This window comes from Nuphar pumila, chromosome 12 (assembly GCF_984573655.1).
Source record: "Nuphar pumila chromosome 12, dmNupPumi1.hap1.1, whole genome shotgun sequence".
NCBI classification, from domain to species: domain Eukaryota; kingdom Viridiplantae; phylum Streptophyta; class Magnoliopsida; order Nymphaeales; family Nymphaeaceae; genus Nuphar; species Nuphar pumila.
In genome coordinates this window covers 16,473,898-16,604,372 of record NC_143260.1, presented here as the reverse complement: position 1 = coordinate 16,604,372, position 130,475 = coordinate 16,473,898, and the positions used below count along the sequence as shown (strand labels likewise).

At 36.5% G+C, this 130,475-nt stretch overlaps 5 protein-coding genes across 10 annotated transcripts in view; 4 read left to right on the top strand and 1 right to left on the bottom strand.

The window, feature by feature from the left end:
- Positions 1 to 9,140: 9,140 nt before the first annotated feature.
- LOC149820139 (plasma membrane-associated cation-binding protein 1-like) lies at positions 9,141 to 11,106 on the top strand. 2 transcript variants are annotated; one of them, XM_089982158.1, is made up of 5 exons: positions 9,141 to 9,262; positions 9,407 to 9,576; positions 9,873 to 9,962; positions 10,138 to 10,222; positions 10,555 to 11,106. In XM_089982158.1, exons 2-5 carry the CDS (start codon positions 9,469 to 9,471, stop codon positions 10,827 to 10,829), a joined length of 558 nt encoding a protein of 185 aa, XP_089838284.1. In that variant the 5' UTR covers positions 9,141 to 9,262; positions 9,407 to 9,468; the 3' UTR covers positions 10,830 to 11,106. The 2 variants fall into 2 exon arrangements, with proteins under 2 accessions (XP_089838284.1, XP_089838285.1); XM_089982159.1 differs by having other exon boundaries at positions 9,194 to 9,262; positions 9,411 to 9,576.
- Positions 11,107 to 21,776: 10,670 nt separating this feature from the next.
- On the bottom strand, positions 21,777 to 41,905 carry LOC149820138 (DNA replication licensing factor MCM6-like). Its single transcript, XM_089981747.1, has 19 exons — positions 41,829 to 41,905; positions 40,667 to 40,813; positions 40,438 to 40,563; positions 39,290 to 39,452; positions 38,634 to 38,827; positions 36,772 to 36,967; positions 36,377 to 36,451; positions 35,785 to 36,014; positions 34,429 to 34,543; positions 34,245 to 34,319; positions 34,027 to 34,167; positions 24,633 to 24,836; positions 24,147 to 24,308; positions 23,780 to 23,835; positions 23,581 to 23,641; positions 23,318 to 23,408; positions 22,967 to 23,164; positions 22,497 to 22,627; positions 21,777 to 21,926 (listed from the first exon to the last, which is right to left on the bottom strand). The coding sequence occupies exons 1-19, from the start codon at positions 41,903 to 41,905 to the stop codon at positions 21,777 to 21,779; spliced, it is 2,592 nt and encodes an 863-aa protein (XP_089837873.1).
- Positions 41,906 to 57,036: 15,131 nt separating this feature from the next.
- Positions 57,037 to 73,851, top strand: LOC149820137 (E3 ubiquitin-protein ligase DA2L-like). 4 transcript variants are annotated; one of them, XM_089982725.1, is made up of 10 exons: positions 57,271 to 57,294; positions 57,473 to 57,553; positions 58,242 to 58,533; positions 59,147 to 59,198; positions 59,277 to 59,322; positions 59,434 to 59,515; positions 59,668 to 59,812; positions 59,892 to 60,003; positions 69,786 to 69,852; positions 72,891 to 73,851. In XM_089982725.1, exons 3-10 carry the CDS (start codon positions 58,339 to 58,341, stop codon positions 73,482 to 73,484), a joined length of 1,293 nt encoding a protein of 430 aa, XP_089838851.1. In that variant the 5' UTR covers positions 57,271 to 57,294; positions 57,473 to 57,553; positions 58,242 to 58,338; the 3' UTR covers positions 73,485 to 73,851. The 4 variants fall into 4 exon arrangements, with proteins under 4 accessions (XP_089838852.1, XP_089838851.1, XP_089838850.1 ...); XM_089982726.1 differs by lacking the exons at positions 57,271 to 57,294; positions 57,473 to 57,553 and adding an exon at positions 57,037 to 57,173; XM_089982724.1 differs by lacking the exon at positions 57,271 to 57,294 and having other exon boundaries at positions 57,368 to 57,553.
- Positions 73,852 to 80,764: 6,913 nt separating this feature from the next.
- Positions 80,765 to 88,837, top strand: LOC149820136 (interactor of constitutive active ROPs 4-like). Of its 2 annotated transcripts, XM_089983537.1 has the most exons (5): positions 84,093 to 84,181; positions 84,251 to 84,315; positions 85,932 to 86,097; positions 86,780 to 87,292; positions 87,966 to 88,837. In XM_089983537.1, the coding sequence occupies exons 2-5, from the start codon at positions 84,302 to 84,304 to the stop codon at positions 88,470 to 88,472; spliced, it is 1,200 nt and encodes a 399-aa protein (XP_089839663.1). In that variant the 5' UTR covers positions 84,093 to 84,181; positions 84,251 to 84,301; the 3' UTR covers positions 88,473 to 88,837. The 2 variants fall into 2 exon arrangements, with proteins under 2 accessions (XP_089839664.1, XP_089839663.1); XM_089983538.1 differs by lacking the exons at positions 84,093 to 84,181; positions 84,251 to 84,315 and adding an exon at positions 80,765 to 80,969.
- Positions 88,838 to 123,424: 34,587 nt separating this feature from the next.
- Positions 123,425 to 130,475, top strand: part of LOC149820135 (universal stress protein A-like protein) — a 24,336-nt gene continuing 17,285 nt past the window's right edge. The window contains exons 1-3 of the mRNA XM_089982006.1: positions 123,425 to 123,669; positions 125,400 to 125,521; positions 125,624 to 125,742. Of these exons, the coding sequence (XP_089838132.1) occupies positions 123,486 to 123,669; positions 125,400 to 125,521; positions 125,624 to 125,742 (425 nt within the window). The 5' untranslated portion in view covers positions 123,425 to 123,485. The remainder of the gene's footprint in view (positions 123,670 to 125,399; positions 125,522 to 125,623; positions 125,743 to 130,475) is intronic.

Genomic DNA, 130,475 nt, shown 5'->3' with positions numbered 1-130,475 from the left:
TGTTAGTCTTGTTCTGAATTATGATATCTATGCACCTACCAGGTTTTTATAAGTCTAACTCATTTTATGAGGTATAGGTGATGATTAGGTCACTACGGCAGGCGACGACGCAATGACACAATGATATCAAGATCCCAATGTTTTTCTGATGTTTCGTTTCTAAACGCGTTTTAAAATTTTGTATAAGTTTTTTTTTAAATTCCTCTTTTGTATAAACTTTAATTATCAAAAACCTTGTTTTGAATCTATGTGGTTTCAATGCTCATATAGAGATACAAATTTATTGTGTAAAGGGAAGTTCACCTGTAATGCACCCAAGGTTCATTGACTTGTTATTTCAAACACCATTTTCCTCTGAACTATCATTTAAAACTCTGAAAAAGAATTCAGTGCAAATCTTTTAAAATTTTCCTAAAAAGTTCACAAGTTCAGGATTTTGAGGCATTACACTATGTGGACCCCCATTTGGATCCAAGAGTCCATATGGGTTAAAATCTTATCTAGTTTTAATTTAGATAAATAATTAAATAAGATAATTAATATTTCAATTAAGAAATTAAATTAAATTATTAATTAAGATAATAAAGAGGGTGGGACGTCCCACACCTCTTAAATAGCTAAAATTAGTTGGATTTGTTAGTGCTTAGTTGTAGAATAGTCAAAATAAAGAACCCTAACAAAATAAAATTTTGAGAAAAATCAAAGAACAACTGAGGAAGGAGTCTCAAAGATAGTTTTTTATCTCAAAGAGGACTCTTCTCCCCCTCCACATGATTTTGGAGAAGAGAGTCCTTAACCACTTAGTACTTTGGCTAGTTGAGAGGGTTATTTATACCCCCTCCCACATGCCCCTCTCATTTTTTTTAAAAAAATTCTCTCCCTCTCTCTCTCTCTCTTCTCTTTTCCTTTTTGTTCTTCTTCTTTCTTTTCTTCTAAAAACATTTAGGAGGTCTGGAGTTATGGTGAGCAGCCATTAAACCTGCAAAACCTTTGGTGGTGGTGGTGGTGGTGGTGGTGTAGAGATCGAACTACCTGATTTTCTTGCAGTTTAGCTGGTCTATCGTTTTTTCAGGTAAGATTTACGTAGTAGATACTTTGTACATGCACCAAGCATGCATATATGTATAACATATTATTTCAGAGGTGTATTTACATATTTAAATCAGTTATATACATTTTCCTTTGTAAAGAAATTGTTATTTGGATTTATAAAGTACGAATCATGGGTTTTTCATCAAAATGATTTTGTCACTCTAACAATGTGTTCTCCTCTTTCTCTCTCTTTATTCTCTTTTTAATCTATCTCAAAAATCGTGAAAATAGGGATCTAAGGGGCTGGACACTATGTTATATAGTGGGATGGGGTTTACCTAACCCTGTCCCAACTAGGACTCCCCACCCCCATAGATTGAGTTTTTTAACATGAACTACTACCTGATATCGTATTGGATATTCTCCTTCTAGGGACACCTCACCTAATTTTCCATTTTTACTCTAACCTCAACACAAGAATATGCCTAATAATATCCTAATGAGAGTAAAAAAGTCAAACTAATGCCACATTGTCTAACTAATTACCTACCTAATTAAGCAAACGCTTTAACCATAACTCTTAGGTGGAGCCCCACTCATCTGTAGATGGACTCTCCTAGGGACGTCCTCGTATCGTCTCTCTCTTGGTGACTTAACCTAGGTTGACTAGTTAAACCTAGCCTAATTAAGGTTTTTAATTAATTATAATTAATAAAAATTGAATGTACTATACTACCAAAATGACATGTTTCCTAAAATGCCCCATAATTTATCAAATTCGTTGAATGAACAATATTGCAAGTTCCCATTTTTTCTTGTCGATTTTACCCCCACAAGTGCAAATTTTTAATTTTTGCATGTCATAATGCTAAAATAATACAACCATAAAACTTGTCAATAAAATCACATCCGAGGTTGCAAAACTACATAAAAGAATATGAAATTCCAAACAATTTATGAAACTCATGATGAGATTCATGCAAAAACATCCAAAAAAGCTCAAAATTTGTGGAAGTCCAATAATTACTAAATTGTTGATGAGTATTGCATGAAGTATTATAAAATTCTAAAATATTTGCGAAAGTCACATATTGTAAAATCTCTTATTCTAATTGCACCCGTATTATGAAATTTCGTCCCATATAAATGATGATTTGTTTCACAACCCCCCTTTTCATTTGGGTGCCCTATTTTTGCAACACTTAGCATTCTTGTGGTCCCCAATCCTTTCAACGATATTTCAACGATATTCTTGTGACATTCTGATGACATTCAAATGAATATTCCATCGAATATTTTGGAGGGCAACAACTTTGCAAAAATTTCTCATCAATTTGCATGTTAGGTCTTTCAATTTTTTTGGTTTTGTTTTGTTTTTATCCCATATAAATGCACATATAGTTACTTATTGTCATCTTTTGCTTGTCAATATTTATCTAGTTGAATTGGAGCTAGGGTTGATTGTGCATAAGCATCAAATAGGAGTTGGTTTTATAGAGTATTGTGGTTTATTGTGGGTTGTTGGTTTTTAGAGTTGTTAACTGAGTGATACATTGTGTAGTTAGTGTAGGCAGTTATGATGGTTGCTTAAATGGTATTTGTAAATTACTATAGCACTAAGCAACCCCTTTGGAGATCTATAATGGTCTCTAAAAACAACAAATATAAGATGATTTTTCACTGATCTTTTTGACGTCGATGATTTTCTGTCAATATTCTCGTCATCGATTACTTTTTGTCAATGAAGTGGAAAAATGGACATAATTTATCACTGGTTGGATAGCACAAAAACCTAGTTTTTGTGAAACCCTAGCTTTGCTTTTATACTATTTATAGGAAATTTCATATTACCAGTGCGATAATTGTTTTGAAATTCACAAGATATGAACTTTTGCAACACTAGAAATGATTTTTGCAACATGCATTGCGAATTGCTTGGAATTTTGTATTCTTTTTTGTAATTTTGCAACCTCATATGCTATTTTGTTGATGAGTTCTGTGGGTGTATTATATTTGCGTTATGACCTGCGAAAATAAAAATTTGCACTTGCGAGGGGTAATTAAAGCTATAAGAAAAGATTGAGAACCTGCGATATTGTCCATTTAATGGATTTAATCAATTATGGGGCATTTTAGAAAATATGTCATTTTGGTCGTATAATATAATTATTTTTTGTATAATTAAATTAATTATTAATTATTATAGATTATGAAATCCTACATGGACTATGGATTTTATCTAAAAGTTTCGGGATCCAATATAGGATCCACTCATATAGTCCAACCTAACACCCTATTTCATCTAATTAATTAAATATTATTAATTATTTATTTATTAAATAAATTATCATTAAAATTTATTATTAAATTAATTTCTAAAATTATTGAAAGATGATAGGCATGACATTTCGAGCTCAATCTTTTAAATTCTAGGTGGTTCACATCAGGGTTGCGAATCTCAAAATATTTGCGCATTTCATATGTGAATCTTCTTTATTAGGATTCAAGTTAGCCAGGCTCGCAAATACTTTATGTGAATTTCATTGGGTTCGTGAAATGTTCATATGAATCTTTTTTTATAGAGATGTTGCATGATTCGCAGGATATACATATTTATCGTGTGAATATCAACATGTTTGCTTGTGTGAAGGGTAAAAAAGTTCTAAAAAAGTCAAGAATCAAAATTTTGGACATGAGGAGATTTTGCCAAATTGTGAGGTATTTTTGAAATCGCACTATTTTACAAGGACAGTTCAATCATTTTTGGTTATGGTAATTCTTCAGTTTCATGGGGTTAGACGAATATTTTCTTACCATTGAGAGAGAGAGGACAGATGGTTCAACTGTAATGGTTTGTAGGACAGTTTTTTGTTCTGATTTTGGAATGCAAAAGCCATAGGAAGCTAAGGTAAGTAGTGAGTGCATTATGGTATTAGTGCTCCTAGATCTCAAATGCCAGATGTTGGGTTAGGGAGTTTTTTTAGCGGATAAGGACCTTAATCCTATGTATCTAATATTCGAAGATCCAGATCAGTCCAAAAATGATGTGATGAGATATGATTGGTTGTTGGTGGGGTCTTTTTTTATTGGCTAAAGTTTTTCTAGCTTAAGAGCTAAGGTTCTAGGATAAAAAGATGAGATTTTGGAATAAGGCCTAGGTTCATTGTTCTTAGTTTTCATCTCTGATGACAATTGGGTTAACCGAATCACTACTGATGACATTTCATCTCTTTTTGATGAAAAATTAAAGAATATTGACAATAACCTTCTAAGTTCTAGCAACAACTGACTTGTCATGAGCCACAGTTTAACTTGTTTTGGGACATAACTTTTTAACCAGATATCGATTTGAAATGATTTTTGATGATTCAGAAAGCTAACATTCTCAACTGTATGCCATCTTTAGATAAAAATTAAAAGTTAACCATTTTGAGCTGTAAAAATGTGCTCAAATTTAAACAGGGTTTTGCATGTGCAATTTGGTCATAACTCTTTATTGGAATATCATATTGACCTGAGTTTTGGTTCTTTTGAAAGTTGAGGTCCTCATTTTTTGTCTAAAACTTTGAAGAAGTCATTTTAGGACTGAAAGTTGATATATCCTTTCATGAAATGACTTGGTAAAAATGAGGTGTTTACACCCAATGGACGTAATTTACATGCTCCATTTACTGAAGATGTACATTTAAACCACTAGATTCTGACACCAAAGCAATTTGTTTATGTTAAAAAATCAACCGTTGTAAATACATCAATTTTTTTACTAAAAAAAATGCATGTTTTTTTCATCAAAAAAACATGATCCAAGGTTGATTCCCACTAAATCAAGCATGCTGATTTTTTATGACATGAAATTGATTCAAAACAAACGAATGCAGTATGTGCGTGTGTGTAAGTTTAGTGACTGAAATAATGAAAACAACTTCGAAGCAATGGTATGTTTTAACATTTCTTTGAGGGTATATTAGGTTATTATTTTAAGAAAAAAAGGTACATTAGATCTTTTATTTTGGACAAAAAGAAAGGCAATTACAATTAGTGAAAAGCATTAGTACTTTTGTAAATTTAATGAGAAAGTAAATTTACTTTTTAATAATGAAAGTAACTATATATTTCAAAAACACATTTTTGAAAACATTTTGGTCATCTAGATAAGTTGAATTTTGCTAATGTTAATAGAAAGGGTTTAACATTAGACATGTGTTATGAACCTTGGATTATGTCCATAAGAGGTGGTCAAAATTTTCACATATATAAGATGACCTTATAAATTTCTTATGTTCTTAATGTTTTTATAAAACACTAAAATAAAAGCATGCCAAAGCATTGTAATGAAAAAAAGAAAAAGAAAACTCTAAAAGTGAAAACGGTGTAATATTTTATGAGAAACTTTTTTCTTCCAAAATTTCACTTATTTTGATTTTTTTTGGGAAAACTACTGATGTTTTTCTAAGATTTTCTGAACAGAAATAATTTATTTTTAAATTCTCACAAGCGAAAATTCTACATATATAAAATGACCTAAATTTCTTATGTTCTTAACATTTTTCTAATATGTCAAAATGAAAACATGCCAAAACGTTGTAATAAAAAAAATCGCTAATGCAATGTGGAAAACTTTATATTTCCAAATTTCACTTTTTTTTTTTTTTGGAAAAACGCCTGGCATTTTTTTTTTAGATTTTCTAAAGAGAAATCACTTACTTCTGAATTCTCCCAAAAATATCATCACCAATATTACTTAGAGCATGATCAACAGAAGTACAGTACGATCCACCTTCCTATAGGTTGGGCCTAACCAGATCCAAGCAAGAAAGATCCGGATCCCTTCAATCCAGTTCTCAATAATTCAGTGTTAAGCCTCTAACCTAATCTTTTGATCCTTTCTTCTACCTAAAATCTTTGGATCCACTGACTTCCATCCGCAGCGTGGGCCACCAAATTATTGCTAACAACCACCTTGAAACGATAAGTACTATAAACCTTTAAAAAAATTTATTTGCAATAGTATAAATTATAGGTCAATTGGGACAATGACAAGTACTAAACCTTGTAAATTAATTATATAGTAAATTACGGTTTGTTAGAGTGCATTTTTAATTTCTTGGTTGGTGCCAATACTATGAAATTTCAGATGCCCTTGGGATCATTAGAACAAACTCAATGAACAGAGAGCTGTAATAAACCTAGAATAATATCATCTTTGGTCACTGAAATACACGTGACAGAGGTGATCATCTCTAGGCTAGCATTTTGTTTTAATGTAAGCAGTCGCTAGGCTCCGCTTGTCTGGCAGGAGTAGTTAGTGCACGTCACCTCGTGTTGGGACGTTGCAAGTTCGAACCCCAAATGGTATGGTTGTATAACTTGCAGGAAATTCAGAGCACAACGTGCAGGAAACTCAGTCATTTTGCAGCAGTCCATTAGTAATTTCAGAGTGATATAACGTGGGGGAGCTTTTTTGGTTTTTTATTCTTTAGATTCGGCTGGTTCTTTGGACACCGTAAGTCTCAAAAAACTGCAGGGTAAGTAAAACTTAAACTGCAGTGTAACCATGTATATCTGTAAATTTTGACAGAATTTTTTTTTTCTCTCTCTCTCAAAAAAAAAAAAAAACTGATAGGGGTCTGCCTAACCCCAGCTTTCTATGTCTAAAAAAGAAAAAAAAAGTAATCATTAACAATTCAAAATAACACCAACGGGGCTCCAAGTGGTTGGTAGGAGCTGTCAGTGCACGTCTCCTTGTGGTAGGACGTTGCAGGTTCAAACCCCAGTAACTGGTACGTTGAATAGTAACTGGTGGGTCTGCCTAACCCAAGCTTGCCTTTTAAAAAACAAAAAAAAAAAGCTATTCAAAATAACAACTTTAGCTGCACTAAGCAATAATAATGTATCAAATCTTCAATTAACCAGTCCTTTTGGGTGGAGCGGGGAATCGAGACGAGCTGTTCATACATCAGCTTGTGTTCAGCTTGCAAAGAGCTTGTTCGAACTCGTGAAATAAGCTTGGCAGCTCAAGCACGAATAATGGCTCAGCTAAGCTCGTTCTTTTAGACTCACTAACTAGTAATAAATACATTTTGGATATACTTTATACCATGGGATAGATGGTTGATGGTATTTAGAGTTAAAATCCCATTGCTTACGGCTTTAAGAGAATGCATTTCTTGCACGAGTCAGTTTGAGTTTGACTTAATAGGTTTGGAGCCCAAACACTATTATTTTGGTTCTTTTTTTTAATGGACATGCTAACTCAAGCTCGAACTCAGCTCATTTAATTCGAGATAGCCATGAGCTTGGGTTCGGCTTTGCTCGACACAAGGATGAGCTGAGCTTGAGCACCCACTGTCCCGTTCCTTCTGCTCGTTTACTAGCCCTAGTTTTAATTAGTTGGTCTTTGGGAAACTTGTTCCCTTTGTCTTTTTATTATTGTAAGGGTTTTAAATGGGTGGGCCCGTCACAAAAGGAAAATTGAGATCACCTGTAATGTGATTGCACATTTTTTGGTGTGCTACTGCACCTCATTATCTGTTGCTAGGCCCCACACCTGACAGACTGTATCCAAAGGCGGTTGGTGGTCAAATGAAGCAGCACACTAAAAGTGTGCAATCACATTGCACCTGATCCCCCTTGTGAAAAGCGGGCGGTAAATTGGCTAGGTTCAGCAAACCTAGGCACGGATCTAGGTTCAGACCTGATTGGGATTGAGAATCCGCCTCATGAAATGACAAATACTTTTAACCCATAGATCGCTTAACATTTACACCACAGTCACTTTCTGAACTCAGATATGCAATTATTAACAGAACAATCAACTAAACAGGGTTGTGGCGTTTTTTGTAATTTTCTGGGAAACTCTGTGCCTTTTGATTTGTCAAAGGTTGGGATACAGCTCCCTCAAGGCCAGCGAAGCCATGTGAGAGACGGCAAGGCATTATAGTGAGAGGTGGGGCCCATATTTGGTGATCAGCTAGTGGGACCCACAACGAGCCAAAAGACACCCAGAATGAGCTAGATACAGCTCGCCTTTGTCTAGTGCCTATCTGCCCCTGGCTGCCTCTTTAATTACAAGGGTCCATCCCTCCTTAATTAGGGTTACAGAGTCCAATCTATCACCCAAGCTCGAATCCCATGGCACACTAGTGCTGGTAGTTTGGTAGTGTATGACAGCACAAGAAGTTAGCGAAATTTTGTTTAGAGCTGTCCTTTGTGAATAAAACTTTGGAAAATAAAAAGCTAAAAACGAACGAAACGAAAATTTCATAATTTTTAAAATATGGCAAAAAAAAAAAGCACGCATTAAGTGAAACATTTTGGACATGAAAAATTGTTCTCTCAAAAAGGTTCTGAGACGTAAAAAAATCGCACTTCAAAAATACTTCCAAAAATCACATATAGGTCATTTTGAGTGGGGCCCATGGATTGCTGTCACATAAGGGATGCATTTAAGCTATCACTAGATCCCAACTTGGGTACGAGTTCGAGGCCTAATTGGGCTCACCATATAGTGGTATACCATAGATCCCAACGGGGGGGTCTGCATGGTTGGTAGGAGCTGTCAGTGCATGTCTTCCTGTGGTAGGACGTTGCAGGTTCAAAACCCAAGTGGTACGTTGAATAATAACTGGTAGGGGTCTGCCTAACCTCAGATTGCCTTTAAAAAAAAAAAAAACATAAACCCCAGGAAAGCGGATCCAGGTTTACATGCTGAGAGCATGAGACTGATTTTTTTTTTTTTTAATAATTTAATAAAACCACCCCACTCACCACTCGTGATCTTACTGGTGCCTTGTTCTTGTGGCAAGGGATGTGAATGCGTGGGTTTTGAACTCATGACATTCCTTCAGCTTGGTAAGTTTTAAGAAGGAAAATGAAGCGAATCCATGAACTCTGAGTTGTAACCCGAAATTAAGTTTCTTGCATAAGATGTCTTTCAAAAGAAAAACTTCTTGCATAAGATGGCATAGAGAAAGAAATTGGTCTTTTTGAGTACTGTATGGAGGTGGCCGACGTGGGACTAGCCTGTTTTATTATTAGGTCTTAGATGGAATCAGCTTGAACAAAGCACGGAAATGGCAATTTTTGTAGTTATTGATAGAAGTTAGGGCCTTTGCTTAGCTGTACATTCTATAATTTCAGGCCCCTCAATCCAAGCAATACTGGACAGACAGTTGGCTAACAGCCTGAGAAGATTGGACCTTCTCTCTCTCTCTCTCAGTTCATAGTAGTGGTATGCTTATTTCTTCTTCTTTTTCCTTTTTGGGGAGGAGGAATTGTGTTTCCTTTCCTCTTTGAATTGTGCGTGTTATTGCTTTCATCTCTAATCTTTCATTCAATCCCCTTGTTCATATTTTATCTTTTCTTTGCTTTGTAGAAAGCCCACAAAATCTCTTACAGTCTTTTGGGGTTGAAAGAGGAGATAAGAAGCAAGAAAAGATGAGCTATTGGAAGGACAAGGTTCTCCCCAAGATCAAGAAGTACTTTGACAAGCCCGGCAAGAAAAAGGCAGCAGCCGAAGTCACCAAGTCTTTTGATGACTCAAAGGTGATTTTTTTCAATAACTTTTTCTCTTTGATGTAAACCATCTGTTCATCACCACAAAGTTGAGTCCCTTCTTTTTCTTGTATTTGGTTATGTACTTGTATCCCCATTATCTCTTCCTATATTTGCTTTTCATAGTTTTTTTCTAAATTAATTAGACTAAACGGTTTATGTTCTTGTTTGTTCCATATGAAATTTGATGACCATAATCTTTTGACACACAAGCACACACAACAGTAGATGATGGCCATCTCTTTTCTCGTGCCATGCATTCTCATGTTTTACTTTGATTGGTGAAGGAGGATTTCAATAAGGAGTTCGAAGAGAAGAAGGGTGATTTGCAGCCAAAAGTTATAGAAATATATGAAGCCTCATCAACTGAGGTTAAGGTAATTGAACAAGTCCTTATTGGATGAAAAAAATGAGACTGGGCTACGAAAAAGAACATATACATACATACATACATATTTATTTATTTATAATTGATATATTTACGAAGGTTAGGGCACATGATTGAATGAATATGAAGATGTTTTAGTGACCCGTGTAACTCTTGGTATGCAGACAATTGTTAAGGAGCGTAAGACTACAGGGCTAAAGAAGCACTCTGCAGCTGTTCAAAAGTTCCTCGAGGAGTTGGTGAAAATCGGTGTGTCACTTTAGTAATCTTGATATCTAGAATTTTTAAACATCTTCAAGTTCATCGATTCTCACTCTCTATCATCATCATCATCTTAAGTATGTAAGGCATCTCCATCATCATTATTTTGGTCATAATACTAATAACAACAGCAACAACAAATGTTTCTTTGGCCATTAAAAAGAAAAGAAAAAAAGCAACAATAACTGACTATGATACCCTTATGCCACCGGCACGACGACCATAGGTATACAAAGCAGGCTGAGCCAGCGTGACCAGGTCTTTGTGCCGAGTTATAAATTAAAAAAAAACTGACTATGGTACACCAACATGTTGAGCAGAGTTTCCTGGCTCAAAGCATGCATCCGAGGCATCGACAAAGTATGGACCGGTTCTCGTTTCAACCACAATCTTCTACGTGTTTGAGAAGGTCTCAACTTTCATTCCAGTAGAAGAAAAACCAGCAGAGGCTCCTCCTGCAGCAGAGCAACCCCCACCACCTTCATCAGAAGAGCCAAAGAAGTCGGATATCAAAGAAGAAACCACTCCCCATGCTGCTGATGAGGCAGAGGCCGTAGTTGAGAAGGAAGCCATTGCAGAGACGGCCAAGCCATGAAGCTAAAGAGGGTCGCGGAGCATCCTCTGTCTCTGTCATTCAATCCCCTTCTTCCATGCCTGTAAAATAACTGCAAATAGTACTGTTTGTCCATCCGTTCTTTCTCGTTTTATTTGTTTGATATCTTATTAGGCTATTTACCATTCTTTCAAGGTTTTGTCAGTGGTTCTCTGTTCTTGATGGAGGTGCATGTCCTCTCCCATGTGTATTTTGATTGCGGTTTGGAATTTAATTTAAAGTTGGACGCAAATAAAAAAGTACTGTGTTTCGATGATTATTATAACTTGGCAGTTTTGTATTTAACCTTCTTTCCATATATATATATATATATATATATATATATATATATATATAGAGAGAGAGAGAGAGAGAGCTAGTGGTAGCAGTGCAATCCCGAAGCAGGTTATATGTCTCCGCCCCCCAAGACGGCCATTAGCTACATCGCGTGCTCGGGGCTCCCAATGAGTGCCACGTATGTAAGCACGTGCAACTCGTATTCCCATGTTTGTTAGCATAAGTTAGCGTCGGAGTCCGATGCGGTTGCAAAGACTATAGTACCCTTTCCTCCATGGGTACCATAAAAACGACGATTCTAGAAAAAGAGCGATTGCAAAAACTTAAGTACTCCGAAGATGGTTATTTAAGACTCAGTTCCTGCACTGTAGGATTATCTGAGAAAGGAATCCCCCCTGAAGAAGACAATGAACATCAACCCTCTCTTTCTCTCCCTTCTCTTTCTGTCATTATGCACATCCAACAGACGATCCTACACTGTGCTATCAAGTACTGACTGACCTGCACACTGACTATAGAATGGTTCAACTTGATGAGTTATGGAGCCTGATTCAGAGTTTTTGCCCTTACAGGAGAGGGGTCTGGGGTTCCCCCTCCGCGGTTGCAAAAAAAAAAAAATGGGCCTTTATAAATTCTTTCTTTTCTTTCCCTCTTGTAACTTTCGAAAAAGAGCAATGAAGTGTTTTGTTTGATTGTGGCACTCATATGTTTCCTTCGATTGTTAATTTCTTGCTCGAGATTTTCGTAACATCCTTTCTCGCGATTTTTTATTTTTTTGTTTTTTTTTTGCTACATGATTTTCATAAATCGCTACTCGATTTAGCGATTTTTCATTTTTATTTTTGCTACGTAATTTTCATAAATCGCTACTCGATTTAGCGATTTATCATTTTTTTCGCTACGCGATTTTCGTAAATCACTACTCGATTTAGCGATTTGCCATTTTTTTTAGAAGCTCGGTTTTATAGAAATAAACTCTTGGATCATTCGATTAAGATGTATAAAAAAGATCTTTTAAGGGTTGTTAATCAATGGTTTGGAATTTTTGTAAATATTTAAGCATGAAAAATCATATTTCTTGATCCCATTATGATGATCGGACAGTTGATTTCTGGCAAATGGACCATGCCAAATTCATCTCCACGTTTAAATTTACAAAAACCCAATGAAAAATCTCAATTCATACCATCCAATATATTTGATTGGCAAACATATATATTTCATTTTTCCTATATATAGAGTGGGGTGTAGGTCCGCAATCTATAGGAGTGCAACCACGAGTGGAACAATGTTGAGCAACCATCACGGGAGTGATAACGCTCAGTGTTTTCTCCCTCAAAAAATGTTGAAAACAGCATTAAAACGAAAAAAAAAACTTTTTAGCAGCAGTTATTGACTCTTAGAAAAAAAGGGCATTTATGCATTTTTTTTTTTGCGTTGACCGTCAGCGTGATCCCAAAGGTAGCTGCAACCCAGGTTGCGCAACTACCACTTTATATATATATATATATATATATATATATATATATATATATATATATATATATATATATATATATATATATATATAAAAGCTTGGTTTCACTATGCATGGTCATAATAACTTGAGAGCAGTTACCTATTCATGGAGATTTTGAGAGGCATTTCTTTTAATTTAATTATACAAATGATCAACATGCTTGATTTTATAGGAACCAACTCTTAGATGGTCTTAATAACTAAGTTGGGTTTTTTAAACTTTGACAATCGATGTCTCAAAATTTTCATAGTTATTGTAGGCTCAAAAGACCATATTTTTCATAAAACAACACAATCCAAGTATCGATTATTAGCCAATAAACCATGTTGAACAGAGCTGCAGAAACAGAACTGTGAAAAAAACATTGAAAGTGTCTCATCATACGAAATCCACCCAAGTCCATGAACATGTACTCTCTCTCTCTCTCTCTCTCTATATATATATATATATATATATATATATATATATATAGTTGGGGGTTGGTTCTGTATATATAATTGCTATCATTAGTATCATACCATCTAACACACTAAGCGATTGTATAAACTTTTTTTTTGAATGTTTTGTTAATCAACCCTTATAAATTTGATGGACATAGTTTATTTAGTAAAAAACAAGTTTATGTATAAAAAAATTTCTTTAACAAATTCAAAACCTTACAGTCCACAATGCGCCAAAATATACAGTCAAATGCCAGTTTTTTTACAACGGGGGGCTGCGCTTGTTTGGTAGGAGTTGTTAGTGCAGTGTTGGAACGTTGCAAGTTCAAAACCTAATGGTATGTTGTGAAACTGGTGGGGGTCTGCCTAACCCAGGCTTGCCTTTCAAAAAAAAAAAAACCCAGCTTTTTAAGCTGAAACAATTCAATCCGACATGTACACCACGCATGGAATTGGAGAAATTTTGAAAGCATTTCTGTAAGAAATATGAAACTAAATAGAATCTTATGATGTTATCCTAAATAAAAAATGGAATCATATTTTTTATTTTTGTATGATTTCCCCAGCTGTGTATGTAAAACTCTCTTTTTTTTTTCGACAGAGAAAGCTGGGGTTAGGCAGATCCCTACCAATTATACAACCATACCATTGGCTGTTCGAACTTGCAACGTCCCAACACAAGGTGGCGTGCACTAACTGCTCCTACCAGACAAGCGGAGCCGCCGTTGGTGTGCATATGTAAAACTTCTCTACCTGGAAAGGAGAAATTAGAGCAGAGATGCAAGAGGCGTGGTCTAGTGTTCGAGGGCAAAGACTTGTATGTTCGTCCCTTTTAATGCAGGAGCAGATCCTGGGGCCCATAGAGGCAGCCATTATGTAGTTCTCCCTGATTGGGCTGAAGGTGTTCTGGTTGGTTAAGTGCCTGCCTATCTGACACGGGCGGCCAATCACATGAATGAATGCTTGGCCTGTGTCACATAAGCAAGACCGGGATCTGGTTCAGAGAAATTGTAGCCTAATTTTTTGTAGTCATAATTCTCATGCCTTTCCTTATGATATAAATATCCAAATCACTTGAGATCCAATGAGATAGCTGGATGGTTAGATTGAGCTATATTAACAAAGGGGTCTGGGGTTCAAATATCACGGGGTTATTTTCCCACTTGATTATCATAAAAAAACAAAATCAAATCAAATAACTTTATAATTTTAGCACTTTCAAAAGTAGCCTAAATTGATTGACCAAATAAAGCTCTCTCTCTCTCTCTCTCTCTCTCTCTCTCTCTCTCTCTCTATATATATATATATATATATATATATATATATATATATATATATATATATATATATATATATATATATATATATATATATCTCATGGGAAATCGACAACTTGATGATGGTGGAAGTTATACACAAATTATTGGAGGATGTTTGAAGGCCCACTGTGAGGTTATCAATCACATGGGTGTGTTTGTTTCTTACACGCAAGACTTGAAATTGTGACATTTAGAGAGATAATCTAGAGTTTTGGAAGATAGTAGGAGCAACAAATTTGTGATGAATAATTTAATATAAATGGTGGCCTACTGCTTACACCCACAAGGTAAGCTTAAAAAATCAAATTGCCCAACCATCACTGTCCCTTACAACTCACTTCAAGGATGGAGCTATTGTGTGCACACAAGTTTGTCTACGTTTAAAGGCCCCAAGCCACTGCCTTGAAGCGGCTCCAACATCCAAAATGTTCTAGTGTATGTGCACGGCATTCTTTGATGTGTACAGCTAAAAAGCAAAAAAACTTAGCTAATTTTCATTTCTTGGGAAGTCTTTTGAACAGAATTATAAACAAGTTGAGATCATGGGCAATACACTTTAAATCTGCTGCTGCACCTCATCACTGGCCATCTAATGTTGTCCCACAGTTGGCAAGCTGTATCCCAGGAATGGTGGGTGATCAAGTGAAGCAGCACACTAAAAGTATACAATCACATTACACCTGATCCTCTCTCATCATGGACCAAGGCTTAGTTAGCCAAAATAGGTCTCGTTTATACTCATCTGTGGTTGATAGCTGTTTTGATTGAATCTGTCCTCATATATGGATTTTGCATGCTCTATTTGATAAAACGGGTTCCCACACGTTCTTGGGACACAGCCTGCCAGCTGTGGGACTCAACGTTAGATGGCGAGTGATGAGGTCCAGAAGCACACTTAAAGTGTCCAATCAGACTGCCTATGATCTCAATTTGTTTATAATTGTTTTTGAGATCCAGAAAATAGGTAAGGGTTTGGCTAATATTGAGATCAGGGTCTAGAATATATTTATAGTTCCGAGGAATGTTAGGATGGTATCTCATACATTATGGGGGCACAGACACACCATCCACAATGATAAAACTCCAGCCAAAATGTCGGGAAAAAAACACTGCACGCGTTCGACACAGAAAGAGCTTAGGATCTTTGAAAGGGATGAACGACCAGCCTAATAAGGCATGGCCTTACGTGAATCATAGGGAGAAGAGAGAATTGTGAGAAAGGTGAGATAAAGAGAGAGAGAGACTCAGAAGGTGCAAACTTTATTTCATCAATTTCATGGGAGTTACAGACCTCTACTTATAGATTTGAGGTCATGACCAATTCTAATTCTTAAAACAAAACTAACCCATAAAACCAAAACATCATTTGGTTACCAAAAAAATCTTAAGTGATAACAAGAACTAAACTAGAAAGAGAAGTTTAGAGTCTTTTACTTACATGACTCTTTATTAAGCATAATTTTTTAAAATCATAAAAAATAATTAAATAAACATAATTAGACTTTACACATTATCTTGTTCCTGAAAGGAGGAAGATGCTTCCAGAGAAAGGGGAACCCCCTCCCCCTCTTGTGGGTCTCGCTGGCTTCCTCTCCTTCATTTTGGTGTTGACGCATGTCATGTGTTGGAGATGATATCTTAATTCGAGAAACTCTATAGTAAGCTGACAATTGTCTTAAGTAGGGCACATTCCTGACCTGCCATCTAAGTTGTTATATGCATGGGTCACGGATTGACTGGGTTATTCACTTCAGCACTGGATCTTGGATATTATTTGAAGCTGGATCATTGTCAAGATTTGAATCTGAAGTTTTAGCTGAATTTGGGTCAGAGACAACTGTCTAACCTTGATCCGTACATACCTAACCTAGGTCTTTAAAAATAAATGAATCAAATACTAACACCCAAACTTAAAGGCCCGCTCTTTTGAAGCAAGAAATCAAAACATCAAATCTAAATAAAATTAAAAGAACACTAAAATCAATTGAGGTCAATTTTGGACTATAGCATACCACCACACTCCACACCACTTTTTACTCAAAGTGGAGGAGACCAAAGCTCAACAGATTTGCACCTCTACCAAGATCAACGATCTTCATTTGCACATTTACATTGTTAAAATTGTTCTGTTGCAACTTGATTTTCTGCCTTATTGTTTTGCCAACAAAAGTTGTGAAAAATTAAAATCAATTGCACATCATATTCCATAATAGTTCTTAGTACCACTTATAATGTGCTTGGATTGTATGCCGACTCCGGATCTGCAAGGGTAAAGCTCCAAGATGATAATAGAAACTTTCTCAAGCAAGTGACACACATGATGTTGATCTCTTCCAGACAAAAATACGAGGTTCTAATCAACCTCAAGCATTGTGGTGACTCTGTGGTTGCTCTTTCACTGATTCATAATTGCTTCCTAACTCTCAAGATGAGTTGGGTCTACATGAAAGAGTTTGGGACTTGGTTATGTTGCATCGAAGGTGACATAAGTGCAGCTTCATGCACATGCAAAAAATTCAGCTTGCCACTCCTGAACACCTACCCAAGGGATCACTGCCACCGAGTGTACCAATTGTAGAAGATGATGGATTTGTAGGGCAGGGCTCCCACTGACTTTAGCATTTAAAAGGGGATGCTCCCTGGTGTCCCTTTGTAGATGCTCAGCTTTGGGCCTGGGACAGAACCTCCGTTTGCATGCCAAAGGTGTCAGCAAAGATTTTCACTGAAGCGGGGTTTGTGAGACGTTGCAGATAAGCGAGTGGGACTATTGTTAAGCCAACATCCATTGAGAGTTGTTGTGTTGGTTCTTCGTCAGTCAAAGCAGGCAGCCCCAACCATGATCCACAACGATGGACGTGAGCCTCACCATCAGAATTTTGTTGATCTGAAGTGCAACTACAGATGACCACGGTGCACAAATGATGAAGTGTGCATTGCTAACACAATGAGTGTAGTAGTGTTGCACTTGCGGTTGAGTAATCCCTTTGATGCTCGATTCAACACAAGGGTACACCTCCCCTAAATGTGCCTCATGTCGAGGTGGTTTCGTAAGTTTTGGAGCTACAGCCGCATCACAATTACAAGTGTCACCCTCACTCACTTGCAACCCTAATATGAAGTTGCATTTGTATACTTTAGGACGAGTTGTGTTTGTTCGCGGTGCATAGTTGAGGATAGCATGCACCTGGGCTCATATTTGTCGTCAGCTTACATCTTTGGGTGATTGTGGGGACGCAACAACAACACAGGGTTGGCTGCGACCAATTGGCAACAGTCTTTCCTTTCATGACGAACACGTTGGTCCTTCACCTTAGGTGTGAGTTCCTTCTCCTCGCTCGCCTGATTGTCAGTTTGTTCCTCTAACACAGAGCATGGGGCTCTTTGATGAATCTCTCAACAGGGCAGGCTTCCCTTGAAACAGATTTCTTTATAATTTTTTCATGCTTCCCTTAGGCAAATTATATCTTCGTGGAGTCTAGATATGGATAGTTCATGTTCCCAAGCATGTATGTCGGATAAACCACCGTACATGACAAGTAGCTTCCTTGAGACGTCTTAGTTTGTCAAGAGCTTGTGGGCTTATTTCTTCGGCTAGATGGTCTTTGATTGCAACATCAACTTGATTACCCATATCAATTATTGCATCCATCTCATTCGTGGATGGGTTTCACTTCAACATATACATATTAAACTTCATGCATGACAGATCGATGTTCCACAAGATAGAAAGATGACTGAGGTCACTAATTTTCATGGTCATCCCCTTAAAATAACCATACTACATGATGTTTATATACTTTTAGAAGCCAATTGGGTATTATACGAATAGGCTTCGGTTAGGTTTTAGCTTGGTCTGGAAATAGGATATCCTGAGAGTTTGTGGTCAAAGTTTTACATCTATTGGCTAGGCTTGCACGAGTTTAAAGGATCGCAATGGAAATTGGTCAGGTCTAACCGGTTCAGGCTTACCTAGCCTTAGGGTTAATATATTTTATTTTAGAATTTGTATATCATAATATGAGACACCAAAAATCATGAAATTTGGTCAGTAGTTGTCCAACATATATATACTAATTCGCAAACCAAAATTTAGGCTTAAACTCTTAAGAACTAGGGAGTTATAATTTTTTTGACCTTGACCATTTCTGAGGGTGATGGGTGGGCTAGGATTTTAACAAAGTAGTAGAGTAAGGTTTATTGCATAATTTTTATCTTTCAGTAAATCTTTGGAAAGGATGAACGACCAACCTAGGAAGGCCTGGACTCACTTGAATCACAAAGATAAGAGAGAGAAATGTGAGAGAGGTGGGAGAGAGAGAAGAAGAGAAGCCAGAGAGAGAGACTCAGAAGGTGCAAACTTTATTTCATCAATTTCATGCTCATAAGGAGATTTTCAAACTTCTATTTATAGATTTGGGGTTTGAGATAAAACTCAATTCTAATTCTTAAAATAAAACTAACCTATAAAACTAAAACACCCTCTCGTTGTCAAAAAAAACCTTAAGTTACAACAAGAACTAAACTAGAAAGAGAAGTCTAGAGTCTTTTCTTGACAAAACTTTTTATTAAGCCTGATTTCTTAAAATCATAAAAATAATTAAATAAGCACAATTGGACTCTACCCATTTTCTCCTTCCAAGAAAAAGGGAGATGCTTTTAGAGAGGGGGAGACGACCCCCTCCCCCACCCTCTTGTGAGCTCGGCTGGCTTGCTTTCCTTCGTTCTGGTGTTGGTACGTGTCATGTGCTGAAGATGCCATCTTAATTCCAAAAAACTCACACTTGTCTTAAGTATGGCCACTTCTGGCTCGCTACCTAAATTGTCATATCAATATGTGTGGGTCCTACAGTGATTGGGTTGTCCATCTCAACACTAGATCTTGGATGACAATTGGATTAGGGGTGTCAACAGGTCGAACTGAACCCGAACTGTAGCAAACCCTACAGGGTCCAAGTATGGTGATAAATAAGAAGACCTGATTAAGACCTAAGTTCGAACCTGAAGGTACGATTAATACATGGAGCCAGGTATAGTTTATGAAATTTTATACTATACCTGAGCCCGGCCTGAGTTCCGATTAAGACCCACAACTTTTCAATGTAAAAATAAAAAAAAATATTATTTTATTGGGTATGGCTCAGGTTTGGTTCGTGTAGTTCTTATTGGGTTTGGGTATGGTTTCTCTTATGGTGGGTTCAATTAGATCCGAGTCTGGACCCGATACCATACCCAAAAATCAGAGCCAGGTCTAGTTCCACTTAGGTTCGAACCAAACCCGACCCATTGACATCCCAAATTTGGTTATGGATGCTTGGTTGGCTGGATGTGGATCTCTTCTAGAGTCTAGAGCTCTAGCTGAATTTGGTCAAGGACAATTGTTGAACCTTGATCCATATAGACCCGACCCATTTCTTTAAAAATAAATGAATCAAATACTAACATTCAAAGTCAAAGGCTTGCTACACCGCACTCCCTTGGAGCAAGAAATCAAAACATCAAAATCAATTGAGACCGATTCTAGACCGTAACACTGTTTGCAGTTAGTGCATGTCACCATGAAATGGAATGTTGCTAGCTTGATACCCACTAGTAGATAGGTGGTTGTGTAACCGATATAGAAGGAAGGGGGCATTAATTCCCCTAGCTCTGCTATGAAAAATAAAAGGAAAAATAAAGTGGCCAATCATTACCTCTATTAGTGGATAATATTTTTTTTAAAGGCAAGTTGGGTTCGGTAGACCCCACCAATTATTATTCAACATACTATTGGGGTTTGAACTAGGGATGGCAGTGGACCGGGGCAGGGCAGGGCACAAGGTTTCCACCCCCGTCCCATCTCAAAATTTTGCCCTTCATCCCTGCACGAGTTTTGATTTTAACCTGGTCCAAACGGGGCAAGGCAGGGTGGGACCCCATTTCCCCCGGTCCTTTCTCTGATGCCGCCTTCCACCATTAGAAGAAAGATAAGAAGGAGAGGAGAAAAATTGGAGCTCACACGACTTGTTAAAGGAAGGGGAGATGAGAGATTTGAGAAAGGGTTTTATGTTAAGGTTATATATATATATATAATGTGTGTATGATTTTATAATATATATAAGAGTATAATAGTAATTTTTTTAACAGAGGTCAAGGACCAAGTTAGGCGGGGCGGGGGCAAGAGTAAGTTCATCCCCACACGGGTTTTGATTTTAACCTTCATCCCGAGTTCATTCCCCGTTTCATGTCCTCCATCCCCAATCCAAATGGGGCGAGGCGGGGTAGGGTCCTGTTTTTCCCAAGTCCACTGCCCTCCCTAGTTTGAACCTGCAACTGCAATGTCCCACTACAAGGAGACATGCACTGACAGCCTTTACTGACGTTTTCTCTATCTTTACTGGTGATTTTCAAGCCAATAAAGGTGGAATTTTTAGTAGTGTATCCACGTGAAGCCCCCGTTGGTATTAGTGGACAATATTATTTCTGAGAAAAGTTCTTATTTTTTTGGATAACAGGGAGAAAGGTCCCTTGCCCACCCATACCTAGCTTTGACCTCACCGCAAGGCACATGCACCTGCAGGTTTTGAACTCATGATGCCTCTTCAGCTTGGTGACTTGTGATCATGATATCATGAATTCTTAGATAAAGATTTAAAACAGAATATATATATATATATATATATATATATATATATATATATCATGTTTCAACTTATATAGATGGCAAGGGTCACATCAAATAACTGGACCAGTTAGAGTCACAATCTTGACCGAGGAATGTTGGACCCAAATTCATTAATCAGCTCCTATGTAGACTATCTCAATATACAAAAATAAAATAAAAATAAAAACTGATGAAACAAACACGCCCTCATTTTATTCTCCATATTATACCAGTATTTCAGTTTATTTAAGTCTTGTCGGTAATTATATGGACCATAGACCCAAATTTAAAAAGAATAAGATCCATATTCTGGAGTTCTTTAAAAGATTTAAGGTGCTGATAGATAACACGTTTTATATCTGAACCATTGCATTGTTACATGTTCATTTAAGGGTGGACAGGTAACGGGGGTTCCTACTTTTTTCCCCTAGTAGCAATGACCTCCAATGCATGGCACCAATAAATGGACGGGCACTTTATTATTATTATTTTATTTTTTTTGAAAGGCAAGCTGTGGCAGAGGGATTCGATCTTGGGCCTTCAGCTTGACACAGGACCCCGCTTACAACATGGGATACCCACTTTAAGTATGTGCCAAATTAGACGGGCACTTTAACTATAAAAATAAAATAAAATATTTGAATTATTTCATGTAAGGAAAAATATTGTTACACTTAAAACTCATGACAGTAGTCTGTAAACAAGTGTTGAGGTAATGTTATTCTTGACCTCAACTCATTCAATCACAAAGTTGGGATTAACAGCCAGTATCCTGTTATCACTGGGTGATGACCTTGTTTCTTCACCTTCTTCAGCTGATGCTGATGCTGAAGCTGAACTACCATCATCAATAACAATCAAGTGACCTTCATTTTTAATTAATCTCTGCATAAAGAGCAATTTATTTTCATTAGCATAAAATTTTTCATAAAAATAAAATAAGAAGCGGTTAGCCATCAGACAGTAAGGTGAATCAACTAGGATTGTCATCCCACCCAATCATTTCCAAGGCAGTATGTGGCATGGATCAGTCAAGCTGGTGGGCGTAGCAACATAAGTCGTGGCCAGAGCCCCTAACCTAGTGATGAGCCAACCTGCAGAACAGTGATTACCTATCCCTGAGTTGGGCTCATTGGTCTTTTATATGCCTCAGTTCCATGGGCACAATGCTACTGACTTGTAAATATCAACAAGCCCACCAAGAATGTACTGGTCGTCTAGACAGAACATGAATAGCTAGAGACAAAGGATTTAAACTAACTAGCAGGTTAGGCGCCTGAAACATACAGCGATAACATAGACTTAAACTGTCCCCTGAGAATCAGACCAAGCCAATTAAGTTACATGGGCAGGATTTTAAAGCACATTATGCCAAGTCACCTAAACAGATGATAGCTTGATCATCACCAATAAGGTTCATGGAAAACATGCATCCCTAAAGATATGCTTTCTTACCTCTAGAATAGCTCTGAGACATTTATATTCCTCAACCACTTCCTCGAGACCACTGAAGGCCCCTTTGGCATTTTGCTGCTCTATGTACCATTTGATCAACTCTCCTTGTCTCATACCAGCCAATGCATTACCTATAATTCATTAAGAAAAAAGGTCTCACAACAGCTTTTATAGTCAGGAAACATTGTTTTATACATGTAAATGACAAAAAAGTAATTATAGCAACTTCCTTCAGATTCTGAGATGCTGACATAACATCCGAAAAAACCAAGCAGCTAAAGTGAAATCAGTAGCCTGGCTGAGTGGATTCCTACCTAGGATAAATGCTTGTTGAAAAGGGTGGAGTTGCAAAAATTACAGCATCTAAATGAGAATCTGCTTGCTTTGCTATTTGAGTGCAGCAGTTTATGGAAAGTAAAACATGAGACAAGAAGAGAATGCAAAGATAAAGGCAGTAGAAAATTCATTACCATCTTCAGCAAGTTCTTCATGGTCGCGGAGGTGCATAACCAGTGCATGAGTAATTTTCTGAAATCTCTGTTGACTGATCAGCAGTTTCTTTTTTTGTTGGCTTTCAGGTGCCTCATCAGTCGCTGACAATGACAGAACAAAAGTTAGAGCTGGTGACAGGAAATGAACTAGAAACTCTGGCAAGACCAGAAAGCTGACTTGAATAGAGGGCAAAAATGGACACAGATAAGTGCAAGCAGTTCTGCGGGAAGCTTTATGGATCTGGTCAGTAATTGAACTTGGTCTCTACTAAATCCAATATATCCAGTATCCCTGCAAGTCAACAGACTGGAGACTTGAAAATAAACTACCTTTGCTGTACATAGAGAATTTGACAATTGTCCCAGTAACAGTCAAACAATTTGGTAAGCAGCTTGACAAACCAGGCAGGACAAGGACAATCTGTACCACGCTAAATTACACAAAGTCAACATTCCTGCAATTCAACAGAGTCCGGTGACTCGAATGAGACAAGATATGCCATAGACCAGGGCTTGTTAGGGTCTATCTTGGACCTAGAGGCCACTCTTCCTACAGCTAACAAGTTCTCAACACAATCTTTTCTCCCACTCACCTGGATCAGCGTTGCTTGGCTGAGCATTTCCAACATCAGAATCTCTTCTTCCCTCATCATGCTGTAGATCATTTTGGAAATAGGACAGATCAATCTCGTTTGAGTCAACGCTGTTACAGAAAATAAACTACCAAACATATTCAACCCAGTTGAAAATGGAGACTGTAAATGACTTGATTACATGTGAAAAGAAACTTGCCTGATTATGGATGTTTTTAGAAGTCTCACAGCCAATCGAACATGGTTTGGTTTCACCTGGTATTTGAAAAAATATTAACTGAGTATAACATATGCCTTATTTTGGTGCTAAAACCACAATATTTTACTAGTCAATGTGCAATTAAAACAAATTATGGACTGCTCCATACTCATACACACTCAAAATTCATACAAAGAGCACCATCTGCAACCTCATGAATAACAGGAACAGCAAAAATTCTAGGGATGAAAATTTTCCAAACATAACAATAACAAGGATGGCTCAACTCAAAATCCAGGACACGACATGCCAAGAGCAGTTTCAAAAGTGTATCATATGCATTAGACAACAGTTATACATTACCAACCTGAAGCTCCAAATGACTTCGTGCAATGGCTTCAGATAATCTGATCAATGCTTCTAATTGCCTCACAGTCATGCGATATGCAACTCTACTTCCCGGAGCTGCATCACATCTTCGAAGAACTACATAGGAGTCCACCAGCACTTTTCTTGCTTCAGCACTTAGCTGCAATGGTTAAACTGATGTAAATAATGCAAGCAAATAAAAAATAATGTCCTAATAAAGGAAATGTTATGCATAGGAGATAGATTTTAAAACAAAATATACAGGTGCTGTGAACTACACATGATTCTTGGTACTTTTGTTGTCCAATTAGTTTACATATATGCACAATCCAACACTAAAAAATAGTTGATGGTTCCAAAGATAAACCCACAGCCTGCGCCACATTCTAAAGTACTAAATGGTAGTGCACATGATTGATTCCATCTATTTTCATTTCATGTGATTTTGGTGCATTAACAATTTTAAGAGAAGCAGGAATCAAACCTTGGGCTTTAACGTCTTTGAATATGCAATATATCGCTGGACCTGTGCCTCTGTGAAGGCTGGAGAAAGAGCATTTTCTTGCTTCTGATGAACTCTAACAATGTGAGCAGCAATATACTGGTCAATTTGTTCATCTGGCTCATCAATCATTACATAGACAAGATCAAATCTAGAAAGGATGGCAGGAGGGAGGGCCACGTTGTACTGCATCATAGAAAAAGCAATTGACAACCAGTTAGCCCATATTCATTTACCCAAATTAAAATTGGTGGACCCAGAATTGATGTTTCTGGGGAGTGGGGATAAACTGTATGTGAAACCGACCAATGTTGACAATATAAACCAGGCTGATTAGGGTAAAGTTGCTTGGTTTCAAGCTTGACTGCTATATCTTCAATGTCTCAAATAATGCATTTATAGCATGTTAGAATCTCCACATTTTCAGAGCAACTCGTCCCCAGACTTCATCAACTTGCCCAGACTTCTCATACAGTAGTCAAGAACCACTAGAAACTCAAAATGTAGGATAATACAATTGAGTAGCTATGCAAGTGGGGTTCTTGGGCAACAACAACAGCACAGATAAATGGTTCTTCCAGGTCAGCCAGTAAGCCATCACCTAGATCCAAATATAGATAGACCAGGAAGGTTGCCTAGATGAAAATATGATCAGACCAGTGAAACCCAATCCCAATTCTTCATGACAAGTGAGAGCCTTATTTTCGTAAATCTTTTCATTTTTCTAGTCAGTTACACGAGTCCATTATATTTATTTAAAGACTTCATTGGACTGTTTTGCAAACAGCATTTTATCATTTAACCCAAGTTGCCCAAGTGGCAGCAGGCCTGAGGAGACTGTTCTTCATCCCAGGTGAGACTCCCACCAAGTGCTGCCTTTAACTGGTGGGCTCCATAAGGGCTTGGGTGTCAGGGACCCCACTCGGAATTTATCTCGCAGAGAAGTGAACCCATTAAATGACCCAGCCCTCAGCCTCATCAACAATTGGCTAAGTATGGAGGAAAAATCGGTAGATTCTCGATTTTAAGCCGATGCTTTTGAGTTCAGGCTTGGCCCAAGTCTCATCGACAAGGCCTAAACGAGCCACTTAAAATGTGAGAAAAAAAACTTTATTTTCAACCTTTAAATTCGAGCAAAATTTGGGTTATTGTAAGGCAAAATTCAGAAGCAAATGCGTCTCAAAATTCTGAGCATGACGATATCTTACTTTTCTGAATTCGAGCTACGATTGGCCCAAAAATTACGTTTTTCCAAAAAAAGGACTGCCTCGATGGGCTGGGTCCGGATTTAAATCGGACTGAATCCAATGGATTTAATCCAAATTAATATGAATCTGGACTCTATCCAAGACCCATATTAATCTGAATTTGATTCAACCCTAAACTCATTTGAATTTTTTGAGATGAATTTAGATCTTAAACCAAGATCCAGATCCAAATCCAACGAAATTCCAACTTTAAATTCATTAGATACCTTTAAATTAAAGTTAATTAGCGTTAAGAAGTCTCCCAGATTGATATAATAACTTTTGGATAATTATTTATTATTTATTATTTATTATTTATTATTTATTATTTAATATTTAATAATTAATAATTAATTAATTTCATTTAATTCCAAATTTTTTTTTTGACATTTGTTTAGAACTCGTAGTAGAGTCCTTAAACACATATAGAAGAACTTAAGAAAGTTTGAGAAATTTTAAATGAATTAAGAAAGAAGCTTTGAAAAGTCAACTTTAGAGTTTTAAAAATATTGGAAGGAGAGAGTCCAAATACGAGATTAACCTCCAGCCCTCTCTAGAAGGGTTGAATGGATAAGAGGGAGTGTCACCTCCCTTTTTACCTATTTATAGCTCAAAAAAAAAGATAAAAGAGAAGGAAAAAGAGAGGAAGAGGGGAAAAGAGAAAGGAGGAAGAAGAACAAGAACAAGTTTGGAGATCCATTCATCTCCAGCCGTCCGATGTTTTCTACCCATCCATCCTTAGTTTTTTTTCGATTTACAATTAAGGTACGGGTCTTTCTTTTGTCTCGGATGAGAAAAATAGCCGAAATAAGCTTTAGGCAATGTTTTTATAGGGAACCATAGATTCTATCTTGATTTTTCATAGTTTAATCCATGAGAATCGATGTAGGAAGGCTTAGATCATGTGGTATTTATTTTTCTATGATTTTTTGCATGTTTTTATGTTTTTCGCAATCTAAGTCACATGGGTGCGTGTGCGAGTGCGGGTGCGGGTGAGGCACTTTCAAAAACCTAGGGTGCGGGGGTGCGGAAGGGCAAAAATGTACATATATATATATAATTTTGAAATTTTAACAGTTAACATTGTCATAATATCATTCATCATGCATACAATATATCAACCTAAATATCAATCAAATAAGTAAAGCAATTACATAAATCAACATAAATATCGATCAAATAAATAAAGCAGAAAAGAACTAAATTAAATACCAAAAGTAATAAATCTTAATAATTTTCTTCTTCGTCGTCCAATGCATCATTAGAAGGAAGACTGGGCTCAAATAAATCCATGTCCCTCGAAGTCACACTCTTCTAGGTTTACATCCCAAAATTTGGTTGTTCCTTGTCTGCGTTACAAACTCAATTTGAAAATGTTAAATACAATAAAAGTATATTTAAATAAAAAAATTTAAAAAATAAATAATCAAATAACTAAGAGAGCAAATTAGTACATGTATTCATCATTAGTTCGTGAAAGTAGTCGAAGATTTGAATGAACATATACTAAATCCTATGCACGCTTGCTTGTGAGTTTGTTTTTCTTTACGTTGTGGATTTGAGAACATGTGCTCCAATTTCTTTCACAACAAGATGAACTAGCAGGTTGCGATAACAATCGTAATGCAAGACATTGGAGAAGAGGTGTTTCTGATCCAAATGTTGACCACCATGTGATAAGATCTATATCATCCTCCTCTCTCATGAATAATGTCAGTCCATATAATCATAAAGATGAAAATTTTTCAAACTCTTGTGTGACTTGATTTAGAAGATATGCTTCAGGAAAAAGTCTTATCATACACATATTTCTATGTCTTGATAGCTCTTGGACTAGATTTGGAGGGACACGACCAATACCACAAAATATTTTGGATTAAGAGAATGTGTCATGCAATGCAAAGGAGTGTTGCCCTTATCCCATCTTCTGACTAAAATTGAATGAATATGGTTAAAAAAAATTGAATCATCCAATGCAAGATTTTTTTTTCTTCATGCTTGAAAACAACAACTTTTCTTAATTTTTTGAGCCTTACATCATCATCAGCACGATAGAATGTCCAATTTTCATCAGTCACCATGCTAACCAAAGCATTCTTCACTTTTTTAATCTTCTTCACCATCACAATGATAGACGCAAAATGCGTTTCAGCGACCTTCAACAATTTCAAGTCAGAATGCCGATTAAAGCATTAGCACGATGGTGATTAACAACAAAATTTCTAATGCTTTTGACATTTTTTTCTAAATCTTCAATCCATGAACATAAAGCATATGCTTGTGAATTTTCTTCTTCTTTGGTGTTGCATATGCTCTTTAGGGCCAGATTTAAGCTGTGTGCTACACAGGGAGTCCAAAAAATACGAGGGTAGTCACTCTCCAAACTCAACGGTATACATTTACAAACTAGAGCGTTGTCTGTAATAATTTGTACATCATTCTGACCACCCACTTCTTTTATGACTTCTATAAACAACTCCTTCAAATACTCTGCATTTTATATTCTCCAGCTGTCGTCAATTGCTTTCAAGAATACTGAGTCACTAAGCGAAGAAGCAATGAAATTGATCAGTAGACGCCTTTGAATATTTGTCCATCCATCAGACACAATAGAAACTCCATTTTGCTCCCATGAATATTTTTTAATCTCCAACAACCTCTCCACATTTGCCCTCTCTTCTGCAAGAAGTGTGGTTCGTATTTTTTTTGAGCTTAGAGGCAAATAGCCACTCAAATTACAATTTGCCAAGGATGTTACTAAATCCTTCCAATAAGGATTTCTAGCCGCATTAAATGGGAGTAAACTAGAATAAAAATACCTCCCAACTTTTCTATCCAATTCTTCTCTTCCATATGTATTGAATGCTGCTTGTATCGTTCCTCTTCCATATGTATTGAATGCAAATGACAAACTAACTGCACAAGAATCGGTCATTGTCTTTCTCTTCTCATATTCTTCTTGTATTGTCTTCACATTGCCTCATCAACTTTTCTACATCCTGAAATGCCATGTCCTGGTATCTCGACATTTCTTTTTAAATCTTCAATCCATAAAGCATATGCTTGTGAATTTTCTTCTTCTTTGGGGCTGCATACGCTCTTTAGGGCCAGATTTAAGTTGTGTGCTATACAGGAAGTCCAAAAAATATGAGGGTAGTTACTCTCCAAACTCAACGTTGTACTTTTAAAAACAAGAGCGTTGTCTGTAATAATTTGTACAACATTCTGATCACCCACTTCTTTTATGACTTCTATAAACAAGCATTTTTATATTCTCCAGATGCGTCAACTACTTTCAAAAATACTGAGTCACTAAGCGAAGAAGCAATGAAATTGATCAGTGGACGCCTTTGAATATCTGTCCATCCATCAGACACATTAGAAACTCCATTTTGCTCCCATGAATATTTTTTAATCTCCAACAACCTCTCCACATTTGCCCTCTCTTCTGCAAGAAGTGTGGTTCGTATTTTTTCTGAGCTTGGAGGCACATAGCCACTCAAATTACAATTTGCCAAGGATGTTACTAAATCCTTCCAATAAATATTTCTAACTGCATTAAATGAGAGTGAACTAGAATAAAAATACCTCCCAACTTTTCTATCAAATTCTTCTCTTCCATATGTATTGAGTGTTGATAGTATCGTTCCTCTACCTCCTACATTGACTTTTCTTTTCTTTTGACATCTTCTCGGTGGCTTGCAAATGGCACAAGAATCGATCCTTATCTTTCTCTTCTCATATTCTTCTTGTATTTTCTTGTATTGTCTTTGCATTGCCTTATCAACTTTTCTACATCCTGAAATACCATGTCCTGATATCTTTAACAAATGAGCATTCACTCTTATGTAAGACCCAACAAAATCTCTTTCACAAAGTTTGCATCGAAATCTCTTGTTTCCACCACCTCCTTCTCCAGTTTTTGCAAGTTTATCTACATGTACCCATGGTGGCCCCACCTCACTACAACTATAAGCAGAACTCAAATGTTGGGATGAGGATGACGCAAGTCCTTTTCCTTTATCCGTCATTTTTATCCTGAAAACATAAAAAAAATACATTCAAAATTTCAAATCAATTATACAAACATTATCTTGATATAAAAATATAATATATATATTATCCCCTGCCAAAAACAAGGAGGGACTAAGCCCCTCCCCTGAAATAGGAGGGAGCAGGGAAGGGGGCTCGACCCCTCCCCTGCCGACCCAACAAGAGAGCGAGAGGGGGGCTCGACCCCCTCCCCTGCCGAAAACAGAGGGAGCAGCGAGGGCTCAGCCCCTCCCCTGCTGACCCAACAAGAGAGCGAGAGGGGGGGCTCGGCCCTTCCCCTGCCGAAAACAGAGGGAGCGGTGTGTGTGTGTGTGTGTGTGTGTGTGTGTGTGGGGGGGGGGGGGGGGGGGGGGCTCCCCTGCCGACCCAACAAGAGAGCGAGAGGGAGCAGGGGAGCTCGGCCCCTCCATTGCCGACACAAGAAGAGAGAGAGGGAGCTAGAGGGTACCTGCGATGAGGGAGAGGAGGAGGCGGCGTCGGGAGGACTCGAGCTAAGTTGCGCGGGAGAGGAGATTAGGGCAAAAATTTATTTTTGCCCTAATCCTCCTTTTTCATCGGTTTTTTTTAACGTCCGAAAAATTGGAACAAAATGACCCAGGGTCGTGTTGACCGCACGTGCACCAGCGTCGCGTCGTGTCAACGCGGGTGCGGCACCTACTTTGCCGAGTCCCTATGACTTAGTTCCCAATATATATATATATATATATATATATATATATATATATATATATATATATATATTGTGTGTGTGTTTGCCTTGTATGGATACTTTGGGCAGGTCTGGACAGTTTTGTTCCATGCTTTCAACAGGATAGATCTGGCCATCGTGATGATGGGCAGATCTGACCAGATTGAAGCCCATGTCCATACTGTCCGTTCTGCCCGTTCTAGTATCAACAAGTGGACATGGGCCTATGGTTCTTAAAACTAAACAAAATCTATGGAAATAAAAATATGTGCATATTCAGTTAATGTGAAAAATCTGGATTTTTTGAAGTTTTTGGTCCGAGACAAGACAGACAGTTGTCCAGTCCCAGCCTGGACAATTGGCTAGGACAGGACAGTCTGTTGTCTAATCCCAAACTGTCCAGATTGGTGTTGGACCACTGTTGATGTGCAAAATATTATAATGCACACACACACATAATGGCTCCAATCGATTCAGCTGACTGAATCTCGAGCAGACCAGGCTGGCGCGTTGTCAAACAGATAAAAAAAAAGAGAAAACATAAAGTAAAGAACATGAAAAAAAATGGATTTCAGTGATGCACCAACTTTTTTTTGTTACCATCCAGCATCATATGGCTGGAAATCATAAGTTGGCATTGATGCAAATTATCTAACCGTTTATGGCCAATCCAATGCCAAAATGGTGTCGGTCAATGGAACAAGTCTTCTATATAAACCATCAAATATGCACTAATTAGGTAAACTATTCAACACTGTAACTTCTTCATCCGTTGATTTCCCCATTTATTCTAAGACATGTCTGTAATGGTAGCACTTGATTTGCAGAGTCAAGGTAAAAGACTATGCAACTAAATATAGTACCAACATTAGGAGACTCTTTCAACATTGGCATATAAAACCTAGTGGGTTTGCAGAGGCCCAACCACTCGTTAACAGGGTGAGGTATTAAAAAAAAAATTAAAATATACAAATTTTTTTTGCTGGCAGGTTGTTCAGCCGGGTGGCAGCATGGCCTGTCAGGACCAATCGAACCAGGTTCGTCTGAGCAAGTTTTGGGGCCTGCCAGGCCCAACCAACTGGGTCGGTCGGGTTCTATTGGCCAAATGCAAAGGAAGTAGTATAATATGTATATTCAGATTCATTTTCTGGTTCATCTAAATGGGTCATGCGTTTATGTAAATTCTGTTAAAAGAAAGCAACAAGGCATGTCGTCCTTTAACCAAATAATATGCGGATTGCTATATAATCAAATGTGTTAGTTCATAATCAGTTAAGATTTGCTATATGTATTAAATTTAGCCTTATGCAAAAGGATGAAATTATTCACATGCTTAAACTTGACATACTATGCTTAATCAAAGTATTAATGCATAATTGTTTTTACGTGCAAGTGTATACATGAAAATTGATATGTTTTTGCGTTTAAGTGATTGCATGAATGTTCACATGTTTAATTAAAATGATTCATAAATGAAAGCAAGCAAATGGCATGAATATGTGAGCTCATGCATATGAATATTGTTGTTTCATGCACATCTCTAAATTGGCGTGTATTGGCAGGCATGTGAAATGAATGCATGTTATTCATGATTTTTGCATAAAAATGCATCAATGATCAAAGTAGATCATCATGAGTTGTGTAAGCCTTGAGCATGTGTTGCTCTTTGTTTTAGTTGTTCTATGCATTGCAAAAATCAAATATGATATTATGGTTTTAATTGCACTGTTTTATATTGTCACGAGTTGTAGTCCCGTGAAGAGCTTCGCATGTTGACTTGTGAGGTTGTGTTATTAATTTTGCATGTTAAATTATAAATTAAAATAGATGAATTAATAACAAGATAAAAAAATTAAAAGAACAGTGTAATATGTGTTTCCTTAATGTCCCTTCTATAGCACGAGAATATTGAATATTGCAGTTTTGGAGAACCGTGAAGATACTAAACCCGATATTGAAGATATTCTCCTAGCCAGTTTTAGAGAGAATCCAACACTTTACTTGAGAGTGGTGTGTAGGCATAGCTTTTATTTTGGTATACCAAGAAAGTGACATTTATGAATGTGGAGCTCCTTAATATCCCGACATAAGATGTGGAGGTCTAATGTTCTGAAGGCTGTTTCGGTCGAGTGCTAAGTCTAGAACCTAGTAATAAAATATAACTTGTGTGATAAGTTACTCTGAGAACCCTACTTGACTTCGGAAAATTTTACTCGTTTAGAGTATCCGCGAACAACGATAATAAAAATAAGTACTTAAATTGTGTGCATTTAACAGAGACATGCATATGAAAAGAAAACTCTAATAAAAGATAATAATTTATTCATGCATGTGCATTAAAATCATGCATATTCTTATTCTATGCATTAGATCATGCATATTTACTTATATACGGGTAATTACAAAGATATGTGTCTTCTCTTGCATGATAATTGTCCTTAATGCTTAATTGATGTTTCATGTTGCTTAAATGATTATTTGAATTATGAATTTGTCATAATTGCATCCCTCTAAAATATTGTATGAATCTTAATTATGTTTTTTTATTTATTTATTTTATTAGAGAGATTCGTACACAAAATTCTTTGGATTCTGACACCCCTACTTTTATATTTTTCACAGTGAGGCCCATTGAAACTACTTACTTTCGAGAGGGTACCACACAATTTCTTTATAGATTCTTTTGGACAGTGTGGCTCTTCTTTCTGCTTTATTTATATTTTATTTGCTTATGTCTCAGACTATATGCACTTTAATAAATAAAGTTTGGTTTGGTTTGAAAGATGAGTATAAGATCCTTTGTTGTGGATGTGTTGTAACCAGCCTCGTAAGCCTAGTGAGGCAACTTGCTTTCGAAAGAACTATGAGAGAACCACACAATTGCTTGGCAGGTTATTTTGGACAACATGTCTCTTCTTTCTGCTTTATTTATATTTTATTTGTTTATATCTCATACTATGTGCACTTTAATAAATAAAGTTTGGTTTAATTTGAAAGATGAGTATAAGATCCTTTGTGGTTGTGGTTGTGGATGTGTTGTAATTGTAAAGTTTGGTTTTATTCAGGCCACACTCTATAAGAATGTTTTCGCACTTGTTTTAAAAAAAATTACCACTTTTTCATGAGTAAGAGTTGGGGTCATTACACAAGACTCATAACTCATGAAGCTTAATGAGTTAGTCATGTGTCTAGAGAGACAAGCCAAATGAACAAAAATAACAGTGGCAAAAGCTGAACTTGGTGTGCAAGTTCAAATGGGGTGCAGAAGCTCGGATAACAAGCCATCAATCTGATGGTTAGACTTTTAATTAAAAAACCTGAATAGCTAAAACCCTACTATAGAGTAAGATAGAAAATCAAACAGGCCCACAATGCTAAATAATTTCACCTTCAGTGGCTTTGACTTGTCATAGCGCCCACCATTTGGATTAGCAGCTGCTAAGATTGATGTTCTGGCATTGAGTGTGGCCTGAATACCTGCCTTTGTGATGCTGATTGTCTGTTGTTCCATGGCTTCATGAATTGCAACCTTTTGCATTTATTACTTCAATCAGAGTACAATAGGCATTGAAAAGTCAGGAGCACAAAGAGGAGAGAAGAAAATACCTGGTCTTTGATGTCCATTTTATCAAATTCATCAATACAACATACGCCATTATCAGCAAGCATCAGTGCACCAGCCTGAGGATTCATAAACAGGGTATTTCTCTTCCATGAGAAATCATTGCATCACCTTGACAAGAAAAATGATTTAATGGTCTCCAAAGGTGAATATGCAACATAACATTACCTCAATGCAGAACTCTCCTGTTTCAGGCTCCTTGGCTACAGTTGCAGTCAACCCTGCAGCAGAGGAAGACTTCCCAGAGGTATATACAGAACGTGGAACTAAACCCGCTGTATACCTGCAAAAAGTGAATGATTAAGAATTTTGGAAAGTTTTTCTATAAGCAATAAAAAATAGCAGGCATGCACCAGCATACACACACCAGATTGTGGACAGCCCACTAATGGAAAATTACTTAATACCATTTTTGGGTGGTGATTAACACAATGCTCCAGCGGTATTGCAAAATTTGTTAGGAGCAAAACAACCTGGCAAGCTTCTTGTTCACTAAAAGCCATGGACGTTTGAAATTTTCATGGATGTATGCACAGACAACAATAGTCCGACAAATTCAGATTGTGGACAGCCCTAAAAGACCTCATCTGAGGCTTGGACAAACCAGTAAAACAGATATTGGCCAGGGAAACTGATGGAAACAACCAATGTTGAGGTGTTACTAAGTTCCAGATGATACCAACAAAGACCATAAGTGTTAAGATTGTGCCTCTCTCTCTCTCTCTCTCTCTCTCTCTCTCTCTCTCTCTCTCTCTCTCTCTCTCTCTCTCTCTCTCTCTCTCTCTATATATATATATATATATATATATATATATATATATATATATATATATATATATATATATTCATATGTATATATAGATACTTTTTTTGTTTTTTGATGTCATCGATTGGGACAGCTCCAACTAGTTGTTGGAGCTGCTCCCAGCAGCCCAACAGCTAGTTGGGTTGGGCTGCTCCCTGTCTTTTTCTCTTATTATAAATAGGGGTTCACCTTTTGTATCTTTCTCATGCTTTCTCAAGCATTGTGTAATACAAAAGCTATTATTTTTTACTCTCTTGGCCCTTGTGTGGGTATTGTGGATTGATCCAGAAGTGGTTCTTTTGTGGATTGGTTATGATCTTGTAAGCCCATAAGAGAATTTTGTTTGCTTTTATTCTTATTTCATTACACAAGGACCATACAAAAGTTCAACCTTATGAAAAGGAAAGTTCAACAAAGGTCAAACTGAAAAATGACTCTTCATTAGGACTTCAAAAATCAAGTGAAGCTACCACATGAAAACCACTGCTTGAACTCCAGGTAGCTGGTGCAGCTACAGCACCAGCAGATTAAGTTGTATTAATTCTCAAAACTGATCACCAGACAACTGTGACACAGGTTAAAGTTAAACTCAAACTAAGCTGAGCCAAGTCTTGCTTGAATCCTGGATATGGTTTCTGAGAATTGAAGCGCCAATATAACCCTCAAACTTTTGTTCATGCGATAGCTGAAAAACAAAACTTGAAGTTTCACACACATACTTGAGGAACTGAGACTTGGCACAACTTGGATCCCCAACAATACAGACATTTATGTCTCCTCTTAGGTTGATGCCTTCATGAGTAAATTTGTGAACACCACCCATAAGCATCAGTAGTATAGCTCGTTTAATATCTTGGTGGCCAAATACTGTTGGGGAAACACTCTCCACAAGCTTGTTAAAAAAGTCAGGAGTGTTCCTCATTCTCTGCATTTGATCTATCTCATCTGCCTACCAAAGAAAACAACAGAAATAAGTACTCTATGACAGGGATAACTATGACCCACGCATCAACTGACAATATGCAAGAATATAAACCAAAGTGAAACACAACTATGAAGAGCAAGGAATCCAACAGAAATCAAAGGATCGTCAATTTATGACATTTACAAGGATACAGTTTCTTATTTGAAAAGAAACTGCTGAAAATATAAATCAAAAACCTAGAAGTTTATCATAAGCATGAAAATGCACAGGCTTCAAGTGATTTATCTTTGTCAACATGTTCTCATAAGCCAAACTGAATATTAGAAACATCGGAATTAGGAAAATATAAAGTTGATAAAAAACTGAAGGCAGTGCTGGAAGCCTACCGAGAATTGATCAGAATAATCTTCATCAATGTTCTTCCTGCTTCTAATATCACCATCCCTTCTGCCAGTGGACACCTGAAAACAACCCAATTAAGGGAACACTGTTTTAAATTTTTATAAGCTGACCACCTGATCTGACAAGAATCCTATTCAATAACAAATGATAAGCCTAGATTAAGGTCCAAAGCAACTAAAGTAAACTGGCTTTATGATATTAATAAGCTAACTTAAGACACGCATTTGATGCTTCGCAAGCAACAAGACCTTAGAAAACTTAAATGACTGAGCATCATAAGTAAAATGCCTCTTTCATATGTTGACCTAAATAGATTTTTGTAGCTAAAAACAACAATAACTAATGCCATCACTTGAACATAAACCAGAAGCCATCCAACCTGGACTGAGTTTGCAATGAAAGCAAGACGATATGATAAATCCCTCACTCCCAATGCCCGTAGTCCATTAACACCTTCATGTCCACCAGATAAAGGCTGTCGCTGGGGCTTTTGCCTTTGGCATTCTGTTCTCTCACCAGGAGAAGCTAATGCCAGTATGTCTGGTATCACCACCACAGTACCAGTAAAGATGACCCTAAAAGTACGAAACATGCCTTAGATAATGAAAATAGCAGACAGTAACAAAATAATAAATGATTCAAAGGGGAAAAAAGAACTGATATAACGCAGAAGGCCGACAGAACCATATACTCTATGTCAGATGGGGGGGGGGGGGGGGGGCACTGGCGGAGCCAGGGGTGGCCGGTCACCCACCCCAGAATTAGAAACCGGAAAAAAAAATTTCTTCTGACGATGTTAAAGAAAGAATATGCGTCCATGTGTGTTTTCTTCTGACGATGGTAGTGCTAATATTTTCCCTTAATTTTTTTCACCTTATTGAATTGTGTAAAAACCGCAGAAGAGACGGATTATTAGTTCGTGGGAGTTGGAGTTCTCTCTTGTGAATATTCAACGAAGATCTGTGTGTTTTTCCCCAGCTTCTTTTGTCATTTGTTCTTTGTGAAACCATGTAACCTACGTTTATGGGGAACCCGGCTCCACTCATCCCTATATCATCCCCTGTGGTCATAACTCCCTCTGGGATCTCATTGGTACTAAGTTGTTTTGATCAATCTGGCCCTATCGATGGGTTCAGCACGATTGATTTAATAGAAATCAATCTTTTGATAGTGTTCTTTAACAAAAAAACATGATTTTGAATTTATTTTGACAGTGTTCTTTAACAAAAAAACCATGTTTTTATTAATGGTTATTGATTTTTGAATCAGCAAAAAGTCCTGCACATAAGTTGGATTTTGTCTATTCAAATGCCGATCTTCACTAAATGGATGATGTAGATCACATACACAGGATCCAATCTGGTGAAAACAACTTGCATCGGTGAGGTCCTAATGACAGGAATGGCGATATGGATGACTGGAACCTAAATGTGGTTATGGTGACATGCAAAACACTATGCTTGCTTCACTAAATGGAGGAAAAGAGGGGTTGAAAGTGTGTTGTTATAGCCTGGCCACAGGCAAACCGATGCCATGAAGGCCCTCGGAATGATGAAACCAGATGGTACCATCAACTTGATGGCCATCGCCTTCTCCGGCCAGGGAGGCCACTTCTAGAAGAGCATGTCAGATCTACCACGCACAACCAAAATTTCTTCTGACGATGGGTGGGCAAAAAATTTCTGGCTCCGCCACTGGTCCGAATAAATGGATCGTCCTTCAAGACCACAGCATTGTCCCCGAGACCCGAAGTCTGCCCACCCAACGAAAAACTTCTGGCTCCGCCACTGATGAGGGGGAGGGGGTGAGGCACTTTCAAAAAACTTGGGTGTGGGGGTGGGGGTGCAGCAAAAATATTAAATATATATATATATAGTCCAAAAGTTGGACATAAATGACCCTGGGTGCATTGACTGCACCCAGGGTCAGGTTGACCGCATCGGGTGCGGGTGCAACGCGAGTGCGGCACCTAGTTGGAGAGTCCCTGTGACATGGCATATACTCAAGAGTCACTGCTCCATAAGATGTAACATTTCATCCACATAAAAACTCAAGGTTTGAAGAACTCAAGTTAAACACTAAAATGCATATTTAATAGTATAATTCTAAAGCAAATTTGTGAGTAGACTAATGGACTGACCACTTCACAAGTTTAATATGAAGCATGGTCTATTCATTACAATTAATACTAATGAGAATTGAGAAAGCTTTTAAGAAGACTAAAGATGATAAAATCCTTACGTGTCTCCAGCCCTTGCTTGCTCAACAATCTCATGCCGAAGAATAACATCCAAGGAGCGGGGGAGAGAACCAGCAGGTATCTCTTTAGAGGTCTCTTGCATCCGAACCCTTTGCCAGTCAGCAAATTTGCTCTCTTGACGTAGAAGTGCCCATTTGTTTCGGTTTGTGCAAGCTGCATTGACGCATATGATCGGCTGCAATTCCAACAAGCATGATTACTGTGATTGGACTACCATCTAGAGAAATATACAGAAGACTTGTGTAAACCAGGACTTAGTATATTAGAATCACAGTCTGACTAGTCTCAAGCTGTTTATGTATCAATTAAGAATGTTCACATGACTCAAGCCACAGCATAGTGGAAGGAAGCAGACACCAAGCAAATAACTAATTCTGTTCCCCAGTCATCAAAAATCCAACCTGACTTGCAGGACAAATCTGTGCCAGGATCTGACAAAAGGATCCTATAAAAAAAGAGCCGCATTACCTAATTCTAAGTACTAAACATAACTCACAATTTTTACTGCTTATGCATTAAAGGCACGAGAACATGAAAGTCATGGTGTGTCCGGTTAATTGTATGAGACTTTTTAAATTTTCTTCTGCAATACTTTGAAAAATTAATGAAATTTAAGATGCACAGAAAAGAAGCCTACCTCTGTGTATTTGAACTGTTGCTCCACGTTCTTGATTACTCCACCACATTCCAAGCATTTGAAGGTACCTTGCAGAAGTTCTGGACGGACTTCACTTGTTCGAGTAACAACACCAGTTACAGAGACAAGCTTTCCAATCTCTGCAGTCTTGAGGTCTCTCAATCTACAAAAATATAATCCAGTCATAACAAATTCACAAAGGAGAGGCAGGAACCAACTTCTGCTTCTTCTTTCTTCTTTCTTCTTCTTTCTGTTTTTTTTTTGCGCCTCACACCTCAGGCTGGCGCCTTGGGGCGCCAACCTGAGGACCACGCCTCAAGGAGCGTTTTTGATCATACTGATATATATATATATATATATATATATATATATATATATATATATATATATATATATATATATATACTGATATATATATATATAGTGGGTGGTAGATGCCTACCACTTTTCTGGCCTACCACCCGCCTAATGGGCTTTTGCCAGGTTTTTTCATGTTTTCCTTAAAGCTGACCGTACAGATGTGTTCTACATGCTTGGTTTTATAGGGATCAACTATTGGATTGTCCAATTCTGACATGAAGGTAGGTTTTTATAAGGTTAAAAATCAACGGTCTAAAATCTTCAATAAATATTCAAGGCTTATAACACGTTTTTTTGAAAAAAAACATGATCCAAGTGTCTGCAGGGTCAGATTTGCTAAAAACAACCAGAGAACACCCATTCACTCGCAGTGGGGAAAAGTGGTAAGCAACTACCGCATTACAGATACACCGAGTGTAACCATGTAGTATTTTGCTGCCCAAGTAGTGTAAGTAGTGCAATAACCACTTATTTGATGAAAAATGGCGCTTGTCTGTAAACTAATAGCTCACGTCTTCCACAAAACCACACATTAAAGTCAGATATAATGCTTTTCAGCAGGAACCACAAATTAAAAACCTTTGAATGGCAAATCCTGCCCTCCTGTTTGCACTTTTGGCTTTCAGGAGACTAAAAAGAATGACAGCTCTCCACAAGAAAGAATAGCAATCAAAGAAGCATATACAGCACAACCATAGTCCACTTCCAAAACCAGTGACCAGAATCTCCATTCATCTATGAAAAATGGTCTTTTCCAACTGTTCACGTATCTACATTGCATATGTTACCTTTTCAAGAGAGGAATGCTGTAAAATGCAACATTGATGTCTTTATTAGGATCGTCCTCAGTGATAAATGTTGGCCTCTGTTCCATCACAAATCTTTTGCAAGCGTTCCTCAGGTAAGGCTCAAATCTGCAAACAATGTGTTTTTTCTCTTGAAAAGTATATACCAAGGAAATTGAGAGGGATGTTTTCTCTATATAGAAGAAAGTGTATTTCGCTAAGCGATGCTGACCTCAAGTATTCATCAGATATCGTCCTTTGGAGAATGTCGTTGAACCTCATGACATGTGAGAAATCAATGAACATTGTCGTTGATTCTTTTGCTTTCATATTCTCAAGCTCAGTTTCATAGAAGAGTTCTCCTGAATCCAATTTGAAGCTGCCCAGAGGAAATCAAGGTTAAACTTTGCCCCAACGTGAAAAAAAAGGGGAAAACAAAGGGTTTTCTTTTAAGCAGAAAAAAGTGACCATTATGCATTTGTGCACAATACTAAAGAAGAAACTGATTAGATAACAAAAGCACGGAAGTAAGATTAAAATAATTGAAGTCGTTTTTAGTGGTAATTGCAATGCATTGCAAGGTAAAGAGGAATCCCCTAACACCAATCCCCAAGGGATTCTCTTGCGATCTGAGAGGATTCAAGCTCCAACAAAGCAGTGAAACCCCACCTAGTCCAACCACTGAAGCCCACTTGCACAGGAAGGAGTGATCCCAATGGTTGCCGTTCTAAATGGAGTAACAATTTTCTTTCCGATACATAAATGAATCAAAATGTCAGATGCATTTTCAATCCTCCTCGAAGAAAAACAGAAATAATAACCTTTTCAATTATTTGCCATCAAACAATTAGGCTATGCTTGGGAGACTTGAATCGGAGGTTATGTTGTGGCTTCCGTCATGCTCTCTGACTCTCTTGCTGTTTGAGAGCAGTGGCATTGCTGAAACAATGCATTGGGAATGGTGTTGGCAGAACCAACACCAACATCACACGTTGGGAAAACAATATTTTGGTAACACATTGAAACCATGTTTCCATCCCATTGCAAGGCTCCCAAACATAGCCTTAGTGTTTCAAGATACTGCAGCATAAACGGATTTTTATGGTTCCATGAATCAAAACATAAAGTATACAAAATGGCGATTTTTGGTTGGGGAGAAACCAAGGGTAGAACCAACGCTTTTTCTTTTTTTTCACTTGTAGGTGAACCAGAGGAGTTTTGGTAAGAAACATATCATTTCAAAATGACGCTTAGGGAAATCGACAATTCTGGTGGACCATAAAGAGAAAATTGAGGGTAAAAAAAACGATTAGGGTTCCCAAATGTGAACAATATGAAACATGAAAGAGGGAGGGAGGGAGAGAGAGAAGGAGACAGGGAGGGAGTGCACGTACTTCTTCAGGAACTCCAAGAAGGCATTCTCTACGCGAACACCAGCGTGATCGACCGAGAAACCACCAAAGGCATCCATCTTGTCAGTGAGATCTGTGCGAGCGGGCGCCGAGGAAGATGATGAAAACGGAACCCTCTCTCTCTCTCTCAAGTGGTAGACTGGTAGTATTATTTTGGCGGGAAGAGAGGGGATAAAGCGGGAAAGTTTTGGCGCCAAAATTACCTTAATGACCAATACACCCCTAAATTATTGGACTAAGTACAAACCCCCTGCCTCAGGGCTACGTTTGGATGTCCACGTAAATCCAGAACTTCGTAGTTTTCTAGGGGTTTTCTCTCTCCGCAATGGGGCAGAAGCTATGTCACAGGGACACGCCATTTTGGTGGCGCATCCTTGGTGACACATCTGAACAATATTTTAATAGTGTTTTATTGTTTTTTATGTTTTAAAGTTTTTATTTCAATAAAAAAATTTAACATTAAAATCTCACAAAATTTTGATTTTTATGAATTACAAAAATTCCGTGGCCTCGGATCACGTCACACGCCCTTGTGACGTAGGCCAGAAGATAGACAAGTTTAAGAGGAAAGATCAGGTGCAACGTAACTGCACAGTTTAAGGGTGCTGCTTCACGATCACACACCATCTTTGAGATAAAACTTGTAAATTGTGAGGCCCAAGAGCAGATGGTGGGTGATCAGGTGCAGTCACATTTCTAGAAACACTGAAAATCCAGAGATTGTAAGTGTATATGTTTGTGTACTAGGGAAAGGGGCCCCACATATTATCCAGCATGGAGCTTCTTTATGTGGTAGGGATGTAATTAAATGGATCAGATATTTATATAATATTTGAAGGAATCTGACTCTATTTTAGCTAAATTTTTTTAGCAAAAAACAGATCTGATTATAATCATATGTAGATATAGTTTTGATTTTTTGCTACGATGGATGTTCAGATTTGATGGATATTTGAATCCGATTACATGTAAAAAAATTATGTATTTAGTATAAGCTTTTCACCATCCAGGTATAATTTGGAATCTGAATCCATTTAGTGAATATCGGATTAGTTGGATATGGTTTTACCACATCCAATCTGAATCTGAGCCATTTACATCCCCGGTACACGTTTGGACGGGGGATGAAGGACATGAAACGAGGATGGAGGTAAATTGGTTCAACTGCAAAACCAGATGTTATATGTCGAATTGAAAAAATGGGAAGATCAAGAAAAGGTGTTCAGTGGTTTCGAGTTCCACTTCACACAAGCTACAACGGTTTACAATATGAAGACCCCGCTTCTGCATAATCAAGTGTGGAAATATTTTTCCAACAACATAGAGAAGTCATGAGGTAAACTTCCTGAAAAGTGGAGTAAAAAACAAGAGAGTTTCCATTGTTTGCAGAGTTGGCCTATAAAAAAAGGAAGAACCTTGGTTGTTGTTACTATGCTTTTCCTTTTAAAGGAAGGGAATATGGGGGGTGTGAACCAATTGCCCCAGTTTCTTTTAACGAATAGAAGAGCATAAATCACCTTAACCCTTTTCATGGATTCAGTGAGGGTTCTCTGCATGACTATTGTTCAGTCCAACTGAGAAATTATCAAACTTGTCAAACAAAACGCAGAATCAAATCACATACACGTACACACGCATAAATGACACATGATTTTTATGTGGTTTGATCAATATGACATACGTCCACCATAATGGAATTATGGAGCCACTCTCTCTTTTACTCTTCTTCCTTATATTTTTACCAGAGGCAGAGGACCGGTTTATTTATAATGGAAATCTCAAAAGAGGTATTACTTACAGTTTCCTCTTTTGCTTCCCTGCCATAAGCAAAAAAGGCTCATGTTCAGCATGACCTGATTTGCTTCCCTTATTAAGTAGTCTTTCTTTGCTTTCGTAGGACTCTTGTTAATGTGAAATAATCTAAAGAATGGGACGTGTGGGCTAGCCATCTTATTTCTGAATTTGATCATTTGGACGTGACAACAACTGGATCTACAACTCTAACACCAACCCATGAGAGGAACCCACTCGAGCAGTGTCTCCAATTCAGGATCTCGATGACGGAGAGTTCTGATTGACTTGAGAGACAAGATGGGGTTCTTGGAGATCAAGCTCATCCACGATAGAGTAAGTGGTAAGCTCCATGAAGACAAAGAGTGAAAATTCAACATTTCAATCGTTTCTAAGGAAACCATGTTTTGACAAGCCCTACTGTCAAATATTAACTCCCAAACATGATTCTCACACTTTCAATAAAAACGAAAATTATTATTCTATAGCCATTTGCTATACGTGAGGGGTGGTTAATGTGTTACGTATGGAGAAGAGATTGTTTAGGTCATCACAATTGAACTCAACAACTTCCTCGTTCGTGGTATACTCACTATTCTCACCCTTTGCATCAATATGCTCTTATAACTCTTTTGGTTTAGATCAGCTAAATGGGTGCTCTTGATTAGGGTCGGACATTGAGCTGATAGTCTCACCCCTTGACAACCAGAGGCGAAAAAAAATTAAAAGCCCAGTCCTAGCCCAGCCCTGATTCCATATGAAATAGATTTTTATCCATTTTTTGTAGCCCAGCCCAGCCCAGCCCAGCCCTGACAAATAGTTTGATTTGTCCATATGAAATAGATTTTTATTAATAATTGCAGCCATTTTTTATTTTATCTTAACAATTTTTTTTCGGGGCGCTGCCCCCGAACCCCCGACTATTACACCAAATATTTATTTTTTTTGCTACACCCCTGTTTGCCCCCCCCCCCCCCCCCCTCACATGAATCCTAGCTACGCCACTGTTGACAACGAAAACAATGAGTTGTTTGATATGCATAGCGGGTGTGGGACCTCGTGTTATAGGCGGGCCCTGAATCCTCAACTCATGTTACGGTTTTAGAGTTTGCCCACCTTGGATTCTCTAACCTTAGAGGAACTAACTCCTCTGGCTTAAGGACTCAATTTTGGTCGCAAAGACTACTCACCCTTGGCATATAACAATACGTTTTTTTTTCGCTTTAACATTTCATTCACATTCATTTCATATAGACTTGCTTCATCCATTGTTTCTATGTTGCTACAATTAAATTTATCAGATAAATTAAAATGGAGCCTTGCTAAAGGGTATGACTTTTTATTAGACCCTCTCTTTTTTATTTAAGGGTTACAATTGGGTAATTGGTATAATCATTTTCACCCCTAATATCATTTCTTATTCTTAGTATTTTGAGTGTTCATGTATTTTAGAATTCAAGGCAAATCATGTACTCTTTACAGTTATCTATGTTTCAAATGGTCATGCAAACCTACCAAAAGTGCAATACAAGGGGCTTGATCATTGTATCCCTAAGGTAGACATCATAACCCCTTGCACTTAAGTGAGGAAAGAAAGTGATCGGTGTAATGTGCCTCATGCCAATCTCTCTGTTGGCAGAGTGTTCTTTACACTCTTTGTCGAATCAAGAAAGTTATAATCTTAATTTTTTCTACTATATATTTAATTTTGCCAATAATTTTTTGAATATTGGTGTAAGATTTATGAAATAGATTTTTAAATGATATTTTTTTATGAAAAATGGTTTATGCAAGTCAGACACCAAATAATAAAAATCGGTTCGCACGAGTGGTGGAGTCTGGGTCGATCTTAAGGAATGAGAGAAACACTTTGTATTCCACAAAAAACTAATCTACTCTTTATTGCGTTAAAAAATAAAATAATTAATTAAATAAGAGTATGACCCTCTGTGAAGGGCTTAAACAAATAGAAATAATAATTAAGTGACCTTATTACAAACCTAATGAATTAAATAAATTCTAAGCTAAAAAGAAGGGTCTTCAATGTTTGAGCTTCTAGTCCTTTTGATCTTCAGTTGAACCTCTAGTCTTCTAATATTTTTGTATATTTTGAGGGCTCTATGAGGGGCTCAAAAAGCCTTTTGAAGAAACCTTTTAGGAACCTCAGAAAACTCTTTAGGGGCACTTTTGAGGGCTCGTCGCACATTCAACTGCTTTCCTGCAAAATAAAGACACAAAATATGAACAAAACACAGATAAACTAGACAAGAATTCAATGTTGGTTTAATAAAAAATCACAAAAACAAGAATCTAACTAACTACTCTAACAATCTATAACAAATTAACCATATAACTAACTTGAAACTAACTAAGTAACAAACTTGAAAAATATTTAACAAACTAACTTATTAAAACAAGAAAACAAACTAACAAGAAATCAATAATTTAGTTAATTAAATAAAGGACAAAAATTAATAACAAACCAAACTGACAAGAACCATGTGTTGTATGGTATTTCAAACTAAGCTAATCTAACAAACATGAAACCATAATAAAACTAACTTACTAAAAGACAAAAAAAGTACAATAGCAAACTAACTCATGAATGAGGAAAATGCCTACCCAATTTACACGAATTCAAGATATTAACTAATTAACTAACAACTATTCTAATAACTAACACATAATAACGTGTTGTACGTAATACTAACAACTTAACTAATGATAAGCTGAAAATAACGATGCAAACTAACTACAACTGTTTGATCTAATTAATAACAATGAATAAATGTCAACACAATAATCAATTAATGTTAATTTAGCACAACTACACATGATAGAATCAAGATCTAAACTAACTATTGAATCTAAAACTCAGCTAACATGAACTAACTTAATTTGAACTAACTAATTCAATATGGGACTAACGAAAAAATACAATTTAATGAAAGAGAGTAGTAACTATGCTAAAACTAATAATTGGATAAAGAAGAGAAAATCTGCCAAAAAATAAAAAGGAATTAATCTTCTAAAAAAATCCTAATCGGCTAGCATTAATTTAACTAAATAATTAAGATTACATAAAAACCAAATATTAAAAGTTATTCTAAATTAAATATGGACTAAATCTGACCTAAATATAACATGAACTAAATTAAAAATTACTAAAACATCATAAATACTCTATGCTAAATCTATCAATTTGAATAAAACAATAGTATTCTATGCACAAATTAAGAAAATCAACTAAACTAAACTATTTTATAGTTTTTTTCTTTTTATATTTTTAGATGATGAAAAATAAAACTAATATAAACTAGATGTGATGAATATGCCATGAATAAACGAAACTACATGCAACGATATGATGTACAAAAACTAAAACTATGAAACTATGGAGAAACGGGAGAGAAGAAACGTATCTTTCGATCCATTTTCGGTAGAGAGGTTGAGAAAAAAAAAAGATGGTCTTAACTTCGAGATATACGTACCTCCGACAATGAGGACAAGGAGAAGCCGACAACAACAAGGATTAGAAGCAAGATGAAACAAGAGAGAAAGGAAGAACCGAGGGAGGAACCTGCCAAGAGTGAAACGGGGGAAGAAGAGAAGAGGGGGAGGGAGATAGACATCTACATTTTATTTGAAGGCAAAAATGTGGGTTCTTGCTGGAAAAATATTATTTATACTAAGCATTAGGTCAAAACACGTTTTTATATGAAAGTTCAAAATTTTTCACAAATTTTAAGAAGGGCCTTTCTTAAAAATGTGTTTTTTAAAAGAAGCTATTCTAAACTAATTACAATTAGTTAATTAACTCTTAATCTAATTAAATTACAAATTATAAACTTCTAAACTAAATAAAACACTAAACAATGTAGGGCAAGGACTTTGAAATATGTATTTTTTCTTTTATTTTCAATTAAAAGCAATTGTTTTGAAAATATTGACAAGAATGGGTTTTTAATGCGATTTTTCAACGGATCGTGCATAAAAATGTATGGATAAAATGCAAAATATTATGCATGATCAAATATTTTTACAACATAATTTAACACATTTTTCACAACCCCATTTTGAGAATAACATTTCTTCATGCTTCACCTTTTTTTTTCGACAGAGAAAGCTTGGTTTAGGAAGGCCCCTACCAGTTATACAACTATACCATTGGGATTCGAAGTTGCAACATCCCAACACAAGGTGACGTGCATTAACCGCTCTTGCCAGACAAGCGGAGCCTCCTGTTGGTCGCTTCAACTAATTTGATTAGGATCAAGTCTTGCTTAATCTCCCCATTAATGACCATAATTAATTATATTATTATTCTATTTCCATATATTTTTCTTTCAATGAGCCCTGGAATTTGAAATATCAGCATTTTTTGTTGTCAAGTTTAGAAATATCCCCTTTGGGTTTGGGATTAGAACCTAAGACACTTAGTTATAACGATGTGACCTAACCATCCAGCAATCTCATTCGACCCCACATCCTAGGTGGTTATAACTTGCACGCCAACAAACAAGGTATTGATGCAAGTCAAAATACAACAACATAAAATAAGAAATATTGGTAGGTTCGCAATCTCTCTAGAGCTGGGCGGCTTGACTTTGAATCTTACATAAAATTCATAGTTAAACAACAGTAGTTTAGTAAGTCAATTATGATCATATGGCCTATCACAAACATAAACATATAGAATTGTATAGTATAAAATTGCCTTAAATGGCCTTGATTATTTGTCAGATAAGACATCATAATCACTGATCAATTGTTAGAATTGGCTCCCAAACACGCAAGAGAGAGAGAGAGAGAGAGAGAGAGAGAGAGAGAGAGAGAGAGAGAGAGAGAGAGAGAAAAGTTAGGGGTGGGGGAATGTGAGGAATAGGGTAGGAGATCAGGTGATCGACCCTATCATGATCGAGAGCCATCACAAATCCCATGAGAACATGTGTCATTCGAACCGCTTGCAGGATTAGGGGCATGTGAGCATAGCATGTCCGGTGTAATTTGGATCTGATCCGCTCCACATGTGACCAAATAAACTAACACAATTGAAAAAAAAAAAGCAAAAGATCATAATTCTCTTTTAAGGTAATATTCAGATGTATTTATAAGTAGATATTTGTCTATTTGCAAGTAGAGCTCGGATGCAGTGTTCTACTGCTTCCAAATTACTAGGTTCCTTAAAACAGAAAAAATTCAATTTAAGCTTAAGAGATAAAAAATTGTTTTTTTTTTTAAGATGTCCGCTTTGTTTATGGATATGTTCTAGATGGAGCAATATGTATTTGTATTTGGATTTGGATTCATCTCAGAAAGGTCTAACTCCAGTGTCCAATAAATGCACCAGAACAGGAAAATGCGCTTCAACAGAGCATTTGACAATGACAATGGACTCCAGAGTCGATTATCGATTCCATTTAGGGATGGCAGTGGACCGTAGGGAAACGGGGCCCACCTCGCCTCGCCCCGTTTAGACCGGGGATGAAGGACAAGAAATGGGGATGGAGGTGGGGAAGGAGGTTAAAATCAAAACTGTGCGGGGATGAAGGCGAGGATGGACTTACGCTTCCCCCCATCCCATCCCAATCCCTGTTCCGCCCTGTCCCCAATCCTTCTCTAGGGATGCCAATGAACCAAGGAGAAACATGTTCCCGCCCGGCCTCGCCCCGTTTGGACCGGGGATGGAGGACATGAAACGGGAACGGAAGCGGGGATGAAGGTTAAAATCAAAACCCGTATGGGGATGGAGGCGGGGATGGAGAGCAGAATTTTGAGACAGGGCGGAGGTGGCGACCCTGTCCCCCGTCCCCGTCCCAGTCCACTGCCATCCCTAATTCCATTTTGATCACGATGGATCTTGGGTATAAATCCGGGTGTATATGATGATGTTGGATCCTCAAGAAAATACAGGATTTGCAGACTAGGACCCACACATATCCAACAAGTTTTTATCCTAGTAATCGTGCTTGGTACTTTTTTTTTATGAGGAAAAATTGCGAGAATCAGGCCACTTAATGGACCCGTCCCCCCGCGAGGCAAACACACCCATGTGCCAGCAGGATTTGATCCGGCATCTTCATCTCAAAACCATGCACAGTGCTCCACACGGCTTAATTGCCTCCTTATTCGTTAGGCTAAAAAAAGTAATATCTGGTTAAGACATTGGGGTTGGTAGGACCTGGATCGATAGCCCCGATGTGGGTTCATGCACCAAAGCTATGTTGGTGTCTCTGGCCAAGTCAAAGTTTGGGCCTTTCTGGGTCATCAAATATTCTGGCTTTTGACTAAATCTTGGGTCAGCTTTCGTGGTTCAAAGTTTCTGATCCGACCCTCAAAGCCATGGGCAACACCCACAATATTCACCACACAAGAAAACCCAGAAAGGATACGTGAACGCCAAGTTTATGTTTCTTTGTAAATTCTAATTTAAAATCGTACTTCAGCAAATCCCTATTTAAAGCACGTATTTTTAAATAAAACTTTGAAACATAGTGACAAAGATTTATGAAAATCTCGCTATGATATCGCGAGAAGTTGCCTGAAAGTTTAAAATGGCATTTTCTCCGGGATTTTCAAAATATCGCTAGATTTATGAAAAAAAATATAAACACCGCGATTTAAACGCGATGTTTTAAACGGCTATTTATTGTGAAAAAAATCATGTATTTTATTTTTAACTATTTTTATTAATATTTCCTTATAAAAAATAATTTGTATATTTTTAATTACTTTTTTATTGCCAAAAAATTGCCAGATTTATGGATTTTTTTTCAAATTCTTGCGTTTTTTTTTTTTGAAAAACTAGATTTTTGCCGTTTTTAATGATTGTCACTATGCTTTGAAACCCATAAAAGACAAATAAAGCGTTTTTTTGTTCAGAAATTTTTTTGGACAATTGAAGAAACTATGTAGGGTACGGATTAGTGATTCTTTTGATTGCTTCAGATCTCATATCTAAGGAGATCAAAGATCCTTGTAATGTTGGCAGAATCGGTATCGGCCCTGAATCGTTTGGCCAACGATTCAGCTGTATGGGACTAGATCGATACTCAAGTGAATCGTTCTGTATGGGCCAAAAATAAAAACATTATGTGTCAATCTGTTAAAAACAATAAAATAATACTTAAAAATATAAAAAATTAACATTTTAATATTTTTCATATTTGTTAAAAAATAGCCGATTCATGGGTGATGAGTATCGATTTTTTACATATCGGCTTGGCACCGATACTGACAACATTGCCTTGGATTTCTAATGCATGGATCTCTGGTCCAATGTTGTCAGAATCGGTAACGGCCTTGAGTTGATTTTCAAAATGATCAAGGGAATCGGCCGATTCTGATTCTGATTCTGAATTGAATCGGCTAATTTCTAACCAGCAGATAACACATCACAAAAACATTAAAAATAATATTAAAAACACTAAAAGTATTTTGACTTATTTAAAAAATATTTAAAAATAAGCCATATCAGCTTGGTTTCGTATTGATTTAATACGATACGAATTGCCTTTTGCTACCATTAAAAGCACTATACTTTTGCTACCAATTTACCATTATAAATGCCAAAATAATGTGATGTTTTCATTAAGCATAAATATCACTTTTTTTTATCAAACTACTTTGTGTGAAAAAATGGGTATTTATTTTCCGTATATTTTTTTTTCTTACTCTGACAAATATGTATTTATATTTTTTAAATCCATTTATTTTTTCTGATATCTTGCAAAAAAACAGGAAATATGAAAATTTCCAAATTCTCAAGGAAATTTTAATTCCGTTAAGTTACCTTTTAAATGTGCAAACTGGGTCCCATGAAGTGCACTAACCCGGGGTTAAAAGCCCTCGCAATGTCTGACAGATCGGACGGTCAGCAAACGACCCTGACTGCACCTTTTCACCCTGACATTTTTTACTTTCTTTTACTGCCTCTGCGCCTCCTCTCTTTGTTACCCCCTCTATGCCCAACATTATCCCTACCTTTTCGTCAATTGACATAAGAAGCATCACCTATTCCCTTGGTATTTTTTTGATTTATGATACGGAGAAACTGATATCAGCTTTGATAGAGTTCGTACAGATTATATATATATATATAAAGAGAAAGATGAGTGAAAATATATACATAAAATATGAACTATTAAATGTAATATATAAAATAAATATTTGAAGTTTTAAATAACATGAAATGTTTTTACTAAAGCTCATTTAGGGATGAGCTGACATCAAGCTCGACTCTACTAAAAACTAACATGAGCTTAGCAATGCGCTCAATCCACTGGTACACGAACCAAGCTCGAATACACCCGGTTTGGTTCGTTCGGTTAGCTTACTAATGCTGCTTTCTGTTTAGTATAAAACTTTGATGAGTGTTAGTGCACGTCACCTTGTGTTGGGGCATTGTAGGTTCAAAACCTAATGGTATAGTTGAATAACTAGTAAGGGTCTGCCTAACCCCAGCTTGCTTTTCAAACAAAAAAGAAAAACTTAGTGAGTGCATTCCTTGCTACTAGGGAGTCTCCTTCCTGGCCCCGACTCGCCCCGCCTCATCATGTTTGGACTGGGGATGAAGGACATGAAACTGGGATGAAGGTTAAAATCAAAACCCATGCTGGAAAGGAGGTGGGGGACGGACTTAAGCTTTCCCCGTTATGCCCCTTCCCCGATCCCTGTTAGTAAAATAACTAAAATGCCTTTAGGGATGATAGTGGACGGGAGAGAAACAAGGCCCCACCCTGCCTCACCCCATTTAGACTGGGGATGGAGGACACAAAATGGAAATGGATGAGGGGATAAGGGTGAAGACCTTGTCCCCTGCCCCCGCCCCCGCCCCGGTCTACTGCCATCCCTAATCCTACTTTGGCCCTAACGTGCAAATGATACAGAAAGCCTTCTAATTATGGTCTACTTGGGTGTCAACAAGTTTTTTTTTTTTTGTATTTCATCGTTAATGTAATAAGTTTTTCCTTTTTAAATTTTGTATGATAACAAAAAAAAAAAAACATGCATGCATGCATGGTGGTTGGAGATGTCTCATTCGGCCTACCGGCAAGTTATCATTGTGAGTGTAAAACCTCTGTGTCCATCAAGGAAGTGCCCCCATTGTAAGGCTGCTATGGCAAAAGACATACGTTTCACGTGTAGAATACGCGACATCTTTCAACTTAAACTTAAATGCCTTGGGCTGATCCAAGTGTGTAGAGCTCTTGTGCATATCCATATCCATAGCTTTTTTGGGCATAGCAACCTCTGTAGATAACTTCAAAAACTATGATATTTACCAAACATATGAACCACTTCACAACAACATAATTCAAATTGTTTAAGACTGAACTTTTAATCGATGTGACTTTGCTCACTGGTTACAACTTGGAAAGCCCAATATGCCTAACATTAACTAGCCGAAGAGTCCAGATGATTATACTTGCCCTAAGGTATTTGAGGAGCTATACATGCTTCTAAAGCTTGTGGTTCATATTACTTCCTACATGTGTCTAATAGGCAATGTTTTTTACCCCTAAAGATTACTTAGAAATTCTCCAAGATCTCAGGCACAAAAGAGGTACACATACCTCTAACAAACTCTTAGACCATGTCTTTCATGATAGAGTTCTTCATCTATATTTGTGTTGTTATCCTATGCGCATTATTCATTTATGTTCTTACTATTAGTATATTATGCAGTTTCAAGTGCGCATTTACTAAACTAGTGTTCAACATGTAATTACACAGACATTGTCACTTCTAAGGATAACAATTCATCATAAAGATGAAACATAAATTGAACATGCACAATATTAAAATACTCATCCCAAGGTATAAGCATGTCATTCTCAAAATAATCCCATGTCCTTGAAAATTTACAACTCTACTTTATTATCTCAATGCTCCACATTTCTTTTCTTTTATTTTTTCTGCAATATATTACAGCAATATATTACATGTATCAAACAAGTATATTTATAGCAGAATTCACATCAAATACTAACATTTACTAAAATAGCATGCAATATGATTCAAAATTTGCATGCATCTCTTCAAAGAGCCACTAATTCTAGATATGTTGTGAATTTCTAAGCATGCATTTAATTAATCTTTTTACGTGCGTAAAACAACCAGCATACACAAACTGTAAAAGTACAAGGAATCATAACATCTATCTATACCAAGATGCATTTTATTATCTAGGAAGTTATTTGAGAATGTTTACTTACATCAAATTACCCGAATCTCAAACTATGACTCAACCTTAGCTTTTTTTGCAAGTTTTGATATGTAAACGAACATGAATCATAAATCACTAAAAATATCATTTTCAGTGCCCACTTTATATAAAACACACTACCCAAGCCTTTATGTCAGACCCTGATCACAGTTCACGGTGTCTGACATCTTGCCATAAACCAATGGATTTCTCTTTGGAAGAGAAATTCAGGGGTCAAAAAATCACCCAAATTCAATACAGGGGTGAAGAGTTATGCTCGTTTTACGAAGTGGCAAAATATGGGCAAAAACAGTCATTTTGTCTCTCAAGCAGGTAAGGATCTGGTTGACAATATCGTGAGGGATACTTCTAGCCCACTGAGTTTGTTTTTCAGTTTTTGATCCCGTTCAATTTGTATCTGTATCTTATACATATACCCAAAACAACCATATATATATATATATAATTTGTTTGTTACTCCTAGTAATCTAAGCTAAGTTAATCTACTAGTTAGGGGTAATTCCCTTCTTATGAGTTTTAGGGATTCAAACCTTAACCCCACCCTCTCACACATGTTTTTTTTTTAACTCTTGACCGACTTGGTTTAAGGTGCACCCAAACTGAGTCGGTCTAGTATAGACCGACTCGACTTGGTCTGAGTTGCAGTCAGACCGAGTTGGCTGGTCGGCTGGGTTCAGTTCAGCTATGAAACGAGTCAGTTCGATGCCTTTCTAGAAAAATTGAGATTGGGACTACAAAATTTGTTCTAACCAATGACTCACCTCTCTCTCGTATGGTTGCCACCGACAACCTTGTAGTTGTCGGTGATTGAGGCAGGCCCCCCTAGTTTCCACCTTTTTCTTTCTTATGAAGGGTGGCAAGGATAACCTTGGGTCAACCCCCGCCCCCCTCTCGCTTCCTCATGGTGTGCAGTAGGGTCAACCCCCGCCCCTCCTGTTTTCGTAAGGTGGGTGGCAAGAACAGGGTCGCCCTTGTCCCCGCCATAGTGACAAATATCACTAGATTTATGAAAATCTCGCGATAATATCTTGAGAAATTACCTGAAAGTTTAAAACGACAATTTCTCGCGAGATTTATGAAAACACATAAATACCGCGATTTAAACATGATATTTACTTTTTAAACAACTATTTATCGCAAAAACATGTATTTTTATTTTTAAATATTTGTTATTAACATTTTATTATAAAAAAATAAAGTTTATATTTTTTAATTTATTTTTTTATTGTTGAGATTTTGCAAAAAAACACAAGATTTATGATTTTTTTTTTATTTCTCACGAGTTTTTAAAATACGAGAAATTGTCGTTTAAAACGTTTGTCACTATGGTCCCCGCTACTCTCCCTTTCACTTTACTAAGGTGACCCCTGTTCTTGCTTCTCTCCTTCCTTTTCTCTTTGAGGGCTAGGGGAATAGGCGAACCCCTATCCCCCCACTGTTTCTCCCTTTGTTAGAATGGGAAGTATGGACAGGGTCACCTAGGGATGGTAGTGGACTGGGACGGGGTGGGGGACAAGGTCTCGACCCCGCCCCATTTCAAAATCTGAACCTTCATCCCCGCCTCCATCCCTGCAGAGGGATGAATTTTAACCTCCATCCCCGGTTCAATTTCCCCTTAGTCTATAGTCATTCCTTAAAGGAATTAAGATGGGATTGGGACAAAGATAGGGACGGGACGGGGCGGGGCAGGAAAAGTGTAAGTCTATCCCCGCCTCCATCCTCGCACGGGGATAGATTTTAACCTTCATCCCCGCTTCCATCCCCGTTTCATGCCTTTCATCCTGAGTCCAAACGGGGCGATGCGGGGCAGAGCCTGGTTGTCCCCCGGTCCACTGCCATCCCTATGGTCACCCCTGTTCCCTACCCGCCTCACCGAGGGGTGGCAGGGATAGAGGCCCCGCCCCTACCCTTCTTCACTTACTCATGACCGTGACAACACCGGCAAACCCCACTCCGTTGCCGGTTTCTTATTTTTTTTTTTTCAGCGATGCCAACAAACTCTCCCAATTTGCCAGTCTTGTCTTACATTTTTTTAACAAAAAAAACGCAAGGGAGCCCACCTTATCTTTCAGTCGTTGTCCCTTGTCAAACCACCGTTTCCTCTCCTTTTCACGAGCTCTGTGTGTGTTCCATCTCTCTCTTCTCACACCTTCATAACTCCCGCATGTAAGGAGAGATCTCCTTCTCCCCACTACTCCACGAGTGGAGTGGAGTAGAGGAAGAATTTCTTCATTAATGTTTTCACGTGGGGGCCTCTTCTCACTCTCCACTAATCATCTAAAATGAGAGAGAAGAAGGGATACCCATCTTTGACCCAGCCGAGCCAAGTGAGCTTGAGCCTACTTGATCGTGAATGACAGAGTTGGGGTAGGGATTTGGGGTCATTGGGAAGTGTTTGGGTTTTGACACTTTCCAAAAGCCGGAAAAACCAAAAAGAGGAAAAAGGAAAAGACAACCCCCCCCCCCCCCCCCCCCCCCCCCACAAGTATCACCCCCTCCAAAGTAGATATTTGTGGATGCTTCAAACTTCTAATATCCCTTCCAAAAGTGTTCCCTCCCAACTCAATCTGACACATTTTCAGTGGAGGGGGGAGATACATCCATACGTACATTTTGTAAGATAGTTGGTCCAATCACAAGATGCCAAGTATACATTCATGGCCGAGATGGGTCCCATGAATGGGTGCGTGGCATTCCTTGTTGCATGGAGTAGCTTGCAAAGGTTCTCTGCTGAGTACTGGGTCTGTTCACTCTTTCTAAGCCTTCAAATATATATCATCATGATAATTTTTCCATGAGCCTCAGAATAGGATGCAGCTAGACCAAGGGGTTTGGCGCAGTGCGATGGGCCTAGGTCGTTTGACGAGCAGCCTAGGCTCAAATCTCATGGGCGTCACCCTTTTCATAAGCAGAAGCCTTGACGGACTCCTTGGGTTAGCCTTCAAAGTTTTACGCTGACAGAACAATAAGTACGGCGGGCTGAGCCAACGCTGCCTAGGTGTGGCCGCCTTGACAAATGTTTGTGTCCTCAGTGGTGGATGGTGATCGGGGCACTCTGTCAGATTACCTCATATGGCGTTAAAATATCTAAGAAAGAAAGATGAAAAAGAAGACTAATATTTCATAATCAAGCAATTAGAGTCGTCTTTGTCATTCTCGGTTTATTATGGATTTTTTTTTTTGAAAGATCATTCACCGATTGCACATTGATAGGCCTTCTTTTTTTGGTAAAATTCTTGGAGGTCTCTCCGCCTATTGAAGAGTCCACTCTAGCATCAACCTTGCGGCGAAGATTCCCTTGGCAGCAGGTTAGTAACCGTGATCATCTCATATTAAATGACAAAACATGGTCCGCCAATTCATTTTTGCCTCTGTATTTGCTGTTTACAGTGACTTTGGTTGCACAGCTGGACCCAAGTCCAGCCCTTGGTTCTCTCCCCTCTGCCATTAAATATATATATATATATATATATATATATATAGAGAGAGAGAGAGAGAGAGAGAGAGTCTTTGGTGTTTTTTATTTTTATTAAAATTTTTTATTGCCACGGTTCATTCCTAGGAAAAGAATTCCTCAATATTTGTTTTTTTTCTTCCCGGAGCACAGAATTCCTCTTTTCCGGCAATCGTCGCCCGCCCGATGCCGGATTTCACGACAATCCATGTTTCTCGAATTGTGTCAGAAAAAGTACGTCCCTAGCCCCCAAACAGTACTCTCTCTCTCTCTCTCTTCATTTGTGGGATCTGAGGAGGCGATTTTCGTACTAATTTTTCACTTGTTGACCGGATTGCGAGAAGGGAATTCCTGTTACCCTTGTTTGGGTTCTTGTTCCAGGAGTGATAGTACGTGTTTTTTTTTGAGTTTTCGGCGGGATTTTGGTCCCCTTTTCTCTCCGCTTGGTTTGCTTTTTCCGCTGTAAGGTTGTTGGTGAATTTGGTGGAAGATTTGTTTCGCTTTTCTCAACCGGAAGAATATGGGAGAATCTATGGTTTTCTTGAGAGGGCGGTTTAGGGTTTTCCTTTCTTTGATTTGGTTTGGTATCGTAGGCTTTTTGGAATTTCATTTATTATTATTATTATTTTCGTTTTTTCTTCTCCAAACGCTGAACTGGAAAATTGGGATTTTTCTGGGCGATGATTGTAGTTTTCTTCAGGTTTTTGCATTGAGTTCAGCGTTTATATTGATCGGAACTCTCTCTCTCTCTCTAGAATTTAAATTTTGGTCTTGGGATAGTGGCGTGAGATCCGAATATCACTTGTTTATTGATGAAAAATTACGGCCTTCTTTGTTGGTGCGTTGTGAAGTGGAAGCAGTGGAGTTTTGGTTGTTGGTGACAGTTTTTTTGGCTGATTTTTGTTTCATTTTTTGGTTTTAGGGAAGTTGGTTTTTTGATGGTTCGCCGTGAAGATTGATGATATAGAAGTGAACGGTGGCTCTTGATTTTTCTTTTGATTTTCCTCTTCTTTGGTGGGATGGGGAATAAGTTGGTCAGGAAGAGGCAAATTGTCGATGAGATGTACACGCGGCCGCAGGGGTTGTATCAGTTGAGCAATGATATTGATCGTAAGAAGTTGAGGAAGCTAATACTTGACGCTAAGTTGGCTCCTTGCTATCCGGGCACCGACGATCGTGGGTTTGATCTCGAAGAGTGCCCGATTTGCTTCCTGGTCCGTAATTTATGTGCTTTTTCTTTGAGCTCTTTGTTTTGCTTATGCTGTTATCGCTAAGTTTAGATTGTGTTTTATAGGGATTTTGGGGAGTGATTGAATCGAATTGCTACAGCCATTTAAATGGTGTATGCAGTTTGATCATATTATTCACTTATTTGATTGCTTAGGTACTATCCGAGGATAAATGGAAAATGGTGATGTTGTTGATAGAATGTCAGTTGGACATTACTTCCTTTTGCAAATTCGTTGTGATGGGTTTGATCTTGTTCATCACACTTCATACGCTGGTTGTTCTCTGGGAGAGTTAGATGACTAATCAGTCTTGGATTGTTAATTGAATCATTTTGGTCTCTTTATGTGCTTATCCAGAGCGGTCCTTTGTTTCTGTATTGTTGGTTCAAAATGGGGAATGTGCCATTGAGTTCTTACACGGAACAATAAATAAATTGTACAGTTTGGTTCCTTCTTCGAACCTCAATGAATTGAAGATTGCTGTTATTATATTTTGTGTTTCTATGTGTTTATGGTTATATTCTTGTTGGATATTTCCATGGGAAATGTTCTTATCTTTCTCTCTCTCTCTTTCTGTCTTTTATGTTCTTTGTACTAGTATTATCCTAGTCTCAACCGTTCAAAATGCTGCATGAAAGGCGTATGTACAGGTATTCTTTTGTTGTTTATTTCGTTTCTTCTATTCATTAAAAAGTTTAAAGCATGCTTATGGGAATCCATCTTGGCAGAGTGTTTTCTGCAGATGAAGCCGCCTCATTCAATTCGCCCTACACAGTATCATTCACTTCCCCTTCTATTTTCTTATGCATATTACAATGTCATTTCCTGTTTAGCTGTAAAACAAGCAGCTGCATTGTTTTAATCCATGAAGTTCTTAACATGAAGGTGCCCTTTCTGCAAAACATCAAGTTATGCTGTAGAATATCGGGGTGTCAAGACTAAAGAGGAGAAGGGGATGGAACAAATTGTAAGATTCTCTTATGACTTAAAATGTTGTTTTTGTTATGTATCATAAATTTGCAGTGACTGGTTTCTGTTAACATGGATTGTGCAGACACCTAATTCTATGTTCTTGACAATTTCTTTTTGGTTGCAAACTTATGTCCTTTTTATGCCTAGGAAGAGCAAAAGGTTATCGAAGCAAAAATAAGGATGCGGCAACAGGAGCTTCTTGATGAAGAAGAAAGAATACTTAGAAGACAGGAGAGAAGTTTGATGCCTACAGAAATTGGACATATGGATGTCACGAGTGGCTCATTTCTAGGTTGTCAGAAGTTTTTGTTTTCTGTCCACATATTTTACTTATATTCAGACTGTCTTACATTGATGGAACTTTATTTCAGTGACAGCTCCATCATCTATGCCAATTTCCGCTCAAGGTGAAGAAATCATACCATCTCAAGATTCATCTGCAGGACCTCTGATCAGGCAACCTGTCCATACCAGGCATAACAGGTCTGAATGGTTAAATACCATATTTTGTGCATGTTATGATAGCATACCCATGGCCTTTGTGTACTTTGATTATTGTATTTTTCTAATCTAATTGTTAAGCTGTTAATTTGTCCCTGTTGCAGTGGTGACAAATGCCTGAAGTTGTATCTCTGCCATATTTTAGATATTCATTTATTTTCTAATTTAGGTGTTACAAGTCTGATTGTTTCAGTGAATGAATAATTTTTTCTCACTGCCATAACCAGGAGCCTGGGGTTCGAAAAGGAAATCTAGCTTTGGGGGCAGAGGTGCATAAACGTGCTTCCTAAACTCTCATTTTTATTGAGGGGAACCTGTCAGTGGAACTCATGTGTATCCATTTGCTAACCATTGATGGTCTATTTTTGTGGAGTTAAAAAGTTTTATTTTCATCAGTGGCACTCTGTATTCCAGAAGAATAAGGAACTGGGGGCATTCCTAAATCCTAACTAATGCCTAAGTATTCCCTACTTGTGCATTTTTTGATGAACATGGATCCTTTAAAATTTTTCATCAATTCTTTTCTGTGCCACAGCTACAACTTTAAGCCCGACCCTGTATCTTGGATAGGATCTTTTGGCTAGTCTTGGCTTGATAGTGAGTGCATACTTGCATGTCTTAAAGAATCTCCATTGGAATTGGGTGTTTAGTGCTGCTAGGGATTGAGTTTATACTGGGCTGATTGTTGTCTGGTGCCTGTTCAACTTAATTCCCATATTATCTTAGTTTGGATAACTTATATTGATTGCTCCAAAAGTGGTATATGAGAAGCAATGCGTGAAGTGGAAGTAGGGAAGTGACTGTTCAATACAATTGTGAAGCGTGAAGGGTGAAACATTTATGAATTGTTGTGGAGGTGCGTGAAAAGTGGAAAACATGCAGGAACTACAAGGAACAGAAAATGGAATCGAATAGGAAATGACATGGAAACAAAGTGGAAGTGAGTAGGAAGCAATGTGGAAGCGTGTATAAGCCTTTTTATAACTAAAAATAGTGCATAATATAAAAAAATGAAGGGTGTTGAATGTGATTGGGAAGTGTATAAGAAGCTAGTGGAAAGCAATCAAGAAGTGTGTGAGAAGCAAACAGGAATCAATTAGGAATTGTATGAGAAGCAAATGGGAAGCACACTTTTCCCTTCACATGAAGTGTGCTTCCCACAAATGAAAGATGTGTTTCCCTTTCTTTTGGGGAGGCAAAGAGTTTCCCACTTCTGAGGTATGGCAGAGACCTCCATAGGCATTTCTCAGTGTCTAATATTCTTACTTTTGACACCAATTCACTTATTTTACCTTGAATTGACACCTATGGGACCATGTTGTTCCCTTAATGATGCCAAAAAAGGGTTCTTACAATGAGGGATATAGGTTAGAGCCTATGGGGTTCATACCATCATGACTTTTGTATGATTACTTTGAAGTAAAGAATAATGACAGTTCCAGGATTCTGTTAGGATTCTTACATGGTTTATCAATTCTTAATCAATCAATATGATGCTTAATCCTGTATTTGTGCTCTTATTAACCAATTTTCATGAATTTGTTCTTGATCAAGAGCGTGAAATGGTAAGATTGTTTTCTAGGCATACTTGGCTATTCTTCATTACATCATATTATGCAAGATGGGTTTGTTGAGATGAAATACTGCCATATAGGGATGCACAACGAATCGAGCCGGCTCGGGCTCAGCTCATCCCGTAAATGAGGCAAGCTTGAACTAAGCTTCGAAGCTCGGCCGAGCAAACAAGCCGAGCTTGATAAAGCTCAGTAGGCTTGACTCGTATTTAAATTTTATATAATATAAAAATATATTAATTATACAAGATATATTAAATATCATCCTCCCTCCCCCACACAACCACCTCGAGCCCCTCTTCTTGACCTCCTTGCCTCTTCTCTCCTATCTCTTTGTCTCTAGCCCACCACCCTATCTCGAGTCCCCCGCCCCTTTTCTCCCAAGTCCCATCTCTTGAGCTCCCCTCTCCTTCTCTCCCATCTCTCTCTCACTAGGAAACATGAGGGAATGGTGGTGGACCGTGGAGGTCTCTCTCTCTCTATCTCACAAGCTGAGTCTCAGTGGGAGTCCTGAAATGAAATGGGGATCTTCGAAACACGAGCTTAGATTAACAAGGGCAAGTGTCAAGAATGACACTAAAGCATAACCCTTAAAAAGGGTATAACTGGAAACAAAATAAAAATAAAAATATATTCTTTATTGATATGAAAAACCAATTGCTTAAGAAGCATTGGAATTAAAATACAAGAGGGGCTGCACCCCTTTATATACACAACTGAAAGAGGACTCAATAGAGCTGTTGGGCACAGTCCAACAACTCTATTGCTAGTCAAGTCTGGACAGGACTTGACTAGCAACAGTCATTCTAGTTCAAACTGAACTAGATGACATAAAGACAAAAAATAAAAATAAAGGAAAAAAATTACAGAAAAGAAAGAAATAAAAAATGTATTTATATATATATATAATAATATAATATTATTATATATACATATATGTACAGTTTTACATTTTAACACTCCCCCTCAAACTTACGGTACAATGAGCGAAAGTTTGTCTAAGAGAAAGTGAAACCGGGGAGCAGCGAGAGGCTTTATAAAGAAGTCTGCTAACTGATATTCTGAAGTGACATATGGCAGATCAATTATCCTGTGTAGATATTCCTCTCTGACGTAGTGACAATCCATTTCGATGTGTTTGGTGCGTTCGTGGAATGTTCTGTTACTGGCAATGTAGATCGCACTTTTGTTGTCACAACACATTTGTGAAGCCTTTGTTGCTTCAGCTCTCATGTCAGCAAGCAGTCGTCGGAGCCAAACTACTTCCATGGTCGTGGTTGCCATGACTCTGTATTCAGCTTCGGTGGATGAGAGAGATACCTTCTGCTGCTTTTTACACCTCCACGAGATTAATGATTCCCCTAAAAAGACACAAAAGTCAGTGGTTGAGTGTCTGTTATTGGGATCACCTCCCCAATCAGCATCAGTATATGCAATTAAATCAAGAGAAGAGGAGAAAGATAAGAAAAGTCCTCGTGAAAGAGAGGACTTGATGTATCTGATAATACGCATGACTGCTCCCATATGAACAAAAGTAGGAGCATGTTGAAATTGACTTGCTGTATGAACAACATGTGCTATATCTGGTCTGGTAATAGATAGATAGGAAAGTGCCCCGACAAGCTGTCTATAAGGAGTAGGGTCTGCAAGAAGTTCTCCATCATCAATCTTCATTTTAACATTAACAACTTCTGGAGTATCAACTTTCTTATCATCAGTAATACCAGACCTGAAAACAATATCAAAAGCAAATTTAGTCTGAGATAATAAATATCCTCTAGGAGAATAAGCAACTTCAATGCCTAAAAAATATCTCAACAAGCCTAAATCAGTCATTTCAAAATGAGATTTAAGAAGTGTTTTGATTGTTTCAACTCCCTGTTTATCGCTTCCGGTAATGATCATATCATCCACATAGAGAAGAAGCACAATGATCCCTGCATCAGAATTCTTAATAAACAAAGCAGTGTCAGTTAAACAGAATTGAAAACCAATATCAATCATAACACGACTAAACCTATCATACCAAGCTTTTGGTGCTTGTTTAAGTCCATAAAGAGCTTTTTCTAAGCGAATGACTTTACCCTTAGGAATACTTAGACCAGGAGGGGGTTCCATATATACTTCTTCAACTAGCTTTCCATTTAAAAAAATATTTTTGACATCCATTTGAAAAATAGACCATTTTTTGATAGAAGCTAAGGCAATTAAGGTTCGGACAGTAGTCATACGAGCCACCGGAGCAAAGGTTTCTTCATAATCAATCCCATATTCTTGGGCATAACCTTTGGCTACTAAACGGGCTTTATATCTTTCAAGAGTACCATCACTCTTGGTTTTAATTTTATAAACCCATCGACATCCTATAGTTTTCTTCCCTAGAGGAAGATCTTGAATATTCCATGTAGAAGCCTTTTCAAGTGCATCTAATTCAGCTTTTATGGCTTCTATCCATTTGATATCATTTTTTGCTTGAAAATATGTGGATGGTTCTTCATATGAGTGAATTAATGCAATAACTGCCCTATATGTGGGTGAGAAAGACTCGTATGATACAAACTTTCCTGGAGGCCTCGAGATTCGGGATGATTGTCTAGTTGGAATGTTAGAATATTTCTCAAGTGCACATGGAGGATTAGACTCTTGTCGCCTGGAATATTGAATACTAGTATCTCTATGAACTTCTTCATTTTCAACATTAAGATCAATAATTCTTTGATCATCATCAAAGTTACAGTCAAGGTCATATTCATCAGATGTTGATGTTAGATCTAGCAAAAAGGAGTACTCAGCGACGTCTTTTAATTTTCTAAAATCAAAGAAGCTCTCCTTTTCAAGAAAGGAAACATTTCTAGACACATATAGTTTATTATTTTTGAAGTCAAAACATCTATAACCTTTCTGATTTTCAGCATATCCTAAAAAGGCACAGGGAATCGCACGAGGGGAAAGTTTATCATTTTTGTCATTAAATATGAAACATTTGCACCCAAATATTCTTAGTCTAGAGTAGTCTGGAGAAATGTTCATAAGTTTTTCAATGGGAGTGATATTTTGTAACGAAGAAGATGGCATCCTATTAATGAGATAGGTGGCAGTTAAGGCAACTTCTGCCCAAAAGTCTTTCGGGACTTGATTTGCTATTAATAAAGTCCTAGTGGTTTCTATAATATGGCGATGTTTTCGTTCTGCCAGTCCATTTTGTTGAGGTGTATAAGGACAAAATCTTTGATGTGTGATGCCATGCAATTTAAGATAATTTTGAAAATCTGTGGATAAAAACTCTCCCCCTGAATCTGTGCGAAAAATAGTAATATCATTTTGAAACTTGTTTTTAACCATATTATGAAAAGTTTGAAAGTATGAAAATACTTCAGACTTATGTTTGAGAAAGTACATCCACGTATGTCGGGAGAAATCATCGACAAAAATAACATAGTAAACAAATCCTCCTTTAGAAATTACTGGTGCAGGACCCCAAACATCCGAGTGTATTAATTCAAGCGGTCTTGAAGAGAAAAAGGTTCTGTTCTGAAATGGTAATCTTTTCATTTTGCCGAAAATACAATCTTTACAATCAAATGATTCAGAGTTACAAAATTTTCCTAGATTTGAAAAATGTTGGATTTTGGCTATATGTGGGTGACCAAGTCTCTTATGCCACAGTTCCAACTCTATTTTTTGAATATTATAACAAAAAGTTTTTTTCGGCATTTCCATAAAATCCATGTAATAGAGTCCTCCTTCTCTATGGCCTTCCCCAATCAGCTTGCCTGACTGACGATCCTGTACCCAACAACCATGAGAAGAAAAAGAAATATTACACCCATAATCAGAAATTTGAGATACAGATAAAAGATTTAAATTTAATTTGGGAACATGTCTAATTTCTGGAATAAAAAAAAATTTTGTTTTATAAATTTTTTCAAAATTTCCTATTCCTTCTATTTCAAGAGAAGTCCCATCAGCAGTAAAGACCTTTGACACACTTGTTTTATTTTTAACACATTTGGATAGACTTTGATTATTTGGGGTCATATGAAAAGATGCACCAGAGTCAAGAAGCCAAGAAATTTTACCTAGATCAGAAAAAGATGAGGCTGCTGCGCCGGTTGAAGCTTCAGATGAGGAAGAGGCACCTTTGATGAGAGGCTGAAGAATCTCCATTAGTTGGGCCAGGGAAACTGGTGCATCCTGATCTTTAGGCTCCGATCCAGCAATTGCAGCTTTTTTTTCTCTCAGCTCCTTAAGTTTGGGACATTGTGGCCTGTAGTGTCCCGGTTCATGACAGTGATGACAAATAACTTTCTTCTTATCATAGTCACCATTTTGTCGGTTAAAGTGAGGAGGCCTATATGATCGAACATGATTCCCTGGTCTAGAGACGGCTAAAACAGAATCATCTTCAATTTTTAAAGAACCTTTCCGGAGACGATTTTCTTTCATTGTTAACTCTTCAATAGTTTCAACAATAGAAGGAATTTTTCCCCGGTGAAGTAGGGCCGATTTAGTGGTTTCAAATTCCGGCCTTAATCCAGTGATAAACTGGTAAAAATGTTCAGCATCGAGTTGTTTTTGACGAAGCTCGATGTCTTCGGCACAATGCCACTTTGGTTCTAAAAGGGAAAGTTCTTCCCAAAGTTCGGACAACCCATTGTAATATTCACGAATAGTTTTGTCTCCTTGTGTCATCATTCGAACTTTTTTTTGGAGGTTGCACACGTGTGCAATATCTTTAAGGGAATACATATTCTTAAGGTATTCCCATGCCTTATCAGCATGATCAAATTTGGCAAGACTTGAGCATTTTTTAATGTCAACGCTATTGATAAGCCATGACATTATCTTCGCATGAGATATTCTCCATTCTTTCCATTTCTTCTCGTATGAGGCAATAGCCTTGATTTTCTCTTCTTCCAATAGAGGGACCTCTTTATCTCCCTCCTTTTTAGTAAGAGATAGCTTAGGTTCCGAATCGGAACCATCCACAATCCCCCATAAGCCTTTTCCCCATATATGGTGCTTCATGATTGAAGCCCATGTTACATAGTTCGTATCGCTTAGTTTCATAGGCATGATGGTGACTTTATCATTGTCATCCATCGATTACAAGGAGAGAAAGAATAGGGATAAAAGAGAAACAAGAAGGAAAATGAAAAATAAAGAAAAAAAAACAATACAACAAGATGTGAAATCTTCTCCAATGAAGTGATAAAACACTTCTCTTCAAGTGGCGAACACTTTTGCAAACGGGCACGAAAACCGAGGCAGCTTTTCCTCAAGATTTAGTACTTCCGCGGCTCTGATACCATGAAATGAAATGGGGATCTTCGAAACACGAGCTTAGATTAACAAGGGCAAGTGTCAAGAATGACACTAAAGCATAACCCTTAAAAAGGGTATAACTGGAAACAAAATAAAAATAAAAATGTATTCTTTATTGATATGAAAAACCAATTGCTTAAGAAGCATTGAAATTAAAATACAAGAGGGGCTGCACCCCTTTATATACACAACTGAAAGAGGACTCAATAGAGCTGTTGGGCACAGTCCAACAACTCTATTTAGAGCTGTTGGAATGTGTCAGTCCAACAACTCTATTGCTAGTCAAGTCTGGACAGGACTTGACTAGCAACAGTCATTCTAGTTCAAACTGAACTAGATGACATAAAGACAAAAAATAAAAATAAAGGAAAAAAATTACAGAAAAGAAAGAAATAAAAAATGTATTTATATATATATATATAATAATATAATATTATTATATATACATATATGTACAGTTTTACATTTTAACAAGTCCCACCTCGACCACGTCTTCCTTTCTATTGCTGCCTCAAAGCTCACTGCCTCTCGCTCCGTCGATACCCTCCAGAAATTCCTCGATGATCAGAAGAACCTTCTTGCTCTCCAATGCGGTGAGCGATTCATCAACAAAGTGATCATCCTCTCATGGTGGTTGTCTCCATGGTGGGTCAAGTTTGGCTTGGTACTTCTCGTGTGGTGGGTTTTCAAATCGTCTGGTGGCCTTGGTGGTCGTTTTTATGTTTTTGCTCTTGGGGGTCACTTTGGTGATGGCGGCAAATTTGTTTGGGTCTACCATGACAACAAGTGTGTTTTTTTTTTCATCAAGCCAAAACTGGGGTTGGTAAACGAGCTGAATCAACAAATGGATAAGCTCGGTCTCTGCCCCTTTGTGAGATCCCTCAACGCCTTCCTCTCTCTCTCTCTCTCTTTCTTCTCTCATTGCCTGTTGAGCTCGGGCCGAGCTCGAGCTGAGCCTGGACACCACTTTACTTGGGCGAGCTGAGCTTGAACATGCTAAGCTCGGCTCATGTTCATCCCTAATGCCATATAGCTCGATTCTTTTGGATTGAAGCTACTATGTTCGGTTCATCTCATTAACCAAATTTCATGAATTTGTTCTTGATCAAGAGCGTGGAATGGCAAGATTGTTTTATAGGCATACTTAGGTATTCTTCATTACGTCATATTATGCAAGATGTGTTTGTTGAGATGAAATACTGCCATAGAGCTTGATTCTTTTGGATTGAAGATACTATGTTCGGTTCATCTCATATATAGAATGCTATCTTTAGGACTTTAACCCTTTGTTCCCTTGGATAAAATGTTTTACTCGACTCCAAACTTATAGCACCTTCGAACACACTCTCTTTCATGCTTTCTCATATTTGTTTGTTGAAATATAGCATCTTACTGTGTTTCTTATCTCTTTTTGCGCTAATCTGAAATTTAAAGAGACTATTGTTTTGTCAACAAGTTATTTGTAGTATCCTGCTTTCTGTTTGAACTTTGACCTTTATATTTTTTCGGTACATGTGTGGCATGTTTATTCATAATAGTGTCTATGTTAGCTGACCTCCCCATTGTAACTCTTAGAAGTTATACATATTAGATATGCTTAGAGTTGTTAGTGGGTTGGACCTCATTCCATCTCAATAGAAGTGGACTAGCGATATGCCCAAGTAAACTGACCTGATTTAGGAATTTCCAACCATAGTAACAAATATCCACAATATTTTGAAAAAAATTGTAATTATCATGATAAAATCCACAATAGACCTGATAAAATCCCAAAAAAGAGATTTTTTCAAAATATAGCTTATTCTGTAAATGTCACAATTTTATCATGATATTATTTCATTATTAATGTGATAGTAACATTTTCTGTAAATTTTATACTTTTCATTCTATTTTTATGTATTTTATTATAGATTTTCAAAATTTAAATATACCAATATTTTCTCAAGTTTTTTTTTTCGAAAAAGAACGATTTTTGTTAAATACCGCAAGATTATCCCTTATTGAGAATATCCCGAAACCGAGATATGTGACTGTTTCTAGCCGATAACCAGATCTGACCAGCAGTCTGACCGTATTCCATTTTTTTGCTTCATTCTCCTCTTTTCCTTGCCTAGTCCATGCTGCTCCTAGAGACCCTGATAACCTAGCCCCTATGTCACATGGGTGCGGGGATTCGGCACTTCCAAAAAACCCGGGTGCTGGGGTGCGGCAGGGGGGTCCGGGGTTCCCCCCCCGGCGTGGGTCCCGGGGGGGGGCTGCCCCTGACGGGGGGTTATAGGGGGGCAGCACCCCCCCCCCCCCCAAGATTTTTTTTTTAAAAATTCCGCAGCCCATTTCATAGGGCAAATTTAAAAAAAAAAAATCCAAAAAAATGGACTGAAATGACCCTGAGTGCGGTCAATGCACCCAGGGTCGGGTTGGCCGCACCCGCACCCGCGTCGACACGGGTGCGGCACCCTGCTAGCCGAATCCCTGTTACATAGCCTAACCCATGTATATTGCTTTTATTGCCAATGTTGACCTTTCATCTGACAACTCCCTTGCGTTCTATGTACCAAATGTTGTCAATCATATCCTGTGAAATTTATCATTTAATTTTCCTTTTTTGTGCAATTAGTGCATCCCATTTTCCATGTCAGACTCTAGACTTGCCTGCACATTTTCTCCATATTGTTTCTTCAGTTATAATAATCTGTTTGTTCATCTATCTTTTATGTGAAGCTAATTTTGTTCTTTTAAATGCTTGTTGTTTGCACTCCCTTTTTTTGTGAAAAGGGACAAAATTTTAATATGTTGATATTCATTGCTTGAGTGTTTCTGTATTCTTCTTTTGATACCAGTGCTGAGTCTTGCCATAATATGCAGGGATGAAGGGTTTGATCTAGATTTAGAGGACATAATGGTTATGGAAGCAATCTGGCTATCCATTCAGGTATACTTTAAGAGCTTTGGCTGACATGCCTTTTTCATATAAATGTTATTGAGAGTGAGCTTCTTGGACTGGTACTGAAGTGCATACTGAGTATCCTACCAGAACTAACACTAACTTGCAAGTTATCTATGTCAATTTTAAAGTTATTCATTTGGAGGTTAAAGTTAGAATTTAACCTGTTTCTCATAGATATACTTCTCTTCTAGTGGACACAGTTGGAAAACCCGTGACCCGGACTTGGATCACCCTACCCTGGACTCATGGGTCAACGGGTTGACTCGGTAACTCGGACGGGTTAGGACCTAAATTTTAAGTGTTTTTTTACATAATACTTTAAATATTGAATATGCTTTCTACAATGCGAATGCAAATAATCAAACTCCAAGCAGCAAATTCACTATGAAAATTTCAAATTTCAACATGGTGCAAGCATCATTTTGTAATGTTTTGGCACTAATAAAAATTATAAAATGGACAAACAATTAACAGTTTCTCATCAATGTTCACACATTTCACAACTTCGTAAGTTCAGAACTTCAAAATTTAGATAAGTGTGACAATCCCATATGGGCCACCATATGCAATCAGCCTGTCACAATTTAGAAATAGAAGCACCAAAATGACATAATGCACAATACCAACCCCAAAAAGAAATCATCTTAAAAGTCATAACTCATAATCAGTCCTAGCCTCCTATTCCTAGTCCCAGACTCCCAAGTCTCAGTTTCTAGGTACTATCCTTTATATCCTATCAATAATCAAAGTCAACTAGTCAAAATGTCAATTTGTCAAACAAAAGACTCCAAGTCTCAAAAAAAGGAGCTATGTCCAGAGTTAAGAGTACAAAATTACAAATCATCTTCTCCATCAACTCCACTAAGCACCAAAACCGTCATCTTGACTGATCCCTCATTCGCATTGTCATTAGTAACATGCACTTGTGCTGATGAGCCAACATCTTCATTTTCCTGATCTTCATTGTCCAGATTCTCTTGTTGAGAATCATCATCGTACATTTGTAAAAGAAGAAAAGCATAAGAAATATTTCAATTTTCAAAGATAGTCCTACTCAAATCAAATGTTCATTATAAACTAACAAAAGGGTAACACATTAAATTATTAATATAGTAGAGTTAAAACCTTAAATTGATAAAATAAGCAAATAATAGACACTTCACCAGCCACACCATTTTCCGCATCTTGTGTGGTCCAAGAGTCAATTAGATTGTCTAAGAAAATATTGTCTAGTGATACAAGATTGGAGTTTCCAACACTCAAGACTTGCTTCTCCCTCAGTCTCAAGTTGTAATGAATATAAACTAAATCATTCAATCGTTTTTGCTGCAACCTATTGCGCCTCTTTGTATGGACTTGGTCAAATATGCTCCAATTGCGCTCACATCCATTGGAGGAACAAGTTTGGCTAAGGATGCGTATTGCATTTTTTTTTGCAATTCTGGAGTACATCCCCCATGTTCTTCCCGTCATATTGATGAAAAAAATGAATAATTATCTATAAATTAATACTTTTATACTACAATGGAATGACCATCAAGTTACAATCTTACATATTTGGTGGAAATTGAAAAATTAATATCAAATATAAATTTACAAACACAATATCTATACACCTGGTAGTTCTTTGTTTCTAGTATTCACTGCCAAAGGTTGACAAAAATCTGAGGTAGCATGTGTAAAATCTTTGATCTAAACAAAATTATTAAATCAACAAATAATTTTTATATTCATGTTTTATGAATAATTGAATATGTTTGCACATTACAATATAATGGCTGTCTTGTCAAGGAAAAGTCAACTGTTTTGTTGGTTGTCTTGCACACAATGAATTGAGTATTTGGGCTTCAGTTTGGTATTAGCTTGGTGCTAGAGCCAATTGAGTTATTTAGTTTATGATCTTGGATGGATGCAAGTGTTTTTGCTGTAGGGTGCTTGAGGAAGAAACATGCAGATGGCCATGGAAATCTACCATATCAATGGCAAACTGCAGTTTCTGCATTGATTCCAAGAATACATAGTCTAGCAATGTTAAGTGGGTCAGATAGTGGTGGCAATTGGCAATTCAGGTTTATATCGAGGGGAATTTTATACCCTGTGGCGAATTGCCATTGGTTGTATGAAGTGGCCACCCTCTTTAGTCTTTCTATAGGTGGCAACAATTTCTTATAGGCTTCCTAAATCATAGAAATCTGAAAAGAATTGTTTTTTTGTAGCTCCTTCAATCAGAATTCATTTTCAAGGAACCCTTGAAAAATGAAAAAGATGTTCTCTTTGTAAGAGGCACAAAACAAATTGGAAACACCTCTTTGAATGCAGGCTGAGGGAAAATTTTCACCTTTTCAAGTTTGTGCATAACAATTCCATTGCCAACCAAAGGTGCATTCCAGAACTATGCATTTCTGCAATCTTTTCATGATAGCCCCCACCCTGACAAGGATATTATTGTCATTCATCCTTTTTGGGATTTCCTCATCCAAAAAGGGAACACTTTTTACTCATTTTTCTAGGTTAGTGGTAGACCATTATTGTGCTGTGATGTTTATTCCACATACTTCATGTGTTGTCTATAATCAGTTGTCTTTTATATTGACCAACAGCCTTTGTGATCAATCCAAGATATAGATTAATCTTTCATTTGTTGAAGACGTTTCTTCAAATTCCAATTTATTGTCAATCTATGCTCACCGTTAGATTATATTGAGCTATTCTAGCCAGGCCATCTATATTCAAGTACTATACTAAATTCAAGTTGCGGAAGTGTGCTTTTGAAACATCTGAAAATTCTAGATGTTTTAGTTTCTCACTAGCTTAAGGAGCTTAAATTGCTTATTGGTTAGATACTGCTCACAAATATTAACTTGATCAGCTGAAGAATGTTATGAGGATGGCTATAAAAATATGAATCCAACTTGTGTTGGCTTAGAGCCAAGTAAAGTTGCGAGTTTCCATGTGTTTTATCTTGGATCCTGTCTATAAAAACCTAGTGCACCATTATATGCATCAGGTGCATTGTAATGCAGGAGCACGATACTCAAAGCCCTGTGCCTTGTGGAGAACTTGCACTGTCAAGACCTTCGAGTTCAGAAGACCAGTATACAGCATCGGGGTTTTCTCCAAGAGAGCCATCTCCTTCTGCTCGGCTGACTTGTGCCATTGCAGCTCTGGCTGAAAGGCAACATAAAGATGCAGAGTCCACTTCAGACGGCAGATCCAATGGGCAAGCAGGATCCAGGAACAGCACATTTCCAGAAGGAGAGGGCAGACCAGCCACAGGGCATCACATTCCAGAGAGCTGGATTGAGGCGTCTCCAGAAAGTGGAAGAGCTCTATCTAGAGATGATGCTGAGTGGCTGGTGGATCATGGGTCTGAAGTGGCAGAAGCAGGCACTAGCTACGTAAGCAGCAGGATGCATTCAGTTTCAGGTTCTGCAGTCTACTGCTCACCATATGTGCCTGTTTTAGATGTTGCCAGTGACCATTCTCTTCTAACACAAGAAGGCGGGATCCTACCTGAGAGTTTTGAGGAGCAGATGATGCTTGCCATGGCTATTTCTCTGGCTGAGGCCCGACCAGACCTAGCACTCATGGACCTTGGGGCCAGTAACAGTTGTTAGCAGCTTCATATGCCAGAGAATATGATGATTCCTATTCAAGAAAGAAAAGGGCATAGAAACATAAAGGGAAATGGAGAAAACAGGTGATGAATGGGGGACTATATTTCTAGATCAAAAATCACTTGTTTTTGTAATTTTCTCCCTTTTCACCCTTTCTGCGCAGATTGGGTCTCTGCACAAAGAAAAGGGCATAGAAGCATGAAGGGAAATGGAGAAAACAGGTTGAATGAGGGACCATATGTTGTAGATCAAAAATCACTTGTTCTTTCTTGTATTTTTCTCTTTTTCACCCTTTCTGCACAGATTGGGTTTCTACACAGATGTAAAGAACGATAGTTATTCAATTGAATCATTTTGATTCATATAATCTCATTCTCTTGTGTGTTTTTTCGTATGTTCACTTGGTGAGAATCTCGGCTCCATATTTTTAGTGTTAACCACGTGAAAAGCGACCAAGATTATTTACTTAGTCATGTTCCATGTTCAATAACTTGGTCACCTTCTACATGCACGCGAAGGCTCTCTGGTTCTTCACCTTCGGGGGAAAGCTGAGAATTTTCTGTGCGAGTCGGTCTCTGCCGGCTAGCTTCTGTTCTTTTAAAACTCCTCACTGGCCCATCTTTTTCAAGCAGAAGCCCGAGTCTTCGCTATAGCTGAAAAAACCAACTTCAAACCTCTACCATTTAACTGATTAAAATTGCTGTTTTAGAAATACAACTGTTTCTGTAATGCCATTTCCTATTTGCTCTCTTTTTTTCGTTGCTCATGTTTGGCTGTTGAAAGAAGATAAGATCAATGTTGGTTGGAAATGGCAGTGTGCCAAGAATTTTGTCCCTACTGCTTAGTGAAGAGCAAGCAAATGAGTGAACCAGCTCTTTTACTTTAATTTGTTCAGATGCATTTTGATTTTGTATTGGTTCTGTGTTCTTCGTTGCTACATTTACTGCAAAACACCGGTTAACTCATTTTTTTATTTTGCTGCATTCTTGATTGTTACTTTTAGGGTGTGTCTGGATTCAAGAAATTTAGTAGAATTGAAATCCAATTCCACTAAAATCCTGTGTCACGCTGAAAGATCGCCATAGGATTTTTGTATAATTCAGCGAAGTTAGATTTGAATTCCACTTGATTCTCCCAATCCAAACACACCCTGCAATTCTATCTGTAACTTTGTTTAAAGCAGCCCAAAGATTCTTGAATTCTACCAAGTCGAATTTCTTCAATGTTCGGCTCATCCGTGTTCGCTGGAAGCTAAAAAAAGGAGCAAAAATCATTTCTACTTGTGGACATTCACCACCAAATAGAGCCGGGTGGTGGTCCAACCAAAATATTGGGTTGGGTTTGGGCAAGGTGCCATAGCTGGCAAACTTACCATGTCAACTTGTAACTTGGCTAAGTTACCTCATTTCAACAGTTCAACAACTACCTCAGTCAAGAAATCTGTTGGACTCAGTCGACTACGACTCAAATGAATCTTATCTACCTTCCTTTTAACATGGAAGGCACAATACTATTAAGCTGAAAATCATTAGTGCAAGCTTTATCAATTCAATCTGACCACATAGATGTGTTCAGCATGGTTTGTTTACTGAGGACCAAACTGTGGATCACGTTATTTGGATTTAAAACTGGGGATCAAACTGTTGATCACGTTATTTGGATTTAAAAGTATGTTTTTTTGAGTTATAAAAGCTTAGTGCATTGTAACCAGATGATTTTTGAATTCTTTAAAAAACTTATATGTCACAATCACATGATTCAAAGTTCATTTTCTACTAAACTGCCTTTGTAGATCCCAAATATAAGGTCTGATCTACAAAAAAAAATAAAAACAATAAAAAGAAGGTGATTTGTACTCAACAGTTCCATGCCTTCAATAGCACTATATACAAAGAATGAGGATTGTGCTGCCCTCTTTTATTCGTCAGGTCATATTAGGACCCTCCAAAAAACATAGTTTTAAGTGTTTTATGCTAGATCTGAATTGTCAGATATATTTATCATTGTTTATTTAATATAAAACATGCTTTCGATTAAACATATTTATGCTCAAATGTGTATTTTAAAGAGTTAAAAAAAATCAATATTCGATACTGTAATAATTTTTCATGATAAAATATTCACATTCTTACATCAGAAAAAGACCATATTGTACGGATAATTTGACCAAATTCCCTAAAAATCCTATAGTTTCCGATATTCTTCCTATGTTTAAAATCACAAATATCCAACATTATTAGGACCTTTTTACCCTTCACAACTGAGAATTGAAGCCTTATTGCGATAAAATTGTACCGCCCATCGGCTAGGTTCAACTCTCACTTAAATCTAGAATCATAGTTTTTTTATGCGGACCTCATGAACTCGCAAAAATTTATTTGAGAATTTTTGGTGAAACTGAAACTACCAAAATCATAATTATTCTACGTTTTCGCATATCTTTCACGAAATTACATTAATTTATGTGTGAAACTTCATTTACCACAAATTCACAAATATTCTACTGTTTCGCATATACTTCTTGAAATCACATAAATTTATCTGCGAAACTCTACTTACCACTGAATTCACAAATATCTCACTTTTTCGCATATACTTTTAGAAACTGCATAAATTTATCTGTAAAATGCTACTTACCACTAAATTCACAAATATCTTACTTATTAGCATATACTACATGATCTCACATATAGTAATTTGCGAATAGCCTTATATCACAAATATTGTACTTAAATATTTATGCAATTATGATAAATATGTAATATTTCTTATTTTTTTGCAAAATATTTTTTTGAATCATATATAAACCCATTGTGGTCCCCAACCCAATTATTTTTGCATATTCTAGTTTTTTTTTTATCTTTTGCCTCCAACCTATTTCCCTTCCGTCAATTATTTTTGGCAACTATTCACAGGAGGTACTTCATCACTGCTAAACCATCGATGACATGTTTTTCTTGTAAGCACAGTGTTCCCTTTTGTTCAACGACTGAATCAAACACTGTTCTCTTTTGTTTAATGAATGAATCAAAACCATGTTTCCTTTTATTTTTTATTTTTGAAATAAAATGATTTTTCAATATTTTTGGTAAGCATAATGTTCTCTTTTTTTTGAAATGCTTTTTAAAATTCAAATAGTTTGTTTGTTTTTTGCAATGCTTGTTCAATATTCCCTGTCTTGTTATTGTAAAAGAAGGTCCGATGCTTGTGAACAATTATTACTACTATCCATGAATGCAATTGATTAGTTTGCCATGTATGTGTGAAACATAAAAATTTATTAAAAGTGACAAATTTTATTAATTAAATTAGGATATATATATATATATATATATATATATATATATATATATATATATATATATATATATATTACTACTATCCATCAATGCAATTGAAATTGTTACTATACATACATACATTCAATTATTGAAATTGACTGATTTCAGTAAAATTAATTTATATTATAGGATTATCTGCCAATTGATTCATAAGAGCCAACATTTTGCATGCACGGGTTCTAATGGAACCAAGCATACCAATGTTTTTAAATACTAACAGAGGAAGCAAAGAAGTTGTTGAACAAATACATTTTTGCAAATTTTTGGAGATCACACCATAGAACATCAGTCACCCCCAATTAAGGCCATTATGTAGTTTTAAAATCCAGCAACCAACACATTTCATTTCAGAGATCTTGAAATGACCATCACATTGAAGGATGTGACACAAATCATCGGACTGAAGTGCCATGGGGAGCCATTTAGTGGACAACAATGAAGAGATTTCAAGCACTTGTATGATATTTTTTTGCAAGCAAATGATGATGCGTTTGAAGGTGATAAGATCAAGTTTTTATGGCTTAGGAGCTACTATGACCTCAGTAAGGCAATGAAAATGAAGACAAAACTGCCATGTGTTGGAAGGAAGGGCAGTAGTAGGGTGGACAAGATAGTCAGAGCACTCTTGCTATACTTTTTTGGCTCATGCTTATTCATCGATAATGGTGGAAAGTCAGTTCATCAACACTGGTGGAAAGTCAGTTCATGCATCATACATTGAACTATTGGGACCTAGATTACATTGATTAATACACATGGGGAGCAACCACACTTGCATACCTGTATGCAAGTTTGAGTAGCAAAAGAAGAAACATTGTCGAGATGTTGGTGTTGTTGGAGGTATTTATTCATTTATTGTATCCAAACTTTTGATTTATAGTTATTCCTATACTTACATACTCTGTTTTGATACATACTATGTATTTTTCCTTGTTAATCATTGTTATGCAGGTTTGGATGGGAGCAACCTCATATATGTGACGTTGCTCATGAATTTATACGTGCCTCAACATGGAGTCAGTCATGCAATGAAAAGGATTGTGATGGAAGATTGGTGGGTCCTTGCATGTCATGTGCCGAATGCGTTGCATCACTTCACAGGTTTACTAGGGCAAACATAAGTATTGTTATTAATATTTCATGCATTTTTTAATAAATGCATGTCTGTAGGTCTAACCATAAAGAAAATATAGGTAAACTGATGTCCCAATGAAGGTGTGTTGGAGGAGGAGGAGAATGTCGATATGGTTGTGAGGGCAAAGGACACCACAAGAAAGGATATTTGGTTATACAACATGAATAAAATTGAGTGCCAAATGGCCAGCCGAGTCGTTCGGCAATTTAGGTTTGTTTAGCAACCAACCAGTCACCCTTACTTAGTAAATTTCTATCACATGCCATAAAAGATCGGATGAAGGACTACCCCATGGTATTCCTCTTTAAACTTCAAGACTCACACGAGGGTAGCAAAGACATTAGCTTGTCGTCTGTAGCACGTGCTACTAATGACGATTTTATAGTCGCTTAGCAGGTTACATGTTCTTTAAAGACAAAGAGGGCCTTTCGGGGAAAGAAGAAAGTTTGAGAGAAGAACAAAAAAATCGTACGAGAATCAGAGGGAGAGTTGATCCTTGCACTTAAAGAAATCCACATACTGAAGAATATGATACGTACTCAAAAGGATATGATACATACTCAAACTGACCTTCTCAAGAACACAAATAAGGTCATCAAGGAGTTACGGTCACGGTAATCATATCTTCAATTGTAAAAATTTATTTAATGATTTTTTATTTTTTTTTATGTATTTGAAGATCAACATTGTAACTCATTGATTTATATATAATGTCATTTGAATGTTTCTATGAATGAATTTTTATATAAAGTCATTTCAATGCCATTAATTTGTATGTAATGTCATTTGAATGTTTTTATGAATGAATTTTATATAAAGGCATTTGAATGTCATTGATTTATATATAATGTCATTGATTGAATGTTTCTATGAATGAATTTTTATATAAAGTCATTTGAATGTCATTAAATGATTTGAATGTTTAAACTGAAAGCACTGTTGAATGATTTGTATATAATGTCATTGTTTATATGTTTAGAAGTTTTTAAATTATTTGAATGTTTATATGTTTATATGTTTTCAATCCTACTGTTTAAATGATTTGTATATTTAAACTCAAAACACTGTTGAATGTTTAAACTGAAAACACTATTGAATTATAATGTCATTATTTATATGTTTATATGTTTTCAAATCATTTGAATGTTTAAATGATTTGAATATCTATTTGCTTACATTCACTGTTATTTGAGTTTTTATATGTAAAACTCCACTTAAAAAACTGAAACCACTAAAATCGCAAATACTTCATAAATTCGCTTAAACATATGTCTACTTAAACTAAAACCACTAACATTGCATATATCATACTTTTTAGCATATAATTCATAAATTCACATAAATATATTTGCAAAAATCCAACTTATTCACAAAAATTTGACTGATTCACAAAAATCCTATTGTTTCACATAATCACTGAAACAACTACAATCGTAAATACCCAATTCATTTATGAAACAAAAGGATTTTTGTGAACCAATAGGATTGTCACAAATATATTTATACAAAATCATGAATTGTATGCGAAAATGTATGATATATGCAAATTTAGTAGTTGTAGTTTAAGTAGAGTTTCATAAGTACCTTTATGTGAAATATTGACGTATATATGAAAATGCAGGATATTTGCAATTTTGGTGGTTTCAGTTTCACCAAAAATTCACAAATAAATTTATGTGAGTTCATGATATCCGCATAAAAAATTTGCAATTCTGAATTTAAGTGAGAGTTGGACCTAGCTGAAGGGTGGTACAATTTTATTGCAATAAGCCTCAATTCGTAGTTGCGAAGGGTAAAAAGGTCCTAACAATATCAAATATTTACGATTTTGGACATTGGAAGATTATAAAAAATTATAGGGTTTTTAGGAAATCAGGTCAAATTATTTGTACAGTACACTAAAATCTGTTGATCCGGGTTGGATGTCAACTTACCAATACAGTACAATTTTTTTTTTTTTTAAATTTTCTGCTTGTCATGAAGTTTGGCTGCCAATATTGTGCCGTTTTAAACATTTTTGTCAATGTGGTCTGAGCCATAGTGACAAATATGGCAAGATTTATAAAAATCTCATGATAATATCCCGAGAAATTGCCTGAAAGTTTAAAACGGCATTTTCTCATGAGATTTTCAAAATATCTCAAGATTTATGAAAAAACATAAATACCATGATTTAAACGTGATATTTACGTTTTAAACGGCTATTTATCATAAAAAAACCCATGTATTTTTATTAATATTTGATTATAAAAAATAAATTTTAAAATTATTTTTTATTGCTCAGATTTTGCCCAAAGAATGCGAGATTTATGAAAAAATTTCAAATTCTTTCGAGTTTTGGAAAAACCCGGTTTTGCCTTTTTTAACGTTTGTCACTATGGTCTGAGCTAACTACCAAGACGATTATTGTGCCTACTTTTTTCTTTTCTTTTTTATTGTCAAAAGATGAAGTCAGCTTGAACGGTTATTCATTGAAACCATAGCCGCTAAAATAAAGGCATGAATAACGTTCTCGCTTGCTATGTTCTTATATTTGACAGAGAGAGAGAGAGAGAGAGAGGGAGGGAGCGGCCGTCTTTTTTGGAGGGGGGCATCATTAATTAGGCTCTTTTTGGGAGCCCGTATTCGGTGGCGTTGGAGGGGAGTTGCCGACGAACAACCACCATTAATTGGGATCCGGCATCTGCCAAATCCCAAGAGGTAGGACGGGATTTGCAGAGCCGAATCCCCCAATCTCTCAAAACTAGCTACGAGAGCTACAAAGGATGTTGTTGACAGCTCCGGCCTTCAACACCATTAATCATGATGCCCTCCTGATTCCTTGCCTCACCAGCCACACCTACCTCTAACATCCATTCGTTTTCCCCTCCTATAAAAACCTCTTCTTTTTACATTAATTCATCTTTCTACCCCCCATTTCCCTATCAAAGGAGGGTAGCATTGCAAAGGGCAGAAGAGAAGTGTAGGAAGGAGAGAGACCTCAGCAATCTTCATTCTTCCATTGCCAAGGTAAGCTGCATTCGAAACCTTGCCCTGATTTCCTATGTCTTCATACATTCCATGTCACAAGGATACGAGACACGCCATTTTGTCTATTTTTTTTCATTAAGAATAATACAGAAGAGGACACGACACGAGTGTACTGGAGTATCCTGGTGATATGGGGTGTACTGTGTACATTTCTGTGGCCGTATTGTAATAGAAAAGGTGGTTCTTGGTAGTTGGTGGACACGCAAAAGGTGCGGGTTTGAGTTGGATATCAGACTGACCTGAATATGTTTAGCCGGATTTGGTAAAGATTTTTAGATCCGATTGATTAACCAGAATGGGTTCAGTTGCAAAAAGTTAAATTCCACCAGATTCAGATCCAAACTTGGATGGTTGGATTTTATATCAAAATCCAATGGAAACTTTATAATATTCTTAAAAATAATCGAATGACACTATGTCCTATTCACACACCATGTCCTATGGAGTACTAAAGTGTTTTTTTTTTCTTAAGAGCCCATTTGTTTCATGGAATTTTTATGAAAAAATTCCTACTGACATCTCTTTCTCTTCTTTTTCCACAATGGGTGAAACAAACATTTTTTATTGATGAAAGAAAACCCATACCCAAAACCAGGTCACTTAATGGGCCCGCCTCTATGCGAGGTAAAACTCCGGGTTGAGGACACACCAGCCACCCTCACGTGAAACAAACATTTGATCCGAATCCAAACCAAAATTATTTAAAAATAAAAATACATGGGTTTTCATGATAAATAGCTGTTTAAAACGTAAATATTGTATTTAAATCATGGTATTTATGTTTTTGATAAATCTTGCGATATTTTGAAAATCTCACAAAAAATTGCCGATTTATTTAAACTTTCAGGCAATTCAATCTCTCATGATATTATCCAAAAATTTGATAAATTTCATGATATTTGTCACTATGTTTACATCCCTGCTAGTTCCTGGCCACACTCATCGTTGTGAGAAAAAATGAGGTGGCCATAAACCCAACAATCAATGTGGATTTCTTCATAGTTTCTCATTACAAGCCGACCTTCCTCATGGTTACCCATCATTTTTCTTGTTGCCATTTTCTTTTATCTTAAATTTCTTTTCTATACCCTTTATTTGTTTTGAGGTTGATATTGAGGACATGCATTGTTGTATCCCTTTCATAGGGATGTCAATGAACCAGATTTTTATCTGATATCCGACCATATTGGATTTGGTTTAGCTGCATTTGATAAGACAAAACAATATCCAATTATATATAATCAGTTTTGATTTTTTGCTATCAAGTCCGAGAAATATCCGAATTTGATGGATATCCATATCTGTTTACATGTAAAAAAGTGAATCTGGTATGAACTTGTCACTATCTGAATCCGTATAGCCAACTCTAATTAGTTGAATATGGTATTGGCCACATCTGATCCGAATCCAAACCGTTTACATCCCTACTCTTCCACAGGAATTGGCCACATCTGATCCGAATCCAAACCGTTTACATCTCTACTCTTCCACAGGAATCGGCCACATCTGATCTGAATCCGAATCGTTTACATCCCTAATCTTCCACAGGAATTGGATCTCATCATCAGTGACAAACATTTTTTTTGGCAAAATCTCGTTTTTCAAAAACTTGCGAGAAATTGGAAAAATTTCATACATCTCGCATTTTTTTGGCAAAATCTCGATAATAAAAATAAATTAAAAAATATTAATAAAAATTATTTAAAAATAAAAATGCACGGTTTTTTTTTCATGATAAATAGCCGTTTAAAACGTAAATATTGCTTTTAAATCATGATATTTATATTTTTTCATAAATCTCCCAAGAAATTGTCGTTTTAAACTTTCAGGCAATTTCTCGCGATCGGATTTTCATAAATCTCGCGATATCACCTTCTGAGAACAAACCCTCCTTTTCAGATGTTTTTTTTTTACTCTTTTTTAATTTTTTTCAAAATTGGACTTTGTGGTTCCCTCCCTCCGGATTCGACCGAGGCTTCGAATCCGCTTCAATCCGGCAGTTGCAGCAACAGAAGAAGCTTCACATGCCGTTTGAATTCTTACTGAGATGACCAAAAACTCCCCCATTATTCCTGAAAATAACAACTCCCCTCGTGTGAAATTTGAAATACGGCAGTGAACCAGTCGTTTGACTCCATTGCGTTCACCAGGTGAACCGTAAGCAGCACTTATTTGCTTTATAAAATACCCATTATATCCTTTCTTTTCTCTGATATGACTAACATGCACCAGGACCAAGAGGGTCAGTGGCATCGCATCTCAGCTGGGGCAATGTTTACAACCAAAGTTCAATGTTTTATTTAAGTAATTTATGCTTAAACGTAAGCCTAATATCGTCATTCTGGTTTATCCATGCTAACCGGTTACGGCTTGTAGGGGTGTTTCAGCGCCGGAAAGTGAGTTCAACGGTTAATTCACAGTGCGAGGGTAGAACCGTCACATTTCGAAATTGAACTCCCGTTTCTGTCGTTAGTCGTTACCAACAAAATGGGGGACTTTCGACAAATTTTTGCCTAACAAAGAGGGTATTTTGGTAATTGAGGAATCTAAATTTTATATAAACCGGCGTCTTACCCCGCTTCAAATCGACGAGAGGGATTTTAAGAAAAGAAAAAGAAGACGATCTCAGTCGGTGAAGGTTGGGATGGAGATTTCTTTCTCAAGAGGGGACTTCACTGAAATAGTAAGGTTGCTGGCTCTCGCTCTTCTTTAATCTTCTCTCGTTTTCTTACATCTTCTTTAAATCTCGGAAAATTTTCCGTTTTTGCTGTTTCCTCTCATTCGTGATCACTATTTCATTTTTGATGTTCGTTTTCCTCTTCTTTCTTTTTCGTTCTCTTTAAAATGCAAAACTATTGTCTGTTTTTTCTGTGTTTTTTTCTGCTATGATACTCTCTCTCTCTCTCTGTTATTCGAGATCGAGAGAGGTAAATTTGCCCTTAAAATTACTGAGTGGTCCCTGCTTGAGGCGTAATTAGCTACGACCCATATACTTCAGGAAGATGCGCAGAATGCCACCTAAAGATTAGTATTTTTTGCGAATGTGCTCCCTTCAACGTTAGAGAGTCACAATAATGGTCGATCTGTCTGAACAATGTCATTTGGAAGATGAAAATGTCGTTAATATCCTTTTCCTGGGACCAAGGAGTCAGCACCTTTTCCTCAGGCAGGCTGCCGCTAGAACGACATGGGTGGGTGTTCTATTGTTCAGTTAGTCCTTACTTACGACTTACGTACACTTTTGTACCATCTTTGTGCAGTCTGAGCTGTAAATCCAACGGCTGAAAAGTAGCAATACAAAACAGCAGCAAATGCCGATTCCACGGTATGAAAGTGAAGCCCTTCTGATTACTTTCATTTCTCCATAATTAAACCAAAGGTTTCTTGAATGTAGCATTCATGAGATCAAAAACATAAAAAGAAAAATCATATGCAAAATAAAGAAGGAAAAAAGACGATATTATATAATTGAAAAATATTTGGAACTGATGAAGGTACATAACTATTAAGCTTGAAATTATAGGTGTGTACTGTATCGACTCAATCTAACCACTTAGATGTATTCATCATGGTTTGTTTGCTAAGGATGAAGCGTTGAATAATGTTTTTTCTGACGTAAAATCATGGCTTTTTCCTACGTAAAATCATGTGTTTTTCTGAGTTACTAAATTTTGCCACATTATGGGCCATTGATTCTTGAATCCCTTAAAAACCCTCGTTTCTTGTTATAATCACGTGATTCATAATACATTTCCTACTACACAAACCATGTATAGATCATCACATTTGTAACATTTGATCTACAAAAATTGAAAAATTTTGAACAAAATGTTCTGGGTTTGACTCAAAATGAATAGCCTTTTGAACCAAGCTCTTAACCCAAATAACTCTCTTTGCCTAAGTTTTTTGAGAAATGAATTTTGAAGAAAAAGTTTACTTTATGAAATTTATTTAGTCTCACATTGATCATTTTGGAGAAACACAATGGGTTTAAAATGTGTAGAGTTGGTTTAAAGGGCAAGGTTCTCTGGGAGCTTGTCAATTGAACTTTGAACTTAGATTTAAATTTGAGTTTAGACTTGAATTTGGATTTAAATTCTGCGGGGCTCAACATCTTCTTGGAGCATTTTTATACTTCACTATATTTCTTAAAAAACTTTTATTTTTTTAAACAGTTTTGGTGGTTAACCAAGACAATCAAAGGTCATTTTTTACATTTCTGGTGAGCGACACCTAGCCTCAAAGCTAACCTCAATCTCTTTGGCACATTGGGATTGTGAGTGGGTGCGTGCAGCTTGTTGTGGGTTGCCTTTTGCGTCTTAAATGGGCACATGCTACTTGTTTGAAACTTAAATGGGTGCATGTCACCCGTTTGGCTTTTATGAGCTCATACAAACGATCATCTAGACCGTTCTGCTTGGGTTTATATAAGCCTCAGCTGTCTCAGGTCATTTCATCTTTGTCTTTCTCTCTCTGAAGCTGCTCAGGGTTGCGGTGTCTTGGTGGTCAGCTTTCTCAATGCTAGGAGAGATTGACATTGCACAAGAGGTGTAGACTTGGGTGTATCCCTGAAGCTATGTATCCACCCTACCACACCCGGGTTCACACCCGATGGGGCCAAGTGTTACTTTTAAGAAAGCACCATTAATGAGCACCTTCAGGCATTTGGTGCTGCCTGACATGAAGAAAATTCCAACACGCAACAAAAGAATGATTTCTACTTAATAGTTCCCCTTGTAGTTGCAACTGTATTAAGTTGTAATTTGAAAAATTTACCAGAGACGGGGCTAAATTTGCAATTACAGACCAACAAACATGGGTGTGTACACACACGCACATATAGGTGATTTGTGGATAAATTTCAGACTAAAGCAAGATGCAGTGAGCAACTAAAATGCATGTGCAATCGTTTAATTTAACGTTGAACCATTTTGTTCACAGAGGAAGTGGGGTGTCCGAGATGCCTCAACGGTTTTGCAGGCAACTCTCACAGTTGAAAACAACAACCTCTGAGTCTGATGGACTTCAACCACTACACCAGCACAGTGTTGATCGAAGCCCCAAAGTCAGTGACAGAAGGTCCTCCACAAGAGGATTGGTGGCTGAGGTATATCATCCTTCACTTCTATATTGCATTCACAGTTTTTTTATGCTAAGCCACTTCCCTTGTATTGCATGGGCTGTTCCATAGTTTCTGTCTTAGTTCTAATCATAGTCACCAATATCACCGGCATTTTGAAAATGTTGCAATATTATCGGTATTTCAATGCCAGTTGATATTGTCGAATAGAAGCCTTCACTCGATGATTGAATTGAACTGATGTGCCTTTGAAACACTGAAATGGATACAGTGCTATAGACAATTCTTTTCCTAAAGTAATCATGATGTGAGGATTGTATAGTTGATTCAGGAACTGCCTTGATACTTTTTTCATTACTTCAGTAGTTTCTTAATTATTGCCGTCATTGCTGCATATGCAGTCTCCAGGATACAGTGCTATAGATAATTCTTTTCCTAAAGTAATCATGATGTGAGGATTGTATAGTTGATTCAGGAACTGCCTTGATACTTTTTTCATTACTTCAGTAGTTCCTTAATTATTGCCGTCATTGCTGCATATGCAGTCTCCAGGTGATTGATATATGAGCAGTGATTGTTTTCAATTATAAGATTGTCGATGAATCTTTATGCTGATTTTCAAGATGGGTGATTTAGATTATTACTTTGACATGGTATGTCCACTTCTACAATGGAGTTGCATTCTTATTGCATGCTTTTATTGAAATAGAAGAAAACATGTGTGAATCAAGAATTTCAGAAGAAAAGAAGAAGTCGAGCTTCTGATCTTGGAACTCAGTTGGGACAAGCTCAAGACGAAGTAAAGAAATTGAAGGAACAATTGGCATCTGCAGAAAATGAGAAGAAAAAGGTAGAACTGGAACTTGGAGAAACCAAGAAGCAGATTTCTGCTGTCCAAAGCTCTCTTCTTGATGACATCCAAGAATCAGAAAATAACTCAACCGATGGTTTCACTGAACCACCAACTCCACCAGAGAAAGAAGAACCTTTCTTGGTGGAATGGGAGGATGAGATCTTAGTGGAGGAGAACCTAGACTTGCCAGATGTTGGTAGTTCGAAGAGCATCAACGAATTGAAAAAAGAAAATGAGGAAAAACTAGAACATTCAATTTGTGATGCATATGCAGAAAACACAGCTAGCACAGAGTTGAGGGCGCTGAAAGTGAAGTTGCTGGAAAAGGAACTGGAGTTGATCAGACTTACTGAGGAAAATGAAAGCCTGGTAATTTTCCCTTTTTCTTTTTGTTACTAGTTTAGATTTTAGCATAATTTTGAATTGCATTGACTTCAGTAACATTTTGTTTCACATTTAGTATGATTTTTTGCAGCATGTAATGAAATGCCTGAACTTCACATGGGTACTGATGAATCATGTGCAAGTTTTTAGTTGGGGATATATATTTGCTACTGTCTACTAGAAAAATCATAAGTGCAAGCAGTATCCACTGAATCTGATTGCATAGAAGTGTTCTGCATGGTTTTTTTGCTAGGGATTAAACTTTGCATCATCTTTTCTCAATGTAATAAATATATGACGTTTTTGAGTCTCAAATACATTGTGGGCTGTTGATTTTTGAAGCCCAACTTTGGTACATTTGGTACTTACATGTTGGATAACCTGCTTTCTGCTATAACGTTAGATTTATAAAAGAAAAGTGCAAAATGTAAACAAAAGGTTCTTTTCTTCAAGATTGCATGTACAAATGACTAGCAAATTTATGTCTTTTAGTTGCTTCATACTTCTAGATTGCAGCGACTTCAGTGACATTATATTACTTTCCTGTTTTGCATTCTTAATTCTTCCCATGGATGTTTCAATTGTTTTCTGTGCCCTCCATGTTGTGACTGCTATAATTCTTACACATGACATTATATTACTTTCCTCTTCTCAACAGAAATTTTGCTTGTTGGAGGCCAAAGAGTTGAAGGCAAAACACGCTGAAATGGCAAAACGGCTGAGCCAAGTAACCGAAGAATTGAAAGAAAGCAAGGAGAGAACAGCTCGAGTAACCGAGCAGCTCGAGGTAGCAATACAGGCAAAGGCAGAGCTCGAGGAAGAGATGAAACGGATGAACGTTCAGACAGAGCAGTGGAGGAGAGCTGCAGAGGTAGCATCAACTGTATTGGCATCAGTAGATACTGTTATGGAGATGAATGGAAAAAGTAAGCCAAAGAACAAGCAGCATGGCTTAGACAAGTCTGAGCACATAGGGTTGGATTCTCCAATGTGCGACACCATGGAAGATGGTCATGCAGGAAAGGGAAAGGTAGGCACTGGGATCAAGAAACTTGCTGAGTTGATGGGTGACACCATGGAAGATGGTGGTCATGCAGGAAAGGGAAAGGTAGGTAATGGGATCAAGAAACTTGGTGAGTTATGGAAAAAGAAAGGACAGAAATAATAGTCATGCTCTGCTGTTGTTGAGGTTGCAAGCAAGCTTCTCTATAGCTCCTTCCATCTTTTGTCTGAATTAGAATTATGAAAGGTTTCTTCTCGGTTTTGCTATATTATTAGTGATTCGACTTGGTGAAGGAATGAATCTGTGATGTGTAGCAGCAAGTGTTGATTCAAATGAAACCTGCAGCAAATGACATGCTGCTTGAGCAAGGGTGAAGGATTAGCAATAGATTGTGCACAGGGTTGATCACAAATCTCAATATCACTAGATTGTGCTCCTTCCATCTTTTGTCTGAATTAGAATTATGAAAGGTTTCTTCTCGGTTTTGCTATATTATTAGTGATTCGACTCGGTGAAGGAATGAATCTGTGATGTGTAGCAGCAAGTGTTGATTCAAATGAAACCTGCAGCAAATGACATGCTGCTTGAGCAAGGGTGAAGGATTAGCACTAGATTGTGCACAGGGTTGATCACAAATCTCAATATCAGGAATTTCTCAGCAAAGGAAAATCTCGCAATAAATTAAAAAAAATTTGTTTCTGCGAAAAGCTTTGAAAAATATCAATATTTTAATTTTAAAAGTATGTAAGGAAATATATAAAAATATAAGAAAAATAAGAAATGTAAAAAATATAAACATCACATGAATAGTGGGATATTTATGCGATATTTTCAAAATAGGAAATATTTTGAAAATATAGTGTTTTTTTAGATTGCATAAGTTTTTTGAAAATCGCAGGATAAAACTTCTAGATTTTTAAAAATACGCAACATTTGTGACTTGTATGGACGCAGTTTTAAATTTGAAGAATCCTAGCAATATCCATCTCTTTCTGTTTCATGCTCCGCGTTGTACCAAGTCTTATCATGACCTGCTTATGTAATCTAGTTGGACTTGATAAAATGTAGAACCTTCTTGCTGCGTTGCATTTTCATTTTCATGCTTTGCAATCATTAGGACCCATTTCCAAGAGGACCCATAAAAAAATCATGGTTACATGTGTTTTTTTAGCTTAGTGAATAATATTTGGTCATGGGCCACTATGTCATATTGAGTAGAAAAGCACCATTTTCACCCTTTTTCCGTTAAAATTCGTTGGTAGATCAGACCCTGAAGATGTGTAGTAGGGGTATGGGTTTTGGATTGTGGAGTTACAGTATTAAGCAGGTTTTCAAGGGTTTGAAAATTAACAGACACAATGTGTGAAGATTGCATGATTCAATAAATGATGTTTTTATGTTAAAAAAACATGATCCAAGATGCAATCCTTAGCAAACAAATGATGTGGATCATGTTGAGTCAATCCAGAGGAGTTAGAGGACTTTGATGAGGAAGTTGACGGGAAGCAAAATGTGAGATTTTCTGAGTTGTTGACAATATTGTAATTGAATATTTTTAATGCATACTTTTAAAATTAAATTAATGTATGTGCATTACAAGGTTTATTTTTTAATGATTGAATGAATGAATATATGTATGAGCATTTTCATTTTGAATGAATGTATGAATGTAAATACACATCAGAGTTGCGAAACTCATAATAATTGGATAACATTCGCACATTATAATGTGTGAACCTGAAACCATATTTATGAATATAGTCAAATATTTGCGAATGTCCATCTTTGAGATTTGTGAGATCTGCATGAAAATAATGTGCGAAGGTCTTCACATTCGCAAATATACAACCACATTTACATATGAGATGTTAACCTTATCAATTACACTACATTCACATATCAGAATATAAGAACCTGAAACTATATTTGTGAATGTGGTTAAATATTTGTGGATGTCCATCTTCAAAATTTGCAAGACCTGCATGAAAATAATGCACGAAGGTCTCCACATCAGCAAATATGTGATGACATTCGCATATGAGATGTTAACCTTACCAATTAGACCACATTCACACATCAGAATGTGTGAACCTGAAACCATATTTGCAGATGTCTATCTTCGAGACTTGCGAGATCCACATAAAAATAACCTGTTTATACAATAATTCATTTTATTCATTCAAAAATAAATATGCTCATACAATTATATATTAATTTTATTCATTAAAAAATGAACATGCTCATACAATCATTTATTTCATTCATTTAAAAATTAGACCACCTGCTTATACAATTATTCATTAAAAAATGAACCTGCTCATATATATATATATATATATATATATTCATTGTAGTCATTTAAAAATGAACATGCTCATAAATATATATTCATTGTAGTCATTCGAAAATGAAAATGCTCATGCATATATTCATTCTATTTATTAAAAAACAAACTTATTACAAACATTCACAATATATACATCCTTCTTACAAAGCTTCATAGTATATACATTCCTATTACAGAGAGTTTATGCAAACAAAAGAATATATCTATACAAATTATATTTGTTTGTGAATGTATCTATGCAACAAAAACAAATAGGGACACCATGCTATGGATGCTGTAACTACTGTCTTCATGCTTTTAGCTCAAGCTCCCTATCTTTACTAGATATCTCCCTACCCTTTCTAAAGATAATAAGGTTCTTGCTAGAGAGCAACATGACCTAAGTTTGCAAAAGCTCTTGTAGACCATAAATAATGAGATCCTTGCTAGATAACTCCCTATTAGGGATGGCAGTGGGGCGGGGCGGGGCGGGGCGGGAGACAAGGTCTCCAACCCCGCCCTGCCTCAAGATTTTATCCTCCACCCCCGCCTCCATCCCCGACAGGGATGGATTTTATCCTCCACCCCCGCCTTCATCCCCATTTCATGTCCTCCATCCCTGGTTCAAACGGGGATGAGGCGGGGCAGGGCGGGGATATTGCGGGGGAAAGTGGTCGGGGCGGGGATGAGGCGGGGATCGAGGCGGGGCGGGGAAAAGTGCACGTCCATCCCCGCCTCCATCCTCGGACGGGGATGGATTTTAACCTTCGTCCCCGCCTCCATCCCCGTTTCATACCCTTCATCCCCGGTCCAAACGGGCGAGGCGGGGCCCCGCTTTCCCCTGGTCCACTGCCATCCCTACTCCCTATCTTCATATTCAAGTAGATCTTGCACCTACGAATTTTACCTCTTGCAAGAGCTAAGTCTGCACTTTCTCCACTTGATTCCTCACCCCTATTTGTTCCTCCTCCTTTCATTTGCAATCAAAGTATATATATATATATATATATATATATATATATATATATATATATATATATATAAGTATACAAGGTAATAAATTTGTAATAAAAGTATTTTTATAAACAAAGTTAATATATGTATATGTGCATTACCATATCCTTGACGCCCCTCTTAATCATGGAATGACTTGGCAGTTGCTAGGTGTCAGTAAGTATGTTCTCATGATGATGGAGTCCTATGGAATACAAGTCGATGCCATCGTGCCAATTTTCTAGTTTGAAGGAGAACAACATGGGGGTAATAGTTAGACCTATCCCTCAAACAAGCTGACACACTTCTGGTAACGACAAAAGGGTGATCAGGTTGTTGCTGAGCATATTCAAACAATCGGACAACTCGATTAGTCATTTGACGTTCAACTTCATTCATGTTCAACCAAATGTCCTTCTTCATGAGGTTCATGATTTGGATAACCACATCCTTCACTACATCTTCTCTATATAGACACCACATAACCTATAAAATAAAGTTTCATTCATAGTTAATCCTATATTGCATTATTTATAAAAATATAACCGTTTTTCTAACATATACTTATATGTGCTTTGGTCAGTGCGTGCAAATTTTTTTCTCCTCTTCCTCTTTAGTGCGTGACTTGGTCCACATAGCAATACATGAAAATTAAGGGATTAGGTCACGTTCAAGGGGCCTTTCAATAGATATATGCTCTCATATCTAAACCTGCAAGGATTAATACATGGATTAATACACAAATTAGTAATTAAAGATAACAAAATCATATATTCATATCAATCAAATCAAATCAATATTCGTATCTCCAAGAATACCAACATGCTGATCAAGTTTTTGTTTCACTCTTCACTTGACTTAATGTGTTGCATACAAGTGTGCAAGTGAAGCTGCTTCCCATGCAAATTCATCGGCACAAGCTAGGTCTAGCAACAGTTGCACATATGATGCATGGATCGACTTCTCACCACTGTCGATGAATAAACAAGTGCCCAAGAAGTAGAACCCTCTTCAGATTAATTTAGATTTTATTTGGATTTCGAGACACTGGTTTCAAAATCCATGTTTGCATTTGAATTTGGATATATCTTTTGGATAAGATCCATATCCAGATCTAAAAACCCAATTCACTTTTTTTGTGTGTGCAAAAAACCTGTTTTGGATACAAAACTATACTATTTTATGTGTGATTTGCTTTCCTTTTCTATTTTAGGTAGATTGAGGGTTTTCTTTTCTGTCTTAGATTTTTTAAGTATTTGATTTAGAAACCCTTGTCGGGGAAATCGCATGTCGCCAAGTTTCCTTTTTTAGAAATATCCAACCTTTGACAAGTTAGAAAACTTAATCTTGTGTTAGACACTGCTCTCTCTGCGATTGCTCTTTCTATTTTTATCCTATCTCTTAGTATTTTGATTATAGAGCCACTATTTTTTATTTGGTTTTTCAAAACCCTATCATGTCACATTATTTGGATATTTGGATCCCCCAATAGTATCAGGAGCCATCAACTCGAGTATATTGGTAGTAGACCAAGGAGATCATGAACCCGCTTGCAGTACCAGAAACCTTAGTTCTGGTATATCATGAAAGGCCTAGTACAGAGAAAGCATGTCTTATTCGATCCTATTTGGAGTGACCTCACAAACTTGTGGAGCTTTCGAGGAGATCTAGGAAACCTATTTTCTAATATCTCGATTTGTGTGTTGTTTGTTTGATTTGGACTCATGTTTGTTCATAAACCCTAAGCCTTGGTTCTGCAAAATGATTCTACGAATCTGAACATGAGCCCAAACACTGAGATAGGTCAAGTTTCCTAGAACCACCACTTACTTGAGTCTGCAACCCAAAATCTATCGAAGAATCTAGGGAAGCTACCTAGAGGATCTTAGGAATTACCATCCTTAATTAGGAAAGATGTATCTCAAGGACTGGGGAAGGCCCTTCTGCCAGGATCCCTTGGTCATCTCATATATGAAGAATTGGATAAGCTAATCAGACAAAAAATATAATTTAAAGATCAAGAAGAAGATGAGGTCCAATATGCAGAAACATACAAAGGTCAAGGAATAAACCATGAACTCCTAGACATATCCGTTCTAAAAGAGATGAAGAATTCAAATACTACCTTGAGAACCTTAGCATATACAACAAAAGTTCTATGAGAATGATGCTTAATTGAGACAGTTCGAGCAAAGTCACAAGCAGAAAGTTCATAGTGGTTTGGTTCAGAATGTTCAACCCAAGAAGGCTATGTCTATCAGACTTTCAGAAGTCATTGTCAGGATTCCAAATCCTCAACCTAATATAAAGAGAGGGACAAAATTTTAGAAGAAAAGCTGAGAAACATGACTCGACAAATGAGGAATGACAAAGGAGAGAGAAGGCCCTATGAAATCCAAGACTTTATTATGGGCTAGGATAATGAACCTTTCAGGAATATTCTTTATAAGTTTGTAAAGTTTAATGGGACAAAAAATCTAGAGACTTATATCACTTTGTTCTTGGACACTTCCTTTGATTGTCTCAATAATGACCAGGCCTTGATCTGATGGTTCTCGAGAAGTTTTGAAAGTGAAGCTTTGTCTTGGTTTTCATCTCTAGACCTCCATCAGGGTTTTAAGCCCTCATGAATATGTTCATTGAAAGATTCCAGTACAACATAGATGCTCTGCTAATGATCAACCAACTCTACGATTTTAGGTAGAAGAAGGATAAAGACGCTTAGGATTTTATTACCAAGAGGAGATCAATATATCATCGCATGAAAGATTCAACCATGGAGTTTCATGTTATCACTTTTATCATGAACAACTTCAATTAACCTTTCAAAGGACTCTTAGCCACTCAAAGGTATGAAACCTTCATGGATTTGATCAATATTGTCACCTGGATGAAGTCGAACCTCGAAAGAAGCATGTGTAATGGGATTCTGGTCAATACTGGGTCTAAAAATAATAAATCCAAATTGAATGAGTCACCTAGAAGCCAAGTTAGCATAACTATTTTTCGAAGAGAAAAAAAATGTCAGTCTCTTAGGCAAAACCAAGAGCAAGCCCAAAATCATAAATTACCTAATGACAGAGAGTTTACTGAGATCCAATAGACTCAATCTTAAGTCTTTAATGTTTTGCTGAAAAATGAGGATTTTGAATTGCCCAAAATGTCAAATTGTCCCTAGATGAAAGGAAGGGACCCAACCAAATTTGGCAAATATCATCATGTCCTAGGTCATGACACTGAAGAATGTATTCTCTTAGGCACATAATCCAGAACCATATTGAAAAAGATGAACTAATCTTGGAAAACAAAGAAGTTGTAGAGGAACCTAGTTGTGTTCAAGATGAGGAAGTCTATATGATTCGCAAAGCTGAACCAGTTTTGAAAAAACTTATCATAATTCTCAAAGTTTACATTGACTTTATTGATGAGAAATGAGCCTCACAACAGTTAGAATCACCAAAATATATCTATCCTTAGGTCCATCGATGTTAAACTTAAGTCAAGGAGAAAGATAAGAATGCTTCTGGTCCAATTCCAGGAAAAGCAATTGAACCCAAGTCATCCACTAAGGTCGTCATTATAAAGGAAAATGAGAGTAGTCATGCCAAGGATTCAAAGGATGAAAAACCTGTTATGACTTTAAAAGAAAAAAAGTCCTGCAAAAGCTCCAAAAGCAAAAAGTTCTCTCATGGTTTCAAAAGAAGAAACTCAAACTGTGCTTGAGTTGACCATTGGTTCTCCCCTTTTGGAAGACAAAAATATGTATGAGAACCCTATTGAGGAGGAAGATCTTGAATTTGTTGATGCGATGGAAGACTTTGACCCATCCAGCTCAGCAGATGCAGACAATCGGGTTTAGATGAATTGTTTAGATTATGTTATAGAGATTTCTCAAGAAATTGAAATACCTCATATCTCTCTTAAAAAAAAAGAAAATTCTACTGATGAGACTCCTTAGGACAATTTAAAATTTGTCAAAAAAAGATATAGCATTGTCATGCTTATGCTCATGTTATTCCTCAGTCTTGTGATCTCGACCTGGACCTTGAGCAGTATCCATGGAGTAACCAAGATCCTCACACATTTAACTCGAACCACTGCTTCTATTGTTGAAAATGGTGAAATGGTCGCTTGCAATTTGCACTACACAGAACAAGTCTATATTGGGTCAAGAGAGCCAAAATGTCAACAAATATTTTCTATAATGTGGAAAAGCGATATCATCTGTCATTTCATAGAGGCATATGTGGGGCATTAGAGAAAAACTCCAAATCCTAATCTTTTAAAAGATCGAGGCTAAAAGGAGAATGGCAAAATCAGAATATGGGTAAACTCCAAGATGAAAATATCATGGGCCTATCCTCACAACAGCTGCAGTCGATCATTTGGTCAGATATAAAGCCTACCCCGTCCTCTACATCAGGCTAGAAAGTCACAGAAGGTAAAACTGCATCATTTGGATCAGGTATGCTCTCAAACTCTTATAGTCCATAGTTTTATATCCACCATTCCCACATATTTTGGAGATATGGATAAGTTGTGTAATCATCTTTAAAAAATAAAAAATAAAAAATAAAAAATAAAAAATAAAAAATAAAAAATAAAAAATAAAAAATAAAAAATAAAAAATAAAAAATAAAAAATAAAAAATAAAAAATAAAAAATAAAAAATAAAAAATAAAAAATAAAAAATAAAAAATAAAAAATAAAAAATAAAAAATAAAAAATAAAAAATAAAAATAAAAATAAAAATAAAAAATAAAAAATAAAAAATAAAAATAAAAAAAAAAATAAAAAATAAAAAATAAAAAATAAAAAATAAAAAATAAAAAATAAAAAAAAAATAAATTTTAAAAATGATTCTCTTTTGTTTGCAAAATTTTTGAAAATTGAACGGAGTTTTTTACAGAAGTCACATTGCATTTATGAGAAGTTTACATACACTTTATCCCACTCTTTGCATCATTAGTAGTAGTTATTTTCTTTTTCATTATTGTGAAAAGGAAACTTGAAGGTCAATCCCTTTATAAGAAAGCAACATAAAATAAAAAAACTTGCAGAGAAATAGAAGGACAAATCTCTTTGTTAAGCCAAAGAATAACAAAAGATGAATCATACAGGTGGATTAAGACCACAATGATCCATTTAGAGGAAAAACTCTTTAAACTGAAAGATGTCAAGACTACCTTTTGCTTTGTTTGTCCTCTTTATCCCCTCCTTCGGTCGGTCTTATAGAGTTATCTATCTTATGCTATGGTACCTTTTGCGCCTAAGTCTTATTTTCAATATCCTTAAAAAGACTAAGTTGGTCATATCATTGTACAAAGCAAAACCTACTCATTCAAGCCTTATCTTGGGATATTTTTTTATTTTATGAAGAGGAGCATAAAAAAATTCTCACAAAAAAAAATGCCAAAGTGTCAAATATAAAAACAAAGGCATTATAAAAAAAGAGAAAAATATGATAAAGTTTTAAAATTTTAGTGCTTTCTCTGCAATCGAAGATGTGAAGTAAGAGATGCCCAAGATCCCTTTACCCAAGTTCTTTTATTTTAGCCTCACGTTCAAGAATGATGTGTCCAACCGTCATTGGTACTCCTTCATGATACCCAAAGTTGGAAAAATAATAAAAATAAAGTCATTATCATTTCATTCCTTGCCATCATCATTATCATTAACTTCATTCAATAACCCGTGTCATATTTGTTTTCTTTAAAGTCTTTAAAAAATTATTGGTTACTTGAAAATATTCAATATGGATCAATTTGATGCAAGCCTTGGAGTAAGAAGATTAAAGTGCATTGGAATGGAAAGTCCCAAACATTTATGCACTTGGAGCTATCATACAGTATAAGAATCTTGGATGGCGGTCATGAGGGACCGTGAGTGTAACGCCCCAAAATCCTAAAGTTGTAACTTTTTAGGAAAAAATTGAAAGCTTTGTAATCAATCATTTTCAGAGTCTAAAATGGCAGTTCAACTAAAAATGGTGTTTGAAATAATAAGTCAACAGACTTTGGGCGCATTACAAGTAATCCTTCCTTTAAACAAATAGATTTGTATCTCCATATAAGCATTGAAACAATATAGGTTTTAAACAAGGTTTTTTCATAATTTAGAGTTTATACAATAGAAGAATTTCAAAAGGAAACCCTTATGCAAAAAAAAAAAAAATGCACAGGAACGAAATGTCAGAGAAAGAGTGAGATCTTGATATCATCATGTCATCGCACCATCGCTTGCCATACCGACCTAATCATCACTTGTACCCCATGAAATGAGTCCGACTTATAAAATCTGGTAGGTGCATAGATATCAAAATTCAGAACAAAACTAATGTATATGTTGTTTCTTTCATGATGTGCAGTTAAGAATAAACAAACTGAACACTATAATCTTATTTTGATAATTACCTGTCCTGAGGGTACGTAGAGGAAAAACGTAGAAACAACTGAGGCTGCCTAGGGTTTCGTTATTCCATGTATTTTAATACCTCGAACAACTAGCTGAGTCCGCTCCTAAGAGGATGACCAATGATCGAGAGAGAATTCCTCGGAGACCACTTGTTCAAGCGGATGCATACATACTTATGTAGAAGTCATTGAGACATACCATCTAGGATAATTTTTGATAACCCAGTCTCCTAACTTCGATGATTGAGGACACCGAGTCATTGCTACTTGAGGAGCGTAGTTGTTGATAACTTGTCCATCAGAGTTTTTGTACCATCCCATCATCTCTCTTGACAGAACAAAAAAGATGAATGGGTATATCGGGTTATATTTTAACTGCTGACCCATTCTACATGCCCTGGTCTTTTAAACTAAATCGAGCATCTTGCCTGTGAAGGCGATCATCACCATTTATGTGATTTTTCTTTAATCATTTTACATTTTTACGCTACGAGGTTACCATAAACCTCTCATCCAATCATTGTAGTACTAACATATCGTGCATGTATGATAGTACCACTACAATGAGAGGGATATTGGTTTCTCAGAAAGAAACTCCAACATCATTTAAAAATTTCAAAGTCTCGTGCTTTAGGCCGTAAATATCCGAGTTATTTTTTATACCAAAATGAAAGTCTGAACATATGTACCACTTAGGGCTATATAGTCAAAGCCTTTCCATTGCGCGGGTTTGAGGAAAAGACTCAGTTACGAATATGCAAATGTCAAATACTTGTTTTTGCTTTTTGAGACAATGAATAATACAAGCTTTGAAATCTCGCATGTGAAAACCTTTTAAAAATAAAGACTTGGCGAGGATGCGTAAATCTGCGTCTTTAAATGTACGCATAATCTGAAGCATGCAAGAGTACATGTACCTTATAAAGTCATATATATATGTATATAGAATACATATATAGTAAAGCGTAAGCATGTGCACATTGCAGCGCAGCGACAAAGTAAATGACATAAAGCAAGGCTCGATGTGTAAAACCATACATCGAGATAAATAAATTGCGTAAGCAACACACGATGTACGAAACTGTATATCAGCTAAATAAATTGCATAAGCAATGCATGATAAACAAAACCGTACATTGGCTAAATAAATTGCATAAGCAATGCACTATATACAAAACCGTATATTGGCTAAATAAATTGCGGTACATGATGTACTAAATCGTACAACGGCTAAATAAATTGCATAAGCAATAGCTTGTGCATATAGCAATGCGATGACAAAGTAAATGGCATAAATGTTAAATGGACAAGAATACACAAAACTGTATCATTAAGTTAAAAGCATATACATATGTATATATATACGTCTAAGTTAGAAGTATTCTGTCATTTGTCCTTGTACACAACTTTCTCTTACTTTAGAGATGGTCGAACTCACTGACGATTCTAAGCATAGGTTTTTAAAGGCTTGTGCCTTGGTAAGTGTGTCTTGTTCATTGCACCAGCGTGGTGTGCTAAAAAGATTACATTGCGCTGCATAAAGGATGACATTAAAACCTTATCGTGATGATGATTGCATCGCAAAGGTCAAACCTGAACCCAGTTCGAGCCGAGTGGACCGATCCGGGCTTGGTGCAAGAAGTTAAGTTTGACCACCAGGCATAAAAAGAGTCAGTTTGGTTCTATAAGGAACCAAGTTGATTAGGCTTGACCGAGCCAGACTCAGTAACACAAAAATGGATCAAGCTGAGTTTAACCTTTGTTGAACTCAGCTTGGTTGAGCCAAGTAAGAGGCAACCCAATGTTGCCTCTTGACCAAGCAGGGTTCATTCCAAGGGTGAACTGAGCTGGGCTCAATGCAAGCCAGGCTCAACTCAGCTATGCCTGACCCATCCTGCCAAGGGTGAATCGAGATGGGCTCGGTGCTAGCTGAGATCAGCTCGGTTGCACCTAACTAGGCTGAAGGCGGGGACCGAGCTGGGCTCGATATTGATAGAGCTCAACTCGGTCGGGCCTACTCAGCGTGGTTGGGCCACTATCGTAGGCAGTGGCCAACCCACACTTGAGCAGGCCACAATCAAGCTAGGCTATGTTCTGCTGTGCAAGAAAGAAAAAAGTCGAGCTAGGCTCAGTTTCTAGGCAAGAGAGGAAGCAAAGGTGGGTGCTGCTAGGGCTGGCCCTATCGGGGTTGCCTCCGGTTGAAGGAAGGGCACAAGGGGATGTGGCAGAAGGTAGAGAGGAGGGAGCTTACCAGAGCCACCACCTTTGGTGGCTCTAGTTTGCTGACAAAAATAGAGAAGAAAAAGAGGGGTAGGAGGTTGATACCCTCCTGCCAAAAAAATAGAGGGGCAGGAGAGAGAGCAACAGTTTTTCGACTGCTGTTGTTTTCAGGGAAACAAAGGAGGAAGAAGAAGAAACAAGGGAGGAGGGAGGAGCAACGTACCTGAGGGAGGAGCAACAGCTTCGTGTGTCGGTGAGAGGAAGAAGAAGAGGGAGAGAGAGAGAGAGAGGCGAGGTCTTTGACGTGAGGGTGAGAGGAAGAAGAGGACTAGGGGGTCGATGAAGGGGTGGTCTGGCTAGAGGGGATCTCGGTGGGGGGTCGTGCATCGACAAAAGGTCTGGTGTCGGGTGGATTTGGGGTTAGAAGGGAAGGGTAAGTTTAAGTAGACCACAGGGGGGGATCTGTGACCTGGATCCAGGTTGGATCCAAAACTTTTTTTTTAAACCATGAGTATTACAGTGAGGATACTAAAACTCTGTATGCGATTGTGCCTAGAACCCAATGTATGGTTCACCTCCAAACCATGGTTTTAGGGAGCTTTCAGCCACTTTGACTGAGGGTGTTGGTGTTGACTCAACTGTAGTTATTTGTATACCAAGAAAGTGGTGTCAGTGGATGTTAATTTTTCTGATGTCCCGACATTAGATATTGATTTTTAATGTTTCAATTAATGATGATGATTCCTGATATCGATCGAGAAACAAATGTTAAACCCAATAATTAAAATACAAATTGTGTTAAGCTATGACTGGAAACCTAACTTGAACTTAAAAAATTTGTACCCATTTTGAGTATCCACGTGTTTAAAGAAAAATAAAAATTAAATTTATGTACATTTAATAAGGGCATGCTTGCAAAAGCAACTCTGATAAATAACTTAATAAGTTATTCATGCATGTGCATTGAATCATGCATATTTTACTGTTCAACATTAGTTCATGCATCTTTGTATATTTGGTTTGCCATGATATTTGGTTGAATGCTTGAATGGTAAGGTAATCGTGGTAAGTTATTGTTTGTGTTTTTCTCTAAAATTTATGCATAAATTAATTTATGCTATTTCTTTTACTGTTGAATTTTTAGAGAAATTCGTACGAGGTCTTTGTTTCTTACCCATTTTCTTAAAACTGTTTTACAGGCACAGATGCTCAGTGATGTCTTGGACTAGCTAGCTGAAGGATGCAAGCCATGTGACTGGTGTTTGGGTTATGACCGAAGAGCAGTGTTTGCTAGAGTCGATTTGATGTTTCTAGACTTTTTAATATATTGATTTAATTAATAAAGTTTATTTTATTACCTTAAGTTGATTCAATGCATGAAATGGTTTGTGGTTTGGTTATATTAAATCTGTGATGTATCTCGGGTCCTTGGGAGGTTTTCTGCATTTATTAAAAAAAATAAAAAATCTACTATTTTTGAGGGTCATTTGGGGTCGTTACAATATTGGCTTTAGATCCTGCTTAATTGACAATGCTTTGTTTGTAAGGATTTTGATGCCGATAATGTCATTTTGCTCATTTATGTAGATATGATAATCATCAGAGGCGACAAACAAGGAGTTTAAAATACTAAAAAGATTCTTAAAACTAGTTTTGAAATGACTGACTTGAGTTTTTTAAGATACTTTCTAGGTATAGAAGTGGCTTATTCCTTTAGAGGGTATTTATTATCTCAATTTAAATTTGCTTCTGATATTATTTTCAGGTCTGGAATCACATATGACAAGAAGGTTGACACTCCAGATGTAATAAATGTCAAGATGAAAATCAATGATGAGAAGCCTCTGAATGATCCAACCCCTTATTGACAACTTATTGGGTCCCTTTCTTACTTATCAATTACGAGATCTGATATAGCATACATTGCACATACAACTAGTCAGTTTCAACATTCTTCTATATCTGTTTATATGGGAGTAGTTTTGCATATTATTAAATATCTTAAAAAATCTATTTCTAGAGGCCTTTTTATGTCTTCTATATATGCATTAAATTTACTTGCACATGCTGATGCAGATTGGGGAGGTGATCTCAACAATAGGCAAGGAACTATGGGTTTCTATGTTTTCTTAAGTGAATCATTAATCTCGTGAAAGTGCAAAAAATAACAAAACTGAAGTTAAGTACTGAGTTATGACGACAATCATAATGGAGGTGATTTGCCTGAGAAGACTGTTGGCTGATATGAGAACCCAAATATTAGGAGCGTTAAAGATGTGTTGCGACAACGAGAGTGCTATCTATAATGCTAACTATACTTTTCACGAAAGAACAAAGCACATCGAGATGGACTACCACTATGTGCGAGAGAAATATCTTTAAGGTATCATTAATCTGCTTAATGTCACATCACCAAACCTCTCTCTGCTCCTAGGTTTCACTTATAGGCAAACTTTCGGTTATTATACTATAAGTTTGAGGGAGAGTGTTAAGTTGTACACACACACACACACACACACACACACACACACACACACACATATATATATATATATATATATATATATATATATATATATATATATATATATATATATATATATATGCACAATAATATGTATATATGTACCACTGTCACCGATATCATTGATATTTTGAATATATCGCAATATTATTGACAATTTCAAGCTTGCTGATAATATCGAGAATATAATCCTGATAATATCATGATATTTTTAAGTTTTTTTTAAGTTTGCATTTCCTAGTTTTTTGTTTCTTTTATATTTTAAAACTTTTAAACATGTTTCTTTATATTTTTGAAAGAAAATTAATACAAAACTTATTATTTTCTTAGGATTTTTGTTGGTATTTATATTTTTTCAAAATTTTAAACTCCCAAGATTTTCTTGAGATATTCCCATGATTTATCAACTTTTGAAAATTTCTCGGAGAAATACCCTGGTCGAGAAATTACCTTTAACGATACATGTGACTATGATATGTACATATGTATATATTTTCTTCTTTCTTTTTATTTAGTTTTCTTTTTATTTATTTTTGAACTTTGTCAAGCTAATGGCTAGATTTCTAGCCGTTGGCCTCACTCTCTTTCTTTTGACTTTCCTTTCCCTCTCTATTCTTCTCTCTTGTGTATACATAGGGTCTTTCTTTCTTTGTAAAGTATGCATTTTACATGCTTACGATGATTCAATAAAACATTATTTTTACATATTGTGAGACTTCTTCTGTGTACCCCTTTGGTGGGATTTGTGAGTGCTTGTTTCTTGTTCACTTGATATTGGTGAACGCTTTGATTTGTGATTGAAGGCAATTTGATTCTTTACATTTATATCTCTCGTGTACCATCTTATTTTGTCTTGATAATGACAGTGGTCAAGAATGATTCTTTTGCTGCTAAGGGAGCTAATTTTCACCTCAATTTGATTTGGCTTCTGCCATCGTTGAAACTATCCAACATTTCCTAGCCCCGTGAGCTATGAATGGATAACCATATTAGAGTGAATCTTATAGGAGATAATGGATAAAAAATATAGAAAAAGAAAACGTTTTGAGCAACATGCCTAGAGTTCACTGCCTGATTACAGTCCCAACCTGGCTGGAATATTTATGTTTTTTTATTTGAGGAATGGCTGGAATATTTATGTTAAATTTGCTTCCTGATATTGCATACTGTCTTTGAGGGCATGACTTTACCTAGCATTTGGACAATTAAATTTGGACCTTCAAAAGTAGTGGTGTTAAAAAGACAAATAAATAGCCATGATAGCCCTTTCTAGGGATGGCAATGGACCGGGGCAGGGGACAGGGTCTCCACCCCCGCCCCGTCTCAAGATTAGAACCTCCATCCCCACCTCCATCCCCGCACGGGGATGGATTTTAACCTCCACCCCCGCCTTCATCCCCGTTTCATGTCCTCCATCCCCGGTTCAAACGGGGATGAGGCAGGGTGGGGCCCCGTTTCCCCGTAGTCTATTGCCATCCTTTAGAAGGACCGGGGATGGGGCGGGGCGGGGCTAGGCGGGGACGGGGCGGAGAAAAGTGTAAGTCCATCCCCGCCTCCATCCCCGAACGGGGATGGATTTTAACCTTCGTCCCCGCCTCCATCCCCATTTCATACCCTTCATCCCCGGTCCAAACGGGGCGAGGTGGGGCTGGGTTCCACTTTCCCCCGGTCCACTGCCATCCCTAGCCCTTTCTTGTGGATAACGTATAGGTCTCTATGTCCCTTTAGACATTACGGGAACCGGCACTACAATATATATATATATATATATATATATATATATATATATATATATATATATATATATATATATATATATATATATATATATATATATATATATATATATATATATATATAGGAAAGGGACCGTGCAACCGAAGGTGCATCTATAACCAATGATGATCAGGTGGCTCTTATTCTCTGGTGTTCGAGCATTTCATCTAGACAGACCTTATATATTTCTTCTTTATAATGTATTTAATAGGAAATATGTTTTACTTGAAGATTTTACATCTAGACATGTTTTTTTGAAACATGAAAAATGAATGGCTCACAATTTTATAATACAAAGTATTGTCAGTCATTTTTTAGCGCTTTAAAAGTGCATCTAAATACTGAAAATTCACAATCTAAAATATGTTGCTTACTAAATAAATGGTAAAAATGCAATATCATGGTAAAATGCAATATCTAGAGCCTGGTCGATAAAAAAATTAATCGTTAGAGAAAGAATGCTGCCCATTCATCGTTGGTTATAGATGCTGCTCCTTTGGTTGCATGGTCCTGGTTCCCCATTTCTTTTATATATATATATATATATATATATATATATATATATATATATATATATATATATATATATATATATATATATATAAGAACTGACCATATTAGGCCCCATTTCTCGCTCTGCCCGTTCTACCCTAGGTTTTAAGTATTTTATGATAGATCTGAAGTTTTGAACAGTTAGATGTGTTCAGCATGATCGATTTAGTGGGAATCGACTCTTGGATCATGTTTTTTTGACGAAAAAACATGATTTTATGAGCTAGGAAAAACTGGTACCTTCATAGTCCTTGATTTTGGATCACTGAAAAAAACCTGTATAAAGGTCAGATTAATCTGGCAATCCAAAAGCTGGTTCCCACTAAACAAAACCTATAGATCACATGGGCCTAAGGAACACATTACTCTCTCTCTCTCTCTCTATATATATATATATATCACTCTTCAATGGCTCTTCCACTTATGAACCAGTCTGCCTTCCAGAGAAATTCGTATAATTCAATATCCACTTTGAAAATGTGAAGATGGTGAAAGGTGTTCTTTTTGTGAAATGTGCTTTAACATAGCAATTGATTGCTTGAACTACAGATGGATGGCTTGATGAGGACAAATGAGCTTGTTTTCGTTTTGGCTGCAACAAACTTGCCTTGGGAATTGAGAAACGTGTATCTTTTTCTTGCCCCTTTGCTGGACCAGATTCTGATGTAGAGAATTTAATGTTAATTAGGAGCTGGTTGTACTGACAGATCCTGTTTTAGTTCCTTTTCTCTACTAGGTTGACTAAATACTGCCTGGCATGATAAGTTTTTTGTTTGATCATGGAAAATCTTTACTAAGATGAATAGGGAAAGTTAAGTTTTACAATCATGCTTCATCCTGAATATAATACTTTTTCTTCCTTTTTCATTCTCATTTTCTTTTCTCTATTTAATTTCCTATCTTAAGAAGTTGAATGGGAAATAAAAAATGTTACTTATGTAGCATTTTATACACGCACTCTATGTTTCGGGTTACTTAATATTGAGTGTATATTTAGCTATAAAACTAAATGCCTGCAGCGAGAGGCATATGTTCAAAATATTTCTGTGGACATTGTTAAATTCCATAAACATCAGCGTGGCATGAATGTGTGCATGTGTGTGTGTGCACTGGTTTGAGTGTGAGACATGCAACACCATAAAATGTATATTAGTCATGCTTGATGTTGTAATTTTCCTTAACTTTTCATGTGAAGATTCTTGTTCCCCTTCCTGAACCCGAAGCAAGAAGAGCTATTTTTGAACAACTCCTGCCATCTACCGGTGATGCTGAACTACCATATGATTTTCTGGTAGAGAGAACGGAAGGTTATTCTGGATCAGACATCAGTCTGGTCTGCAAGGAGACTGCTATGCAACCACTCAGACGTTTAATGGCTGTTCTGGAAGAAAAAGTTGATACATTGGGAGAAGGTGTTTACTTTATTTGTATGAATAAATCCATGTATCTTTACCATTGTTCATTATTCTATGAACTTAAGTTAAATGGTTCTTTAAATTGTTTTAGATAGCATAAAATGTATTATTTTGCATTAGCTCATGCATTTTGTTATATAGTTTTAGGTCTTAAGAATTAAGAAAGCAATTAGTCTGTGTTTGGGAGCCGGTGTCGGAGAGGAGATAGAGCGGAGATAAATTGGGAGATGAAGCTGGAGCTGTTAGCAGCATCCTTGTGAGGATGTAGTTGAAAATTGCCCATCTCCACTCCCTCTACACCAGCCTCATATCCCAAAATGGGGTTCTCAAACACCTGTGGGGTAGGTGGTATTAATTATACCCTTATTAAATACCATCTCCACTCCTATCTCTTCTCATCTCCGGTTCCCAAAACAGAGCCTTGTTGTTAATGAGGAATGCGATGGAAAATCCTGAACTTGTTCCTTCACATTGTTATTTTATAGTCTGAATCTATCTTTGTTAATTCTTTATAAAATTATAATGGAAAAACCTTTATGTTGGTGTTAAACAAATGTAACAACGTGTGGTTCTTTATTGGTTCGATAATAAAAGGAAGGGGCTCCATAAGCACTGTTTAATGGCAAAAAAGGAAAAGGACTTCTCTATATCTAATTTCGTTAAAGATAATAAAATATATCTGGATGAAATATTATTTTATCATTTCATCACAGCCTCTGTGTTGATAACAATGTGCTAGAATTAGTGTTAAATGTTTCTAGCTTAATTCTTGTATACTTCATTTAACCCGAAGAACTTGCTACGTTTCTTATTGCAACCTCTTAATGTTTTCTGACTAAATGTTAATATTACTCTTAACTTAAATTCATCACTAGTCCCTTGAAATTAAGTTTGTGGTCTTTGAAAATACGTGTTAATTTGCGCTTTTCTTGTTTTCTTTTCCTTCTCTTAATCCGTCATATCTTCTGTTATCACTGTGATGTGGAAAAACATAGTTACAGAAGAAATTGTTGCATATTGTAAAAAAGAAAGATCTTATCATTTCATTGATGGGTTTACGTTTTATTACAGTGGGATCCTTGCAAAATAAAATTTTCCAAGAAAGGCGTCTTTTTTAATAGATTGTAAAACTGACAATCATGTTATGGCTTATCAGATCCAGAAGTTGGTCCTGTAATACGAGAAGATGTTGAACTGGCGTTGAGGAACACTAGACTAGACCATCGGCTCATCTCCATGCACATCGTTATGAAAAGTTCAATAATGATTCCGGGACTCAAGTTCTATGAGTAAAATCTTGTTTAAAATTTTTTCTTTATTGCGTGTATAGTTTCTCTTCAAGTTTTCTGTGATACTTCAGACAGAAAAATCCGTTGTATGCCCTTTTGAAGTAGACAAGGTGTATCGGACACAATTGTTCATAGCGTTAAGAGTTATGTACTAGTCGTTTATTTTCGTTTCAATTCGCTGAGGTGCCATTTTTTGTTCATCTATGTGGACGTGGATAAACTCTGGCTGTTATCATTCTTTAATCATGTTGCTTCACCGATGCTGGAGACGATGAAAACATTATTTTTTCAGAGAGAGAGAGAGAGAGAGTGAATAATTCACAAATACCGGCCTAGCTTTTGATTAATTACAAAGACTCACCTAATGTGTTGGAGTTTACGGATAGGCACCTAGGTTAAAAAACTAATTCACAAACAACCGCCTTATGTAACTTTAACTCTTTAACTATGGTGACACTCTAGTTACCTCAACTTAAAAGACTATTTTATCCTTGTGATACTAAAACATGATTATACCATTCACAACTTATTTTACCTTTCACGTTTTTAACCCACCCTTGTATAAATGATGGCTTCTACCTTGCGATCCCTACGGGAACTGTGTTCTGTCCTCATTGTGCTCTCTCTCTCTCTCTCTCTCTCTCTCTCTCTCTCTCTCTCTCTCTCTTACCATTCTAACAGGGTGTTGTTTTGAGTATTTCAAGTTCGAATTTGTGTCAAGAAATCTAATAAAAAAATCTCGAAATTTACAGCATTTTTTATGAAATCTATCGAAAATTTTCTTGGATGGACATGGGTATCTCTTTTTTATACTTTGGGGCTTGAAGATGTTGAGAAAAATTGATGGGTCGATCTTGATATTTTAAATTTTTTTATTTAATTTATGAGACTGCATGACTTCCTGCAGATCATTGTGTTAATAGTTCATGATTTTGGTTGGTCACTTGATAGTTATGTTTTCTTGTTTCTCATTAAGGGTTGACGGTGGTATGAATGTACTGAAGAATTTGGAGCCTCTTTACATTGTTGGAGCAATTTTGGAACTTCACCAACCGAAGAGGGCCCTCAAGCAACCACAACAGCATCTGCAACCTACACCACAGAAGTGGGTGTCAGCATACTGTGGCGTGTTGTTCATGATGCCAAGCGTGAGGCCGGCAAGGAGGGAGATTTCCTGTAAATGGTCATTCGGGAAAGGGTGGAGGGGTCCATGAAGATGGGTCTCAGACTTTGTTTGTCTTTTTAATCTCACAAGGGTAGAACAGTCTTTTAAGTTGAGTTAACTAGTATTTAAAGGGTGAGAGTTACTCCAGGCAGCTACTTGTGAATTATTTTCTTAATAAGCCATTTGTAAAATCCAGAAAGTTAAGTAGGTCTTTGTAATTAAGTCAAAAGTTAGGTGGGTATTTGTAAATTGTTTTATATAATCTCTATTAATTGTGAGCTGTTGATTTTTTGCCATCTCATGAATGAAATCCGGTGCATTGCAGTATTGAACTTGATAAAAGCTCCTTACATAAATAAACAATGTTAATTACACCTGAATGGGTATATTTAACATTTGTTGCCAAACTCGTATAATCAAGAGTGTGTGTACATATACAACCGATGATAATTGACGGCATTCCTTGTGTTTGAGTTTTTCATAGATATGAATCATTCATTTAGTGGGCGACATGTTTTGGATTATATATTTTTGATGTTTAGATGCATTTTTGAAAGCATTAAAAATCAATGGCCCACAATACTTTGTATTGTAAAGTTTAAAGTGCATTGTGAAACCATCACTTTTTTATGTTTCAAAAAACATGTCTTTATGTCATAAAGTCTTAGTGTAAAGCATATTTCTTACTAAATAAATTATGAAGAACAAATATACGAGGTCTGATCAATGAAATGTGAAAGTATTAGAGAAAGGGAGTCATCTGATCGTTGGTTGTAGATTTTGGACCTTTCTTTGATTGGATGGTCTCTCTCTCTTTATATGTATACCCGCTGCTAAATGTCTGATTTTGTGAAAAAAATGCCCACCACACGTGATCGGTGCATATCCAACTACCAGTGGATGATTTACTCGAACACTATATATATATATATATATATATATATATATATATATATATATATATATATAGAGAGAGAGAGAGAGAGAGAGAGAGAGAGAGAGAGAGAGAGAGAGAGAGAGGTGCCTATCCTCTTTTATCCAACAATTGAATGTGTGATATTGTGTTGTGCATATGTTAAGAGGCCATTTATTGGTGCTTGGCATTGATGAATTATGCTAGGACTCTTACTGGATTTTTGTAATGCTTTGCTGCTTGGCATTGATAAATCTTTTAATGAATGTATACTTGCATTTGTTTTCTTTGTTTAATTTAATTGTTTAATTTTAGTGATAACTGGGTGTTAATTCTTTTACTTTTGATCCTTTAACTAGTAATTATGCATAAATTATGTATCAGAAACATTTTTTGTTACCTTTCTAGAGTTGTTCATTTTTTGGTTATATAATTCAATTCAATTATTAAACTTGGATACATTGTACGTGCTTGAGTAAGATTCTCATGAATATAAAATCCTGTTGCTCTTTACCTTTTATCTTATTTTCTAGGTACTATGTATATAAAAGTGTTTACACTCATTTTTGTTTTATGTAGCTAATCAACGCTTAGGTTCATTATATGTATTGATAAATTAATCGCTTCATTTAGATTTTTTTATGTGTTTATGCATCATGTTATTTGGTGTCAATTATTTATAGAGAATTAGAAAATGTCATAACAAAAAGAAAGATATGCTGCAAAAGGAAACCAATGAGGGTAAGAAAGAAATTGTGACTTTTCAAGATAAAAATCTTCCTATTATTTCAACTAAGATGCCTACAGTTGATCTCATGAGCTGACAACGTAGTTCTTCAAAAGATGTTTGAAATGAAGGAGTTCAAGAAGATGAAGATGATACTAAAAGGGAGAGAACAAAAACTTTAAAGAGTTTACAGATAAGGGTGTGAGGATGGTGAAATGTAAGCATCACCCTATTGTTTTATTGTTTTCTAAAGATGGCGGTATGACTATTATGTTGAAGCATAAAAAGAGATGTAGACGACATACTGCTAAGGAAAAACAAGCAATATTGAGTTTTAGTGGACAAGGACAAAGGCGTAGCTAGGGGGGGGGGGCAGGACTGGGCTGTAGCCCAGTCCTGCCTCCCGAAACAGTTAATTTTTTTTTTTTTAAAAGCCCAGTCCTAGCCTAGCCCTGATTCCATATGAAATAGATTTTTATCCATTTTTGTAGCCCAGCCCTGACTGCATCAAATAGTTTGATTCGTCCATATGAAATAGATTTTTATTAATAATTATAGCCATTTTTTATTTTATCTCAAAAAAAAAAATTCGGGGGCGCTGCCCCCGAAACCCCGAATATCACACAAATTTTTTTTTGCTACACCCCTGTTTGCTCCCCCCTCACATGAATCCTAGCTACGCCACTGGACAAGGATACCAATCATGAATTATATTACATTATAAAATATAAATAAAAAAAAGGCAGAGTGGCAATTGGCGCACAGGCAAGCCCACGTCTGCCGCATGCATGGACCATCCACAGCAGCCAGGGCAGATCTTGTGCTCGGGTGAAGGGTATTTTACAAAATACTTGGGTCATACAAAACACAGAAAATCACCATGCATATAGCTAGCAGATCTAATGGCAGGGTTCAAAGTACTTCACAAGATACTCAGATAAAATAAAATACAGAAAATTACTGTATAGCTCATTTTTGTGCTTTGTATTTTACACAAATTTTTTGTGTTTTGTGTTTTACACAAAAAAGTCACTATACGACAGTGATTTTGTATTTTCTGTAGACTGAACACTTTGTAAAGTACTCGAGCTCGATTACCTAAACGTGCTTGAAGTGTGTGTAATATGCACCTGCAGCTTTTTCACATGATCCCCTTGAACGTCATGGAGTTCGAAGCTCACAACAATGATGGGGGTTCAATTCTCAATTGGAACATTTTTTCGAAAAATAGGACATGAGGGCATGAATTTAAAAAAAAATCAATAAAAACTATTTTTTGATATTTTAATGTTACAAAATATATTTTTTTATTGAAATAAAACCTTAAAATATTAAACAATAATAATATATTAAAATATAATCCATGTGTGCCAATGTCAATGTCCAAGTGTTCGAGCATGTCTGCTTGTATCACCAAGGACACAGCCACCAAATGGGGGTGTCCATGTGACATAGCCATAAGGTTTTATGCAAAAACCAACGTGGTGAACGAAATGAGTTTTTATTGGTTATCTAAAAGAATAAATTTTCATGTATATTTTTTATTTAAAATGTAAGACCCACAAAGTTTTTGAGATCTTAATCAAAATAAAGAGAAATTTTAATGTGAAAATTTTAAGTTGTGAAATATTGATTTAATTTTATCTTAGCTAATTACGATTATTCATATTTTTGGAACTAGAAATTAAAGTATTAATTAGCTAGAATAATTAAATTAGTGTTTAATTATTAATTAATCACAATTAATTAGAAACTATGTTTAATTAACCTTAAGTGAATAATTGCATTTGAATTACTCCCTAAATTATGAGTTTAAATTTAAAAAAAATATATTAAAGTGTTATTGAAGAGTATAGATCTAATTTGGATTTCGACTGAATCCAATTGGATCGGATCCAACTAGAATATCTAAAGTCAAAATTTTATGATTTAAATTTTGAAAAAATAAAATAAAGACCAATATGAAAATTTTATAAATTGAGGTTCTTAAAGTAATATCAAGAAATAGTAAAACTAACAAATAATAAAATATATCAAAAAGGTAACTAAGTAGTTAGAACTAGTTAAATGAAACCAACTAGAAGCTAACCAAGGGAGGGGGTAGTTTTGGCCTAGTTACTACATTGATACTTGTAGTCAATAGGATTCTACATGGATCCTAAGGTGAAATCTCTACAAATCTTACGAAAAACAAAAATGAAAATTGCTAGAAATCATAGCATTCTTGTATTCTTATAGATTACCAAATTGGTGAAAGTCTTCACATGACTAATGAAAGTCGATGGTCATATTTGAGAATTTTTGAAGAAGAGGGTTAGACCAATCTCAACCCTTTATCTTCTTATATGTAATCTAAACCACACATCTCATCTACTCATGGATTTTTGTCTATAGATACCACTCAAAAAGTATAAGAGAGGCATTCAAGAGTCTTCTCTCTCACTATCCCACGATTTTGGTGTTTCTCTCTCTTCTTCCGCTTGAGTGCAATGTAGGGTGCTCTTGAAAAACTCTATTCTACACCACTTTGTGGTTGAAGAATAAGGTGTAAATCGATTCAAGCTTCTTTGGAAAAACAAGAGAGGTAAGCTGATCTTCATTTTGTATATTTTGATTTTTGTTTAAACTCTTCTATTCTTTTTCTCTCCTCAACCATACAAACATGCATGTCATAATGCGTATGAGTATGAAGAAGGAATTCTCATGGTTTGAACCATGATTTTGTACAAATGTGTACACTCTTTTGACTCACACATGAATTTGACAAGAACCTATGGTCGAAAATGATGTTCACCAACTCTAATGGTGTTTCATCACTTCAAACCATGCTTCAATCAAGATAAGTGATTTGCATTTTCATGGTTGAGTTGTTTATCATTCTTGAAGTAATAAATGTGTATCTCATGAATTATATTTTCTTCCTCTAACACAATTATGCTTGAAAATGAGATTCTCATTTTTTATGAAATTTTTACAAAGTGAATATGCAATTTTTCCACGTATGTAGCATTTTAGAAAAACTCGTGTAAACATGATAAAGTTCACATTTAAGATATGTATTTCACAAAAGAAAAAAATGATCCTTATGGCTAGTTCATGTCGTTCGAAATGACTTATGGATAGAAAACATAAACACCTCAAGTGTAAGCTATTTTGCAAACCCATCCATGGTCCTAAGGTATTTCATACGTAATATTCAGTTTGTGAGGAATAAAGAAATAGAAAAGTATGCAAAATTTGGTCTCACATATTAGTGGTAGGAAATAAGTTTCATTTCAAAAAAAATATATACATCATATAGTCTCTTCAATCCTTCTTAATTCTTGAGACTTATTTCTTTTGAAAGCTTGAAACACATTTTTTTTTAGTCTCAAATGCCAGAACCATATGTGAGATACCTTATTGAAGAAAAAAAAAAGAGAAAACAAAAAGAAGAAGAAAAAGAAGAAGAAGAAGAAGAAAAAAAAAAGAAGATTCAAATTATTTGAAACAAGTGGTTTACAACAGATAGGATGGATTCCTATGACTGTAAATAGGTACAACAGGGCATACATAGTATGCCTGCCCATTTTCTAGGTATTAAATACACTAGCCTAAGCAAACAACTTGGCAAAAATATTCTTATGCGCATACTTGAAAAATCTGTGTAGGTTCAAATTTCCACCTGTAAAACGTTGGAATATCATCATGATTGAATGCGTAGTGAGCTAGGCTACTAAATGCTCATGCACATGAATGTTCAAAAATGATAATCTGAATGTCTTATGATAATTACTATATTTTTTTGTATATGTTTATGATCAATGCAATATGACATTGTATATGGAATCAACATGTTTGCCTATGCATATGTTTATGATAAATGCAATATAACATTGCACATAGAATAATTATATTTGTCTATGCATATATTTATGATAAATGCAAAATGACATTGCATATGGAATAATCATATTTGTCTATGCTTATGCTTGTGATAATTGCAATATGACATTGTACATAGAAAAATTATGTTTACCTATGTTTTTGCTTGTGATAATTGCAAATTGACATCGTACATGGAATAAATATGCTTAGCTTATGTTTATGCTTGACACAAATGCAGTATGTAAAAAATGCATAGGGAATGTCTATGTTAGTGCCGAGTGCCTTATGACAACAATTGTTCATGTTTATGTTAAATGCAAATTACTTATGAAATTCTAAGGCTATGCGAAAAATACAAGAAGAAAAAGATGCATATAACATGAAGGCTATACTTGATTCAAAGAATTTGCATAAGCTCACATAAATAGCATATGATGCATAGAAGCATGTGATAATGGTGTTCTTGTTTCTAACATAAATTATTGCCTCACGAATTGGCTATGAAGCCTACACATAAATGAAGTACATAGCACATTGTAGAGATACATATATATGCATTTAAATGTTATGCTTTATTATGCTATGACATGACACATTGGGGCATGCATGAACATCATTGGACTTGTGTGTGGATATTGTTTGAAAGATGAACTAAGTGTTGAAATGCATTGCTGGATAATGCTCTCTTGTGAGCTTGGGTGGGTTGTGACCTCACATTATGAGAGAAAATCTCACTTTGCATGCGAACATCTACACATTAAAGATCCAAGTGGTTGCCTCCATCAACGATGTGCTCATATGAGCTAAAGGCATCAGAGCACGTGAATTGGGTTGGGCAAAACCATGTCATGACATGTATACTACCTTGAGGGAAATATGAAGGATATTGAGCCTATTTGCATCATGAAGCGAGAGCTTAAAATATTAACTACCCTAATAAAGATGAAACAGTACAACACCAAGTGACAATGTCGTATGTAGGTTTGAGCTATGTCATACCGACTTGAATTAAGGAGCAAAGGCATCATTGGACCTCCAGTCATTCAGAGTTAAGGAGGTTGAGGTTGCCCAAAAGTGGCATACCTTAGCTATTGCAGTAGTAGGGGATTGTAATTCGGTTTGCCCGTGCACCGAAGATCTCTCAGTTACGGACTGCAAACTTGAGTTTGTTTATCCGGCCAATAGATACTACGATAAATATACAATTTGCATAATGAACACCGTAGTATACTCTAGCTGTCACGATGATAATTACCTCAGCGTACTCAGAGGTGTAAGCCTATCAAAACTAAAGTCACTAACACAGATAACTGACTAACATGGTTATTGTTTCTTCATGTCATCCATGATGTTTATTTACTTGAGATTCTATGATATGATATTTGAATTTGCATGATGAATTATTTACAATTATATGATTGTTATGAAGCATGTTATGATATCCATGATAGATGTTTGATTAGTTATTATGATGCATATTATATGAATTTGCTTACTAGCTTGCAAGAGTTTTGACCCCGTTTCATGGGGCATAGGTGATGAATGAAGATATGATGTGAAAGTGTAGTGTGTGACAAGACCATGAACCATCCTTTCCTAATAGTCTTGGCAATCCTTGGATAAACTTTTGAGTGTCTCAGTTTAAATGAGATATTTTGATGTTTTTTAGAAATTTATATTTTTTATATTCCAAAATATGTAAAAAAGTTGGAATGAAAATCATTTCTTTCAATTTGTGAGTTAAGGATGAATCTAATTATAAAAGGAATCATGTTCAACCTTAAACAATTATTTCATTTTTGTAACTCACTAGGATCGTTCAACTTTTTAAAACTCAATTATATCTACTGTGATATTTCAAAAAACAAAAATTGGTTAAAATTCTATATTTTCAAAGTTAGAAACTTTTGAGAGTTACATCATTGGTATCAGAGCAAGATTAGGGAAAAATAGCTCAAGGCTCGTTCGACATCGGCAATCGCACTGTAAGTATACTCAACTGAATTTATTGAATTAAAATATTCTCCTGTGTGCTACAAATACATGTATGCAATCAAGAACTTAAAAATAATGTTAAGGACATCACTTAGCATGCATGATTGTAGACCTTAGTTTGATTACTTTTGGTCCAATTAGATGATGTGGGCAACCAAATTCAACAATGTTATGGATGCTCTGAGTGACCTAACTAGTGTTGTGGGCCAGCAAGCCGAGACCATGAGGATGATGAAGGACAACCTTCAGCAAGTTGTAGGAGAACAAGCAATCGTAGTTGGCAGAGGGATCTCATACAAGAGATTCATGGGCATGAACCCTCCAGCCTTTACTGGAAAGATGGACCTTGAGGTGGTTGAGAACTTGGGCCAGGAAGTAAAAAGGATTTTCTGCGTTTTAGAGGTCCTTGATGATAAAAAGGTCAACTTCGGGACCTACAGGCTGAAAGAGAACACACGACATTGGTGGAAAACGACCTTCGAGGTTAAGTTCCTAAGTGGATCAGTCACATGGAAGCAATTTGTGAAGGTTTCTTATGCAACATATTTTTTGAAACATGAGAGAAGCCAAAAGATACATAAATTTCTTGACCTGTAGCAAGGCAGGGCACCTTTAACCGATTATATCACAAAATTTCAAAGTTTGGAGCATTATTGCTCCAATGTCTATACTATCGAGGAAGAATATACAATAAAATTTGCACTAGGATTAAAATTGATATTGTGAACCCAGGACTACACCCATGGACCAAAGACGCTGGATGAGGCCATTGAGGTGGACACTTTACTTGAGGGTGACTGGGTAGAGACATAAAAACTCGAGCTGACAAAGATCGTACCACATACTAAAGGATTACCAACAAGAAGGATTCAGATGAAAAGAATCTCACCTCTTGCCAAGAAGCATAAGCAACATAAAGGAATCAGGTCTCAGTCAGGGCAAATCAAAGTTGTTGAAAGTGCCATCATTTTCACAATAGATAGATGTACCCCCATGAGTCAGATGCTTGTATCTATTATGAAAAAATGGGCCATTATATCAAGGAGTGTTCCAAGAAGCAGGCTGATAATAAGCAACAGACAGCCAGGGGAGTCCAACCCCAACAGTAGTAGACAATCTTTATGGAGGCAAATTGGTACAGGGCACTGTATAGGGTCATATAAATTGATTTGTGTTGGTGCCCCAAAGTGATGGCTGATAATCTTGTGCTTTGATAATTGAACTTAACAGGAATGCTTGTGCCCGAATAGTGGCTTTTGACCCTATGAGCGATCTACTGTGCTTATGCATATACGACACCACAATTCACTTGATGGATTTTCAAGATTAGGTAACCCGTCAAGGAACGATTTCCAAACACACGATCTTTGTGAGGATAAGTCTAAGACCAGATGATGCTGTTAGTCCGATCTTTTTGAGGATGTACGTGTCCAAGACTAGGTGATGCAGTCAGTCTGGCCTCTGTAAGGGTGTACATGTCCAAGACTAGGTAATCCGACGAGGGACTTGTTTTGAGATGTGGTAAAACCCTATGAGGATGAACATGTAAAATGGTTTTGATGGATTGTGTGAATTGTATGAGCTTGATGTGATAGCTCATTTGGGAAAAAACTATGGATTTGAATTTCCTTCTAATGTGTATATGTTAAACTTAGGTATGAAAATCATATTCTTATTAATTTCAGATTATGAGATGAGGTTATAATTTGAACACTTATGATAACATATAGGTAAATAAAATATCATGCCTATAAATGAATATATAGACTTATTAGGTAAATGAAACATCACACCAACATAGTCTATTGCAAATGATTGCATTTGCGTTTTATTTGATTAAAATATATCACACATATGTACCATGATCAATATACATCATGAGAATATGATTTTATCTAAATAAATGCATTGAGTTTTGTCTAAATGACATATATCTCATATGTGCCAAACATAGAAGTACTAATAGTACAAAATTTGTGACATGTACTTATATGAAGCTTGAATCGTGACATAATATACACATGTGGAGCTTGATAGTTGCAGCATGATGTTATCATGTGAAGCCTGAAATGCATCATGATGCACTCATGTAGAGCCTATAGTAGATTTGCGAGATGTACTTATGTGGAGCCTGAATCACACCATAATATATACATGTAAAGCCTAATTGTTGCAGCATGATGTCATCATGCGAAGCCTAAAATGCAGTATGATGCACTCACATGGAGCCTGATAATAGATTTGCGACATAATGCACTTATGTTAACCTGAATCACAACATAATGCACTCATGTAGAGCCTGATAATAGAATTTATGACATGTACTTATATGGAGCCTGAATCACGACATAATATATACATATAGAGCCTGATAGCATAAAGCTATGATATGATGTGACCATGTATAACCTAAATTGTGGCACGATGCACTCACATGATAGCCACAACAAAATGTTATGATTTGCGGCATGGTAAATTATTCAGAGCCTAATATCACCATTTGCAGCCCGATGTAAACAGATGAATTCTATTACGAAGTACAACACCCATTTTGAAATTTTTTGTATATAGTGTTAGAACCTAATTAATATTGAGATATAGTGTTAGCACTTTGATCAATATTTATTTTGGAGACCACGTGTAGCGGGTTCATATTCGGAAAGAAGGAAAAGTTAAGTTCGAGATTCATTGGAACATTCAAAATCCTTGAACGGATCGGCGAAGCATCATACCGTGTAAACTTACCACCACAATATGCCCAGATTCATAACATTTTCCATGTATATATGTTGCAAAAATATATTCATGACCCGTCCCACGTCATCATATATGAGCATATGGAGGTGCAAGATGATCTAACCTTGTCAGAATGATCGGTAGAAATCATTGATCGACGAGATTAAGTTTTACGATCAAAGACGATCCTGTTAATCAAAGTACGTTTCCAACACCATGGCATCGAGAAATGTACATAGGAACTTAAAGCCAGTATGGGGAAAAAATATCCTAACCTTTTTTGTTTAGCTATGTAATCAGATTTCGTGGACGAAATCCTTTTTAAAAGGAGTAGGATGTAAGATCCATAAAATTCCTGAGATCTTAATCAAAATAAAGAGGAATTTTAATATGAAAAATTTAAGTTGTGAAATATTGATTTAGTTTTTATCTTAGCTAATTAAGATTATTCATATTTTTAGAACTAAAAATTAAAGTATTAATTAGTTAGAGTAATTAAACTAGTGTTTAATTGTTAATTAATCATAATTAACTAGAAACTATATCTAATTAACCTTAAGTGAATAATTACATTTGAATTATTCCCTAAACTATGAGTTAAAATTAAAAAAAAAATCTATTAAAGTGTTATTGAAGAGTTTAGATCTAATTTGGATTTTGTCTAGATCCAATTGGATTAGATCCAAAGTTAAAATTTTATGATTTAGAATTTCTAAAACTAAATAAAGCCCAATATGAAAAATTCATAAATTGAAGTTCCTAAAAGTAATATCAAGAAATAGTAAAACTAACAAATACTTCTTCCAAAAGTACCTAGTTTCAAGATTTGGGGCTTGGATCCAAATTTGACCTTGAAAGAAAAGTACTTGGATCCAGGTAACCCATCTAACTAATTTTGTTATAGATTTGGTTCAACCTGGGCATGTCCCATGCCCGCCTTAATAAATCCATTTACAAAGATTTGCCTCACCGTGCCATTTATTAAAATCTCAAGTCAAATAGGGAACTAATTTCATTCAGTCCATAAATTTCCAACTTGTTGGTTACTCCATTCAGATATCTAATTTTTTCATTTACAATCTTGGTGTTAAAATCATTCAGTGGATTCTATTTAGTCACCCTATATGTAAATTTCTCATTTCTATAGTTGTCGACAAGTGAGTTTTGTAAATTATCTTTTTTCTTAATGGTAGTATAATTCATGCTTTCTTCTTCTATTGTACATGCAAGCTTTTATCATCCTATGCCATTTATATTGTGTATCATTATGGCTGGTAAGTAATCCAAAGTATTCATTTAGGCTCATATCAAGCTTCCTAGTTCTTGCCATCTAGGCTCAACAGAAGGAGCCACGAGTAACTCATGTAGCATAAATGAGTCAAGCATGAAAAGGAAGTTAGTCTGCTTGACATGGCTCATTTATGCATACTAAAAACAACATTCAAGAGTCTATCCCATGCAAATGGACCACATTGAGCACATACGTAAGGTCTGATTTGCAAAACATGTTCTGCAACATTAATATATATATATATATATAACCGAGATTTTCATAGTTTTTTTTTCAAATTGAGCCCTACAGATGCATTTACTATAGTTCATTTGATAGGAATGAACTGTTGAACAATTGTAATCAGATCAAGAAATAAAAAAATTTATGCTTGAATATTTACAAAAATTTTGAGCCGTTGATTTTTAAGTATTAAAAGATCCTTCTTGTACATCATAATCGGATGATCCACGAGTCTTTTTCTATAAAACCAAACATCTAGATCACATCTATACGGTAAAATTTAAAAAACAAAAAACAAAATCTAGGTTCATACCAGTAAACATATTTTGCTGGTAAAAATATTCTAGTTACTGTATAATATATATCTCCCTTCCTATAAATTTTCTGGATCTACCCGAGCAGTTGGTCGACATCATCTACACATTCATTGCCATAATACCAATGATCACATGACATTGATTGAGTAGGATCCCACCCACATTTTTGTCAACTCCATTCACCAAGGAATTGTCACAAATTTTATTATGGAGAAATACAGAAAGGACAAATCTCGTGACATTTTAACAAATCTATATTTTTTAGAAAATCTCTGGAAATTATCAATATATAACAACTGAATATAAATTAGGTATAAATAATATAGAAAAACCGTGAAAATGGGCATTTATTGCATTGATTTATTGACAAAAAAAGTGATATTTTTAAAATATTGCCTTTGGCCTTTCAAAATATATTTCCAAAACACCGGCGATATTTATGGCTAAGTGCTTATGAAATTGCTGATGAGCCAACAGGTGGGGTTTGGTTAGGATCCAAGTAGAACCAAATTTGGATCAAATTTTTGGGTATGGTATCGGGTCAGGACATGGGTTTAATTAAGTTTGCTATAAGAAAAACCATACCCAAACCCAATAAAAACTGCATAAACCAAACCTGGGTCATACCACTGGCGGAGCCAGGGGTGGGCATGGGTGGGCGGTCACCCACCCCAGAATTAGAAACCGGAAAAAAAATTTCTTCTGACGATGTTAAAGAAAGAATATGCGTCCATGTGTGTTTTCTTCTGACGATGGTAGTGCTAATCTTTTCCTTTAATTTTTTTTACCTTATTGAACTGTGTAAAAACTGCAGAAGAGACGGGTTATTAGTTCATGGGAGTTGGAGTTCTCTCTTGTGAATATTCAACTAAGATCTGTGTGTTTTTCCCCAGCTTCTTCTTTTGTCATTTGTTCTTTGTGAAATCGTGTAACCTACGTTTATGGGGAACCCGGCTCCACTCATCCCTATATCATCCTCTGTGGTCATAACTCCCTCTGGGATCTCACTGTGGTCATAACTCCCTCTGGGATCTCATTGGTACTAAGTTGTTTTGATCAATCTGGCCCTATCGCTGGGTTCATCACGGTTGATTTAATAGAAATTAATCTTTTGATAGTGTTCTTTAACAAAAAAAAACATGATTTTCAATTTATTTTGACAGTGTTCTTTAACAAAAAAAAAACCATGTTTTTATTAATGGTTATTGATTTTTTAACCAGCAAAAGGTCCCGCACATAAGTCGGATTCTGTCTATTCAAATGCCGATCTTCACTAAATGGATGATGTAAATCACATACACATGGTCCAATTTGATGAAAACAACTTGCATCGGTGAGGTCCTAATCACAAAAATGGCGATATGGATGACTGGAACCTAAATCTGGTTATGGGTGCCATGCAAAACACTATGCTTGCTTCACTAAATGGAGGAAAAGAGGGATTGAAAGTGTGTTGTAGCCTGACCACGGGCAGGCCGATGCCATGAAGGTCCTCAGAATGATGAAACCAGATGGTACCATCAACTTGATGGCCATCTTCTTCTCCGGCCAGGGAGGCTGCTTCTAGAAGAGCATGTCAGATCTATCACGCACAACCAAAATTTCTTCTGACAATGGGTGGGCAAAAAATTTCTGGCTCCGCCACTGGTCCAGATAAATGGATCGTCCTTCAAGACCATAGCATTGTCCCCGAGACCCGAAATTTGCCCACCCAACGAAAAACTTCTGGCTCCGCCACTGGGTCATACCCGGCAAAACCATATTTTTTATCATTTTTATATTGAAAATTTGTAGTCTTAATCAAAACTCGGGTCAGGTATAAAATTTCATAAACCATACCCGGGTCCATGTATTAATCAGACCTTCAGATCCGGACCCAGGTCTTAATCGGATCTTCTTATTTATCACTATACTCGAACCTTACATGATTTGGTTCTGATCGGTTAGTGATGAATCCGGTCACCCTGGCACACGGGCCATTATCACTTTTCATATTTCTTGTTTTTTTTTTTGAAAAATTTACTAAAACAGCTTAAGTTTTAGCCTAAAACACGCCTAACTTTTAAGATATTACAAATACACGTCTAATTAACAAAATAATTCTCAAAAATCCCTTACTACGGTCAATCCTTGGTTAGACTAAAGAAAATTACCCAGTTACCCTCTTGTATTTCTTTCACTTTACAAACCCTTGTTTTTATTTTTATTTTACTTTTTTTTAAAGAATTTTTTCTTTGAAGATTTTTTATTTAAGTTTTTTGTTTGCACATTTTCACTTTTTTCTTGTGTCTTGTCGATTAGCGAAGTCACGCGAGGTTTGAAACCGCTACCTGCTGCTGCTACCCGATAGAAAAGTTAAAAAGTTGAAAAGGGGGAGGGAAGCCAACCGTCAAGAAAGCCAGAGAGAGAGAGAGAGAGGTGATCATAGCAAACGATGGAGGAGGGTCCGACGAGGATCATGGTGGGTGTGAACGAGTCGACGGTGAAGGGTTACCCGCACCCTTCCATCAGCTGCAGGAACGCCTTCGACTGGCTCCTCAACAAGCTCATCCGCCCACCCAACCCTTCTTCCCCCTTCAAGCTCCTCTTCCTCCACGTCCAAGTCCCCGACGAAGATGGTAACGTCCAAACTACCAATCCTATCCATTCGATCCCTCCCCACCTTCTCTATCCTTTCCATTTCCTTCCTTTTTCTTCTTTTCTTGGACGTTCTTGTTTAGTTTGTTTGTTTGTTTGCTCTCTCTCTCTCTCTCTCTCTATATATATATATATATATATGCTTGTGTTATTTTCTAAATCTTGTTGATTTATATGGAACTATTGTTGTTGGTGTCATTTTAATTCGAATATTCTTTGCTTTGCGGTTCTTGGTGTTTATGGTCTATATAGGAAAGTCGATTTCTTGTTTGTTTAACAAGGATTTTGCTCAAGTCACTAGCAAAACAGTAAGCCACTAGCCTTGTTCTTTGAAAATCTTTGAGTGGTGCTAAATATTGTGGGTCGTCGTTGTGATATTCAGAGTGTTGTTTTATTAGTTCTTGAATCGTGGTTATGTATGTTGTTTGTATCGTTTCTGTTGCATTTTTCATTTTGGTAGTTTCTTGGCCTTGGTAATTTGGCATTTTCTTGATATTTTGATGATTTTTGGTGACTCGTTCTATATCGTCTACTTTTGAAAGATTTCCCGGAAAGTGCAACTTCAATTGCAATGCACAAATAGATAACTGATTCCATGTTCTGAAATTGTAAGCATTATGTTCATTCTTGATCTGGAGGTCCTTGGTATATTACATGCATGCTTTTCCTCTATTTGATCATTGCAGAGAATCATGTAGGTTGTGTAAGGTTGTACGTTGGTAAATCTTAAAAGCAAAGGCAATTATCAAGTGTTTTCAGTGCGTGTTAGACAGGTTTTTGTTTTCTTGTTTGAGAATAAGGATTAGAAGTTAAAGGTTGTGACCTTTTGCAATATACGAAAGATGTGCATGTATGGTCTTACTGATTTCAGAAGAATGGCTTTCTGAATATACTAAAATAGTTGCTGAATAGATTTCAGTGTTTGAACTTTATGGGGTCAGGGAACTGCATTGAAGCCGTTTCCCTCACATTAACCTGGAAATTTATAGAATAATGACTAATATTTCAGATATTTTGACAATATCACATTTTTAACACAATATTTTTCAATGGCCGATATTATGGTGAGAAAGCAATATTTAAAAAAAAAATCTCCTTTTTTCAAAATATCACATTTATAATGTGATTTCAACACATAAAAAAACATTTGTGCAATATGTTTACTATATGTGCCTGCCTGTAGTTTATGTTTGATTTTTCTGAGAAAAATCTGATTTGTAAAAGTGTCACGAGATTTTTCCATTTCCAAGATTTGTGACTATGCTTTAGGGTTCAGTACTGGGGTCATGCTGATAGACTTGGCTGTATCTCTATGTTATTCTCTTTCTGTTTGTCCGCATGTATTGACCTTCCTTAATCCATAATCCATATTATACTTGGGATCCTCCTCATCTATGATTCAGTGGCTTGACTCCCTTGTTTTGAATTTCACTACACTTGAGGCAAATCACTGTGATGTAGTAAAACTTCAGTTTTAATTTGAAGAAGGGTGGCTGTATTGATTATGTCACAGGCTAGCATGGCCATTTTGATTTGGTATCTTTTACAAGTCAACTTCTCTTTGATTCTTCATGATTTTTTTTTATACCTGATATAGTGTAATTTGCTTGGTGTAATTTTCTTAACTTTATTTTGTAGCTTCTTATGTTTGATACCTTGTAATTGAAATTAAATACTTGCTGACTGGGTATGTGTTATTTGTTATAACTAGGGTTCAATGACATGGATAGCATCTATGCATCACCAGAAGACTTCCGAGATATTAGGCGAAGGGACAAAATTAGAGGGCTTCAATTATTGGAGTACTTTGTTTCACGCTGCCATGAACTTGGAGTAGGAAAACACCTTGTTTGACTGATGAATTTATTTACTTTGTTTCTATTATATACTAATGATAAGTTTGATAACTTTTTATATGACCTTCATTACTTGAAGGTTCCTTGTGAAGCATGGATAAAGCAAGGCGATCCAAAGGAGGTTATTTGCAGTGAAGTGAAGCGTGTTCAACCAGATATTCTTGTTGTTGGGAGTCGTGGACTAGGTCCATTCCAAAGGTAATTTCAACCAACAAGTTCCACATGCAGTTTCTGATAAAAGTTTATATATATATATATATATATATATATATATATATATATATATATATATATATATATATATATATATATATATATATATATATATATATATATATATATATATATATATATATATATATATATATATATATATAACCTCCCCAATGGAAACCCTCCCAAACCTCCCCAATGGAAAATTTTTGGTGTTTTTTTCAAAATTCTGAATGTACAGATGTCAGATGTGTTCAGCATGATTGATTTACTATAAATCGACACTTGGATCATGAATTTTGGATAGGAAAAATGGTATTTGGAGCCTCAAAAATTTATGAAAATTGTATGCCATTGATTTTGAAACTTATAAAAACCTATCCATGCATTGGAATCAAATGCTCCAAGAACTGATTCATATAGAAACAAGCATATAGGTCACATTTGTACCGTCGGAATTTCTTAAAAAACACCAAAAATCCAATAAAACCTCCATTGGGGAGGTTTGGGAGGGTTTTCCATTGGGGAGGTTTTCATTTCCCTATATATAATATAGTTGCAAATTTGCAATAATTAATCTATCATGTTAGAAATAGGTAAATTGTGGGGCTTATTGTTCTTTATAAGATGGCTTATTTTTTTTGCTCCCTTTGTTTTTAAATTTGTCATTGTGCTTTGAATTGACTAGCTGGCACAGCATCCCTGGTGAGATTCAACCCCAAGATAGCTCAGTCTAAGATATTTCCATTGCATGCTTGGGCTTATTTTGTAATTTGGCTAGTATTTTACTTGACGAGATATAGATCTATTGTATGGTAAGTGTCTAACTTTAGATTGCTATACAGAGTTTTTGAACTCTATTTCCCTGCCATATCATGCATTCTTTTAGCGAATACTCTAAAATGCTCTTAGTGGAAGGTAGTCATGTGGATGGTCCTAGCTGTCTAAGGGTTTAAGTTGCATGAATATTGCTTGGTTGAGGTAAATGTTAGCCAATTGGCAATCACCTAGGATGATTATGCTCTTCTTGATTGTGCATGTTTTTTGGATGGTTGATGACCCTAGCAATGGTTGCATGGACTATGTGTATTGAACATTTCCTTCCACTCTCAGACGTGGAAAACATCATGTTTAAGCAAAGGCCCAGATATCCTGTAAACTATGAATAAAAAACAGAAAGGAGGGAGAAGGGGAGGACATAACTCCCCTTTTTTCTGAGAATTCATAAATCCCTAATTCGTAAAAATTTGTGAATGACTCCGCACATCATTTTGGGTCATTTTCATTGCCAATCACACATGGAGGATTATTTAGCAATGATAAATACAGATACCAATTCACTTTTCAGAGCAGCGCACACAAAACCAATATTTTATTCGATTTTATGATTTCTTCACATTTTCATTATTTTTGTTTAGAAGATTTTATGATTTCTTTTCTGTTGCTGCAAATAAGAGGGATCTGACTTGGAGTTTGTAACATATTTATGCATAAACAACAAACACCATAACTTATAAAACTGCCAGGGATTAATATTCATCACCCAGCAAGCTAAGTTGGTCACCACTCACCAACCATTATATATCAAGGGTAAAATGAAGAAGTAAAACAAAGAACTAATGATTAGCCAAGTCAAATGGTTAGATGTCTTTTTGGTGTCTTGAGGTAATGATAGTGATCTATGTCACATAGTTGTGGGTGCGGGTTCAGGGACGGGTGCGAGGAGGATATATATATATATATATATATATATATATATATATATATATATAATTTTTAACGATTTTAAGTTAACACTAATGAAATAAAAACAATTATCATATCATCAATTCATGCAATAAATCATATTAACAATCTATAATTGTTATTCCTCATCAATTAAAATAACACCACAATTAAATCAACCTAAATATATTATGGCTACGCTAAGTGAGACGAACCTAGTAGGACTGGGTTCGGCCCTTGTGCGAATGAGGGGAGGAGGAAGAGAAGAAAAAAGAAGAAAGAGAGGAGGAGGAGGAGGAGAAGAAGAAAGACAAAAGGACGAGAAGGAAGAAAAAGTAGAAGAAGAGGAGGAACAAAGAGAGAGAGAGAGAGAGAGAGAGAGAGAGAGAGAGAGAGAGAGAGAGAGAGAGAGAGATGTACCTAAGTTGCCTTCGTCGTCACCATCGGAAGAGGAAGAGGAGGAGGAGCTAGGGAGGGGGCCCTTTGTTGTCGCTGCCATCGGAAGAGGAGGGGAGGAAGAGTCGAAGAGGGGGCCCTTCGTCATCACCGTCGCCGCCGTCAGAAGAGGAGGAGGAGTCGAGGAAGGGAGGGGAGGAGTACAAGGAGTAGGAGGAGGCGGAGGAGGGGAGGGGATGGGGAGGAGGGGGGAGGGGTTGGGATGGCACGATTGTGCCCTAACCCCCCCTCCAACGCCGCACCCGCACACACACCCGCGTCGCGTTGACGAGGGTGCAGTGGCCCTTTTAAAGAGTCCATGTGACATAGATCGCGTTGACGAGGATGCAGCGGCCCTTTTAAAGAGTCCATGTGACATAGATAGAGTGATGATGTTCAACTTGTGTATACTTAAAAACTTGTAGCAGTGGATCAAAAAGAATATAATTAAAGTGAGGTTAAAAAATAAAATAAGAAGGAAAATAAAGTGAAAAGCTAAATAATCTGCCATTGAAAACCCTTACAAAAGGAAGTCCAATATATAACCTGTGTACTAGAATAAAACATGGAAGAAAAACAGGAATTAAATTTATGACTTCCTCATGCAAGCCCACAGAAATACTGCCATATAGAACACTGGTTTTCATGTTAAAACATTCTAAAGAAAATGTATAAATTTTAGTTTGATTTTCTAATGAGCCAAAATGTATATCAGAAGTTCTATTCAATATTCTTAAATGTGCATAATTGTTAGTGTATTTTTTTATAATAGTATTTGATTTATTTAAACTTTCACAAGCTCTTAATGAGCTGGCTTTAAGCTTGAGCTTGTATCACTAGACACTTAAATGCACAAGCTCAGGTACCTCATTGCCTACCCTCACTTTTCTTGAGTACATCCATGAGCACCAACAGCATATAAAATCCATGTGACTGTTTAAGATGCTTGTTTTAGACAATAGTTTATTTTAAATTGATATATCTTTCTATGAGACAAGCATATTAAATCCATAAGACCATGATTGAGATGCTTGCTGTAGACCACAGTTTACTTTATATAAACAATTTTGTACATGATTGTGTTCAGTGTATCCCATGGAGTAGGGATGCAAACAGCGAGGATTCAGTTCAGATGTGGGTATTACGAGATCTAACTAATCATATGTGTCCTTGTCAGAGTTGCATTCGGATGCGGACTTGAATAGGAAATAACTGAAACTAAATCTGAATCTGACTGTGAGGATAATGAATGAAATCTGCTTAAATATGTGTCATGTTGGATCCTGCCATTAATGTCTATTAACAATGTTGTTTCCACATATTATCACTAGCGTGGAAGCTGTTGGTTTGACAGCATAGGATCAGATATATTAACTCAATGTGTTTCTATTATGGGAGGATCGAGGAGATGGCCAAGTAATTTGACATACAGCAGCCAACACAACAGTGAATGAGAAGAACCATTTCGTGGTTGTAGTTTTATTCTAAACTATGTGGAGTCGTCAATGGTGTCAAGTTCCTAGGACCAGTGTTTTAGAATCCAGTGACTCAGGACTCGACTCGGCATTGCCTGACTCGTGACTACTCGGAGAGTAAATTCATTTACTTGGCTGGGTCATGTTAACTTTTAATTTTATTAATCAAATAGATATATAGGTAATTACGTATATAATTATATTTGATATACAGTTGCATAAGTATAAATACATAATGCAAAATATATACATTGTAAACTCATGCAATATATAAATAAATACATAAATAATGTACATATACATATGACTCAACTGAGTCATAAGTTGACCCTAGCGAGTCATCACCAAGTCATATGAAAACTTGGCTGACTCGGTTCTTGTGGAAAACCTAGTCATCCAATTTTTTGACCAGGTAGATGGCCGAGCTGAGCCAACAGACTCACTGAGTTGACTCGGCAATTTTTTAAACATTACCTTAGACTTTGGCATACTTCATGCATCCTTTAGTCAACTAAATCTACACCATAATTCGACAAAGGATCTATGGGCAGCAAAATAAATATATAACACCTATTCAATAGAATCCCCCACTCCAAGGCCAATGATGCTTAGATTGTAGAGTTGTGCATCATGTTACAAGTGATCCAGGTAAGCCTCTTCATGTTGGGTCATATTATATTCTAAGCAGAGTCACAGATATAGGCGATATTTTGAAAATATCTCTATAAATCTATGTCACAGGGATTCTCCTAGACAGGTGCCGCACCCGCGTCGATGCGACGCGGGTGCGCGTGCGGCACCCGGTGCGGTCAACCCAACCCTGGGTGCGGTCAACACACCCAGGGTCATTTTGGTCCATTTTTTGGATTAAAAAAAATCTGCTTTGGAAAATAAAAAAAAGAGACCCTTGCTTTAAATTCATTTAAAATGCATTGAACAACATTATTTTCAAGTGAATAAATTCTCATTAAACTCTCTCTCTCTCATTTAATAGTAATAAAACTTCCTCTCATCCACCAAAAACATAAAACGAGTTTCTCAACAAGGCAGCTTTGGAAAGTGTTGATAATAGAAAACGGTTTC

Coding starts and splice junctions, on each gene's coding strand:
- LOC149820139 (XM_089982158.1), top strand. CDS start 9,469: ATGAGCTATTGGAAGGACAAGGTTCTCCCCAAGATCAAGAAGTACTTT. Junction 9,963..10,137: donor CCTCATCAACTGAGGTTAAG/GTAATTGAACAA, acceptor CTTGGTATGCAG/ACAATTGTTAAGGAGCGTAA. Junction 10,223..10,554: donor CGAGGAGTTGGTGAAAATCG/GTGTGTCACTTT, acceptor CATGTTGAGCAG/AGTTTCCTGGCTCAAAGCAT.
- LOC149820138 (XM_089981747.1), bottom strand. CDS start 41,905: ATGGATGCCTTTGGTGGTTTCTCGGTCGATCACGCTGGTGTTCGCGTA. Junction 34,544..35,784: donor GCCAAGTCTCAGTTCCTCAA/GTATGTGTGTGA, acceptor CACTTTTTGCAG/GTATACAGCGGGTTTAGTTC. Junction 22,628..22,966: donor TGAAGAACTTGCTGAAGATG/GTAATGAATTTT, acceptor AATGAATTATAG/GTAATGCATTGGCTGGTATG.
- LOC149820137 (XM_089982726.1), top strand. CDS start 58,339: ATGGGGAATAAGTTGGTCAGGAAGAGGCAAATTGTCGATGAGATGTAC. Junction 59,516..59,667: donor AGAAGGGGATGGAACAAATT/GTAAGATTCTCT, acceptor TTTTATGCCTAG/GAAGAGCAAAAGGTTATCGA. Junction 59,813..59,891: donor CACGAGTGGCTCATTTCTAG/GTTGTCAGAAGT, acceptor ACTTTATTTCAG/TGACAGCTCCATCATCTATG.
- LOC149820136 (XM_089983537.1), top strand. Junction 86,098..86,779: donor CAAGAGGATTGGTGGCTGAG/GTATATCATCCT, acceptor TTATTGAAATAG/AAGAAAACATGTGTGAATCA. Junction 87,293..87,965: donor CTGAGGAAAATGAAAGCCTG/GTAATTTTCCCT, acceptor TCTTCTCAACAG/AAATTTTGCTTGTTGGAGGC.